We start from the raw sequence: 140705 nt of genomic DNA, 5'->3' as shown, positions 1-140705 counted from the left end.
AACAAAAAAAAATCCTGTGAGATTGTTCGGCAGTCTTTCCAAGCCCTATTTGCATTCATAATTTGGAAAAAAGGTGGTTAATTGCTTGACAAAATAGAGGCCAAGCTTTTTTTTTTTAATTTTGTGTGAAGACCTCAGCTCCGGTACACCAGTGTAACATCACAAATTTAAAGTATATTTCTCCATTTTGGATGTCTTGGCACAGGAAAAATTCTTGAAACTTGTTAGGCCGCGTCTCTGATTCCTTTAGAATTCAATGCAGTCCTTCACTGATGTACAATTAACTAGGACTTTGCTTGGCACTGTCAAAGCCCATAATGTAACTGTGAGCTGGTCCATAAATGCCTCGGGTCTTGCTGTCACACTTCATTCTTGCAGCTTTTCCAGTTTGCCAAGCCTTATTCTACGAGTAACCATTTCATTTTTGAAAAAGAGTGGAATTTTCTAATGCAAGCTTAGCTCCGTATTCTCCTTTAGAAGTGCCATTTATAATAATTGCTTGTCTTGGCCTTATCACAGGCGCACACAATGTACATGCAATGCTTGATCAGTTACATCGGATTCTGGATGAGTTCAAGCAAGTCTGACTCGCGTATCATTTAAATTGTTTTTCAGTCTACGACACATCATATGCTATGCCAATTCACATGACTTTGGCGAGTCTGACTCTGCGTATCCAAAAGTGGCCTGGTGGGGGGGGGCGGGGGGGGGGGGGGTGAACCACGTTTCCATGACCTTGAATGAGTCGGTTGATTTTCACGAGTGTCAGTGAGCCCAAGAATGTGTGCATAAGCCCGAATCGGAATGAGCATGCCTTACTCTGATATTCATGCGTCTGAGCACAAACAAGCTTGGCAAGGTTAGATTTGTGGCGAGTCCCAGTGAGCCAGGCTGGGCGCGATTCTGGTGTGTCTGAGTGAGCCCATAGCTAAAGGTATATTTTTGTGTGTGGAGTTTTTTCTATTCTGCTGACGTAATCCTGCAATTCACACTCTGCCTTAACTCTTTCCGTACCGTGTCCAATTGGGCATCGTTAGCCCTCTATAGATGGTTGAAATGCCACTTTCGAGACCTTCCATGGCCCTCACGGACACACTGCGCCATCGGATGTGAAAGAGGCGAAACTATATTTTTGTTTTCTAAGCAGTTCACCTTTTCCCCGCCAGGTGGTGATATTTAAACGTGCTCCGAAGTTTCGCAATCATCAAAGCAGAACGCAAAAATGTGCGGCTCCAGAAATGGCGCGCGTGCATTGGGAGATCGCAGATATCGCGATTTGCTGCCTCTGAGGCTGATCTTATCGATACATCGAATAGCAGCGAGTCAGAGGACGCTGACCTTTTGCCGGACTTTGAGTCTGAAAGTGACGACAATGCTAACCAGCCCGGAACATCGGCGGCCGCAGCCTGGCACGCCTAACTGCAGTGCTTGCAGTTAAATTTTTGTAGCGGAATACCTGTTCAATGAAAAATCTTGATTTTTTTTGGAGATAGTGGCTAATAGATGGCAATACATTTTGTATATCTCATAATTTTCATAACATTTTTTTTTCTTAGTAGAAACAAGCGTGTCTTTACAAACTTTGTTCAACTTCATCGCACAATCTTGATTTTAGCAATTTATATCTTTTTATGACATACATCTCGTTAATAAAATTTTATGCATGAAAGTGCATTCATTTTTTACTTCTGTTTATGTATTACATTAATATTGAGTGCAGTAGTTCCTTCAGAAAAAAACATCTGCCATAACATACAAAAAACACCTATTTCCCCATGTAGGAAGAGTTAAGGGTTAAGATGCCAGGTATAGATTCACTATGTATACTCACTTGTATATTCCCGGGTAGGTGCTTCGCTTCTTCTCCTTGCGCAGGGCATCTGCTTCCTCCGTCATCTGCCGATACAGCTCTTTGCCGGTCACCTCCTGCTTTCTTCCCAGTGGTATAAGCTGTCACAACATACAATGAGTGACACATTATTGAACATTTGTAACTCCGTATTTGTGTGCTGTCTGATTTGTAACAAAACGCGAAAAAGGTGAAGTTGCAGAGGCATATGCTTCGCATAGTAAGACTGCAGATCTTGAACCACTTGCCGCCACACAGTGCATTTGAGTACGACATAACTAGATAAAGGACAGTTTGATCTAGTGTTTCAGTGAATGGAGATATTATGGAAATACAGCTCCACTTGGCTTCTTGCAAACTGAAAGCGCCATCCATATATTCTCAACATTCATACTGTTCACTGTCAAACTTTTATTGCATACTGTTCAGTACGGTAACAAAGTGGGTACTGAATTGTTACCTATTGCAGTGTCTCTTATCACAAGCACAATATTGTAAAACCAGTATAGCATACATTAAAACCTATCACTGACCAAAAAATGCAATGCATGAAGCGACAGCGCTGCAACCATGTTCACAATGGTGAGAGACAGCATTAAAAAATCAACGCATGAAAACAAGCTTTAGCACACTGATATTTTTACAGGACATTCAGAAAACTTCAGTGCCAGGGGCACATGCTTCAAACAGTGGTGTATTAAAGTTTATTAAGGATAGCTACTGCTGCAATACTATGCTGAAGTAATACGTAATCATGTGCAAAAGAGTGTTTTCAAACCAGAAGCTCAAAAAACTAAATCGTAATGCCTCAATGGATTACAAATGATGTAAAGCTAACATTCAGGATGGCTCACCTTTAGCTTGTCAGGCTCGATGGCATCGTAGTAGACATTCCCAGTTATTTTCGTAAGGTCGTGAGTAGCTATCGTAGCCTCGGATCGCTTCACACAAATTGTATCGTGTAATTTGTTCTGGAAAGTTGGGCAAAATAAAGAAAAATAAAGATAAGCCTAAGGGCATCGAACTTGCACAATAACTTCTCTCAACATGTAATTGATCGAATGCATCTTCAATATTTCTCTCCTTTATGTAAAAAGGAAAATACGCAACATCTAGCTTGACGATCCATGCAAATCTTATGAACACGGGTATTTAATTTGATGCACTTCTCAATATCCCAACCAAAGCTGAACTAGCATTTGAAACCTTGGCTTCAATGTTAAAGAATTCAAAAGAATCGCCCAGAAGTGCCCAGTAATTATTTATGGGACCAAATCTGCACAATGACTGATGGACCAGGAAATTATGGGGGTCATGCAAAAAGGGCGCTGAAACACCCTTTTCTAGAAACTGGACAAGACACGGGAAAGAATGCGATGCCTCAAAGAAATGTGTTCCTGAAGAAATTTCTTAAAAGAACCAAATATCAACAAAGATTTAAGGGGGCCCTGAACCACTTTTTATCGTAGTTGAGAATGCATTTGAAGTTAAATAGGCTATTTCAGAAACAATTTGTCACAAAAAGTACTCCAATGCATTCAGCAGAAGCGAAGTTATTGGCAGTTAAACACAGCGTTCGCGGTGCTTCCATTCCTTCTTCAATGATTTGCACTGTGAAGGTTATGGCGGAGCTGAGTGTGCACACAACGCTCCGCCTACAGATGTCACCATGGCACACAGTTCAAATTTGATTTTGGATGTTAACGTAGACGCCACTACTTCTGATTTTGGCGCCTACGACACGTCAAATGTAAGCCAAACGCAGTTGTCCTCAGCGAGCTACAGTGCACTTAGCCAGTGGACTCGTCGCGGCGTCTGTGGTATCTACGCTACGTAGCAAACCGCAGCTGCATGCAACGCAACTGCAGGACTGCAGTGCGTATGCGCAATGTTTGCTTTGTGCATGACAGGGCTTGAGTGCTAACGTGGTGCGGACAAGCTTTGTCCTTCACCAGCTAGACTGATGGATATTATCGAACGAACTTCGAATTTTGAAGCTCTATCAATAAGTCTGCCATGGCGTCTAACCAGTAGTGGCCAAGGGTGAGCGCGTGCTGTCAAACGTGCGTGTGGTCTGACCTTAAGTTTTGCATGGTTCGAGGCTAGCTAAGAGTTGAAAGCTAGTCGAAATTAGCGGGACCTCACCGCTACGACACCGATAAGCAGGGTAGCCAAAGTTTATTACTTATGCGGGTGGCCGTGGCCGAGTGGGAGCAGACTACAGTCGGCTTCTCCGGAAGTACATTATTATTATCAAAGTTCGAAAGCAAACTTTTGCTTACTTCAGCCTGTTGATTCAACTTTGTAAATAAATATACACAGTAACAGTAGGAACATGCGCACTGATCCAAAACAGATCCAAATACCCTTCTTGATGTCAGCTATTGGCCAAAAGTAGCCGTGTTTTCCGGACGCTTTATGACGAAATGAAGCGTCCAGAAAAGAGTGAGGAACATGGCTTTTGTTGAAAAGACAGCGTTTGAGAGAAAGGTGACTTTGCACTCCGCTTACGAGTTACACGTGCTGCACACGACTGCAAAACTTGGCTGAGATGTTCACAGCAGCATATGCTATCCACAGACTACGTTTTTTTACCAAGCTCGAGGGGTGGTTTAGGACCCCTTTAAAGAATGCAATGTTTACTTACTCCCATTACCCCTCAAATTATTGGTTCTTCTCAGCTGGGTTGGCGCTGATAGCACTGTCCTGTACGTCACTCTGTTCCTTTTCTTTTGGCAATGCACTTACGGTAATGTTTGGAGGCTAACGATTGACTAAGGCACTCGAGGCAACAAAGGAACGACGACAGGGCAGACGGGATGCGTTAACAACTGTCGCTTGACTCTTTCCTAGAAAATTTGGAAGTGTGTACTCAATGGCTGGTATCTATGGGCCGCTGCACTTCCATGTAACATCACTGCTGACATAGCCTAAGTTGGAAGAAAAGCAGGGGCTTGGAGAGCCACAGGAAAGAGCAGGCAGTTAATTATGCAAGAATGTAGGTCCCCTGTTGTAAGCTGCGGAATAATATTTTGGCTCACGTGCCTACGGATCAGGAACGCTTTCTTACTATGTTCATGAAGTGTTTCGGTGCCCCTTTAATAGATATGAACTGATCAGAGAGGGAACGCAGGTAATTGATATTCTAGCTTAGGAAGAAGGGGAGTTGGGCACGTCATGTAACACATAGAGCAGATAACCAGTGAATTATTACAACAGAATGAGTGTAGAGGGCAAAGAAACATGGAACAGAGTGGCAGAACATTTGATAAGTGAGGAGATAATAGAGCACTCTTGTGGGTCGGTTTACATTTGGGTGGTCAAAATCAAGTGCTCAGAACACATTTGCCGGGTTCATTCAGAGCACCACACTCCATCTCGTAGTGGTCAAAGGCACTCCCACCTTCGAGCTGGGAGCGCGACTGAGATACGACAGAATATGCCCATTGCGTGACTCCTCTGATTAATCTGGGAGCAGCTAAAGATTTGCATCAGGCATGCTTATTCTGTATCCAATGTCGAGAGGCCTCCATATCAGTGCAGACCATGTCTTAGCGTGGTAGGGACCAGTCAATGTACCAATAAATGGGAGCATGCCAAAAAAAAATATATTACCTGCAGAGCAAGGAACTTGCGAAGCCGGTTGTCTCGGTCAAGATAGACGTTCCGGATGATGCAGCAGACAATGTAAGGCCTCACTTCCTGCACAGCGTCGGTGACTATCACTGTGGGGCTCTGGGAACTCAGTTGGAGCACTTCAAAGGCATTCTGCACCTGCAAACACCAGCAGACCAAACAGTAAGCAAAACAGAAGAAAGTTATTGTGGTCGAGCATAGGCAGTGCACAAAAATGAACGACAAAGGAAGCAATACAGATGCCATCTTGCACTATCACTGCACTGAATCATGCATTACTAACTCTCAACTCTCCTAAACTACTGTGGCATTGTGGTAGCACAAAACAGCAAAAAACTTTTAAAAAGAAAAGGCTAACATCTTTTTTCAATTTTACTTCAGCTTTTTGACTACAAGGATGGTGCAGTAAAGGTCCTCTGAAAAAGCATTTTTTGCAGCCACTTACTGCATCCCTAAATGAGGCCATTCGCTGCATGTTATTAGACTGGGTAAGATTAGGAGCGAGGATCAATAGCAAATATCTCAACAACCTTCGCAGACGACACTGTCCTGTTCAGCAAGGCTAGGCATGAATTGCAACAAATGATCGAGGACTTTAAACGAGAAAGTGTAAGAGTACGGCTCAAGATTAACATCCAGAAGACAAAGGTAATGTTAAATAGCCTGGCAAAAGAACAATTCATGATCGGCAGTTAGCCTCTAGAATTTCGGGGGGTATTCTGCAAGTGTCTACTTAGTGGACATGCCCATTTCGTCTGCTGCTGAAGTGCTGATTGGCTGGGGGAGCCTGTCCCCTCACTCGTACCCCAGTCCAGCCAGTGTGAACATCAGTAGATGAAATGGACATGTCCACTAGGTGGACACTTACAGAACACATCCCCAGGAGTATGTTTGTCTAGGTCAATTACTCACAGGGGCCCTGATCAGGAAAAGGAAATTTACAGAATAAAAATGGGTAGGAGCACATAGGCAGACATTACCAAATCAAGATCGGGAGGGTACCATTGTTGTTGAAAAGAAATTTGCACAATCATTCTACCGGTGCTAACATATGGGACAGAAACTTGGAAGTTCACAAAGAAGCTCAAGAGCAAGTTAAGGACAGCAAAAAGAACAATGGAATGAAGAATGTTAGACGTAACGTTAAGAGACAGGAAGAGAGCGGTGTGGATCAGAGAGCAAACGGGGATAACCAATATTCTAATTGACATTAAGAGAAAACCTGGAGCTGGGCTGGCGTAATGCGTAGGGCAGATAACGGGTGCACCATTAGAGTTACGGAATGGGTACCAAGGGAAGGGAAGCGCAGTCAAGGACAGCAGAAATAAGATGGGGTGATGAAATTAGGAGGTGCAACTTGAGAATCAGCTAGCTAGAAAGACGGGGTAATTGGAGATCACTGGGAGAGGCCTTCGTCCTGCAGTGGACATAAAAATAGGCTAATGATGATGATCTCTTAAAGCATGCCACGCACACAGGAAAAGTTGCTCACTGTTAACAATTATTAATGTTAGTATTTCAATACTAGTGAGCCAATACTACAAGCCAAGTGATTTGATCTTGGGACGAAATTGCAAACAGACTATGGCAAGGAACGAGGCAGCCGAGGCACATACAAAACGACTATATGCAAACTTTCTTAGATTTGAGTTCTTGACGCCTAATCGAGTTACAAACATGGTATGAGCGTACCTGTGGCAAAAAAAAAAAAAAAGAAATACGGCGCGAAATTAGGAGGTACACGTGTTGCAGGTTCTGGATAGCTTACCACACTCCGCCTGCAATCTTCTAGAATATCTTGTGTAACGCCAGGTATCAAATTTCAAGACAGCCAGTAAATGGTCAAAAGTACCCGTTGTCACCTATCCAGAAATATGCAGCTAGACTTTATCAACTAGCCCCGTAATTCAGAACTGAAATGTACAAGCGCAAAGCAGACGAACTTTCGAAGCAGCCTATGCTTGCACGAGAGCGGTACTGCTATCAAGACTGACATGACACCCAACACACCTCCTGGACGTCGACGGGCGCACTGGCTCCTTTCTTCTTTCCTTTCTTGGAGGCACCAGACTTGTCCAGCCCCGAGCTTTTCGACTCTCGCGGACCGTGGCTTTTGACGTATTCTAGGACTTGCTTGTAGTGACACTGTTCGACCAACTTCTTCAGGCGCTTGTCACTCAGCGGATTATCCTTCAGCAGGAGCTCCTTAAGCTTGCCTATGTCTCCAATTTCGCCGGGAACCTGTTTCACCGAGTTGCTAGCGAGATCGAACAATTTGAGCGACGGCAGGGTGTTGGACAGCTTGCCCGGCAGCGTTTCTATGCGGTTGCTGTTGGCTACGAGCTCGGACAGCTGTTCGAACCGGGTCTCCCCAGAGAGAAACGAGGGAAATTCCTCAAGCTGATTCCTGGAAAAGTTGAACACAATCAGGCGCGTCAGCTTGGCAAACTCGTCGGGGAACGTCTTGAGCCGGTTGTTGCTCACGTTGAAGCTTTGCAGTTCTCCGAGGTTGGACAGCTCGACAGGTAGTTCCTCGAGAACGTTGCTAGAGACGTCGAGGAACTTTAGCTTGCGGAGTTTGCCCAAATCAGGAGGCAACTTTGAAAGCTGGTTCGCATTCAGCGCAAGCCGGGTGAGGTTGACGAGACGAGCGATGCCATCGGGCATCGCCGTCAGACACGTATGGCTTACCTCTAAAAAATTGAGGTGAAAAAGAGTATACACGGAGACGTCGAAAGAGTCCTCTTCGATTTTTTTCGAGATTTCCGCACCGGTTAGTACAAGCTCGCATCGTTTTTCTATTCGAGCGTGGTCGACTTCTTGCCACGCGGGCGCCATTTTTTTCGGGTGATGTGCGGTGCCGGCCGGCGAAAAGTGAGCTTTTAATTACTTCAGTTTCGGATTCCGCGACTACTACGACGCCTGGTGGATGTCGGAGCGTCAGCGCTCAAAGCTCTACGTAGAGTGTACCATATTCTAGTACACTCTAGCTCTAAGCCAAGAGTACAGTGGCTAGAATAGAATTCTAGCCACTGTACCAAGAGTTTCTCACTATAATATAGTGTGAAACTCTATGCTCTAAGCGATGCGTAAGCAGGCATTGGATAAAAGACAAGAAGTGTAACCTAGCTACAGTGTACTAACTATAAAAAAAAAGAAAAAGGAAAAAAAAAAACTAGAAATTTAGAATACGGTCGAGTCGGACACGGTCTTGAGGCGGCGCTCATCGACGCATCACAGCCTCAGAGAGGAAGTACACTTATCAGTACAGTTGGTGGCTAGAATTAGGAGGTGTGAAAAGCGGCCGCGGAAACCGGTCCCCAAAGCGCGCCGGTGCCGCAAGGGGCGCTGTACGCGGGGGCGCGGGAGAGTTTTCAGTTATTTGTACATGAGGAATGTTGATACAAAATGGAGGAAGCTGACCAGAAAACTGTCAATCAAATATTTGGACTGCAGGAGGGGTGCAAACCAGGAAACAGCGGTTAAGAAAAAGGTTAAGGAAACAGAGAGGGGTCTGTGGAAAACAGGGATGCAGACGAAATCAGCACTGGGCACATACCGAACTTTCAAGCAAGAAATTGCCAAAGAAAATATCTACGATAATTCTAGGGGAAGCTCTTTGTTGTTTGAAGCCAGGACGGGAGTATTGCGGACTAAGATGTACCGAGTCAAGTACCAAGGTATAGACACGTTGTGCTGTGCGTGTGGAGAAGAAGAGGAAACGGCTGAACACCTCATACTTTTCTGTAAGGGGCTTAACCCTACAGTGCAAGGCAACGGGGCTGATTTTTTCAAAACATTGGGGTTTAGGGACAGTGAAGGCAAAATAGACTTTAAGCGGGTAGAAATAACCAAACAGAGGTTATCTGATTGGTGGATAAAATTAAGGCAGGGGTGAAACTTCACCCACCACAAAGTACAAATTATGTTAATAGCCATGGCTAGGTGGCGTATGCCACCGCCCGATTTAAAGGGTTCAGCCTCATCCATCCATCCATCCATCGGGAGGCACTGTACGCGGGTCTATGGAAAACAGGGATGCAGACGAAATTAGGACTAGGAACATATAGTACTTTCAAGCACAAAATTGGCAAAGAAAATATTTACGATAATTCTAGGGGAAGCTCTTTGTTGTTTTAAGCCAGGACGGGACTATTATTGTTGTTGAAGCCAGGACGGCAGTAGAGTGGAGCAGACGGCGTATTGCGTAGCGCTGCTCGCGCCCGAGGAATCTCGCTCGTGCTACTTTGTGCACACCAGTTCTGAGTATTAAGTGTTTTTTTTTTTTCTGAGCTTCTGCACTAACATATGGCACACTCTAATCGTGCAGCTTGTTCTTCTCGGATGCCCGTGAAAGCATGCGCGTCGAGAGGGGACGGAGTGAGACGTGGCGCGCACCAACGAGAAACTGGATTTGATGACGAGGTTCGACACGGCACAAAGCACCTGATTTAGAAGCGAAAGTGTATCAGAGAGCTACACATTCATTCAGATAGTGTTAGGCTCCTCCTTTCAGGCGCAGAAATGTCAGGACACGGATCTTTCTTTACATTCCGCAATGTAAACATTTAGCCAAGGGTTGAATGCAGCACCTTTTTTTTTCTTTGCGGAAACATGTTCCGCTGAAAAAAAAAAAAAAAAAAAAAAAAAAAAAAAAACATCAAAACTGCAAATGAAAGGATATATTAGCTTATGCATTATAGTTACAGCTATAGAGAAATTAACCAAACTTTATGTCAGGAAAAGCTTTATTCCAGACTCTCTATTCAGAACTTTTCCAGATAGCAACTTAGCATTAATTTTAATTCCAATGTACTTCAGTGTCATGCCGTTTTCCCCATTACAATTATGAATCGCTGCAACTAATTCAAACCATGTTTTTAATGTTTAGTCCCATTGTTAAATGGTTGCCTGCTCCTTTGCAGAAACATGTATTTAGACCCGTTACATGCCACTGGTCTTAAAATTGTGTGTACATTTTCTCTGCACACAGGAAAATTGAATTAAAAGAAATCCAGAGCCCTTCCACTATTGTGAAGATGGAAGCCTGCGAAGCTGTGACTATGGTGGGTCTGCTGTAGTAAATATTGCTATAGTGCATTTATATATTATCTTAATTGATTATCTTAATTGTTACGGGGAAAAAGACGTAAGCAATATATTTACAGGATATTTACAATAACTGTAGAGGCTGGCAAGATGGTAGTTGTTGGTGTCGCCTAGCTTGCGAAATTAAGAGCATCGTCTTCTTTGGAGTAATCGTACACGTCTTGTACAAGTTGGTAATCCATTACTCAAATATTACTTGAGTAATGGATGTAATGCAATGGAGTAATGGAATACAAGTATTACTTGTATCCGTTACTCAAGAATAGTTGAGTAATTTACACCTGTATTAAGGCACAACTGGGGGGAAACCGCCACGCACATGGAGCCGAAATGCTGATGATACTAGTTTTCTTTTTTTTTTATTTTACACGCGGACACGATTCTGGGGGAACTAGCCCTTAATAGCTTCGCTGTAAAACACATGCATGCAGGAACAAGTTTATTTGAACTTTGCAGACCCTTACAAGAGAAGTTTACTTTATTCTCTTGGAGGTGCCTGTCAGATCTCGGTATTGCGCGAGCCCACTTTTGAAACACGTCTTTGCACGCCGGTGCCGGGAACAATGATACTTTTCGGCGGACGACCGGTACCCAGAATTGCACTCAGGAACGAAGCACCAGCATTCAGTTTTCTTCGTTTTAGAGTGCATCTTTACTACAGCTCACAAATGCATGACCCACGTAAAATAAAAATCACGTAACCGATAAAAAAAAAAAAAGACGCAGCAGCAACCCCGTGATGCTGCCGCAGGGAATCTGCGACGGTGGTGGCGGCACGGCCCCGCGCCCCCTGCAGCAGCGTCCCTAGCGGCAGCGGCGCACCGAGGGACCCTGTCTGGCAAGGGAAACGCGACGCGCTTTTCACACCTCCCAATTCTAGCCACCCTATCCGAGGGCTAAAGAAGCCCGCGAATACACGAAAAACTGCTGCGAGAGTGGCCGCTCGAGGCACTTTGAGTATATCCGCGGGCTTGCCCTTTCAGGTTCGAAAAAAAAAAAAAAAAAAACTTTGATGTGAACCACATGCAAGCGAAAACGCTCGCGGGAAAGCCTGCGCATAGGACGATATTCGCAGCGGTGGAAAATGCGCGGCGGCAATGCAAGTGAAACGAACTCTCGCGAAAAGCTTCGCAACGCGCGCCGCTGTTCGCTCCATTCGAGTGGTTTGCTCCTGGCGTCGTCTGCTATAGCAACACCATCTAGATACCCGGGTCCTTTTGGCTACAGCCCATTTTACGGAAGCGCTTAGGTGCCGCCATCTTGGCCTGATAACGGTGCTGTTTTCTGTCTTTAGCAACGAAGTGTACGGTACTACAGTCGATTCGCAAGCACGAAAACAGTTGTATAAAGGCGTTCAGCGTTTCATGACCATGTTACGTGACTTTACTTCTCATTAAAAAAATTGTTTGTGTAACAGCCCAAGATGGCGGCGCCCATGAATCGAATATAAAATCGTCTGTAGTCACCAGTGTGTACACGCGCGTGTACGGCGTTGGTTATTGTTATGTTGTCGCGGCGCAGTCATAATTTTGTCTGCCCCTTTTCGACGATGAACTGCAGCATTTGGCCTTCAGCTATCGCGTCTGCGCTGTCATACTGTGCTTGTCCAGCGCGTGCTGCGTGTTCGGTCGCACGCTCCGTTGGCAACAGACATTCCAATTGAGATTCGTGGCCACAGACATTCCTTGCGCCGTCTGGTCGGGCCGCGGCTGCGCTCAGGCGCGTCATACGGAGCCGCCGCCGGTGTAGAATGCCTCCTACACCTCCTGCTGCCTTGCGCGCGTTCCTCCCCGCCTTCTACTCTTGCTCGCGCGCGAGATCGAGCCACATCATTCTCATATCACCTTTGCGAAGGTGATATCGCACTCGCACCCTCATCATATGGTGCGCAGCCGCGATATATCGCACTTGGAGTTTATACGGGACATCATGGCGACGGTGGAAATGAGCCTGGAGTGTGAAAATAACTGCAATTGCAATAAAATGAGATCGAGAATCACAACACTCGAAACGGATTCCGACACGTCAGTTATATAAGTACGCGCTCGTGAGTTGCAGTCACGCAGTTTGCGAGAGAGAACCGCAAACACGACGGCAGCGTGAAGTGTGCGGTGGTGGTTGCGTCGGCGGGCCCCGCGCCGATAGACGATTCGACTGCCAGGGGTACCGTAAAATCTTCAGCGCGGCACGTCCGCCGCTGTCGAACAAAGTAGACGCTTCTGGAACATTCCCAAACCAGCGGCTTACCATAGAGAAAGGACTTCAACAAGAGCGGACACCCCCATAGAGCCAAGCGTCCAAATTGACGGCAGCGCGCCAAGCGGTCGGCATCAATCACTTCCGTTTTCGGTTTTGGGCGCGCGCATTTTGAACGCGAGCTAGCACTCCGGCTGCGGTTTTTTTTAAATTTGTTGTTTTGCCCGACCGCGTATGGTCTTCGAGCGGAATCGGCTTATTATTTGGTAAAAATTATCGCGAACGATCTTTTCAAGTCCCATCGAATCTGTGCCACGTGCAATAATCACAAAGTAGACGCACGACTCCTTGTGAAATGATGGATGGATGGATGTAAAACTTTAATGAACGTCCTGAGGTACGCGACTCAGAAATGATGAAATATTTATTTTGCTCTTTATAAAAGCTCGTTCCGCGCTGTTTGTGCGTTCATCCAACGATGTGACCCCAAGTAAGCAGTGGTTCCCGTATGAAGCCCCACCGGACGGTATCAGCTGAAAAAAATTAAATTACAAGCATGTTACATTTACAAGCATGATACAGCATGTTACAAGCATGCGTCTATGGTATTTAAATATAGGAATACTGCGTGTAGAGGCGAAACGTGCGAAAGCGGTGAATGGGCGGCATTACAAACACAAGCAATTCGCATTTATATACATGGCGTAGAAAAAAACCGAGTCATCCCAAACAATACCAAAAAATATGAAAACATCCGATTTCCAAGCATTTCCCAATTTCCGGGCATTATTTCCTGCACTGTAGCAGCACAAATACACGGGCGACTTCGCGTTTCCAAAACTTGGCCTCGGGCGACGCGACGGTACGCTACATACACAGACGGACTCAACAGAGGCTCCCAGTCGAACCATGCTAGAAGTTCGCAGAATGCCTCCTACTCGCACTCAAGACAAATTCGTGGGTGCAAAGCCTGTTTGCAGTCCTTTAGAAGACGGAATTTTCGAATTACAAGTTTCTGATATGTTCCTCGGCGTTATCTTTCGCGCGTTAATTCTGCCGGCGCCAGCAACACACTCCCATGTAATCACTCTTGGCAATCGCCCATCGCGTTTTCGGCAGGCGTGAGTACCGAAAGAAGGTATATGTTGTTGCGGGGCCACAAAAAACTTCACAAACTTGTCCCTCTAAGATTAATTAAACGCCAAAGTAACTTTGTCACCATGTTCACGGCCGAGCTGCTTATCGCTAACTGCGCCACAGCGCGCCTTAAAAGCTAGTATCCCCAAAAGTAACGAAATTACTGTTCAGTAATGTCTGGCGTCAGACAAAGCGGCACACACTTCTAACAAGATGCTCTAGGCTACTCACCACGGCCGAGTTGGTTCTCGCTAACTGCGTCACAGCACCCTGTGCGGCCAGTGTGCCTCAACCGAACCGGAATAAGTTACAATAATCCCCTAGGAAGCGCCAGAAACATGTCCCAGCACGATTCATTAACTTAAATTAACTGCGCCAGGACGGCCGAGCTGTTTTTCGCTAACTGCGTCTTAAGCCTCGGTTCTGAGCCGTAAGCCTAATTGCGTCGTAGACTGTGAAACAATATTTATCACCTTGCCGTAGTCCAATAGTGCAGTGTTGTCTTGTCCCAGTGCAGAAGGAACACAAGAATACGCCGGGAGCCCAAGAAACCAGGAGACATTAAAAAAAAAAAAAAAGAGAGACAGAACGGGTCGCCGCGGGCGAGCGCTCCATGGAACGCTCGCGCAGCCGCCCTCGCTAGCCTCGTGGAAGTGTCTGGCGGATGACGCATGCATCTGGCGCGTCATAGGCCTGTCGCTAGGTAACGAAGAAAAATAAGTCGCAAAGTTTAAGTTAATTTATACGGAAAACGTTTTAGTTTTCGCGGCAAAGAATTAAAAAAAATAAATGTCTGTTAACTTAATTTCCCTTTTTTTTGTCGATGCTCGCGGCAGCTAACATTCGGCATCAACACTATAACGTGACGTATGGTGACGTGTTTCCTGCTGCCAGTTTTTGCCAAGTGTCCCCTCTTGTTGAATTTTTTTTCTATGGGCTTACGGAAGGCGTGATTTTTTTTGGCAACGATAATTTTCCTTAGATTCTTCGTATATTATCTTCCACCATTGCGATTGCGCCGAGTTCATCTCGGCGATAACGTGAACGGCGCACGAAGGAAAGACGCCGGGGCGCAGTAGCGCATGCGCGAACAGCTGATAATCGTCAGTGAAATATACATATAAGAAGCGGCCGCCGGGAGGCCCGCTCGTCATACTGAATGTGACGCTATACCTGCTATACGTCGCCCGTGTCAGCTGAACCAGTGATTGACGACTTAAGACGCCATAGTATACCACTTCACCGACTCCTTTCACCGCCGGGTTCTAAGCTGTGAGGCGTGCTCGAAGCTTTGCGTCGCGCCAATCAACCGGAGGACAACGAAGCAACTGTCGTCGCCACGTGCCTCCCAGCTAACCTACAAGTAGGGCCCCTATACGTATATATATCTTAGGGTGACGCGGCTATATTCATTTCTTGCTGTTCTGTCTACACGATGGCCATTTCCTAGTTTAGATGTTGCTGCGTAATTACCGTATTTGCACACATATAACGCGTTTTCTTTTTATTGCGATAGCAATTATATGGACACTCAAAAGCAGATTTCTGCCGTCGGCGTCGCCGTCGCCGTTGTCGCCGCCGTCGCCGTCGCCGTGAGGTTCCGTATGACGTCAATGGAGATGAAAGCGTCGCTGCGCGCCGAACGCTGTATGTGCGAGTGAAAGGGGCGAGGGGCGCGCGCTTTCACGGGGAGTGAACGCACGGCGGAGAACAAACGCGCGTTCTGCGCCGTACTCCCTTAAGGGCTGCAGAATTAAGCGTCTCTTTCCTCCTTTGCAATCACCATATATGTAGAGTAAACGCGCCTTCTTTCGACGCGCGAGAGGCCATGGGGGAAGGGGAGAGGGAGGGAAGGGAGGCGACGTTTAACTGCGGCACCAAGTGCCTATTTATATAAGATGCTCCGGCAACAGTCACCAACGCCGCACGCATTTTGAGCGAACGCGGGCAAAACGCCGACGGCGTCGACAGCAGTTCTGCGTGTTGCCGGTGCTGTGCGGTGTTGCCGGTGCGGTGCGGTGCGGAACGCGCGTCACCTTATATTTGGGTTCGTCACACGAATATAACGTTCGCTTTTTTACTTTCATTTCGCCTGCTCACCATCAAGCTATTAACTGCCCGAGTATCTTGCGCAGTCTTCTCCTGATAAAGAGCACTGTTGGTGTCGCATGAATGTGGTAACGGCGCAACTCGCAACTCTGAGCAAGGCGATAGACGCGGTTGTGCAGGTCTTCAATATGGCTCGGTGGATCGCCGCGCAATCCGTGAAAGGCCTTGTGTTCGATTGTGTCGCGGGCATTTCTGAGCCGCTGTTTGTACGATAACCTTAGTAGGTGTCGCAATGGACGACGCCGTTCTCGCCGACAGTGCCAGAGCCCTTCCTTTTGCTTTATTCTGCGGCGGTAGTTCATACTGTCCGAGACAACCTCCCCCCCCCCCCCCCCCTCGCGGTATTTACGTGAAAATACGGTACGTTTCACGTCTCTCTTGCCGTTGACATTCATTTTTTTTTCGTCTTCCTAACCGTAGGTGAATCCCGTGCAACCAAGTGACCGTGTCACTACTCCGGGGGACAACGCAACCATGTGACCGTGGCACTACTCCGAGGGACAACGGAGCAACCGTCGTCGCTACGTTTGATCTTCGGCAGTTATATTCACCAGGTGCGATTCTAGCTTGCGAGGGTGGCGCGGCTAATCAACTAGTTGGCAATGCTAATTGTTTTAAACTGATTGGCATGAAAAGGCCGCTGCCACATTGGGTCGTCGTCGTGACGGAAGCGGAGAGGACTGGGTGGGGCGATTGTCGTTTTAGGCTTAGCTAACACCAGGAAGGGTAGCTCGTGCTGCGCAGGCTCCAGCTGGCAGGTGTCCTCTCTCGTTTGCGACAGGGACGACGGCCCATTCCGAGTGCTATTGCTTCCCAGTCATAAATTCGCGTGTCGGCGCGCGCGAAATGTGGAAGTCAATTGCACGCGGAATTAATTAGTGTCAGGTTTCTTCCAGCGAAACAGAAGAAGAACGGACGTTGCCTACGGTCTGCAGCGCGGTGCGCTGCAGCGAAGACGGTGGTGGGTGGCCACATTTTTTTGTCTTCCGTATGTTCTTGTCACTATTGCTGTGTCACGCCGTGCTTTCGTCGCTCGACAAGCCAACCATCGTGTACTAGTCCCATCGCCCACTCCAGCGCGATGACGCTTGTCTTGGTGAGTACATGCTTTCTGGTTACTTTCGTCATTTCACAAGTGCCCCCCCCCCCTTTCTTTTTTCTAGATCTGCAACCTGTGCCTTGGCCCCTGGCACCCGGTTCCTGCACCCGGCCGTGTCTCGCAACGATGACGTTCAGCACCTGTCTGTCGTCCAGCAGCTGATCGTGTCTTCACTTCTGTTCCTGCCTCACTGCTATTGTGTCCTGGTGAATGAAGATGCCTGCAATCTCCGTGCTGCAGAACGTCCACTGCACGTAATTATATCGAGTTCTTCCAGCCCATGCTGTGACGGGTGTGCTGACATGTTATTCATAAGATGCCCGTTTGTCATTTCAGGCCGCATCCTTTAGTGCCAGACGCACGCGACAGATATTCCTGCACCCAGTCGTATCTAGCACAGATGACGTTCAGCACCTGTCTGTCGTCCAGCAGCTGATCGTGTCTTGACTTCTGTTCCTGCCTCACTGCTATTGTCCTCGTGAATGAAGATGCCTGCAATCCCCGCCCTGCAGAACGCCCAGTGCACGTAAACATATCCAATTGTTCCGACTCGTACTGCGACGGTGTGCTGACAGGTAATTAACAAGATGCCTGTTTGTTGTTTCAGTCTGCAACCCTCGTCTCGACATCTGCCATCCATCAAGGTATCTCCCACCAGCGTAATAGGCAATTACACCAAGTGCAGACCGTAGGGAGGCAGGCGTTTCTCTCCCGACTCATCGCATTGCTGCTCCCGAAAACGTCGTGCTGCAGGAAACGTTCTTCGCTGCCTCGACGAAGCCACACAACTATGAAGTCCCAAGAAACAGCACGACGTCACGTGACATGAATGCTCATCCCGGTTGAAGTTGTTCATTCCACCCTATAGAAGATGACGGCCACTCGATGAAGTCGCATGTTATTCAGTGGCTGTGACCGTATGATCTGGGTACCTAAAAGTCCCAGGTAACATGCTGTTCTATAGCTCATCGTAGTATTACTCGTGGTAGTGGTACATTGGGTTGATGTGGGGATTCTTGCTTCTTACGTTCATTAGAATTCCGTGCTTTTGTAATGGCACAACGATGCTGCTTTGCGTTTCATAATTTTGTGCGCGCGCGCATTGGTGTGTGTGTGTGTGTGTGTGTGTGTGTGTGTGTGTGTGTGTGTGTGTGTGCGTGTGTGCACATTGATGTCTGTGTGTGCGTGTGTGCACATTGATGTGTGTGTGTGTGTGTGTGCACATTGATGTGTGTGTGTGTGTGTGTGTGTGTGCACATTGATGTGTGTGTGTGTGTGTGTGTGTGTGTGCACATTGATGTGTGTGTGTGTGTGTGTGCACATTGATGTGTGTGTGTGTGTGTGTGTGCACATTGATGTGTGTGTGTGTGTGTGTGTGTGCACATTGATGTGTGTGTGTGTGTGTGTGTGTGTGATGTGTGTGTGTGTGCGCACACATTGATGTTTGTGTGTGTGTGTGTGCGCGCGCGCATTTCATCTCGTAGTTAACATCATTCCGGCTGGGCTGTATTTCCTATTCATCCACGAATTGTTTGACTGGTTTCTTGCAATTGGTGATTTCCTTCATTAAGGTCGTCGAATGCTCAGCAATGATGGTTGCGAATTGTTTCGGAAACTCTTGCAACATTTGCACAGTACAACTCACCCACTCGTATATTTAGTTGTGGCACTTTGGTATTGGTATTCCAAGGAATTTCTGTTTGTATCTTTTCCTTATTCATATATTCTTTGTCTTTCAAGTGACTCATCATGGACAATGCAAAACAGCATCAATGTACCATTACAAAAATCACACGGTGTGAATTAAGGGCATTAAATCTTATTATTATAAGCACATCCTTAATCTGGTGCCTCCATGGCACCAAGTTGTTGCATTTTTAACCTGTCTGCTGTCATTAATGATGCTGATAATAAAGCAGTGTACCACCCGAAAGGCAGGTTCTGGATCGCTCTTCAGACACTACCACACATGCCTGCTTTGTTAACCAGACTGTTTTGCCACAGTTCCTTTTGTCCTACATGAGTGTTCACCGCCCTGTGTAAATTTACCTGCCTGTGTTTATTTACTGGACATTTCTATGACGTGCATTTGCTCACTGATATTCCCTGGAAGTGAATAAAATAGCGAGGATGTTTTTTCATCGTACCTTTCTTGCAATGTTTTCCCCTATGTGAAAAAGATTGTCAGAACTACCTCTTACACAATAAATTGTTTGCCCAGTTGCTTCAAGTGTGCTGTTCTGAAAATTAAAATTGAGCCTGCGAAACTGGTGTTACACGCCAGATGCAATGAAATTTTGGACATAGATCCCGGGTAGATAGTGCAGCCTCTGCAAAATTCTTCATTTGAAATGCCTCTAGAAATTTTCAGCGTAACTGCTGCATGCCGAAATATGGAGACCATGATATCGATCCCATCATTGCAGCTTAAGCTGGTTTGGGTGGATTTTGTTGTCGCACTTCTAAGTATTTTCTGTCTGTTATCATATTAGCCGCTATTACGAGGAGGAAACTGCTAGTTATTGTAGGTTGCCAAGTGCTGCTGGTGATACTTGCATGAATTGCAACAGGCATAACAGCTAGCGGTACGCAAATTTCAATTTCGCCGCTATAGTATCAATGTCCTTCCACAGTGCTGACATGGAAGGAAATCGCAGTGCAAGATAAGATTATATGACCTCGGATGTTCGGTAGCCAGTGGTCTGAAGAACGAGCACAGTAAGTCGTGTAGACGCACAGTATACCCAGGGATTACTTTCTGTGGCAATGAAGGGAAAGTTACTGGGTGTGGAGCTATATACGGTGCAAATACTAAGCCGCCAGAGTCTGACAGCCATTTTTTACCACTATACTGAATCGGCAATGGTTTTGCATTAGCCCTGACGTGAAAGATAAAAAAACAAAACATCTTAAAATTTTCTTTTCCCCAGCTTAATACAGTGGAACCCGGATATACCTAATTCATAGAAATCTTCAAGGGAATTTTACAGCGGTTCCATAGACACAATAATTCGTTATATGTACGCTTGATATATCCGGGTTCTACTGTACAACAAGCACTTTGAATGTGACGTTTTCTTCAGGAGCACTCTTGCTTATGCATGTCTTGTCTCCGTAGCTACCCTTCATTGCAACAGAAAGTTGTCCGCAAGTATAAGCACCAGAGTCGATATTGTTGGACATGACACCAGCGACGATTGCGACTTCTTCCAATGGCTTTAATGTAGAAACATCCAGCCAATTTTCCATCATTCAGAATGTGCGAGGCATGCATGATGCAATCAGTGCATCTCTCAACTCCAAGAATCTGTAGACCATTGCAAGTTTCAACATCTTGAACCACATGCAATTGCAACTTCTCCGTCTTATTGAGGCACCAGTCTAGCCTTTCTTGCAGCTATGTTTATAACGACCAACAGTACGTTGTAATTAATGACTGAAGTTGGGCGAGCATAGCGGCAGAAAATGAACACTCAGTGGTAGGCAAAAGTCACCGAACAAATCGATTAAAAAGAAAATACGAAAGATGGATTATCGACAACGCACTTTATAAGTCATTGTTGCAGTATCTCAATGAAACAGGCCCGCATACTTATATATGGCTCCATTATGACGCTATGCCGCGTGGCAACCGAAACGCAAAAAAGAAAAATATATCGCCGCGCATGCGCCCCATGCAGAACGTAATCTAGCGAGCATGAAATGTGCGGCCCGGTATGAGCCACACGTGATTTCTTTCTTTCTTCCTTTCCTTCCTTCCTTCTTTTTATTCCTTCCTTCTCTCTTTCTTGTCCATGGCTCATACCCGCACACCCCTGGCTCAAACCCAGTGCGGGTATGCGCCACACGTGATTTTATTATCGTTAATAGTGGCGTAACTGACGACCATGTGACGTTATTGATGTCATGACCTGTCAGTCATGTTAGCCACACATTCGTGCAATTCCATGCCAATTTCGGTATATACCAAATGAATGAGACGCGAGTTTTCGATAGGTTTATTTCCCGCCGAGGATTTCTGTGGTCGGACCACGAGTGTTTCAGCCTAGGCATATACAGCTTCGCTGTAAATTAATAATATTAAGTCGATAAAAACCTTCCGAGAACCCGGAGCATTCTGCACATGGAGTTTATGACCAACTCTAGAGAAAAAACTCCTTATAGCACCCATGCATGGATATCGGTAACCGCAAGGGCGTCGCCATGTTGCTGCCCTGAGCAAGCGCGCCATGGCGGAAGGAGGTGCGATTCAGACGAGACGCGCAATCACCGCGATCCTGAGCTTCCCTCAGTACGGTGGCGCCATCTAGTTCAGATGACGGCAAACGCATCCTTTCACGCAACGTAAGCTTTTGTCGGTGTTTGACAAGCAAACACCGACAAAGGGGCAATGCTGCGGGCGACCAGGAAAAAAAAGCTGTTTACGACAGCTTGAGGAGACCTGGCCACCACAACACTGAGCAGCACACGGACGATTGGTGAAGAGTGCAATACAATACAACATGAAATGCAATGCAACAACCTTTCATCTTTCAGGCTCTAGATATTAGATATATGCTTAAAGATAGAGAAAAAAGGAACAGAGGACAACAATTTCAAATCTGACAAATAGTAACAGGGCCACAAAGCAGTACAATATTATTGAATAGTACTTAAAAAGGTTCAACGCGCACAAACAGACAATTGTATCACAGGCATGTCAGGAATTAACAGCCAGTGGGCTCCTATTTATAAATATGCTTCTCAGTTCGCTTAATGAAGTATTAGTCAAGTCAGTGTTTTTCTCATTGTACAAGGTGTTCAGTATTGTGGGCAATGAGAACTGCAGCCTTTGTTTACCATAATTTGTACGGCATTTTAAAACGTTCCAATCTTCCGGTTTCCGCGTATTATATGCGGCTACGTTTTTTAGTAGCTTGGCTAACTTAATTAATACGTCGTCTTTATTTGCTATTCCGAGTTTGTACTGTCGGCATAGTTTATAGCAGTACATTGAATGAACCGGAATAAGATTGTACTTCTGAAAAAGGCCCGCGTGTGCGCAAGGAAAGGAGCTTTGGATATTAGACGGATTATTCTTTTTTTTTTTTGCAAACGTGTAATTCTATTCAGGTTTTCGCTTTTTGTAGTTCCCCATAAGAGAACTCCATAGTTAATTTGGGGTAAGAAAAGGGCATTTTATAGCATTAGGTTGACGGATATAGGAAAATGAAAAGAGTGGCGACCCAATATGCCCGCGATTCTAGACTACTTACCGACAATATACTTAACACTGTCATCATCCCAAGCACGGTGGTAGAATAGGAGAGGTGGTCAAACGGCGCCGCTCCTCCAATGCGCCGCGCATGACGCGATGGCTTTCGAGTTGCCGGCGCTTTGCGTGAGGTGGCAGCAGGGGTAGTCTGGGCTCATTGCTCCGCTCCGCCGTACTTGAAAGTACGTAGCCGGCGGGTGTCGCGAGCATTCAAACTATATTTTTACGTCTCCGATTTTTGAGCAAGAGCTTCGCCTCATAGTGCCGTACGCCACGGAGGTCTTCGATACCGCTGAATAGTTACTGTCGCTTAAAACGGACTTCTCGCGCAGATTTACGCATGCAGCGTGACTTCAGACGTGTCGTTTATTCCTTGTTTATTTGATTGTTTTATTTCTTTATTTTGCCGGATGCAGATTGATTCTGAGAACTATACGGTGACTAATGCGTCATTGCCAAATGAATAACGCTTGAAACGAATATCTTTTCTATATGTGCACGATCGAGTACATTTGATTCTTCCTCATTACAATATTAATAAGCATTCCTTTATTAGCATATACGACTATGCAGAAACAGTATTTAATGTCTTACAAAAACTACTGTTGGCGTGTTAACCAATATATATATATATATATATATATATATATATATATATTGTTAAGGAAAAACGTTGGGTCGAGCAATCGTCAGTTTTCAAGCACGTGACTGAAAAATAAAATCACTGGGAGGACCGGCTGATATAAGAATCAAAGTTCATCGACGCAGTCACCGCGATACTTCTTGTAGAAGCTTCAGCGTGCGCGATCTGTCTGCAGTGTGCATTCGAAGTGAAGTCCACTACGCTGCGTCTACAACGGTCACTGCGGCTTCACTTACTGCGTGTTGCACGCCGTTTGCGTTCGTTGTTGCTCAGAGTGACCGGCCAAGGTCAGCCGCGAACACGAAGGCGCGGCGGCGCCGCTCTGTCTAGAAAGAATGGCGTCTACTGGCGTCGCTTGCAGTCTCCAGCATTTCGTAGGTGCGTGCACGTTTGCACTCGCCATCTAAAGCTATTGGCGCAGGCTCCTGAACGGCGCCTGAAGGGAGCTGAACAATAATTGAACAATTGGTGACTGCGTAACAGTGAAATTTAGTTACAGTCAGGCGATCAGAAATCAACTACGCCCATAAGCCCAATGCTACCCAAAACGACGTGAAAACCAGATATTTTTTTTACGCTGTGCACTCGCCGGTAAGAATTTTCACGCTTCCAGAAAAATACACGCGCACGTCCCTTGCTTGTGTCAGCCTTGTCGAGATTAACCGCGCCGTTTAGAAATTTTTAGGCTCCATAGAGCCTGATACCCTCATTTTTGTGGGCAAGGCTGGCAGACAGCCTCGACAAGCTATTAAAGACATAAACAGCGTTTTAAAGCCACAAAATTTGCTACAATAACCGACCTTTTACAGCACAGCGAAAGCTTGCGAAGCGCGTCTTTGAACCCATAAAACCTCTGTCGCCCCCTGGCGACCGCTGTAGTAACTCGAGAGGTTCGGCGACGCGCTTGAGGCGCTCGTTTGGCCACCTCTCTAGGGTTCCTCGATGCGTGCGCACCCCTCCGCCGTCGTGGAGGGTGGAGACAACCGCGTCGTCTGCTACGGCGTCCGCCATTACGATGCCCTCTCCGCAGGCAGCCTATAGCCAGGATAGGCAGCAACTGTACTTTGCGCAGCTGCACATAGAGTTCGTTGTGTAAAACGTGTGGCACTTTAACGATATGACGAGATATGACAAAGTTTTCGCATCGGCAGTGTGAAGGTCTCCGATTTACGTTCTGTAATACTTATTTTTAGAGCGGAATTTGCAGCCGGTCTCACTGGCAGCGGAAGGCTACCATCCAAGCCAGCTGCGTAAACACCTTAAAAACGCGTCTTGTTGGGCTATATATTGGTTAAACGTGCGAAACACACACACACACACACACACACACACACACACACACACACACACACACACACACACACACACACACACACACACACACACCACACACACACACACACACACACCACACACACACACACACACACACACACACACACACACACACACACACACACACACACACACACGCACGCACGCACGCACACGCGCGACGCGCGCGCACACACACACACACACACACGCACACGCACACGCACACGCACACGCACACGCACACGCACACGCACACACACACACACACACACACACACACACTGAGTCCCATCGCATTTCGTTGTGTCTGTGCTTTGTGCCTTCAACGAAATTGTAAAAAAAAAGAAAAACATTCGTGTTTTCGAATCAGTCATCACTCACCAGCTACCCCATTTACGGACTGCATGCTGCAACGCAGGGTATTCTCAATTTTTTTTATTTCGTTTACCGTCCTGTAAACGAAAAATTGTTTTCGTAAAAAAAATTTGGGTAAAATTGTTGAATACATGTCAGATGATGTGGTGCTGTACATATGGCTTTGGTGGCATTAAATCATGGCTCTCATGCAGACATTGACTATGAAACCTTGTTGAGCATGTTTTCCACAGCAATAAAGCGTAAACCGGTAAATGTTATAAAGCGGCCGGTCATCGATATCTTTAATATAAAGCGGCCACACGGCTTCTCAACGTAGAGGAAACAAAATGCATTCAATACATTTAGCGATTTTCATGTCGTAGAACGAAACGGCCAGGAGAGCACAAAGTTGTAGGCGGCTAGATAGATAGATAGATAGATAGATAGATAGATAGATAGATAGATAGCTACGCTCAAGGTCGCCGAAGTTCGCTAAGAAATGCTTCGCATTTAAAAGCGCACAACGTAGGCGCAGATCTTTACGCACTTGCAGTTCATGCACAACAAGCGTTTAAGAACAGCGCATTTTGTGCTATCCAGAAACGAACGAGTTAAACACGCACGTTTACATGCCAGATATCAAGACTACAATACGGACAAACGCTACGGGAAATAGCGTGCAAATGAACGACTATTATACACGATGCACTGGTGATTGCGATTAAGCCCGATCGGGATCTGATTTCTCGAGAATGATCGGCTTCCTTCTGCAGCTTGCGCAAGGCAGCTGATCAGGATCGAGAAATTCGATCCGGATAAGGCTCGATCGCGACCAAAAGTGCCCGTGTCACACAGCTTTAACTCCCCAAACACAGAAAGGGCATAACTTATGCTGCGCGAACAGGAACGGTCCGTGGGTTGCCACTTGTCGCTCCTGATCTTTACCAGCCACAGGAGTCGCCTCTTCCGATCTTTCGGAAATCTGAACATCTTCCAGCCATTTGGCGAACGGTTTGTGCACTGTGGCATGCAACACCCGGGCATTTTGCCCTAGAAGACGCCGCACACGTGTCTCACTCAACCAGCCGCGACAATGAGTGGGGAGCGCAATGGCGGCCGCCGGTCGAAAGGCGGCATTCACCCCTTCACAGAATGACTCCACCCTCCACAGCGGCGGAGGGGGGCGCACGCATCGAGGAACCCTACACCTCTCCTATTCTACCACCGTGATCCCAAGTCATGTGTTCGCCAAAGCAAACTCCCAGCGTACTTGCATATTGCACTAGATCTATCTCACTTTTGTTTAGCTTAATGGGAGGAAGCTTAACGGATTTGTCGCGCGGACGGAAGAGGATTGCTTTGGTTTTATTAACGTTAACTTTTAGGTAATTATGAGTTGCTCAGTCACTTATTTTAGTTAGTGCATTATTAGCTCTTAATACTAAGTCAGCACCTGATTTGGAGTTCAAAATTTAATAAGAGAAACTTCGTTAATTAGTAAGACATTCCTTTTGATTTCCCGCGCCGATAATGTCCACCTCTGAGAGTAATTAGCTCAATAAGTAGAAGTGTGCTACATGCCACGGGTAATTAAAAAATTCTGTTAACGATTAAAAAAAATTAGCGTTGCTTGCACTGGAGACGCAATGCTGAAGAAACAGCGAAGCTGATGGGTACCTAGCTAGTCCTGGCTTTTGGGCTAGGCTAAGCACTACGAAGTCATCCCCAGCATTTTCCGGACTTTATTGATTATTGATCGATTATCGATTAGCTATATTGATTGGCTATCGATTGGGTATCGCAAGGTATTGGCCACGTATTTGGGCTAGGCTAAGCACTATCAAGTCATCCTCAGCATTTCCCGAAATATATTGATTATTGATCGATTATCGATTAGCTATTGATTGGCTATCGCAGGGTATTGGCCACGTATTTGGGCTAGGCTAAGCACTACCAAGTCATCTCCAGCATTTTACGGAACTGGTTGATTATTGATCGATTATCAATTAGCTATCAATTGGCTATCGATGACTGACTAAGCTTAAGTAGTCCCAACCATGCTTAGCTAGACTTAGCCAGGCTCAGCTTGCCTCGTTCACAGAGGTGTGTGCCATTGCGCTTGGACCCTTTCTGCACTACCGCCAGGATCGGCCCACATTTTCTGTACGCGACGGACGGACTAACGGCCGGCTTAAACAGCTCCGTTGTTAAAAATTGCGCAGAACCCACCTCACGAAGTCTGTCGACGGTAGTGCGTTAGCATTGAATCATAATAGCGACACAACGTATTTCCACCGTCCAAACGAGTTATGCATGAAGCATGTATAGCAGAGGAACTCTTTCGCGCTTCCCTAAGAACACTCGACCAACGCCATCCAGTGGTACCACCGCGAAAGCCTGCGCGTGGCCTCCGAAATGCATGGCGCCCCAGTGCGTGCGAACGCAGAGAGACGCGTCACCCGGCAGCAGGGCTCCTCTCACTCGCTTCGATGATGATGATCATGATGATGATTATTTTTTGGCATCCCCCTTGAAACGGGGTGGTGACAAATAGTCACCTAGCCTGCTTGATTTAATCAGGTATGCTACACATGTTTTTTATCTAGCATATTTGTATACATTTCATTAATATTTCTTTTCCCCTCAATATCTACCTTGTACCGCTATACCTATGACTGTAAGAGATCAAATCAGGTCTTATCGATATCTTCCCTCATTTTTTTTTGCACCAATGCTCTAAACGTCTCCTGCTTATCTCGACTGCTGACCGGTTGGTGCTTCCGTCCACTTTAAACCCAAGCTCTTCTGGAAGGTGTACGTTACCTACGGTTTTGACTGGGTGAATCCCTTCGCATTCCATTAGGATGTGCTGTGTGTTTTCCGGATCTTTGATGCAGCATGCACATGCCTCATCTAGTTTCGAATATTTGCTCCGGTATGTTTTGGTCCTTAGGCAACCGGCTCGAGCCTCAAATAGCAAGGCACTGCCCTTTGTGTTATCGTACAGATTTTCCCTTCTAATTTCTTCGAATTCTCGTAAATTTCCATGGTCCTTCTTGTTTTCATTCTTCGCATCCAATTCACTGTCTCTATTTCTCTCACTTTCTTTCTGATGACTCCTGGTTGTCTATTTACAGTTTCGATTATCCTGTACTTGGTTGCCAACAACTGCAGCCGCCAGACAACGCCATCTAGAAAGGAAAATATGGACTATAACCCAAAGGGCAGTGCCATGTTATTTGAGGCCCGAGCTGGTTGCCCAAGAACAAAAACAATATCGGAGCAAACATTCACAACAGGATGAGGCACGTGTGTGCTGCAGCAACAATCCGGTGATAACTCGGCACACACTAATGGAATGCGAAGGTATTCACTCAGCGAGACCCGTAGGAAAAGTTCAGCTTCCATAAGCGCTGGGTGGAAGCAGTAACCGGTCAGCAGTCGAGATAGGCAGGCGATGTTTAGAGTATTGGAAAAAAAGAAGAAATTATCATAATCATGAGTAAAATTGTCGCAGTTTCACACGAAAGGCGAAGCATCAATTGCGATAGCAAATTAGTAGAGAGCTGTACGGAGTAAGGATAGTAGTTTTCTCAGCTGTATAAACTTGGACATGCAGCAGCACCAACAACGCGCAGAACTGCTGTCGACGCCGTCGGCGTTTTGCCCGCGTTCGCACCGAACGCGCGCGGCGTTGGTGACTGTTGCCGGTGCCTCTGGCGGTGGCTCGGAGGTTTTCGACGAGATCAGAATGGGACACTCCTCGAGCAGCGTCGGAAATCTTACCCACCTTCTCGCCTCGCAACGTTTTTATATAAATACGCATTTGGTGCCGCAGCTAAACGTCGCCTTCCCTCCCTCCCTCCCGTCCCCCCATGGCCTTTCGCGCGACGGAAGAAGCACGTTTGCTCTATATATATATGGTGATTGTAAAGGAGGAAAGAGATGCTTAATTCTGCAGCCCTTCAGGGAGCACAGCGCAGAACGCGCGTTTGCTCTCCGACGTGCGTTCGCTCCCCGTGAAAGCGCGCGTCCCTCGCGCCCTTTCACTCGCACATACAGCGTCCGGAGCGCGGCGACGATTTCATCGCCGTTGACGTCATACGGAACCTCACGGCGACGACGACGGCGACGGCAGAAATCCGCTTTGGAGTGTCCATATAATTGCTATCGCAATAAAACTGCCAGCCCTTTCACTCGGGTAGAGATTGAAGACCAGTGAAGCTGTACTATGGTCGGAATTATGTATTTGCAATTATGACTATTAGGATGGGATGATGTAATTGGTTATTTGAAATAATAAAGAATAAGAGATATATATGATCCGGTGGTTCTAATTTATTTTGTGACCACAGGGACCATGGCCTTATGGTTGCTATGGTACACCGCCATAGGGTGTACGGCAACGGTTGGCACATTCTTCATAAACACTTCACCAATGCTGCGCGCGTTCGGTGCGAACGTGGGCAAAACGCCGCCGCCGTCGACAACAGGTGTGCGCGTTGTTTGTGTGACCGCACGCAACCGCTGTTGTTCTGCTTGTTGTTGTGCTTGAAAAGCTCCGCGCAGTGTTCATTTCTCTGAGAACTGTGACGAACGGGACCGGCGCATTCATACTCCGGTAAGTTTCGCGGGAAAGACCCGACCCGCCACGACATGTATACAGCCTACCGGATTTTTTTTTAGTAATATGGCGCAAGCGTCGACCGCACGGCACGTTAGCGCCTTATAAGGACGAGAACAGGTGATTACAACGATAGTACGCGCATGCGCGCAAGACACACTTGAGCATCTTGTGCAACACTGTTCACTTCAGCAGGACGCACGCGCTCAGCATGTCAGCGTTATCTGCGCGGTCTTGTTTACAAAAAACCGGTGTTAAGCTGAACACGAGCACGACTAAGATGATGTAATCTGCGATGCGCTTAAAGTTTTTCTTTTGTGTTATTGGTTTGAGCATAAGCCATGTTTTTAAGGCAAAGCAAAAATGAGAAAAAAAAAAAAAACGAAATATAGAATTTATCAGCCCATGCGATGTATTATCTGCGAACGATGGGATTTCTAGGCTAACAAATACACGGCGTATGAACTCCTGAAGTGAACATCATAGCAGTCGACACTCGTACTGTATAGTGATGTGTGCGCTTGCGCGTACTATTGCCGATATTGCTGCTCTTCGACGCTCGTGCGATAGCATTAAACATCCGGGAGGCTTTACTTTTTTTCTATAATTAATCTGTCCTATTACTCACCTGCAGCGTTCTATGTCTCACCAGAAGCATTATTACAAATGCTAATTTACTTTTACGCTCGCTAATGTCCACAAATCAAAGGTATTACTGAATCTGCCGCAACCTCAGCATTAACACCCGTTCAAACTGGTTGCATAATAAACAGCAAAAAAAAAAAAAAAAAAAGAATGAAACAACACATGTGTTCTATAAGCACAATAGGAAGGAAGTCTGTTTAGAGGTAAATTGCCACAGCGTGAGGCCTCTTTGAGTGCAAAGCGTGATAGATTCAGCACAATCACAGATCTTACGTCTCGTATAGCCACTATTGGTCGCCTACATCGAGGTCTTCAATAATGAAGTATGATCTATAAGAGGCCATTTTGAAGCAACTTTCTTACCTTGAAATCGCTAAAATGAATTTAAAATGTCACCAAATAATCCAGTATGTCGCTTAAAGTTAACGTCGCTGGTCATAAAAAAACAAAATGTCGCTAGAAAACAAGAAGTCGCTAAATAACAGCATTGGTGACAAGCGCTTGCTTATTAATTATGTATAACAATATTACCGTTGCTACGGTAACGTTCTTCGTTGTACGCGTGTACACATTCACACATGTGCGTTAACGCGTGTGCAACCCAGAACGTTACCTCGAAAACGGTTAGCGTCGTAATATCGACAGAAAAATGCAGACAGGAAGTGGGCTTCTCCTTACAAAGAAGGTTATAGTGGTGAAGCATGCTTTGACGAAGTCCTTTACACGAGTCACGGGAGTACGTAGAGATTGCTTTTGTGTGCCTTTTGCACCTAATATGCAAGCTATCGTTCAAAGTTCTCTAACTTGGATGGGGCCAAGGCTTTTTAAACCCTGAGGCTGGAGTTTGTCAGACTACACAGCCAGAACAACAAGGTAACTAAGCATCTGATTCCTGGTCACAGAGCGTGCTGTATACGTGTTCCTGAAGCTGATTAATATCCTAGAAATACTGCTTTGGCGTTTGTTTTGCATCAAGGGATGATTTAGACATTGACAGAAAAAAAGAAAAGAAAACCATTCTCATAATTGCAAAGTTAGCTTTCCTGCGAATCGCTTCGTCGACTAATGATGGTGTCCTTATTTTAACAAACAGCGCGTACAAGCACAGTTTGTTTGTATTAAGGCACGGGAAAATATAGACGTGGCTCACGTGATGAAACCACGTGCAAGAGACAAGACCCAGCACGCGCAGCTAGAGCAGTTCATTTTTATTTGAATGATGACCGGGGCTGTCATTAGTTGTGAAAATGTGCGTTGCAGAGAAGCAAAAGTAGTAAAAGCAGGCTTGTATGGCTAAAGACCGATTGGTGAGGTTTGATGCATTAAAAGTTTCGCGCGGGATATGCGAGAAGTGGTGGAGGGCTACGGTTGATTTTGACCACACGGGGTTCTTTAACGTGTGCCTAAATTTCGCTGCACTCTTGTTTTTCTTTTCTTTTTCTTTGTTTCCTAGCTATTTCGGTCATATCGGAATGTAACCATTGCGGCCAGGATGCCACGTCGTATCCTCAACAGAAAAAAAAGGAAGATACAAAACAAAATTGGTTAAGATGGTTAATCAGCGAAGCTGAAACGTGCGGCCCCGGTGTTTATTACTGGCTTAATCACGGGGGTTCATTATGGTATTTCTCAATTATGAGGTTACACACAGGTTCGGCTGCGACGGAGAGAACGACGTCACTGACGGTATGCCCGCAAGTCCGGCGTTGTCGCTTGCGTTCTATGTCTAGAGTTTGCTCGGCGGCGTGGTTAACAGCATTCGCCCGCCATTGCCGCTTGCGATTCTTCGAAATTAAATTGCTTCAAAATTAAATCCGTCCGTTACGTAAGACAATGAATGGCTCATACCCCCTTAAGCAATGGCTCATACCCGCGTAAACGCGGCCTCCTCATTACGACGACAGAACAGAAGTGAAATTCGACGCTGGAATGATGAGTGGGAGCGCAGGCAGCCGAGGAAGAAGATGAAGAAACGCAGCCTGCTCCTCGGCGGAACACACCACGCGAGGCTTTCCCATCCAGTCACCGAAACTGATCTGAGGCGAGGGAAGCCCGACGGAGCGCGCGCCAACGGTCTTTCCTTCCCTTTCCCTGCCCGCGACACACCAAACGACCCTGATTGGTCGCACGCGTCACGTGATCGGGCGCCAGCGCAGCTTTCCCCGCACCTGCTCTTTCTTACTTTCTTCCTTTCTTTCTGTTTTTCCTTCCTTCTTTCTTCCCTTCCTCCTGCCTTTCTTTATTTCTTGCCCCGGGCTCATATACCCGCATATCCAATGCGCGTATGAGCCATAGTAGTTTTAGCGTTATATCGCCGGCGCAGGCTAGCGTATAGAAGCTTCGCTTGAAAACAAAACAACGTACGTCATCTGAGCATAGTAATCAGTGTTGCGGAGTGGGACCTTCCGTTCCATTCACAATCCCTTCCGGAGAGTGGACATCGCCGTAATTCCACTCCTCTTAAGTAATCGGAATGGTGAGAGTTGGACGACTTTCCCTCCATTCCTCCAATTTCAGTAAATAAAACGTTTTCTCTATAATTGTGTACTACTTGTGCTTGCGTGCCATGTGACAAAAGAAATAAAAGAAAACGTGTTTTTGTAGTCTTAATGGTGGAACAAATAATGTTACGTACTATGTTACCGGCAAGGACAAACACACTTTGTGGCCTCTTATCTCTTCAGGGACGTTGTTGCGTGTGATGTATCAAACTGTTAATAATTTGAGTAAAGAAAAAGTACAAAGTAATTTTTCACCATGTCCCCCGCAGTGGGTGAGCGCAATTATTTGAGGAAAGAAGCAAGAAAGAAATACTGAGATGGGCGTCTTCAAGGGGAATGCCGCTGTTGCAGTAAATGAGTTCTGAGTCAGTGGAATCGCTTCAGTCTGCTTCCTTTTCTCGTTTCACTTTTACTCGCATATTAAGGCGGTGGTCCCACTGCGGCGGCACGAGCCCCCCGTTTTCAGTACTTTTGGAGTAACCGTGGCGGCTCTTTTACTTAGGATATAAAGTTGTGGTATATACCATAAAAAGCTTAATTCTTGTAGATTCCATCTATATATAATACAAGGAAATTGATTAATGTGACGGAAGCTGCAGTGCTGGTTTATCCTACGTTTGCCTCATCTTCTAGATTACAAAAAATTCAGTTTTAGGTAAACCACACGCTTTATTTAAGGACATATAATGATGTTTTTAATGATAGCTAAGCATACTATAATCTATCACTTTAGCTTGATATGTGTCTGCATCTAGCGTCCCTTTCAAATCATTTTGTCTGCCACACTTTATTCATTAAGTCCGCGCAAGAAAGCCACGGACCTAGTATTATTACCGCGTAACCAGGGAGTAGCATACATGTTGGCTTGCACCTCTAATATTTGCTAATCTTCACCCCAGTATCGGGAGAAAGGTAAGCAAGAGGCACATTTCCTATAACACCAAGAACTGGTGGCAACATGACCGGCGGGACAGTGGTGTGCTTAAGACAAAGTCATTAACGTTTTCACCAATCCAAAACAAGCCACTTTCTGTACGCGACGTGCCCGTCACTATAGGGACATTGTTTCCGGAACTTCCCAAAGCCATGAAGCTGTTCACCGGCTTCTCGCTCGTAGGAAAGGGTTTCGTTTGTTGGCCTCGGGGCTTGGGATTAGCACATCAAGCTGAAGCAAAGGCAGTGAAGCGCCGACGGTGCTTTCGTCGTACTAACAATGGCACATTCACTGAAGAACCGCTCGCTCCAATGCGGCAGAAAAGGGCCATGCATAACTAAACGTCATCCTTCTGTGGTTGCAGTTGGCCTTGCAGAAGGAAAGAAAGAACAGAAAAGAAAAGGAAAGAAAAAGTCGTGTTCTGTTCCCACGGCAACAGCAGCAGATGTTTACTCGTCGGATTAGACGGGAGGACAAACAAACAATGAATAGAGCGCAGCTGCGTAGGAAGATGTCTTCAGGATTCTCTGTTCTTCCCGCTGGAGACTGCGAACAGGAGGCAAGCCAGTGGATCGTAGTCACTAGAAAGATAAGAACGAAGACAAGGAATAGGAACCTCATTTGCCACCGCCTACACGACGAAAATGAACAAAGGCGTTCCTTTCCAGGAAGAATCAGGAACAGCACTTCGCGTTGCAGGCGGACTAGGTTCTTTATGCCTATTTATTATTTATACAGTGCCGAAAAACGTCTAATTTACTTTGCTTGTCCGGAAGGGGCGTTTAACAACTCGACACTGCGCGCGTTATTTCGGAGCATAGGTTTGTACTGTGTGCGTAAAATAAATGAATGCTCCGTCGAGCCAAGTGCGATGTTATTCTCATCTGTAATTAAAAACACTGGAAAAATGGCGTTCGTGTGCGTGCTGTGCGCGCGCGCGCACCACACACACACACACACAGAGAGAGAGAGAGAGAGAGAGAGAGAGAGAGAGAGAGAAACAAGAAATAACACACAAAACGGAAGTGGTAGCAGCTAGAAACAAAAAGACAAGCGCTCACGTTTGCACCTGATTTATGGCCGTCATTTGAAAGGTGGCAAACAAACCTGACAAAACTGAGGGACTGCTTGGGAACAAAATCGATTATATATATATATATATATATATATATATATATATATACACGTTTGGGTCTGCGCTGCTGGTCACCCTTTATGTCCTCTGATATAGAACATGGTCCTGCACTATGTTTAACCAGTCGCAAAGAAACTGCGGAACCGAACAAAATTACAGTGCCGTGCTCCGCCAAAGGGCACGCATGCTGTGCGGAGCAGCGGCGCGCAGTTCATAAACGACCAGCGGCTCGGCCATAATTGAACTTGGGCTTCTTTGCAATTCTACATTAGATACGACGAAGCCGCCTTTGCAGCCTTGAAGACACGGGAATGGTCTCGCTGCAATTTCAAAAGGCACATTTGAGAGAGAAGGAAACAAGAGGGAGGATGTATTGCTGTATTCGCTAAATTATTCTTTTTTAATAACAGATATGCTACCGCTGGCAATGTCTGAGGCGGAGTAGGCGAGGAAACGGCGTACGTTGATAAATTCGACGTTTGCGACGCAACTGCGAAAGTTTCCAAGTAGCTATAGCTGTCTCTCACAGGGCAGTCCTGTGACGCATCGCGTAGCCCGTGACTGTTCCTCATAAATAATATTTAAGCTTTCCTTCCCGCTTTGTACTCGGAGTAACTGTCAGAGCCAGTGTTGATCGAGACGTGCTAGTCGTTGCCTAAGGGTTATGCGAAATTAGGGGATGCGACGTTAAGAGATATGAAGTTGGAATTACGGATAAAAGAGCGAACGCCTACAGATTAGCTGAGATTGGGATGAAAAAGGTGAGCTGCGCAAGTCATATGTTACCCATACATGAGAGAAATGCTTTGGAGAACGGCATGCGATCATGCAGAATTATTAGATTTAGACATTTCTTCCTTAGGATGCGTTTGGTTGATGCAGGGCAGATGTGACTGGTGATCTTTGAAAGAGGCCTCCGTCCTGCAGTGGCTGCAGCTGCTGCAGCCGATTATGATGCAAAAACGCCCGTGTACCGTACATCGGGTGCACGTTAAAGAACCCCGGGTGGTCGAAAATAATCCGGAGTCCCCCGCTACGGCATGCCTCATAATCATATCGCAGTTTTGGCACGTAAAACGCCAAAACTTAATTTGAATCGAACTCCGACGCGTTATACGTGTGGCGAGTAAAGCGAGAACGAACAAGTAACCGGATTATCAACACACTCTAACTCTCTATCTTGATTTCCTGTTGCCAATTCCGCTTCGACGGATCGATACTATGCTTTGACGTTTTTTTTCTGCTATAAGAGGACAGGCTTTAGCTTTCATCTATATAGCTGGCTGGCGACGTCGCACAAGTTCAGTCGACTGAACATCTTTCTTGCGAACCTCTCCCAAAAACCCATGCGTACTCGAGAAAGCGTGTTCACCGCTTGTAGCATAGCGAGACAGATGTTGCAACTTCGAAGGGAAACTCTGCCGAGGACGGTGAAAAATAAAGCCGAAGGGAACGTTCGAACTGCTTCCCATATCCCTTCTAAAAACAGCGTGGGCCTTCGCCCCCTTGTTGATCGAACGGAAAATAGGGCAGGACAGCGGAATGCGCAAATACGCTAGCTCGAATTGGATAGAGCTCAGTTCTCGGAGTCTCCCTATCCTTCAGCTCCCTATTACAGGGAGATTTAGCACAGGTGAAGGCGTACCGGGAGAAGTAGTGCACGTTGTAACATCGGGAGGCGTATCATGGACTGGAGCCCTGGTAGCGACGCTTCGTGGCACCGTTATCAAGCGTAACGCGTTATTAACGTTGCGTTTCGCGGCCCCTTTGCGTGCGAGAAAGGAATGACAGGAAAAACACGCTTGATTCAATTTGCCCGCGGCCGACAACGTCTCTCCCCCCCCCCCCCCCCCTTTTTTTTTTTTTTACGCCAGCAGCCGAGTAAAGCAGCCGGGGGGTCGTCACTGCAACAAACTGCAACAGACATCTAGCGCCACGCTTTTGGTTCAGCCCCGCGTCGTGAGATGTCGTCGCCGGCGCTGCCGCCAGCGGCTGCCGGCGTTCCGCCGCTGTGCTAAAACTCTCTAATATAAGACAAGGTAAACACACAGCGAAATCAATAAGATCCCCGTTCCTCTTGCGCTTGTCGCGCTGCCAGCGTTGCGTATAGAGGAGGGGGAGAACAAGGAGGGAGGAGAGAGATCGGAGAGAGAGAGAGAGGGAGGGAGGCCAGTGGCGGCGCGCGCTCTCGGGAGTCCGCGCTCTACCGAACTCCCAGCGCCGCCTCGCCTAGCGTCGTCGTCGTCGTCGTCGTATAGCTAGCTGCGCGTGTGTGCGTGCGTTGCTGCTGGCAGGCTGGTTGGCGCGGACGGGCGGCCGCTCGCAACAGTTGCCGGCGCGCGCCGGTCGAAGAACTTCCGTCGGTGTTGTGCGTTCCCGATCGCAGGTCTGCGGCGGCGATGGCTGCTGCTGCTGCTTGTGTTGCTTCCACCGGCACCGCCGCTGCCTGCAGCAGCGTCGGCTCCCGGGCGCGATCGCGCCCTGCGGCGCGCTGATATGGTTTCCCCGAACGTTTCCGAGCGACACTGCGGACGCCGAGCGAGGCTTTGGACGCAAGCGTAAGTGAAATCGGCTAACATATGCTGAGCTGCCGCGGCGCTCATATCGGGTCGCCGAACGCGCGTGCGTGTGCCGCACGGCTGCGTGCTTCGAAAGGGGATGCGATCGTCAAATGCGGGCACCTGCATGTTGAAAGGACGCGCTGCTATATACAGGCTTTGCAGTGTCAGCGGTGGTCGCGGTATACTTTTGATTGGCGCAAGCCTGCTGTGTGACTGGGACTCTCTAGAAGGCAGGAATTAATGCACAGGCCGTGAAATTCTCGTGTGCCGTCGTCGGTTGCTCGATGAGCTTGCTTGTTATAGGTACCGCGATTTCTTACGCACGGCGCTGTTGACGTGCTTCGGCTGGTGCATGCACGGTTTGTAATGCGCGCCATGCGAGTACAAACTGTCGCGATGCCGGGCGTTACCGTGGGCGACGGACGCGCTATAGAACTTTTGTGAATCGGTCTCTTTTGAAGCGTATAGCTATAGTGATGTAGCACATATCTTGTCGCGTATACGAATGACTGCTGGCGTACAACTTTATAACCGTTATAAAGCTCTTTGTTTTTTATTCGGTGTTTTGCACGCTCTGAAAAGGAAGCGTGGATGAGAATTTAGACCGTGTCGGCATATGTCGAGCTTCCGTCGCTGATAACGCGCACAAGGCGCGCTGTGACAGATTCATACGTCCTTGACCCGCCGGTGATATTGTCTCCCAGTGTCTTGAAATGTTTGCGTCAACAGCTGGACCATATGTCGCAAATCGGTGCGCATTTGCTGACTGTTTCTCGTCGAGATTTTCTTTGCACGGGCTGTCTTTCTTTGCGAGCGCTGCCCGTATATCGTATATATCATCACGCGACAGATGTTTCAGACGTGACCGCTTTCGCAGCATAGGATGACGCGATGCCCCTTTGACGTAATCAGATTGCTTTAAGTATAGGGCTGCGCTGCTTTCTAAACATGTGTACACAAGTGGCACTGCTATACCACATATAGCACAGAAAGGTTAATATTTCATATCAAAGGAGTAGCGATGAATACTGCGGACGATGGAATCCGCAGAAGCAAAAAAAAAAAAAAGTAACGCTCACGATAAGCTTTGCGCATGTCGTCTGCCTTGCTTCTCTTTCTCATTTTTGTCTTTGCGTGCTGTCGTTTGCCGGTGTACCAGACGAAAATACAATACAGACTAAATAAACTAGTTTGGGCTTCATTCGTTAATGGCGTCTGCAGGATGCTTTTTTCTTTTTTTTCTGCGAGGCACTTCGACCTGCGTTTCCAGTATATGACACAACGCCTTTATGAAGCATCTCTGACGTTCGCGGTCTTTCAATTATTTTTTTTACTTCCTACGCCGGCGCTTCGCGTGCGTCAGATGCTTTTACCCACATGCTCGACCCACATTGTTCGGTGCCAGCAACTAGTGCACGAAATAGAAGCGATATCATTGCCATTGACATCATCGCCTGCTACGCACGCACTCATTGAAGAAAAAAAAAAAAACACCCGTGTATTTAGCGCAAGGACATTGACGGCACACTCATCGTTTATATGTACCATCGTCACTTCTCCATTAGCGAATATATGGCGTGCCTCTCGCTACGTTATAAACTTTCGCCCATCTCCACATGACCGATGCCACAGCGCGCGCGCGATAAATGTCGCAAAGACGCTCCGCGTTCTCCGCTTTGGATGGGCCATTCTTAGAATTTCAGATCAGGTGCACGTGATACACATGAAGGTGCAGTTGACATCGGCACTCCAGCAGCCTCCCCGATGTGCGCCGTATTTCTCCGCGCTCAACCAGAACTCCATATAAGCTTGGAAAGACCTAACCTATAACCTAAAGTTCGAAAATTAATTCCGCGCAACTGAGCGAGCCAACCGGGAATGTCGGAGTCTGCTCTAAGTCGCATCCGCGCGTCGATTGCAAACTTTCAAAGCCACCGCTAGCTATTTGAGTTGACGCAAGTAACGTATAGTTCTTGTCCGAATGCGTATACACCATTTAGGGTATACCGGAGATTTAGAGAGAGAGAGCGAGAGAGAGAGAGAGAGAGTAAGGAAATGCAGGGAGCGGTTTGCTACCCTATACAATGGAAGAAGGGGAAACGGGCAGAAAGGGAAATAGAAAATAATAATAATAATAAAAAAAAAACAGGAATCCGCGCGCGCGCACACCACAGCGTTCACCGCGCAAAGTCACACTTTTTAAAGGCTGAGCAGAAGAGAACGAAAGCGCTGATAATACCATCTTGTGGTGTTGAACTGGACCAGAGCGTACGAAACTATTAGTGCGATGCCAAGCTACGACTCCATTGCCGATGTACGTACGTCGCCTGCAATAGCACAACTGTCAATGTATTGTGGCTTTAGAAGCGAACCTTTAACTCTCCCTAACATTGTTTACCGTGGCTTCTACAGCTGTCCCGCCGAACAGCTCATGCACATAAAATAATCACGAGCCCGATGGTGTGATCGAACCCATTTCTTCCAGATGCGCAACAGGAAGGAGGAATGGACGGAAAGACAGGGAGGTTAGCCAGTTCTCAGACCGGCTGGCTACCCTGTGCAGGGGAAAGGGGAATAAAAGATAATAGAAAAGAGATGTTACAAAAAAAAAGGAAAGAACACACACACAAAAAAAGGAGAATACGGCACTGCTTATAGTCTGTCTCAAATACCAAGAAGCGTAACAACGCTTTCAAAGCCTTCTGTGCTGAGGATGGTCTCGGCCAGTGTCCCAGGACCCTTTCCTCCCACAAAGGGCGTTTGTCCAGTCTAACACTCTTGAAAGTTCCTTCCTGGGCGCACTGAAGCGGGGATACTCACAGAGAGGGTGGGCGATTGTTTCCTCGCAGCTACAGTTATCGCATGTAGGGCTGTTGGCCATTCCGATCCGAAATGAGTAGGCATTTGTGAAGGCCACGCCAAGCCACAAGCGGCACAGAAGCGTCTCCTCAGCTCTAGAGATTCCCGACGGAAGACGGAGCTGTAGATTCGGATTCAAGTTGTGTTGACGAGCGTTGGTAAATTCCATCGAGTTCCACTCTGCAAGTGTAAGTTCAAGTGAGAGCAAACGCAAGCCTTACAGCTGCGTCTGTTCTGGATAGCGGTATAGCTACACAGTGGAGACCATCATGAGCAGATCGGGCGGCCTCGTCTGCATGGTCGTTTCCGTAGATGCCGCAATGGTCCGTTTTCCACTGATACGCTATGCCGTGTTTTTTCCCTATTGCACGATGATGAAGAAGCCTTATGTCAGCGACTAATTGTTCATTCGGTCCATGACGAAATGGCGACATAATGCACTGGAGAGCGGCCTTGGAGTCGGAGAAGGTGAACCATGCCTGAGAGGGTTCTTCAATTAAGGACTCTATACCAGCACGAAGGACAGCGAGTTCTGCAGCCATCGATGACGTGAAATGCGATGTATTAAATTCTATGGTGACGGACATCGCGGGAACAACCACTGCTCCTGCTGAGCTTGCAGAAGAAACAGAACCATCCGTGTAAATGTGAAGGCGTCCGCTATGTTTCTCATGCGGGGAACAGTAGTGTGGCAACAGACCGATGCTTTCACCATTAGGCCATAACTGCAAGCGTACGTCTCTCACGCCAGCGCCAATAAGCGCTTTGAGACGATTGGCGCATGCGCCACGTCTCATATCACTTGTGTGCGCGCGAGAGCACGAGCACGCCAATGTCAATGAGACGCACGTGTTCTCTCGCGAGAGCTTCGTGGCGGCGCTGTGTCGCCTTTCTCCGCTGACTTGGTCGGGTAGTTGCACGGCACGTTCATCGTCAAAGTCCGCAAGCGCGCCCCTTGTCGAGATGCGCCTCCTCCGTTTTGCCGGTTTATACGAAAGCTTCGCTTACAGCGACTCCCACAGTGCGCGAGGTCTGCGCCTGATATTTGCGAGGTGTGAGATATTCTACCACACGTTCCTCGTTCGAAAAGGAGGACACTCGGTGATTATGAAGGGTGGGAAACGTGAGTGGCTGGCTCTTGGTCCTTTCGTTAGTCTCGTTAAGTAATGTTGACAACGACGTAGCAAGATATCCGACAGGTGTTTACATAATAGCCGTAAAACATGGCAAATCAGTACTGCGGAAATCCGCGAGATGGAGGTAGGAGATTTATGAAAGGAAACGTTGGTCGTCCAGCCGGGAGAAGCACGAAAGCTACATGTTTGCTTTTCAGCAGTCGAAAGCTTTAGCACCTGTCGTCAGATGAGCAATATTACAGAATGTAATTTCAAGGTAAGCACACCATGACGAGAGCAAGGCACGATTGATGGATCCACTACATGCTGTGTGTGGAAATCTAGAGTGTCGGAGCGCTTGCCCCACAGCAACGCCGTCCTACCGTATTAGGTGAATTGTGCTGAGTGTATATCTTACTACAATGTTTACTAGGGAAAAATGACGTGCTCTGTTTGTAATTTTTTTATGTACCAGCTCGTTCTTGCAAGCCTCGCGATCTTCACCAGTGAGATTTCTTCCACGTGCTGAGCCGGCTACGGTCGCATTGCGGGCTCGACGGCTCACGAAATGGAAGCCACGTTGTAAAGAAAATGCTGACAGAAGATGATGAAGAAGAGTTGCTGCAAGCGCGAGGTCCTGGTTTCGATTCCTGGCCACGGCTGCTGCGTTTCGATGGTGTCGCAACGCAAACTCGATCGGGCTCCGATCGTTGGTTGCACGTTGAAGAAACCCAGGTGGTCAAAATTAGCTCAGAGCCTTTCTCTACAGGCGCCTCTTATAGGACCCTGCGTCGCTTTGAGTCGTTTAAACACCGCTATTTACGTCAGAATGTAAACTGTTGCGTGCTTTACGACATTCGGCGTGACGTCGAGTGCTTCTTTAGCGCAGTGAACAAAGAAGTCTCGTAAAACCTTAACTTACGATAACCCCCTTGCAGCCTCTAAAAATGATGAATTATGTCAAAAGCTGCAGAAAAAAAGACACAAGAAATCGAAAAAGGGTGGTAGGGAATAGGTCAGAAACTTAAACAAGGGGATACTCTTTTTTTTGTCCGTGCGTTACAAGTCGTGGCAAGGCTCAGAAAGTTACAACTCGACCTAGAGCAGGAATGATTTCACTTGTGATATACGCATATAGTTCCTATTTTCCCTGGTTCGTGAAACTTCTTGTGTAAAGCTTGTTGTGTGTGTCATATGTGCCTCAGAAATATGCGCTCAGCTAGCACTTTTCTTGGGGTAGCAAGGTTGCTGTTAACAGCTGGTTCGCGTCATTCTATCTGAAGAGACTCTCGCAAGTGTGATCACATGGAAAAACTGAAAAAAAAAGAGCAGGCGGGATAGGTATGCAGAGATGGATAGGTGTGCACCGAAATCTTGGAGGGAACGGCCGGCATTTTCGGACTGCATTCTATAGATGGCGCAACACAATTGCACGTCGCAGCAAGCACAGAGGTTTCACCAAGTCGTGCCTAGGCCTACGCCTTGCTGACGCGAAGTTCGTCAACGAACACCCAAAGCGGCTATTGGTAGGCGAGAGTACGTACCGCCTTTGTGAAACGTATACGGGCTACTCCGGTGCCCTCCCCATATATGTGTTCCGGCTTTGTTGCGCGGTTTCCGTGTCACTTCTGACACTCCAGACCTCTGGGCCGCTATTTTGTAGCGATGCCTTTAAAGTAATAATGCCTTTTCGCGCTTATCGCGCTTTGTCAGTGGTCAGAGCGACGGTCCGCTCACGATATCAACGTTGATAACGCGAGCGGAACGTCGCTCTGACCACTGACAAAGCGCGATAAGCGCGAAAAGGCATTATTACTTTAAAGGCATCGCTACAAAATACCGACCCTGGATGGTGAACACTAGGGAATTATTTCGTTCGGAGTGCATGCCCCCAGGAAACCACAGAGTCAAAGGGGTCGAGCGCGTTGAGTTTTTGGTTCGCAACACGCGATAAAACGCGGTATGTCGTAGCGAGAGTACATTGCACGGGTCTTTGAGGAACGCGAGTGAGAGCCATGCAACTGGGAGCGTTCTGAGCGCTCCCGCGACCAACTTCCCAGAGAACCGTACAGACGAACGGAGCGAGTGTGTTCAATTTTCGGCTAAGCAATACGCGCTAAAACGCTAAAAACTAAGTTATGGGGTTTTACGTGCCAAAACCACCATCAGATTATGAGGCACGCCGTAGTGGGGGACTCCGGGTTAATTAGGACCACCTGGGGTTCTTTAACGTGCACTTAAATCTAAGTACACGGGTGTTTTCTGCATTTCGCACTCCATCGAAATGCGGCCTCGCGGCATATCGTATCGAGAGTACATTGCATGCCTCTTTGAAGAATGCCAGTGAGATGCTACACAGCTGAGCGGCCTGTGCGCTCCCGTGACCTTAAAGCTAACCAACAGGTGGCCCCGACGAGAATTGATTGCAGACCCTCCTCGGCGACCATCACCCTTCTCTTGGAGGAAGGAGAGGAGAATCCAGAAAAGGGGGGGCGAGTGTAGAGCAGAAACGACGAGAGAGCAGCTGTACGCTTCAACGGCTCGCGGCGCAGCTGTCGTGAATGACACGTGACAGACGGCAACCTTCTTTCGTTTTTTTTTTCTTATATTACGTTTTCGATGCGCGGTCGACGCTCGACGGCCACATCTGGCCACGCCGCAGCGTCGTATATACCCAGCAGTTCGCTCGCCTGTTGATATCACTGACCGACGCCGCCTACGCTAGGGAGGTCTGTAAACGTTTACCTCGCGGGCGTTCCATTTTGGGATTTGCGGGGGTGGCACTCTCGGCTTTTGAAGTATATATGTAGCGCGGCGAGCCTGTGGCAGGCAGCGCGAGCTACGTAATCTCACATTGTCCCGCTGTGTGGGGCATCTCATGCGATAGGCAGCATGAGATGCAAGCATCTGCAAGATTCTGCAAGCATCTCATGCTTGCAGAATCGCAGCCCACTTTTAAGCGAAGTTGCTTCCTTCTAGCGGTTGCATTAGGAATTTCAGTTACCCGTGATTACACCACACGCTTTAAAACGTCGCATATGACAATGTCGTTTACTCGCTTAAGGAACTTCTTTCTTTTTTTTTTTTAATCGAAGGCCTTACTTCACTCAAAACCGTCTGAAACTTCGCATGCGCATCAGCCATAATGTCCTCCCGCCCCTATTTTCACAAAATTTGAGCTCGGTGGCTCTTCCAGTTCTTCCTGAGCTAGACAAATTCAACGCCTGTTTTCTAAAACTCTCTAAAGCGTTCGCATTAGTAATTTACCTATAAAGGTTGTAATTAAGCTATCCGCTTTGCCTACTCATCACCCACCAAGTTGACTTGCTTAATAAATTTACAGAGGACATCGCGGGCGCTTGTTGTAGCGCATGAAAATAAAGAGAACGAGAGTGAGTGAGTGAGTGAAACAACTTTAATTGGTCCACAATAAAGTATTTATGTGCAGAATTCATAATTAACTAGAAACGTTGAAGTTTCGACTTAGACTACACTTCACATGCCCCTCATTTTTAACAAATGTAAACTCACTGTGGCGTTGAGTTCTATCGGAACACTGGTGAACATAACGGATAACGGATGCATGTATATATAACGTTCCCAGCTATTTCTCAATTAATGTTTGAACGCTGTAGTTTATCCAGATGCATTAACCTTGCATGTTTACCAGACGCAACACACACACACACACACACACACACACACACACACACACACACACACACACACACACACACACACACACACACACACACGCACACGCACACGCACACACGCACACGCACACACACATACATACATACATACATACATACATACATACATATATATATATATATATATATATATATATATATATATATATATATATATATAGGATGTTTCAGCGAACACCCAAAAATTTTGAGGTTGCCCGTGGCTTCTTCTTCTTTCTCGGGTTTTACGTGCCAAAACCAGTTCTGATTATGAAGCACGCCGTAGTGGAGGGCTCCGGATTAATTTTGACCACCTGGGGTTCTTTAACGCTGCCTGTGGCAGATCACCCAATTCTAGTTCATGTGCTGGTCACTCGAAGAGGCGGACACTACTTGCACAAGAAATGGAAATGCATAGTCGACTAATTAACAAACATTGACTAATTAAGCTTTTCACTACTTACATTATGGCCCATATTGCAATTTACAAATTCTAGTCGTGGAGTTCGCAAGGCGGATCTACTAGGAACGAATTCTCGGGATGACACCAGTTTCGAGATATTAATTCTCGAACTTTAATAATTCTCGAATGCATTGGCGTTCCAGTTACCTTTGCGCTTCAGTGCATAAAACGAGGGTTGGTAAGAAATTTGTCGCCCCCCCCCCTCCTCCCCCCGTTTCGAAGGGGATGTCAATAAGGGTTTTAGATTTTGCGTACGGAAAGATTGGGGGAGACGCAAACCACGGGTCCTTACAGAAGAACGCAATGAGGTCCACAAAGAACCCCAGTGGAGTACGAAAGAACGCAAACAGGGCTTGGCGCTTTACGCACGCAAAAGTCCCTTTGGGTATACCCAAAGCCGTTTGAGTAGGCAAAATCTAAGCAAAAAGTCCCCTAATAAGTCACCAACATCGCCAGTCATCAACAGCAGCAGGAGCATGGAGGAAGGAAAATAAAAGACAATGAGGAAGCGTCACGTGGAAAAAGAGGAAAGGTTCGTGGTACATAGGTCCTCAGCACGTCATACACACATGACACAATACGGGAGAGAGTCGAGTGGAGAGGGGGTAGCGAGAGTCAGTTGTGGCGAGGACGTCAATAAGAGTTACGGCGAACTAAACAATGCCTTGAAAAGTCCGGCAACAACGGAGGGCTTACTTCCCAGGAGTCAATGTGCCGATATGACCCGGAAGAAAGGAGGGTCTGGCTTGCCGAGGCTAGCTAACTCCCTCCTTGAATATATATATATATATATATATATATATATATATATATATATATATATATATATATATATGTTTCAAAATATTTCTTTCATCCTCTATGATATACAGCATTTCAGCTCTTGGAACAAAGCAGCATGGCAACACGTGTTTTCCACCGACTTTACTAGTAGCAGGGATGTCCCATTTCTTTGTCCTCGAATGCGCGTACTCTCAAACGTTATACCGCATTTTTCTTTTTTTATTGGCTTCGCCTGTCCTGTTTTACGGTCCTTTGGTCAATTTAAAACGCGAAACGGGAAAAGAACAACCAGGGAAGTACAGGAGAGAGCGCCTTCATTGCCAGTGGTGAAATATCTGCGTCTAGCCCGTGTGGTTCCAGGTTAGGTTGCTCGTTTAGGTTTTAAGCGAGACGTGCGGGTTCTTACGGGGCCTTTAGCACGGAGTTCTATACCTACGCGCAGTAAAAACTACTAAGAGCAGAACAGGCTTCCTGGGAAATTCATCCAGACAAAAGCTCTTTCTTTAGTCAGACAACGACGGAGAATAGAGAAGCCTTCCTCAAACGACGTCGTAAAAACGCTTTAACTGCCAGCGCGGGCGAGTAGATCTTTCATACACAACGCTCACGAATTCTGTCTTTCTTTCTTTCTTTCCTTTCTTTCTTTCTTGCTTCTTGTGGTTTCGTTTTTGTTCCCTTTCCTTGCACAATCACTGTCGTTTGCACAAATGATTCGACTCTGTAGTCTGTAGTAAAGGAAAGAAAACGACTCGAATGTCGTCTGCATAAACGTCTAGATTGTCGTTCGCGAGAATGACTCCGCTGTCGTCTGCATAAAGTGGACGCGTTGGAGGCTTACAGAGGCGTGGGCAGAAGGCAGGAATTGGGGATGCAGTGGGCGCCTCCTAACGGAAGGGAAAGATTTTCATACGAAGATTGCTGGAAGAGACAGTCCTTGCGCTTGTTTCTGTGGAAGCTGCTTATGTGATGGTTCATCCATCTTCAAAGAAACATTGGGTGCGTAAATGTAGGCTTAACGCGTATTTTTGTCTTCTGTCAGTGTTACTGAGCTCAATTTGTCAACATAAGTTCGCCATGTGTCCTCGATGACTTGATTGCCTGTGTGCTGCTACTCGGAATAGTAGTAGTGCTCGTTAAATATATATTGAAGCAGCGTCATGGGACGACAACAAAAAAACATGCACAACATGTATATAGGATAACGAGTCCCGTTGCGTGTGTGTTTGCTCTCGTCCCATCACGCTACTTCAACGTACAGCGCTCAACAAGTGGAACGCGAACAATACCGAAACTACTCCAAATATGTGGTCTTTCGTTTAATTCAGGTTCACCTGCGTGGCTTGGTTCAGACTTCAAAACGTACTGCACTAGAATTGTGACTACTGCACGCTTAGAAACCGGCAACATGGCGCTTACACGTATCACTTCCACGTAATACGTGTCAAAGGTCTTCGTTGCTGCTTGCATTTCAATTTTTGAGCACCGTATATCTTCAAGATAACCAGCTCACCCAAGTCAGGTTGTTGCTGGAGTACTCGGTATATCAGTATAGCGTCGTGTAGGGCGTGCTAATGCGGAGCTGTGGGACTGGAGCTGTAGCAATGCAGGAATCAAGACGTCGCGTTATCGGCGTCGACTAACGACTGCCGTTCAAGATGGCGCCCCCCCCCCCCCTCTCGCCTCCCCCGCCCCCCCTGAGGAAGCAGGTTCGCCCCGCGCTTGCCTGGAGCTGGACCCGCTGATGTATATACGGCGGCCGAAAAATCGATGCGGAGTCACCCCAAAAATAGATTTCTATCGTCCTCGCGAAACACCGGCCCTCCATTCAGTGCCCGGGTGGAGGGGAGGTGGTGAAAGGGGGCGGGGCTTTTCCCTTGTGCAAACAGCCGCTTTCAATTAGGAACGACGCGGCGAGATGATGGTGTATGGCGCGTCTGCGCCAGAGAGCTCGGGGGTGAGTGCGCGCAGCACTCGAACTTCGAGGCGCTTGCCGATCGACGACGCACCACACAGTCTCTCTCGACGACGGACCGAGTGGACAGCCTTTTCGAGTCCTTGTATAGTGGAGGACAACTAAAGTGAAGGCCTCTAACGCAGACTAAGGGATGCAATTAGCGATGCGTTATACATGTTTCCATGCAGGGCTTCACGCATTCATCGAGTCGCACAGAGTTTGAGTTAGAACTAGAGTGGTTTCACTGCGCGACATCCGTCGTGGCAGTCTAATGGCTACATGGCGTTCAGCTGCTGACATCCAGGTCGCGGATTCGATACCGGCCGCATTTCGCTGGGGGGAAATGAAAAAAAAAAAAAAAACGATCACGTACTTAGATTTAGGTACACATTAAAGCACCTCAGGTAGTCATGCATACCAATCCGGATCCTCCAATTACGGAGTGACTCATGATCATTGGTGTAAATTGCAGAACTTATTTTAGTTTTTCACGCGGTGCGCCGGTAATGACTCGTCAAATTATTACCGCAAGCGGTCGATCAGTAATTTTCTCGATTTACGCCGACTCCACTTATGTTTGTGTTAGACGTGTCCCTCTGGCGCAAGGTTCGCGCAAGTCTGTCATACACCGTCTTCCTCGTGAAGTAACTGTTTCCGTCGCTTGCGCCCGGGAGTTGCATTCGCGAACGGTGACTTGTCCTTGATTCCATGGAATGGCAGCAGCGTTGACCACAACGCCTGTGCTTGCGAAGAAACAATAGCCTACCATGTATACCCTTCAACTGAAGTTGAACGACTTGCCCTCCGAACTATTCTTAGATAGCTAGAGGGAATATGTTTTACCATGAGGAAAATCTTGGGACCATGGCTTTGCATATCGCAGCAGTAGTAATCCATAAGAGCGCTGCTGCGTCTTCCGATGTCAATCGTATACTGAGGGACCGTCTGCGATGCCGTGGTGAACATTCCAGTTCGGGTGCGCCTCTAGGCCACCTGAACTCTGTCCTCTCTCAACCTAGTACTTTAATCCCCACTTTCCTTCTCCCCCAGCGTAGGGTAGTTAACGGGGCTCAGTCCTGGTCAACCTTCCTGCCATTCTGATCGATGTCTCTGACTGCGCAGTGAGCTGCGTTCTCTCTCTCTCTCTCTCAGACAGACAGACACAAAATACAAACACATACATACACACACATACATACATACATACTTACATACATACATACATACATACATACATACATACATACATACATACATACATGCAGACACAAGCACACAAACACACGTACATACATATAAACAAACAAGCTTAGACGCAGACGAATACAAACACACAAACATACACTTACAAACACATAGAAACAGACAGGTACAGACACATACAGACTGACATACGGACGGACTGACGGACGGACGGAAATGGGCACGCATACGACAGAGCAGCACACACAGACAGCTTTACACAGAGACAGGCGCCTAGACAGGTAGGCAGAAAGGCACACACAGGTAGTACACACAACGCACAAATACATGCGCGCACACGAACGCGTTTACACATGCGCACATATATGCACACACAACGCATGCACAAAAGGAAAGAAGAAAGCTGAATTACGCGTGGGACGCGTAAATCTGATTTTGTTCCATCGCGCGCGCGCTACGTCCGTTCTGTTTTCTCTCATAACTTGCGAGCGTTGCCGGAAAGACCGCAGCAGCTGTCACTGACATCGTCCTTGAAGGCGCGCGCGATTTCTTCTTTTCGCAACCTTTCCAGTGGCTGCTGCTGCTGGTCGCCCGTTCAATTTTGTGTGTAGATTAGTGATTTCGGACGCACTGCGAACGGTTTTCAGGGTACGTCCGAGAATTTCAATATGATTCTGCTAATCGCAAACACTGGCCTCATAACGAATTAAAGTAAAAGGCGTAACGGCCACTGCATGCGACGAAGGGCGTCTCGCTGCTGGGGCGAGTCGTTCGGAATGTCGAAATCGTGTCCGATCGGAGCGCGCTACGTTATATTGAATATAAAGTTCATTTCCTGTGACAACAAGCACCTACGCAATTCACTGCGTAATCTGATAACGCGCGAAAGGTCAAAGGGCGTCCCGAAACACGGGCAAACGCAGACGCATAGAAACAGCCTCAACGACAAATCGTTTTATATTAGATTCCTGACGCGCAAAAAATTCGTGACAGTCAAATATTGAATCACTCAAAGTCAGGAACTAGAATATAATTCTTAGCGAATGTATTGGTGCACCATAATTTGTTTAACTTGCTTTTTTTTGTGTTTGTGTGAGTGATACACGTTTGCGAGTGAGCTTTTGCTTTAACACAGCATTTGCATAGTTGAGAAGAGGTCCTTCTTCGAGTGGTTGCTACGAAAAAGGCGCGTATAGTCTTTCGAATGTATGTACATATTGTTAGTGGTGTCACTGCTTGTTTTTGACATATAGCTTGACGTTTACTCTGAACGAGCTCAGCGGGTTGAGAGGACCGGGGCTCCGGTTGCGCTAGTGTAGAATATAATGTTAAATTACTTCCTCGCTCGATATGGTGTTGGTCTATATGTGCGCATCTGCGATCGCTGGCTCATGCTCCCTCATTCATTCATTCATTCATTCATTCATTCATTCATTCATTCATTCATTCATTCATTCATTCATTCATTCATTCATTCATTCATAAAACGATCCTGACACGCTCCATTGCACGGTCACTTGCTGCACTAATTCTTTTCCCCCTTCCTCTTATTAGGGAAAAAATCAATCAATCAATCATTCAATCAATCAATCAATCAATCAATCAATCAATCAATCAATCAATCAATTCAGGAACGATCCCGACTAACTCACTCTATCGTTTTCTCATTCAATTATTACATTCATAGGACCTGCACTCACCCTCTCGGTCGCTGGCTCATTCACTTCGTTAACAAATTAGAAACATTCGAACATGTTCAATTGCATGAAATGCCTGATGTTAGCAACATCCACCTTACACCACCGATTTGGAGCGCCTCGTACATGCGTACGTGCGTGTTCGTGTATGTGTGCAGATGTGTTCTGTGTCCATGCGTGCGCACGTGTGTGCGACAATATGCGAGGTATAATTACTATAGTTTTGATTTACCAACAGTGCATTCAAGCATCTAAAATGCGTTGGCAGCCTTTGCTACTGTGACAATATGCGCGATAGGTTCCGTTCCTGCTATTTCCCCTTCTGTGATGCTATAAGAATTCGTGAACCGCGGCATATGTTATCGCAATTGAAAAAATCCTTTGCTCACATATTAAACCATGGCTTGCTCTCTTTACGGTTTTCATAAACTTCTCATGTTCTGGATCGCAGGAATTGTAGTGAGACAAAGCCGTGATCCCCGCTTTGCTTGCAGTGCGCTCGACCATTCCCTTATTCCGCCGGCGGCGTTGTTTGCGCGAAGGCCATTATTATGGTCTAATAACGACGTTACTTCTTTTATTTCGCTCTCGCTGGTACTTTCATTATATCGCTCTTAGCTATCTAGATAAAGCAGGGCCTGTCGTTTATGACATGCGTGTAAGAACACTGAACGTTTCGTGTTTCAATGCGATTAGCATTCTTCGCCACGAGGCATGAAGGAAGCCAATCTCCTCAGCCTGATCAACGCTTTTGTACTATGCCACTTAACGTACACGATTTCTATGCACAACTGGCTCAGAGCGGAGCGAGACAAGCTCAACGCTCTCATCCGAAAAGTAGTCAGAAGGGCTCTCGGGCTACCCATCAGGACCTATACCGGGGATCTCCTCAAGGTCGGGGTACACAACACCGCCGTGGAGATTGCCGAAGCCCAAGAAAGCGCGCAACTCGCTCGCCTAGCTGACCACCACAGCGGCAGGTAAACGCATCCTCGAAGAGCTGGGTTACCCCCTGCGGGATTCTCGAGGGTCAGTACCCCGATCCCTAGGTGCATTCGAGACAAGTTCGAAGTGGTCCCCGTGCCCCGAAACATCCATCCCGTCCACAACGAGGGCAGACGCAAGGCGAGAGCAGTAGCGATCCTCAAACAGATCAAGCAACAAGACATCAGAGCAAGCTTCTTTGATGCCGCGGAGTACAGCGATGGGAAGACCTTTGCCGTCGTCGTGGTCGACTCCAGTGGCAAGATTTCCAATAGCGCTTCGATTCGCACTTCAGACCCCGAAGTCGCCGAGTAAGCCGCCCTCGCCCTACTGGACGGTCGTGGGTCCGAGATCTATAGCGATTCCAAAACGGCAGTTAGGGATTTTCAGGAGGGTCGCATCGCCGAGCAAGCTGCTCGTCTTCTTAGCGTCTCCAGTCCGGATGCTCTCACGCATCATTCGATTCACTGGTTTTCCGCTCACTTAGGGTCGGTCGGGGTCTGCTCACGAGGCTGCGCGCGACCTCAGCGACCGCGCTTCCTCTGTAAGAAGCGCCGACACCCCTCCCCCCTACGGCCACAGGGATGATCCCGCTACTCACAACGAGGTTACGAAATTCTTCTACATGTCAAGAAGGGTCTTTTCACCCCCTCACCCCAAGTTGAGTAGAGCGCAAGCCGTTTCTTATATACTTTTACAGACCGGCACATATCCGTGTCTGGCCGTTCTACACGAAGTTACGCCGACGTATTTCGTGACGACGCCGGCCCGTCCTGCGGGCAGACCTCTACTCTAGCACACATGCTCTGGGAGTGCGGGTAGAGATATCCCAAGTTCAGCAAGGAGGAGTGGGACTCGCTTCTGCGTGGCCCCGCCCTAGACAAGCAAATCCTGGCTGTCCGGCGTGCCCGCGACCGGGCCGGTAGGCTAGACCTGCCGGTCCCGATGTGGGACTAGTCAGGTGCGCGACGAGTTCGCGTCCTCGCCGGACCTCCAATAAATTTCACTCACTCACTCACTCACTCACTCACTCACTCACTCACTCACTCACTCACTCACTCACTCACTCACTCACTCACTCACTCACTCACTCACTCACTCACTCACTCACTCACTCACTCACTCACTCACTCACTCACTCACTCACTCACTCACTCACTCGCATTCTTCGCCTATTTCATCTATCTATCTATCTATCTATCTATCTATCTATCTATCTATCTATCTATCTATCTATCTATCTATCTATCTATCTATCTATCTATCTATCTATCTATCTATCTATCTATCTATCTATCTATCTATCTATCTATCTATCTATCTATCTATCTATCTATCTATCTATCTATCTATCTATCTATCTATCTATCTATCTATCTATCTATCTATCTATCTATCTATCTATCTATCCTCTTCTTCTGCTTCTTCGTGGCTGAAGTTATCTACCAGCTTGGGCCACTAGGAATGTGCTCGTGGCCGTTGCATCATCGTCATTCCAGCTTTGTCATCCGACTCCCGTCATGCCACCGTCGTCGTACATGCTTCGTCATGCAGCCTTCATCAGCCATTGTCGTCAAACACTCGTCGTCATCCGGGACATTGTACTCATAGTGTTTTCACGCCATCTTCGTCATTGCGTCGTCTTCGTGCAGTCGTCGTGATGCCACCGCGGTTGTTACATTATCGTCTTCCTAACTTCGACATCCGATTCTCGTGATGCCGTCGTCACGTCATCGTCATCACACGGTCGTCGTTCACGCCATTGTTATATCATGTCATCACTTCATAAAGTTATATTACATTGCTGTCATGCCGTTTTCGCCATACCGCCTCTGTCGTTCCATCGACGTAATTCCTTCTTCGTCCTTCTATCTTATCATACTGTCGTCATGCAATCGTTATTACGCCGGCATGACGCATTGTCATGTCGTCAATGTCAGACAGTCATGCCTCTATTCTCATGCCGTCGTGCTCATGCGATCGTCCTCATTCCAGCTTTGTCACTCGACTCTCGTCACGCCCTCGTCGTCATCCCAGTCTCCCATATGTCGTCGTCGCCACGATGCCGTCGTTATGCCATCGTCATAATTTAGGAATTGTCATCTCATTGTCTTAGTGCATTCCTCGTCGTACCACCTTTATCGTCTCGTCGACGTCGTTCCTTCTTCGTCGTTATCTCGTCGTCACTGCGTCGCCGTCATACCGTGGCCGTCATGCTCATCGGCGACCTTGGCGAGCGAGTGCCACAACAAAGTGAGGCTACATATACAGGAGCATGTCGCATATAGCCGAAGCGACGGAAGTCTCAGAATGACCATTACAGATAAACGCGACTTTAGAAATACGCTGGCCCTTGCGCCACTAAACAACACACGTTCATTTAGAAATACGGTGCGTCGCTACATAGCTTGAATGCTAATCGCATTACCGTCGACAGTCATCGTGAGATGAGTTCTTCCGTACTTTTATATCTCATTGTCCTATCATTACTTCCTAATCATTCATCGTTATTATCTTACGTCATCTTACGTTAGCAGCTTACAGTCATCAACATTATTCACTTTGTGTATGGCGTTTAAATTCTTCAAGGTGTCAATGGAGCACATGCTATAGGCAATACAATAAGTCGGAGGAAGCGATGTGGCGGGACGGGACTCGCTCACTCACGTCTTCAGTCGTTTTGCGGCAGTTGCCGTTCAACCTCGCGTTTTACACGACGGTGAAGTCGCTGTCGCAATAGATGGCCCTGCGCGTTGGAGCAGCAGGAGGATTCGGACACCTCCAAGATGACGTGGCTGGTTCCACTTGGAGGGATCCCACTGCGAAGAGACGAGTTGAGGCAAATCTTCAACGTCTACCACGAGGAAGTGAGTGACTCCTGAGGGTATTAAGGAAGTGTGGTTTGAATATCAAGAAGATTAGCTGCAGAATAGAGTCGCGGCACTACCGGCTTCCTGTCCACCTTTTTCCCATTGGAGCTTCGTGCAAGCACCGCGCGACCATATCTCGAGGAAAAAAAAAATGGTTGTAAAAGTGAAAGACAGGGGCGCGCCACGTGGTAGTTCCCTAAACAACTTATTGTGTCGTCATGGATTGTGTAAATGCCTCGACGAAGATAGTTATAGTTGCTTGACGAAAACGACAACAACAGCAAAGAAAAACTCAGCATGGTAAATTTTGTGTTGGGTCTTCCTGCTTAAAAACGAACTCGAATCCGCCAGAGTTCAGCTATATATGTGACTTCGCAGAATGACGCCATTGGCGTCGAGGCTAGGACGGAAAATTTGCAAGGACAAGCTCTGCTATAACTCTCTCCACACAAAAAAGTCTTTTCTTTTTCAGTGAAGAAACGCAGGTTAAAGTCCGACAGAGCAATTCGCCAGTCCAGCTTCTTAAATTTATGTATAATGTGCTCTAAATATCGTCACTCATTCGACTTGGCTGGCTCGTGACGACGACAGCTCTATATGCAAGCGTAAAATAATTCTGATGGAGGAGGACATCAGCTTTCGGCAAGCTTGGTTTTTACAATGGAGGCGTCCTTTTTTTTTTTGCGGCGCGAATATCCCGCGTGCATCTTATAACGCATACGAGACGCCCCGCGCTTTATGGCGCACCGAACGCGGAAGCGCGCTAAGTGCATGGTTGGATTGGCGCGATAAACCCGCGATTTACAACTTTCGCCGAAGCTTCGATTCCACGAGTGACACACTGCCTGAGACACTGCCAGTCCTATCCTCCTGAGACCCGAATACAGATATAAGGCATAATCGCGCTTCAAGATGTTTTTCTTATTGTCTATTGTTATTTTATGAACGTGAAAAACAATCTTTAAAATTTAAATACCATGGTTAGATGCCAAAAACTGCGCTTCATATATGTAAACAAATATCTCCTCATCTTTACTATGGTAGAGAGAGAGAGAGGAGAGAACTTTATTTACGGCATGAAGAGGTCGTTAAATTATAGCTTACCGGTGGTCCGAAGGGTGGTGGCCAATTGCTTGCCACGACCGTCCCGGCCCAGTTAGTTACTTCTGCTATGGTAAAAACTGCATTTCATTGCCTAAACACAGAGATGAAGATGGAACTACGTGTAGCTAAGATAAAAACTGCATTTCATTGCCTAAAAACAGAGATGAAGATGGAACTACATGTAGTACATTGCCATGTTGTTGCCGCGTCTGGTATTTTCCCGCAATCTCAGTGATTTCGAAACACACTTCAAGGTTGCTTTCCACCGTCTGGGACGGCACTGAGGTCTAGATCAATTTAGTGTCAGATTTCTCGAAAGCGGATGACAGGAATATGAGTAAATCACTTATTTACAGTTACAAATGCACCGTACTTGATACCCAGAGTGAATATTTGGCGTAATCACTTCCGAGTGAATTTAGAAAAAAAAGTTGAAGGCAATGTGCAATATATTGTACAAGAGGTCTTACGAGGTGATAGCGTGGCACCTGTTTTATAGTTTCGTCGATCGTATAGAGTTTCATTACAAAAAATAACTAGAATGAGATCTAGCACTGCGATCGTTCACCTAGGATCTACACTGGAATAATGGGCAACACTCGCCTGAGCAAGTGTATACGGACCAGGGATACCGCTATAAAGCCGATTCCCTTCTCCGCCTATAATTGTAACTTGAAACTGAGAACTCAACTCTAAATTTAGCATTGCGAATTTTCCAGTGCACTCGTCAATTTCATTTTGCGCGTCTGAATTACAGGAATAAATTCAGTTTATATTTATATTTCGGTGAGCTTGTGGGTCCGTGTACTTTCACGCTCGTGGCTTCAGCCGTTCTCTGAGCGTTATGTTTTTTTTTTTTTTTTTTTTTTTTTACAGTGAAGCTGTTAAGGGCTCACTCTTCGATGGTCGCGTCCGGCAATACTAATAATAATAAAAAAACTCTCATTGGCCGTATGCTGTATGTGCGAGTGACGCGCGCTTTCACGGGGAGTGAACGTGCGGCGGAGAGCAAACGCGACTTATGTGCGAGTGAAAGCGCGCGAGGGCGAGGGCGTAAAGCCATGGTCCCTGGGGTCACTAAATAAATGAAAACCGCCGGATCATATATATTTATCATTCTTTAATAGTTCAAATAATCAATTACACCATCACATCTTAGTAGTCACAATTGAAAATACCTAATTCCCACCATAGTACAGCTTCTCTGGTCTTCCATCTCCACCCCAGTGGAAGGGCTGACAGTTCTTTTTTACATATTATATGTCGTAAGCTCGAAAAATAAATAAATAATAAACTTCCTTTTTTGTGCGTTTTAAACGCACGATGGCAATAAGGTTTCTCGCATGGGCATAGTCATGCGAATAGCTATGCTATTTGTAAGGCAATATATATTTTTTAAATGATCGATTTGCACAGTCACAAAACCGTTGGAAGCCAGAGGGACGAAGATTAGGCATGTCGATGCACTACGTGTAGTATATAGTATATAGTATATAGTATATAGTATATAGTATATAGTATATAGTATATAGTATATAGTATATAGTATATAGTATATAGAATATAGTATAGTATAGCTCCCGTATAGACCTTGCCAGAGTTCCCTCCTGTAATTTTTGCACGCGACTCTACCCTATCGCTTTAGTGTGCCCTCAAAGACAAAAGGAAAGCAAAAATAAATGAGAGTGAATGCCCGTACTACGGGAGGGAATCCCGAGCTTAAAGCCAATAATAACAAATGAACAGTGGCCACCCCAGTGGAGAGGACCCCAAATTGAATTTTGAGGAAAAAGGACAAAAAGAAAAGAAGGAAAGAAAGAAAAAGAAACAGCAAAAAAAAAAAAAAACTAAGTAAGAGAGACCGAATGAAAGGATGCCAACTGTACTTTGAATTGTATGCGCAATATGAATGAGAAACAGGTGCCGGAAATATCTATACTACAGTCCTGTTTTATAAAAATAGCTGCACACTCGAAAAGCAGCTGCGTCTATAGCGCCCTGAGTACTTATATATAGGCTGGACAGAAGGGAAAAGGTTAAATATGAGGCGCGCTCACAACATAGGCGGTGATCCGCGAAAATGCGCAAAACTCTGGCTCACTTCGTTGCTACCGAAAGCTTTAGGCCAAGACCCGTCGGTTCAGGCGTGGAAGCAGACGATGAGCTATTTTTGCAGTCCAATCGTTTCACGACGAAGGCGATGCATTGAATGGAAGGGGCAGAGAAGGAAACAAAAGGAGAACCACAACCTGGAAATGTTTGTCCCGAAAAAAGAACAAGGACATAGATGAAGAAAATAGGTGAAAAAGGACACTATGGCGTCGACCCTTTGGCGGAAGTGGTGTGGAAATGAGTGTCTCGTGATTCTGAGAGAAGGCACTCAGCGGCCGAATGCTGACAGAGTGATCCGCCGTTTGCCCTTGGAGCGATATGGGACACATAATAACACGAGCCCGGGATTATGCGCCGAGACTCGGCAGACCATGCATGCGAATGCCTCTTAACGGAGTGGAGGCAGCGGCAGTATACGAATGGAAAGGGACGTGGGATCCTTCGAGAGGCTTAGCTCTGGTCTCGTTGTTTTTTTGTCAGTCACCGCGAGAAACTGCATCCGGGGGTGGGACAAATGAGGAAACAAACGAAACAAGTCTATTCGTTTGGACGAGAGAACGCTGCCGCGTGGATGGATCTCCTCGAGTAGATGCTGAGAGCGTCCAGACAAACCACACAAGGTTATATGCCGACGTGTACGCGCCTGCGCAGTTTTGTGGGGCAAGCCGCTGCTTCACATGCTCCGTCCATACAGGGAACGTCTGAATTCGCATTACGCTCCGCGCTGAGTGCGATCGAGCCGTCTCGCTTTTACTTCCCCTTTTTCCTTACTACATTTCGCTATATAATTTATCTCTTCTCTACCTTTAAGGCACTCTCAAGTCCACAGTGCACACTCCTCCGTTAATGCTGAATTCGGTTCTTCACGTGCCGCCTAAGAAGCTCGACGTACACAATGACAATGCGCATTGATTGTTTGGTTGTGTGCGTGTTTGTATATTTCCAAAGCATTCTCACCACTCGTGTGGTCTAACTTAGAGCGAACTCGTCGACCATCTGCAGGACGTTGAGTGGCGCGCTCTCGCTTGTGAGGCATGTAGTGCGCGTCTTGGTTCTTGTTTCGAGCTCGGAGAACAAGAGCAAGCAAGGGCTCGATTTTTTTTGTTCATTACAACCTTATGAAGCAAACAGATAATGAAACCGAAAATTCATACGGAAATTAGCTGTTAATGTTTTTATTGAAATGTGGAAAAAATAAGGAGAAGGGAAACGGACGAAAAGATGAGTTGCCGCAGGCATAGGAGCTGGGCTCGCATCTTCCGCACTTAAAGTGGGCGGTGGTCTATCATTAGGCCACCACGTGGGCCGTCCTCTCTCCGTCAATTTTCTCGCGCATATTTTGCACACACGATTAGCCCTCGGAGTAGCAAATCAGTTCTTCGGAAGCCCGCAAGGTGGAGGACCATTCACGGAGGGGAAAATAGGCATCCACCTTACTGCAGCACGAAGCTAGAAAGGAAACCCAAAATTAAATTTAATTATGGGGTTTTACGTGCCAAAACCACGATCTGATTATGAGGCACGCCGTAGTGGGGGACTCCGGAAATTTGGACCACCTGGGGTTCTTTAACGTGCACCTAAATCTAAGTACACGCGGGTGTTTTCGCATTTCGCCCCCATAGAAATGCGGCCGCCGTGGCCAAAGCAAACCCAAACGGGCTCCTCAGAAAGAAAGCTTCGCAGTTGAAGCAAAATGTACCTTAGTGCGGGGGTCGAACCCGAGACCGCCGGCTTCGTGAGACGGTCGCTCTACCGTAAGCTACCCAGGAAGCTAGCAGATCGCAAAGTAACTTGATGCTTACACTGTAAAATAATTTACACCTTTAAAAGCGAATAATGGTGTAAATGTGTGTGACTAACACCCTTACACTCAAAAAGGGTGTAAGCATGGGAGTTATAGACTCATTTAAGGGTGTATATTATTTTACAGTGCACTCTAAGAACAGTTGCACCCTTTGGGGTGCATTTTTGCCACACAACAATAATCGTCATCTGTCTTGCTTGCGTTTCCTATCTTGAAAACTCTGCACTTGCTACTTTCCTGTCGAGAACGCTGTGTCACGCTGATAACACTCTTGTCGTTCGTGACCGAGAAGTGCCGGGCGCACAGCGTTAAAGAAAGGAAAGCCACGCAAGTCAGATGACGATTATTGTTTTGTGGCAAAAATACGCCCCAACGGGTGCAACTGTTCTTAGAGTGTGTAGGGCCGCAAAATATGACATATTAGTTCTGCGGAAATCCGTAAGGGGGAAGCACATTCATGAAAGAGAAACTTGTAGCTCGGGTTTCTTTGTAGCTGTGCTCTACAGCATACACTTTTAAAAACGTTTGCACCATTTGGGGCTTGTCTTGTCCGACAAAAATAATCGTCATCTATCTCGCCCACATTTCCTTTCTTTAACTCTGCGAGCCCGGTACTTCCAGATTACGAACGGCATACGCGCTCTATCAGCGTGACATAGCATTCTCGACAGGCAAGGAGCGAACGCAAGGGTTTTCAAGAAAGTAAACGCAAGCAAGGCGGATGACGGTTATCGTTGTGGGACAAGATAAGCCCCAAAGGTTGCAAAATTTTATAAGAGTGTAAGGTGGATGCCAATTTTAACCATCGCCACCCACGACCGCCGTCATATGCCCGTCACTTCGCGAGCTTTCGCAATTGCCGCTATACTTAGCGACGTCATCAATTAGCGACCTTTCGCTAAAATCGAAGTGGTTGGGTCACAGCCTGGCTACGTTGTACAACAGAATGTTACCAACCCTGTCACCAAGGCACGTTCACTATCTTCGCCTCGCTGGCGCAAGTCCGTCAACGACCTATATATAGTGTTCATATGACGTCACAGACGCAGCTCTCACCGTGCTAGTACCAAAGCATGGCAGCCACGATGACGTCAGGACACCGTATTATCACGCGCACATTGTTTCGCTTTTTGACATCGACTGTCGTTTTTCACCGGTTTTATCGCTCTTATCGCTTTGTCTTTTGATACAAGACGCGCCTGTCGTGCTCTCATGCTGTCCCGTTTCTTGCGTATACGCCGCTTCTCGACGTGCTATAGTACCAGAAAATGGCGGCCACCGTGACGTCTGTGAAAACTGTCTATATAGCTGAAGCGGCGATTGATGAACAAAAGCAAATACGTCAGTGGCACAGTGCGTCACGAGAGAGCCGAACTTGCGATCGCAAGTTCTTTCTGTAGCAGTTTTTATGCCATGAGGCTTTGTTCTTGTTAGCTTTTTTTTTTGTTTTCTCACGGCACCGAGCCACAGAATTTCGAGGCGTGAGAGCGGTTGCAAGCGTACACACCCTCCCGCGCAAGCGATCGAAACGGCAAGCTCTCGGAGGAGCTTTGATCCCATTCCGTGACAGTCGGCACGGTCGTTCGTTGCGTTTCTCGAAATGTCAACGCCGTCGGATCGGTTGTCGCCTTACGTGAGCAGTACGGCGCGCTGCTTAAAATTCACCGGAGGACGGAGCTCGGGGTAAGGCTCGAAGGATATATGCATGGGACCCAAATAGATGCGACGAAAACCCAACCATTCCGAAAAGGATGGCAACGCAAAACTGCTCGCGGAAGTTTTCCAGAACCCGGCTGAACCTGCAAACAAAAAGCATCTTTTCTTTTTCCTCTTCGCAGCACGTGACCATGGAACCGAGGCGCATAATATGCGCCTCTGTGTGCGATCTACGCAGAGCCTCCTGCTAGCCTTGCTGCAAGCTTGCGCGCTTAGATCGCCAGAAAGATCTCTTATTTTTGTTGGTCACTATTTCGTTTTTTTCTTTCGCAGACTTTTGCGTTCTGGTTTTGTATGTGTGCCTGTACTTCGTTTCTAATGAATGTCGCCTGTACATGGCCGGAAGTCAGCCGAGAGCCGGGTGACGTGTACACGTCATCTCTTCCTGTCACTGTCGGAAGTGTCGTGCATAACCCTGGCACAAGCCTTATGTTACACTGTGTTTCTTTCTTGCTATCTTTCGGTTTCTTGGAGGACGTCTTGAAAGTTGCACGAAACGACGCACGTATACGGCGCGCGGTGATGTTCCAGGCAAGCGTTGCGACGCCCGTGTATAATATTTGCACAACCCTTTCTAGGAGCTTTGCGGCAACGGCTGCATACACGAGCGGTGTGACGCTTGTAATAAGGAGCGGCCGGTCGGATGATATATCAGCTACACATTGGGTTCAGCAACCGCCGAGCTTGTGTGCTTTGGAAGCGTGCTGCTGCCTAGCTTGTTAGTTGCGTTATTTTATTTTTTGAATTGTCTAAAGGTGTGTGTCGGCGTTCTCGGCAATATTCGCTAACTGCTACGCCGGACGGATTCCTTAAGTGTTACACACACACACACGCACACGCACACGCACACGCACACACACACGCACACACACACGCACACGCACACACACACACACACACACACACACACACACGCGCGCACGCACACGCACGCACGCACGCACGCACGCATGCACGCACGCATGCACGCACGCACGCACGCACGCACGCACGCACGCACGCACGCACGCACGCACACACACACACACACACACACACACACACACACACGCACACACGCGCACACACGCACACACACACACACACCACACACACACCACACACACACACACACACACACACACACACACGCACACACGCACACACGCACACACGCACGCACGCACAGATAGATAGATAGATAGATAGAGAGAGAGAGAGAGAGAGAGAGAGAGAGAGAGAAAGAGAGAGGATTACAAAGACATGGTATTTATTTTTGTGCCGTCCCTGACCGTGTGCTATCATTTATAAGTTCAAACTCTCCCGATTCACCATCCTTAATTGTATATTTCCACGGTTTTGTCGGGATCTGTTGGAAGGTTGGCTGCTGCTCGTTAGAACCTATCGGAATGATAGAGATCACTGCTGATGGAACCTGCTAGTACTGTTGGGAAGGTGGCTGCTGCCACTGTTAGAACGTTTGGAAAGATGGCTGCTGCTATTGTTGGAACCTGTTGGAGAGACGGATGCTGCGATTGTTGGCATGTGTTGAAAAGATGACGTAGGCTATAGGTGTTCGAAGCTGATCGAACCTATATCAGAACCTGTTGCAGCGTGCCCGATACTGTTAGCGTCGATTATTCGTACGGCGAATCGCACGTTTTCTTTTACGACCGATCTATATTTAACGCGTCATATTCGGAACACGTCCGCGGCAGGTGTTTCCTGGCGTTTACGCCTCGCGCGGAGGCTTCCGCCCCCGCGCGCCGAAAAAGACTGACGCGGTCCCCGCTTTTATTCTCGTCGATATTAAGATAACGCGGGGGGCCCCCGCGTCGCATCGCCGCATATATGGCGGCCCCTGATGAGTTCGCTTAATCGCGAATTAATTAGCCGCCGTTTCACTGTTTGTGCGCAGTTGCGCGCGTTCCTTCTTTAAAAAACCTCGCCCGGTCCCCGCGGCGGTAATTGGCTGGCGGGCATGCAGATTCTTCGTGTTTATTATGCGCTCTCCGGGGAAGGGGTGCCGGGTTATTACGGCGCGCGCGGCGATCCTGGTATTGTGTTGTGAACGCCCACAAGTACAATCACCACCACGTCGGGCGTTTAAGCTCGGTTCGTTAGAAGCGCGCGCGTGTCATTAGCTTTCTTTCCTTTTTTTTTCTTTCTTAAATCCTCTTGTGGCGGTCCTTAACCCTTTACTTTCCAAGTTGCTTTCGAAAAGCTCAGCACGCCCCCTCTTCTTTCTTTCTTTGACTATTGGGCCACGAAACACGTATGCACCATTTATCTTTTATATGCCACGAAACAGTAAAGGTGGTCAAAGCTTGTTCTCGAAAAGGGACGTTCCGGCAAGACATACTTCATTAATATAGATATTATTTTCAGGACACGCCTGTGTCCTGCCTGTGGGGGACGCGCGTGGTAGATGTTGATGCAACGGATCGTGTTCAGTTTATGGAGGCAATGTTTGTTCTCGGGATTACTGGTAATATTAAATACGCAAGCATAGTATATATAAGCACCAGACGTACACATACATGTATGACCGATTTCCAAGCGACCGCGACAAAAAGGCGAAGGCGCTCGCCGAAGGAGTAGTGACAGAATCTTCGACCTAACCTTTTATTCGATTTATGGCAAACATACCGCGTAACCGATGCTTCATATTATCTCCTGCCAGTGCGCTACATGTTCAATTTTTAACTTGTTTACGACTACTTTTAGCGTTCCGCCATTATCCACAAGAACAGATCTTTTTTTCTGAATTCGTTATTCCTCAGGAGTTCTAAAAAAGTGGCAGGTGCGGTAGCCCGCCAAACGGCCGTCCTGCCCCCTCCTCGTATGTTCAGACTATTTACATATGTGAAGGTGTACTGCCAGACACGCAAGATGATATAAATTATGGTACGCAAGGTGGCACACAAGATGGTACACAAGAGGGTATACAGAAGATAGTACGCAGGGCTGGACACACTTTCTCAGGGGGGAACTTATGAACGGATCAAACAGACACAATCTTTGGCTCAGGGACAATAAGTTCTATAAGCCACTACTGCGCTTCCTACACGAGGGTGATTTGCACTTTGTCCATGGACTTTGTCCCCATAGCAGGTCGCTTTGAAGATGAGGCCCGCGGGGGCGCGCACTTCGCCCACATCGCACATCGCTTTCGAGATACGGCGCCCGCGCGGCCGCGCTGCCAGCAGCAGCCGACGATCCAGAGGGAGCGCCCTCCCTCTCCGTCGCCTTGCCCCCGTGCCTGGCGCGCTTCCGGTCTACCTTTCTCCCTCGCGTGCGCTACATCGAGCCGCGATTGCCGGCTCACCCTCGTACGCTTTCACTCGCGCACACAGCGCACGGCGCACGGCGCACGGCGATGATTTTATCGCCTTTGGACTTTATAGGGAACCTCACGGCGACGGCAGAAATGCACTTAGAGTGTCCATATAATTGCTATCGCAATAAAACGTCACCTGTCCTGTCAATTCAACGTGAAAGTGATCGCGATAAGGTGATAGCAGATGCATCCCGCGAGAATTTGCGCATCACTGCTGTATCGAATCATGGCTAACTGTAAAATTCTTCCAGCGCACATTGCGCAAATTACTACAGGAATAAATATAAGTGGCTTAAACTTCTGCACATTAAAGCTCGATCGGTCCTCAAGAAGGGATGACGTAACGATATTCATAGACTCTTGTAACACAGTTTTTTTTAATATAGTTATGTTTACCAAAACCTAGCATATTGACGACTCTGAGTAACTTCTGATGCCAGGGTATAACCATTCATTTTGAAATCGGCAGGACAGCAGAGGTGGTGGCGTGTCCTTGCAAACCAATATCTCGGGTTTTCAGCTAGTGCATAACCACAATATTGTCACAGACAATTACAAAATCCTATGCATTGGAAAAGGCTCTCAAATGTTTGGTGTCATTTGTAGACCGCTATGTGGAAGCATTCCGTGATTTCCTTGTTTTTTTCCCCAATAAATTGCTCTCTCTTGCGAACGATAATGGCAACGTCCTAACAATAGGCGGCCACTTAAACGTTGATGTTTTGAAAGACTCGGGACCTGCTGTTGACTTGCTACTTACATTGCAGTGTAGTGGATTACGCAATAAAATTGTTGCCCCAACCCGTGTTACCACTACAACGACACCTTTTTTTGACCGAAAAACCGAGAAGGCGAGAAGGGTGACACAACCAAGTTTGTGTCATCCCAACGTTGGTTGCTCAAAATGTATTTATCGTGTTATAATCTGATATAAGGGAGCATATGCCTGTTGTGTTAATAGCTCCAAAAACAGGCAATGATTAAAAACGAATTGAAAGAAAAACATGCTGCGATATATCAGTGCGCACACTCGAGGCCTTTAGACAAACACTGATAGTTATTGATTGGAGTTAGGTAACGGCTCTCACAGATGTGAACGCTGCCTAAGATGAGTTCCTTACAAATATTTAAACAACGTTATTGCGTGTCCTTCCCCGAGAAAAACCTACCATGGCTGTAAGAAAGCTCGCAAACAGTGGGTAACTCGAGGTTGTGTAAAACTTATCAACGTGAAAAGCAGGATGTTTGAGGCCTTCCTTAAGACTCGCGACAATAAAACGTTGCGAGAATTAAAATCATCTAGAAAGAAATTAAACAAAGCCATTTTTAAATCAAAGAAGAATATTTCAGACGAATTTTTGACAGTGATTGCCTTAGGAAAAGCGACATCGTCAGGAAAAAAAAATCGTATTGAATAGATAGGCTGTGTCATACGCTGTCGACTGCAGGGTATTTGATAACGTTTTACTAAGCGGGGATAAACTTGTGAACTGTTTTAATGACTTTTTTGTACCGATAGGAAGCGCTGCTACTTCCTCGGTTATTTCCGTAGATATCTCAAGATTACCACAGTCTTTGTTTTTTCAGCCTACTTCTATTTCTGAGGTGACAAATCTTTTAACGGGCCTTAAAAACAGTCATGGTTGTGACGCAGACGGATTAGTTATTAAGCCTGTTAAGTATGTACTCGATTTGATAGCCCCTGCAATTACACACATATTTAACAGAGCTATTTCAAGTGGTGCTTTTCCAAGTAATATGCCAGTAGCTAGAGTAACAGTAATACATTAAGGAGGTGACAAGAGCAGCTTTCCAAACCACCGCCCCTTCTCAATGCAAAAACAACCGTGTAAGTAACTTAAGGTGCACGTTAAAGAACTCCTGTTCATCACTTTCATTTCCCAGTTCAGGATAAAGAGACCGAAATGACCAGTGAGTGACGTAGAAGTTTTCACAACGCATTGAAGAAGTGCTTTCTGTCCTGCGCAGCTGATGGCTCAATCGCCTTTTTCAATAGCATCAAATGTCAGTGGAAACTCCGTTTACCCACACCGACGCAACAACATAAACGCAGAGGGTTTCTCATCGGAGATCGGATTAAAGAGAGGATGGAGAACGTGCGCGTCATCGGGGACAGTCGTCGCTGGCGATCGAATGAACCGAGGAATTGAATCACCCGCAATTGGAAAGGTCTAGCCTGCTGCAGCCTGCTGTTCCTACAGCGCAGATGAAAAGAGGCGAAAACGCCGCGAAGGAAGAGGTTTACGACACCGTGTAGGAGTAGGTTTACGAACTTTTGTTCGCCATAAGGTGTAGCAAGTTCTGTAATGTTCGTTTGGTCATGCCTGCAACGAAAAGGGAGTTCACAGTGCAGACGGACACAAACGATGTTACTAAATGAGTTGAGTGTCATGCTGCTCTTTGTTTGTTTGTTTCCTTCTTTCATTCATTCTTATTTTTCTGTACATCTTCGTGGAAAGCTTCCTTGTTTTGTTTGAAATCTGTTTCTTGCAGTTATGGCTCACACATTTTTTTTGTAGCTTAACGAAACTCTGCTGTGTAGGGAGCCGTAGACACGTATGGTGCTATTCTAGAGGGATTGAATGTCACCGATTTTACCAACGTTTTCTTTTGGCCTTGTGTTTCGTGCGCCAGTCCGAGACTCATCTTGTGTAACACTGTCCGTGCTTTTTTGGTTGCGCCATATCTTTTAAGCTTGGTTCGATTTTTCTTGAACAACACAGGGGATCTTGTAATCGGATGTATAGGTGGGTTAGTTGGTATTGCATTACAGTAACGAAACTTAAAAGTGCAGCAAAAGACGAAGCACAAAGAGAGGGACACACAGCATAAACGCTTTATCTTGCACTTTTGTCTGCATTGATCTTAACTTTTCCCGGCGGTTGTTTTCACTCGAAAGGTGAAATACAATGTGTAGTTTACATTATTGTACCCTTCTCCGTGCGCGCGACGAACCGAGATAGTTAATAATTATTAACTATATATCTCGGTGAACCAGGGTGAGCCAACCGGGCTTAGCCTGGTTCACCTCCCTGCCTTTACCTTGTGACAATTTTCTATCTCTTTCTAGGAATAGCTCGCTGCGTGTCATGTTCGCTACGGCGCAATGTTTTGAGCCCTTGCAGGAAAGCCCGAAGCGATTAGGGCAGCGCAGTATGGCGGCGTGACGCATAACAATCAACAGAGCACGTCTTTGAACTCTGTTTGGCAAACATCCGGAGTATTGCTGTAATTGGCACATCACACTCAACCCAGTCAGGCTGTTACGACTGCTCGCGTGACGCCAACTAGTGTTGTTATTGTTGGAAACGTTGAGAAACGTCGAAGTGTCATCCACCGTTCCGCGAAAGAAAGAAAGAAAGAAACAAAGAAAGAAAGAAGGAAAGAAAGAAAGAAAGAAAGAAAGAAAGAAAGAAAGAAAGAAAGAAAGAAAGAAAGAAAGAAAGACGAAAAAAAAAGTGAAGTAGAGTGAAGCAAAGTGACGTCAGTGGCAATATGTCCGGGCAGTTCGCTGCCGTGCGGCGATAGCTAAAATTGAACCTCCTCGAATTAAAATATGAGAGAACGCGCTCGACCGCAGCGGTCGCAGTCAGTCCAAATCGACCGCGTCTGTCTTTTTTTATCTTTTTTTTTGATACGTCAGTTTTTCGTGAAGCGTATGATAAGAACTAAAATAGTCTGTAAATAGAATATTTTCAGCTACATGATGTTCCATCTAACGTGCCTGTGTGATGGAGTCAAAGTTTCGGGCCGCTTGTCACACATATCAAAGAAGCGAATGGCGAGCTCTTCCACATTGTCTCTCTCTCTCTCTCTCTCTCTATTTTGTATTTCTGTTCCTTGTGACATGTAGGTACGCGCCGGCCCTGATCGAGCGCGCAGTGCGTTTACACAAACAAAACAAATTACGGTATAGTCGGCTTGTCGGACTGAATTTTGCGGGAACGCATAAGTCAGTCCAACACTTAGGGAACAGTCCACCTACTTGGGGAATGTTCGATGCTAATGACATCCTTTTCGCCAAGGAATGGCACATTTGTCCACATTGTGAGGTACACTTACGGTGTTCGCTGCAGGAGGCGGCTACCCAGCTGTGAAAGAAATGCATTTTTTGTAGGGGGTGGTCCCGAGCGCTCAACATGAGTGTCGTTCTGAAGACGTACATAGTACATAGCGTAGGCCACACTCACGATAATAATTCGCTGTCAGCGAATTATTATTGTGAGTTCGGCCTACACCAAACGCCAGTATCTCTTGTACCGCATGCGTTTGATTCCAGACAACCATTTTCATAAGTGCGGTGTTTGATGGTTGTTGGGTCAGAAGCAAAGAAAACAGCGGTGCGCGTGTGCACTTTTTTTTTTCTTTTTGCAGATCACCGAGAACAGCCGAGCAGACTCAGCGATGAGCGAGTTCGCCGAGAAGGACAAGTGGGTCTGTCCCAACGACCGGGAGCTGGCATTGCGGGCAAAGTGAGTGCTTTCCCGCACCATCCTCAATAGGGATTCTTACCTTTTCCCATAGAAGGAAAAAAGTGGCACTGCGGTGCTGTCGCATGCATGGGAATGCTTGGATGTCAGAAATTCCGGATATGCATGTTTCTCAAAAGAGTCACGGACATCTTGAAGGCGCGTCTGGCGAACAGCGTCCCGTCTGTCACAATTCTTATTTACTTACTAAAACAGCGTGAAATACAGCTGCTGTTTCGCCATTATTATTTAAGAACAGCGGATTTTTATTAAAGCGTAAGCACTCGCGCTCGGGTGTGCATTTATATCGAGCACCAACAGTACTAGCAGGTCGCTCGATTTGAGCAAAGACGAGACAGTCTGCGGCTCACTGTGCGACGATTTCAGTCGTTTATTTTCGTTTTCTACGGTTGCTTAATTGAATGTGCTATTGTTGTTGTAGCGGGCGCTTCACACAAGGACAAAATATTTATTTATATAGCGCCCATTATCTCCTACCTAGCTCTCTTCGTCTTCCTTCTCCTTCTTATGAACCACAGATCACCTATAAGTCTACTAACATGCAGAGCGTCTTCAATGAGGCGCTATCTTGCCCGTTACACTATGCATAAACAATTATGCACAGTGGACTTAGGGAGGTTAAGAGGAAGACCTTAGCTATAGAATCTGCTGTTATGCGTTCAATTGCAATGGATATAGTTCTTTTTTCTGGGCGGGGGGCAGGGAGGGGGGAGAAAAGACCTTGTTAGGCATTGTCGGCTTTTACCAGCATCAATACTGGAACAGCGTCGCGAATACGTCAGAAGCCGTATCGCGTTTCTCCTGCCGATCGCAAAGTGATCGCCGAACAAGTTGCAAACATGCTACAGAAAGGCATCATCCAGGAGTCCAATAGTCCCTGGGCGGCTCCAGTCATATTGGTCAAGAAGAAAGACGATTCGTGGCGATACTGCGTCGACTACAGACGCCTAAACGCAGTAACGAAGAAGGATGTGTATCCTCTGCCACGTATTGATGACGCCATTGACTGTTTGCATTATGCGTCGTACTTCTCCTCTGTTGATCTGCGCTCAGGTTACTGGCAAATACCGATGCATCCGCCAGACAAGGAGAAGACTGCCTTCGTAACGCCGGATGGGCTCTTCGAGTTTAACGTAATGCCTTTCGGTTTGTGGAATGCTCCGGCGACATTCGAATGATTCATGGACAGCATCCTGCGGGGACTTCGATGGGAAATATGTATGTATTACCTGGATGACGTTGTCATTTACGGCAAGACATTTCACGAGCACAACCAACGACTCGAAGTTGTGCTTGACTGCATACGGCGAGCTGGACTGATTCTAAACTTCGAAAAAAGTGCCACTTTAGCGAGCGTGAAACTCTTGCTTTGCGTTTCCTCGTCGACAAAGAAGGCATCCGCACAGACCCCCAGAATTTGCAGCCGATCGTGACTTAAACCAGCCGAAGACGGCGAAAGTCCTCCGCAGCTTCCTGGGACTATTTTCGTGCTTTCGCCGTTTTATTAAGGATTTTGCATGCCTAGCTTATTCGCTCACGTCGCTCCTTCACAAGGACACACCGTTTACATGGACTACTGAGTGTGAGTTTGCATTCTGTCAGCTAAAGATTCTACTCGCCTCAGCTCCAATTGTTCGCCACTTTGATCCAGAGGTGCCAACTGAGCTTCACACTGATGCTTGTGGTCTGGGTGTTTGAGCAGTACTCGTACAGATACATGGTGGACGCGAAGTCATCGCCTACAGAAGCCGTACGCTTACCAAGGCTGAGTGGAATTACACCGTAACCGAACTGGAATGCCTCGCGGTAGTCTTCGCCACCCACAAGTTTCAACCTACTTGTACGGCCGCCACTTTATGATATTGACAGACCGCCATTCTCTTTGCTGGTTGGTGGACTACGCGATTCATCTAGCCGATTAGCGCGGTGGTGATTACGGCTTCTAGAATACGACTTTTATATTAGAGCACTGCACGGGCCTGATTTTTCGGCCCTTCTGAAATAGTATAGTTCGATGAAAAGTGTGAATGAGAAAATTGTAGAGCAACATGAAAAACTAGTGATACAGCTTTCTGTTGCTCAATACGGGCTACATAAAAGTGTTTTTCCGTGCGTGAAAGAAGCTCGCGAATGCACGCAAAGTGCCTCGAGCGGACAGTCGCGCGGCAATTTTGAGTGTATTAGCGGGATTTTTTGACGCTCAGAAATACCCGCCGTGGTTGCTTAGTGGCTATGGTGTTGGGCTGCTAAGCACTACGCCGCGGGATCGAATCCCGGCCACGGCGGCCGCATTTCGATGGAGGCGAAAGCACCCGTGTACTTAGATTTAGGTGCACGTTAAAGAACCCCAGGTGGTCGAAAATTTACGGAGTCTCCCACAACGGCTTGCCTCATTATCAGATCGTGGTTTTGGCACGTAAAACCCCATGATTTAATTTTTTTTTGACGCTCAGAAACAGCTTTCTGTTGCTCGAAACGTGCTGCAGAAAAGTGCTTTTGCAAGCATGAAAGAAGGCCGCGAAGACACGCAAAATTGCCTCGCGATTGGCCGCTCGAGCCACTTTGCTTTTATTTCGCGGGCTTCTTTCACGCACCGCTAATGGGCTCATACTGACTTTTAAGCAATGGCTCATAACCCCGTAAACGCGGCCTCCCCATTACGACGACAGGAGAGAAGTGAAATTCTAAACTGGAATGATGAGTGGCAGCGCTAGTCAGCTGTGGAAGACGATGACGAACGCGGGAGCAGTGGCACGAGCGCGTGCCGAGCACGAGCACGAGCCGCTTGCTTACCGTGACTACGACGACGACAGGAGACGCCGACAGCCCGAGCGCATACGGTGCTTCGTACCTAAGAAATGGAGCTGGGCAGGCCATGTAATGCGTAGGACGGGTAACAGGCGGACCATTAGAGTTACAGAATGGATACCTAGAGAAGGGAAGCGCAGTCGAGGACGGCAGAAAACTAGAGTGGGGTGATGAAGTTAGAAAATTTGCAGGCGCAAGTTGGAATCAGCTAGCGCAAGACAGGGGTAATTGGAGATCGCACGGAGAGCAGTGACATAAATACAGACTGGTGATGATGATATAAAGACAATAGAGAGTTTTAGAATAGGGTACCCAAGCCACACAATAGCGTCGGGAGTCGCGAGCTCCATTGTGGGTCCTCTGCGTTCTTTTGTACGGTCCGCGGTTGGCGTCCGCCAACGCCTTGGGCACCCTAACCTAAAACTATGTAATGTTCAGTCGTCTCCGAAGAGCTCCGCTTCTGCGTCCGCAGCGGGTGCCTGGCATCTACATTGGATGTGCTCTTGGACAAAAGGCAGTCCGCGAAAGTGTACTTAAGGGTTGTGAACTTAAGAAGCGACCTACCTGAGTATACGGTGAACGATGGCTAATGGACGAAGTACTTCATAAGTCGCTGTTGCAGTGCCTGCATGAAACGAGGCTCCGTGCTTACATGTAATTTCATTCCGACAATATGCCGCGTGGCATCCCCGGGCGAATAAAAAATAAAAAGAGTAGCGCGCAGTGTTGGTGCGTGACAATTTGTGCGAGGATTTCGAGCGCCGCGCACGCTCTGAGGGTGTTGGCGTCTCTACATGTATTCAGCAGGACACATGGCAGATAATACATTTTAGAAAGTAATATAAAAAACACTGGGCAATACTGTTGCGGGATGGAGACGACGTTGCGTGTGCATCGCAAGGAAGAAGTTGTTATTGAGAATTCCTCCCGTTCTAAACTGTTCAATGAATCTTCTTTTAATTTATTTTAAAATATAATCGGCCATTCATCTGGTCTCACTTCTTAATTATGCGCTACTTCATTATTCGCAGTTTTACCTTCACAAGCTTATTTTTCTGAATTCATTACCCGTGCGAACAACCACCCGATTTGTGGTCCACCCCCATTATGGGTACGTGCCATGTTTTGAAGGCACATCATCATCATCATCATCATCATCATCATCATCATCATCATCATCATCATCATCATCATCATCATCATCATCATCATCATCATCATCATCATCGAATATAAAAGTCGACGACGGCCGCGTTCCGTGAACATACCGTCAACATACAGATTAGGGTTCCATAATAGAGAGGTCGGGGCCGCCATGCCATCAGTCTCGGTCATTTACATTTGGTCTCGTGAAACCCGGGATTGCGACTGCGGCTTGGACTGAAACCGAGACTCATTCTCATCATCATTATCATCATGATGGCGGTGTCTGCTGTGAGAGCTTGTCGCTGTAGCAGCAAATGAGTTCGATGATGAAGGAATAGCCGAAGCGGGCTGATTTTGTTTGTTCTCGAGCCTCCATTTTAATTTGTGCTCTTGCTCGAGTCGTAAAACACTCTGTCGCCTCTAAATGACCATATCGCAAATAACTGCGGCTCCGCCGCCCGTCGCCAAGTGATCATTGGTGTAACGCGAAGCCACGCTTGTTTTGTTTAATACTTTTTTTTTTACTCGCAAATGTACGGCTGGACACGAAGTTAGAAAAAAAGCAAATTGTTCGCTGACTCCTTACTTCCAAAATTGCGTGTCCATTACGACGAAGGCATCGTTTCCAACTCCTTGCAGCTTTCTAGGATAAAGAAAAATATAAAAGGTGAGAGGAGAACAGGCAGGACACGGTCAGAAGAATCAGCATCAGCAATGACGTGGTGTTCATTAATGAAAATTTACGAATACGCCGACACGTACTTACGTCTGGTCTGCACTTCTTGCTTTTCTTCGCGTTCGCGTCGTTGAACTTCGACGCATCGGGTTACTCTTGTAATGTTTTCTCCACGAATGCGAACGGGTTTGATGTTACTAACCGCAAACAAGGTGGGGTGTAAATTATTGAGACAGGTGGCCATTAAAGAAGTTCCATTTAACTCCACGCGTGGGAATTGTTTATATTCATTAGCGATGCTATTACGTTGATGGAGTCGCTCCGAATCACAAAGATATTCTTTAAACTGAGAACTTTAGTACTTTTGGGAGTATCGATTTGAATACATGGGAACGGAAGAAGATTGTTTTACTCGCCACCCATTAACCGGTCCCTGGCACTATTTATTTTTTTCAAATGTATGACACGAAGGGAATATCTACTGGCTGTCTGGAGCACATTTTTATATATTATAATTCTTAGTATCTTAAATGCAGGAAATGGGGAGGTAGGCCTCTTTTTCGTCGGCTATTCTAAAATGCAAAATGCGCTACTCAGAATAAAGAAGACAAAAGTTTAACTCTGCAAGATTGGGTTAGGATTAATTATTTCGGTAATGTTATCATTTGGGGCCTCCACACTAGGTTATAGTCACAGCGATGTTTGTTCCACACTGTTCGATTTTATTTTTAAACAAAACGTTCACCCAGCTATAATTTTTGTGGCTTTATTCTACTTATCCATCACCGTTCACTTATATCCATCACCATTCAGTTTTATAAGCTAAGGAATGATAAAGCATATTTGCTGCCTTTATAGCTCTATATCATATAGATAGAACAGTGTACAAGATTGCGGCAACTATTACTGGTGCGAAGTTGCTGATCGAATCGGAAACTTGATGCTTTATTTTTTTTTAGGAATTCGTCAACTTTCGTCCCCGAAGTGTTTTTGATATTTAAGGCAGTCGGACCGAGAAAAAAAAATCTCACAGTAAAATTGAAATTCTTGATGCGTTTTGCAGTTGTATGTTTGTTTTTTACTGATCCCGAAGACGATGATATCTATTACGACACAAATTTCAACTGACAGAATGAGTTAGCTTCTCAAGAGAAATAATGATACAGGAAGAGAAATATTCTGGGACGGCATTGTAAAGAGGACACGACGGTGAAAATCTCTGGTCATCCGAGCGCTTCGCTTAGTGGCTCTCTAGGGGGTCGTTATATAACGCACTGCGCTTCGAAAGTCGATCATTACTTTGCAATACTGGCGGGCTTTGGAACGTGCAGAAGCTTCGCAAATGAGCCTTTATGGCAGATGGGCATGTTGACGAAAGCTTCGTTACACTATATCCGCGCCATCGCGTGCGCTCTGCAAGCAAAAAAGAAGCAAAGACTGGCCGCATCTGACCTTTGTTTAACCTTGGACCTGTCTGTATACTTGCTATGGCGGTCCTACGCTACCGGCACGGTTTTATGACTAGTCAGTGTACAGATGAGCCACGTGAAGGCCTAGAAATAGGATTACTCGGGCGGCTAGCAGAGTGCGGGCTAATACACGAAGCAACGGCCACGGCTTTGTTGCTGTATGTACCGTGAATATACTGCGAATCGCTCTCTGCGGTCCACTAAACTGCAACGCCATAAACGAGTTTATAATGGTAACTTGCTCTAAAGGATGATGTAGAAGTCACAGTCACGAGCATGACTCAACAAAATTGACCATGACTCAAAAAAAAAAAACAACAAAACAATTAACACTCAAAAACCAATGGAATGGGTTGGGAGTGGTATTAAGGGAAGAAAAATTCTAAAGGTTGATGGTCAAAGTCATATATATATATATATATATATATATATATATATATATATATATATATATAGTCATGAGCATGACTGACGCTTTCGCCTTAAGGTCTCTTGGGCCTAGACAAACGGACACTTGAGGACTCATGACATGAATTTCATGACATGTGTGTCATGTAGGTCATGAAACAGCCGCCTACGTCTTGGTGCTCTCATGGTCGTTTCGTTAACTTTATAGGCTCCCCACATACGGCTTCGCATAACATCGATTCCCACGGGGTGTGGGATCTGCCGGCTTTTAAATGCGAAGCATTTCTTGGCGAACATTTACTACTTTGACAGTATCTATCTATCTATCTATCTATCTATCTATCTATCTATCTATCTATCTATCTATCTATCTATCTATCTATCTATCTATCTATCTATCTCTATCTTATCTATCTATCTATCTATTATCTATCTCTATCTATCTATCTCTATCTATCTATCTATCTATCTACGCCTTTGTGCTCTAGTGGTCGTTTCGTTAACTTGGTATGTACCAAACTTGGCATAGCATGACAAGAGTATATGACGACCATAAATGATAGGTCATCACGTAAATGTCATGACATGCGTGTCATGTAGGTCATGACAATGACGCCTCAAAAAAGATTAACACGCAAAAACTACCTGAAATGGGTTCGGACGTGGGTACTAAGTGAAGGAAACAGTAAATGATGGTAATAAAAGTCATAGTCATGACTCATCAAAAATGACAGTGACTCAGCGAAAAGAGATGAACACTCGTAAACCACTGAAATAGGTTATGACGTGGCTACTAAGTGAATGAAACACTAAAGGATGATGGTAGAAGTCATAGATATGAGCATGACTCAGTAAAAATGACAATGACTCAGCGAAAAAGATCAAGACTAAAGAACCACTGGAACGGGTTCGGACGTTGGCACTAAGTGAAGGAAACACTTAACGATTATGGTAGAAGCCATAGTCATGAGCATGACTCTGCAAAAATAACACTGACTCAGCGAAAAAAGATTAACGCTCAAAGGCTGCTTAAATGGGTTCTGACGTGGTTGCGAAGTGATGGAAACACTAAATAATGATTGTAGAAGTCATGGTTATGAGCATGACTCAGAAAAGATGAGAATGACTCATCGAAAAAAGATTAACACTCAAAAACCAATGCAATGGTTTCATATGTGGTATTAAGTGAAGGAAAAGGCTAAAGGTGGATGGTCGAAGTCATATTCATGAGCATGACCAAGGCTTTCACCTTAAGGTCCTTTAGGTATAGCTAAAGAGACGCCTGAGGACTCATGGCATGAATGTCATGTGTCATGTAGGACATGAAACAGCCGCGTACGTCTTGGTGCTCTCATGGTTGTTTCGTAAACTTGGTAGGCTGCCCGCACACTGCTTCGCATAACATCGAATCCCACAGGGCGTGTGATCTGCCGGCTTTCTTTCTTTCTTTCTTTCTTTCTTTCTTTCTTTCTTTCTTTCTTTCTTTCTTTCTTTCTTTCTTTCTTTCTTTCTTTCTTTCTTTCTTTCTTTCTTTCTTTCTTTCTTTCTTTCTTTCTTTCTTTCTTTCTTTCTTTCTTTCTTTCTTTCTTTCTAATCAAAAAGTGGGATTTTCGAATGCAGCTCAACCTAATATTTTTAGGTAATGTTTATCTAATGGGATCTACAACACTTCTTGCAGACTGTGATGTTTAGCTATCGCTTCTATACGTCGGTATGGGCCAAATAATAGACAAGATAGGAAAAATTTCCAATCGCTAAATTATCCTTAGGTGATTTGAATGCGGAAGCATGATGACTTCTCTTATTAATTGGTTATGTTTATGATACGTGAAGTCACTACATTGTCACGTGTCCTTCACAGCTCCACCTTAATCCACCTTGCTCTAATTTGTACCAACCTTAATCCAGCTTAATCCACCTTGTTCTAATTTGCACTAACATTAATTCACCTTGCTATAATTCGTAGCAACCTTAATCCACTTTAATCCACCGTAATCCACGTCGCTCTAATTTGTACCAGTCTTAATCCACATTGCTGTAATTTGTACGATCCTTAATCAACCTTAATCCACTTTAAAGGGGCCCTGAACCACCCCTCGGGCTTGGTGAATTAACACAGTCCACGGGTGCTGTGAACATCGCAGACAAGTTTTGCTGTCGTACGCAGTGTGTGGAGCTCGGAAGCGGACCGCGAAGTCACCTTTCTCTCAAACGCCTGTTTTCAACAGAAGCCATGTTTCTCACTCTTTTCTGGACGCTTTATTTAGTAGTAAAGCGGATCCCCATACGCGACTGCTATTGGTAGCTGCGGTCGACTACGTAGCGTGGATACCGCGATCGCCGCGGGGTGCCGCCGCGAGTCCCCTGACTAAGTGCACTGCGGCTCGCTGAGGACAACCGCGTTTGGCTCACGTTAAGCGCGTCCTAGGCACTAAACTCGGAAGTCGTGGCGTTTACGTTAACATCCAAAATGAAATTTGAACTGCGCGCCATGGTGACACTTAAAATGCGGAGCGTTGTGGCCACGCGCTACTTCGCCGTAGCCTTCGCAGTGCAAGTCATTGAAGAAGGAGCGGGAGCACAGGGGAGGCCGTGTTTGATTGCCAGTAACTCCGCTTCTACTGAAAGCATTGAAGTACTTTTTGCGGCAAAGTATTTCTTCAATAGCCTACTGTTCACTTCAAATGCCTTTCTCGACTTCGATAAAAAGTAGTTCAGGGCTCCATTAATTCACCTTACGTAACTTGTTCTAACTTAAATTCGGACTACTGGCGTCATACAAAACGCTGATGACGCCACTGATGATGATGATCTTTGTTACCACTCCTTGCTGACAATGCCGAAATTTCTGCCTCATGGGGCATGTAATACTTTCGCATTAATGAAGAAGTATGCGTGTAATTAGTATTACTAGGGAGCAAGGACATGCATGTATAGACGCCCAAAGTATTACGTTTTCGTTACATGCGGTTTTAGCAAGCGACCCCCTATGCTGACCATACTGATACACGTTTCGCGTCAAAACATTTAGTTTCAGGCATATTTGCCTTGCTTGTAGAGTTGTTATTTTAAATGATATGAAGGAATCTTAAAAATTGCTTTTTGTAAATTTTTACATTAATGTTGTTTATAATGCAAATTAGATATGAAGGCGAAATTTGGAGACTAGGTAGAGCAAGCCGGGGGTCTTTTCAAGATATCTCAGGTTAGCAGTCAGTATATATTTGGTTACATTGGCAATCAGGAGCAGCCTTACTGCTATGGTCACGTTTCCGCTGCAATACCGAATTCCGTGGATACACAATGTATGAAAAAACGTTACAGTCACTGAAGTATCCTTACGTGATTTCAATGCGAAAACATAATGACTTCTCTAATTAATTGGTTTCGTCCATGATACGTGACATCATACATTGTCACTGTCCTTCACAAGTCTATCTTAATGAACCTTGCTCTAATCTTTACCAACCTTAATCCACTTTAATGTACCTTGATTTAACTTGTACCAACGTTAATCATCCTTAATCCTATTTTATGCACCTCAATACACCTTGTTCTAATTTGTACCAACTTTAATCTACCTTAATCAACTTTCATTCACCTTAATTCACTTTACTTGACCTTCATTCACTTTACTCCACTTTTTAAGTCACGTTACTCTAACTTGTTCTAACTTTAATTCTGTATTACTACTACGTCATACAAGACGCAGATGACGTCACTGATGATGAAGATATTTGTTACCACTTTTTTGCGGACAACGCTGGCTTTTCTGCCTCGTGGGACATACTATAATGCTTTCGCATAAACGACAAATCGTTGTCGGAGGGCTCGATGGAGGCTATTGGTTTGGTGATGGGAATTTCACTGCTCACAGCGGCATTTCAGAGAAGGTTTCTCTTTTTTAAGTGCAGGAGCTGGGGAGCAGCAGTTTCTCTTTTTCATTTCTCTTTTCCTTCTTTCTTTCCTTGTTTTTATTTTTTTTAGTCCATGAGTGGTTTTTAACCAGCTGGTTACAACTTGGGATCGCAGTAGGTAATCGGAAGCCAATAGATTGACAACCAACCCGGTCGTTCTACGGTTTGTGACTCTGAGGACGGGGAGAGGTAATGGGTGCTTCGTTTCGAGAGAAGCAGCTTCAAAATTTGCGTACAATACATACAGCGGGACAATGCATACCAGGTGTAACAGCAAGATATGGCAGACTCTAGTGGGTAAATTGTGGATCAACTTTTACTGTGTTAAAAAAGAAAGAAAAAGTGAAAAAAAAAAACTAAGAAGGAACAAAGAAGAAATGCGCCACACGCACGACATTCGCTACGGTTCCTTGTTCTGCAAAAAAAAAAAAGCATGAACTTTTCAATTTAGTCAAACATATCTGCTGAATTCGCAGAATGTGCCAACACAGCGGCGTTCGAAACACTAAAGGGAAGCAAAAGATTATTCAATGGTTCTCGCAGCTGTGGTGGTGTTGAAATATATAGGTCGCAAGTTCTTTCTTCTCTTTCGCCATGCCTTTGATTCTGATTGAACAACCGCTTTTCTTCAGCTCGTGAGCCGAGAATTTAAACCAAAGACAATGCCTTGAGAGTGTTTGCGAAAAAGAAAGAAAACTGCATTTGGTGAATGTGTTTCGTGGAACAAAGACTGGTCAGAGAGGCGCACTGTCTTTGTTCCCCGAATTCCAATCGAAGACCTTTGTCGTCAAGGCTCGTGCATTATCGAACCAAAAGTTATCACGAACAACGCTTATAAATATATCACCGCTGCTGCCACTTCGGGAACAATCGGCCGCCTGGCTTCTTAACAATCGTCTCTAATTTACATTCTTTACCAGTTGGTCAGATGAAGACGGAGAAAGAGCGATTTTTTTTTCTAAAACCTGTTCTTGTTCGTTCGAATCGTCGCCGTCGTATAGATCGGCTGGGTCCAGACTATATCGTACTTCCTGGAATATACGCGATGTGGGCCGCCAGCAATTACTGATGGCACTGTCGGATAAATCTTTCCAGCTGGAGCGGTCCGCCTTTACGAAAACGAATTTGCATAGGCTCGTCTATAGATGTATTGTAAACCGCTCTAGGGCCGTCCTTGAGACTTGTCGTTTTGGCTACCTAAAGTGGGCTCATTTAGCAAAAGTATACAGACAAGGCCTTCCGCGATAGATACCTTTGTCTTCTCTACCTGTGAATTTAACTTGAAAATGAGGGCTGTATGGCGTCTGAACTTGTCATTGCAGACTTTACAGTGCGCTTCAGTTTGGGCGCTTTCCTATTTCTCTCTCTCTCTCTCTCTCTCTCAGTTTGTGTGCCTGAATTTCGAATTAGTTCAGGATTTTTTCGGGGAGCCCGTTGACCTTATACTTTTGCCCAGGGTATACATGTGGGTATACATACTGACAAAAAAAAAAATCGTCGCGAAGTCTGCTTCTCTTGATCTAACATGGCGATGCCATTGAATTGCCGAAGTGGTCTTTTCAGAAAGTCTGCAAACGTTAGTCGACAAAAAGTGTAAGTATCTCAACATTGTCTACTAGACATCACAGAGAAACGTCGATAGATTTTCTGTAACTATGGAAGTGATTCTTAAAGTGAAGCTTTATATGTCTAGGCGAAATCGTATATGGCTAGGCGAAATCACCTGTGTACAGAAAACTATCATCATCAGCATTGGCTCGAGCGTCGTCGTCTTCTTCCGCAGCTGGCTCGTTGGCGCCCCTCGGGTTGCGCTCGTGCTCGTGCTCGGCACGCGCTCGTGCCACTGCTCCCGCGTTCGTCGTCGTCGTCTTCTTCCACAGCTGCTCCGTTGCCGCTCATCATTCCAGCGTATAATTTGAGTTCTCTTCTGTCGTCGTAATGGCGAGGCCGTGTTTACTGGGGTATGAGCCATTGCTTAAGGGGGTATGATCCATTCATTGTCTTAGCCGTAACGGACTGATTCAATTTTGAAGCAATTTAATTTCGAAAAATCGCAAGCGGCATTGGCGGGCGAATGCTGCTAACCACGCCGCCGAGCAAACTCGAGACATCGAACGCAAGCGACAGCGGCGGACTGCGGGTATACCGTTGGTGACGTCGTTCTCTCCGTCGCAGCCGAACGTGTGTGTAACCTCATAATTGAGAAATACTTTAATGAACCCTCGGGATTAACCCAGTGATAAACACCGGGGCCGCACGTTTCAGCTTCGCTGGTTAACCATCTTCATGGAGTGGAAGGGCTTACGAATGTTTTTGTTAAGGCAGCGGTCATTTTCCCGATTCACCTTTCCACCATGTATCAGAGAGCAAATATTAGGTGGTCGCTCTAGATGAAATCTTGAAGGAGCATGTGGGTGTTTAAAGAGGCACCAGAGGGACAAGCAAAGGTGGTGTTGGCGCCGTGGAAATGGGAGAGACGGTATGATTTTCTTTATGCGAGCGAGCGGACGAACGAGCGAAGGCACTAGGTGTCAGAGGAACGTGTTTGACTGACAGGGGGCAGCCGCGATTTCTGCGTAGAATCGTCAGGGAGGGACGTACGTGTCTCGATGGCCGTGAAGCGAGTGTTTAGTGCGAGCCATGCGCTTCCCTCGGCCGACCGGCGAAGTTATCGCTTTGTATAGCATATTCGATCGATAGGCGTATCTGTCCCAAAGCAACCCGTGCTCTACGAGTAACGGCGTCGATCGGAACGGGCTCGGGTTTAAATTCGGGTCTACGTGACAACGGAAAGGAAAATTCACCATGCACTTGAAAGCGTCTTGAAGCTCTGATGGATATCCGCGTTGAGAACGCTTCCGACGATCGAAGAATGGGAGTTTTCCTTTTGCTTTCTACATACGGCGCGGGGCGCTATTGGGGGAAGAGAGAGCCTTTGGCCTATCCCTACAGGAGGAGGGGTATTACAGTTTACGAAATACCGGAATATTGGGGAGGCGCACGTGAGCAGCAACGCTGGTGGCGCCGTCTTGTGACGTTGAGCTAAACCAGAGTGCGCAGAGCTATCATTGTAACTAATGAGTCTACGTTCAACTTGACTGCTGGCGTAAAGGTATCAGCAGCCGCGGCGTCATTCTTGTATAGTGATTCATTTCTTTCTGCGAGAACAGTAATGGAGAACAAATACTTTCCCTAGCGCACTGCATTTATACAAAGTGCCACGAGGTGTCGCTGTCATCGTTTCTTCTCCCATCCCGTGTCCGGTGTTCTGGCAACCCGGAACACCGTTACGCACACGGACAGATTTGCTTGACGCGTAGCATAACGAGGGAACTGTGTGTGACGTGCTTTTCGTTTCAATCAGTCTTAGATTTAGTGTAATCGCTAATGGCTATGTGTTGAAGTCCTTCTTGGCCGTGAATCATCGTTTTCGACTCTCTTCTCCCGCATTCTTTCAATCGTCTCCTTCCTGAAATGTGGGCATGCGCAGTGCCCTTTCTGATGTACCTGTTCTTTGCTCACCCACAATTCTCTTTGTCTTTTTTTTTAGTATTCGCACGAAAGGAAAATTCCTTTGAGGTGCGCTGAAATCCCGGTTTGTCGAGGGTTCCCGCATTCTTCCCTGATCGGAATGCGGGCTCTTCGGCGGGGAAACGGAGTGTGCACATTTGTACCGCGAGGTTTACCGAAACACAGTGAACGATCGACGAAGATAAAGGAAGTACAGAAAATAACCTCTTTTCTTTCTCGTAGTTCTTTGGTATTCGGTAATTTCAACAGCCCGGTCTTCCCTATTCCCATCGAATCACGCCGTTTTACCTCGTATACCGAACAAGCGACACTCGCAGTGCAAACACCCGTAGTTGTTATAACGGTACCGACAAGACCCGTATAGATAGCAGCTTTATAGGGGGAGAGACTCAGCTCCAATATGCCACAGACACTGAGGCGCATACATACATCTTGTTGGGTCATTACAAGTTTTACACTTTCCTGGCAGTGTGAGTACAAATTCAAAGTATTTAAAGGAGAATGAAAGGCGTAACGTTATGAGGCGGAAACACGGCAGCATAATTTAGTGGGCAAACGGGCGTAGCCGATATTGCAGTTTTTTTCTTTAATTTTAATTGCCCGGTTCTAATAATCGGACGATACGCCGTATCATTGTTAAAACAATGCGCGTAGTTTTTCTTCGTGAACAAGCTGCGTAAGTGGCCCGTTGAACTTATCGTCCGTAATTAAGCTTTTACAGCCTTTGGGCTGGTCTGTCTGCCTCCCCGCACCGTAGGCTTTGTCCCTAGACATCGCCACAGCACAGATGTCAAAGTATCCGCTGTAGACACGGGGCTGGAGCCCCTTGACCACTCCACAGGATTTCAAGGTGCTGAACCCCAGAGAGAGGTTGCGGAAGGGGAAAGGGCCGCCCCAGCCACGAAGTCTCCGTAGAGAGATTTCCTTGACCCCAGAAAGGTTGTGGGGAAGAGAGTAGACACGTAGGGGGATTAGTAGTGGTGTTCGGCAGGTTATGTAATACGTAGAGCAGATAACCGCTGGTGTATTAGGATAACAGAACGGGTGCCAAGAGAAGGGAAGCGCATTCGATGACGGCAGAGGATAAGGAAGTGTGTTTAGATAAAGAAACTTGCACGCATAGGGCGAAACCGGCTGACGCGAGGCAGGGGTCCTTGGAGATCGTTGTGGGAAGCCTTTGCTTTAAATGAAAATAAATAGTAGACTGATTATGATAATGATGATGATGCCCTTTTATGTGGCATTGAATTAGGGGGGCTTAGGCCAGGCTACACACACACTTACAAAAAAAAAAGATACAGCGTAAAAATCACATATAAGCGAACATCGAAAACTACTGAAATAAATTAAATTATAAAATTGAAGCATATTAAAGCAACACCGGCACAACATAACAAATAAGCTCGCATTTATCAGTGATAGGCAACCAGAAGGTTAGGAAAGAAAGTAGAAGCACAATACTGCAGACGATAGTAAACGTGTCTAGTTAATTGAGTGGCCGCAAAAACCAGAGAGGTCTCAGCAGTACATTTTCACTTTCGCTTTTGATTTCGAATGCTGAAAATTTTAAATTGCAATCAATTTCGTTCGACGCGGGATTCGACAACGGCAGCCGACCTTCCAGTGCTGCCCTTTCTCCCGTCTCACCTAATTACTCATTTGAGTGTGGGTCTTTCGTAGTAGTTTGTTGCTTCCTCTGTCTGAGGTTGCAAACGGGCTGGAGTCGGAGGAGTATAGCTGTCTCACTGACTCTCTTCGCTATCTCTGTCTCAGGCTGCAGACTGGCTGGTCGGTGAAGACGGGCGCCCTGAGCAGCTTCTCGCGCCAGGAGCAGCTCAACGACAGCGAGCAGGAGCTCATCGTCGACGTCATCAAGAGGGCCGACATGCTCGAGCAGCTCGAACAGCGACGGGTCGGGTGAGCAGGCTCCTTTCCTTTTCCTTTGTTTCTCGTCTACGGTATCCGTTATCGGTCATCGCTGTTACCGTATAGTCCCATTTATCCTCGCTGTGGCAGCAGTGCATCTATGATCCCAGAAAACTTCCGGTCATGCATTTTTGACAGTCAAGTTAGTCCAGAAAAAAAAAAAACGCTTAACCTTGCACTCGGCCGCGCCACGCTTGAAACAGCGAAGCTGGGCGATCGTAGCCCATCATTTTCCGGAAGTGCGCGCGAACTTTTAATCTTATTACTCATGATGATGATAATTTCCTTTCGCGCGTCTCGGACTTATGGCCGTCACTGCGCGTTGCATAGCGCAGCTTACAACACCGACACCGCGTTCTAATGCCGACACCGCGTTCCAGGAGACCCGCTCCGCGAATGCGTCTCTCTCTCTCTCTCTCGCTCTCATAGCGCGCAAAACCTTTTCAACTCGCAGAGCTCGAGCGTACGAACGCGCCAGCTGTGGACGAAGAACGCAAGCATATGGTTCGCATAACTGCACGTTCTGCAAGCGTGGACCGGCAATAATAAAAACAAAGTGGCTGTAATAGCCTAGTGGTTACGACGCTCGCTTTGGGACCGGGCGTACGCGGGTTCGAATCGCGCCTCGGCAAGAAAGTTTATTTTCTTTCTTGGTAGTTTCTTGATACGCACCACAAATTACGGCTGGATTAAACAGCATCGCTGTTAAAGGAAGTGTTTTGTCTCATGATATACTAAAGGCAGATGTTCTTGATGCGTTGAAATGTAAAGTGCCCCATGCGTCGAGCTCATGTATATATCTTTCTAGACGTACTTAGCAGTAAAACTCACTTATCAAACATTCTTACTGGTGCCAACAGGAGAATTCAATTCAATTCAATGGCCAGGAATCTTTGGGGAACTTTGTTTGTAAACACAGGAAGGGTCTATAGCCTCCCACTGCTTCAAGGCGAACTGCAACGAAAGTTCACTTTGGCTGAATTTGTTCCTAAATGGAACTGTGTATATACCATTGAAAAAATATTGGCAAAGCCGCAGAGTGGGTAATTGTATATATAGTCTTCTAGTTAGCTAGTCTAGTTCTAGTTATAGTCTTCTAGTCCAGCACTTAAGCGGACGAAGCGTACGCCTGGTGGTGTCGCTAGACGTAAATATTAGCACTCCACGTCCGAGATTTGTTTAGCCACGCATTTTCAGCGCGCCGGGGGTGCCAGCCGCTCGACCTGGCTCGCGTGGCCACGCCTGGAGAACCACTGAGACCAATCTGAGCACGTGGCAGTTCCGAGCCCCTCTACGGCGAGAGGCCTAGTCGCGGCACCCCACGACATCCACGGCATCTACGATATGCAGCAGCAGCGTGGCCTCCGCGATTCTGAAAGACCTTGCCGAGGAGTCGCGCAGAAGGCCACACATCAGCAGGCCTTTAACTGCCAGTCCCGTAACTCCATTTTCATAATCTCCCGAGTACGCCCAAGTGGAGGAAGCTTATACTCAGTAGCCTGTAAGAATGAACGTACCTCCATTAGAGCGCCTCGAGAAATGTCCAAGTTGAAGTTTAGTTTAAAATAATGAAGGGGGGTGTAGAGGAGCCACCATGAAAAATTTGCCGCTTGAAATACGAGTACAAGCGTGACGAAAGGCTCGCAAAATACCCGTTTTTGATACCCAAACTGAAACAAACTGAAACAAACAAACAAACAAACAAACAAACAAACAAACAAACAAACAAACAAACAAACAAACAAACAAACAAACAAACAACAAGGTGCCACCATTAGCACTCGCCGGAAGTGACGCATGACTAAGAACAGACGGCTCCTCTCCGTGACCTTCGAGTTAAGGCGGCCTCCGCGGCAGCTTGTGGCGCGCTGAAAAAGATCTCGGTGGCGGCGGCATGCTGGGACTTACGTCATAGCGACAACCACCGGGTGCACACGTCTTCGGCTTAGGTGCTCTTTAAATGCTTCTAACAAGAAAGCTATTCAATTACAAGCCCTGCGGCTTGGCCAAGAGTACTTTAGTTGTATTAAGATGTCCCAGCTAACGTTAGCCAAGCTGGCCAACGAAAAAAAAAATATTTAACACGTGGTGCAAGGTACGATTTTAAGACCTACGGTGTCCGGTTAACAAGTGAAACTTGTCAAAGCAACCGTCACTGACAATTTGACAAGTTTCACTTCCCAAATTGTCAGTTTCACTTGTCAAGTGAAACTTGTCGGATTTGTGGTCCTTTGCTTTTCCTCACGACATGTCCTCCGAGACATCGTTATCTCCGCGACTACCTTCACCTCACGTGACCTCAGTGGGACGGGGCGGGGGGGGGGGGGGTCGCTGCTACATTCATGCGCTTATAACATGCTTCTTTTCTCGTGCGCGTCGCAGGCGCCTGGTTGACCGGCTGGAGAACATGAAGCGCAACGCCCTGGGCAACGGCACGAGTCAGTGCGTGCTCTGCGCCAACGAGTTCGGGCTGCTCAGCGGCTCTCCGCTCATGTGCTACGACTGCAGAAGGTGGGCAGCTGCAGAGTGCATCGCGGCGTGTCGAAAGGGGCACGATGCTCCGTGGGCGCGCTGTTCGATGTTCTATACCTACACTGTATAAACTGCCGCTGTCTCTTTACCACTTGATGGTACATAAGAGTAGGGATGTTTCGAATAATTTCCGAATCGAATATGAAGACAAATACTCTGGGACAATCTACTTCCGAATATCGAATCGAATATTGAATGCTTTATTGTTTCTAAGCGAAGAGAAATATGAATTTTGAGCGGAGTCTGTCTTGTAAAAAACAAAAAGTAATCAAGAAAAATACTCAGGAAATATCCCTGACGTGTCGTCACGCCCATGTAGTGAACTTTTCTGTGCCAGTTTCTGTCGGCACAAAAAGTTGAAGCGCCAAAATTTCGGGCACCTTAGAAAACTTTGACACGCTGTGTATAGTGCCTGTAATGGCACCGCGCCGCCACCACTGCGCTATTGGTAAAATTACATTGCTTCTAAGATGTGAGCCCTAATAATGTTTTGCAAGTTTGAATTGTCTGAATTACAAGATTTAGATAAAAGGCAGACGCCGTGAATATCTTTCATGACTGTCTTTCGGGGGCGCGCTGCAAAGGTAAAAAAAGACATTGAAAAATAATTCAAACCAGATAATCTGGTCAGAGCAACTTTGGCGTTTGAATACAATAGGAGCTACCTAGCATTCCGATGCTCATTCGGCTCCAGAAGGAATGCGTCGATGTCTGTAGGGTCTACGTGAGTTTCATCGTTGTCAAGTGCCTTTTTCTTTAATACCTTGGCATTAGGAGCGTTAAAGCGAAAAAAAAAAGAAATGCGGCGCTAATGCACCTCCACTAACGTGAAACTTGGGGAAGTGCGAAGCAGTGATGCGCAAGCGTTGTGGCTCGATGCGCGCCTGTAGCTGGGCGTCCATGGCATAAAGGAAATTCCGGTGCGCGCCAACTGCTTATAAAGCCATGTTACTTCACTATTGTCACACGGCACGCGCTGATCGGGTGCTGGAGTAGCGCTGGAGAGAGGAGGAATCCAGCGCTTGTGGGGTGGTGGCGCCCTCTCTTGCGCTGCGCTGGTACCAGACTGGCGTTTGGGAAACGATTTTCACGAGTTTGTGCTGATTAATGCGCTTAATGCTTGATTATGCCTATCTTTTGCATTATTCTGAATCGTGTGTACTATTTTGAACCGATTTTGATCAATTATGCACTTGTTTTGACCCTGTTTTTGCGCGTGATCACGATGGCTGAGATCACATTACACGCTGACAGCCCGGGCCCTTAAAGTGCTTCGCACTTAATAAAGTATGTATGTGAAGTTTGGCAAGCCGGTCACGTGGTAGAGGTAGAGAGCGGATGGGAAAGCTTAGAACATGTATGTATGTATGTATGTATGTATGTATGTATGTATGTATGTATGTATGTATGTATGTATGTATGTATGTATGTATGTATGTATGTATGTATGTATGTATGTATGTATGTATGTATGTATGTATGTATGTATGTATGTATGTATGTATGTATGTATGTATGTATGTATGTATGTATGTATGTATGTATGTATGTATGTATGTATGTGTGTGTGGTGTATGTATGTATGTGTGTATGTATGTATGTGTGTATGTAGTGCAACTGACGGTGCTCCGCTGCGGACCACCGCCAGTTCTACTACTACGATCTGCGACGGGGACTGAGTGCGCCCGAGTGCTGGTAGGTTAGTACGCGCTGTGTTCTCGCCACTTAGTTCGCATTGAAGCGAGAGGCAGCACGAAGGTCAATTCGCTCGCTGCTGCTGCTGCCGCACTTTCTCCCTCCAGCGTTTCTGACAGCGAGTTTCCGCGGTCTTCGAGTGAGATGGGTTCACGCGTGGGTGACACCATGCTTGTTAATTTAGTTACTAAGCGAATGTTTACAAGTTTATATGACCGATAACACTACCATCTTTACTTCGTATATCGTTTAATAATTTGCTATCGCAATTGATGCTCTGCCTTTCTGGCGAAACTGCGACATTATTTTTTTCTCTCTCTGAATTTCAGCTATAATATCGGATAACCCCGCTTGCTGTGTAATCCGCACATTTTCGTTCTACATCTCTCGTTGCGCTGTCCTTAACTTCTTCTTAAGCTTCTTTGTTAACCTCGAAGTTTCTTACCCCTATGTTAGAACCGCCACAAGGCAATGATTGTACACTTTTCAAAGAGAGTGGTAAACTCCCGGTCATCGTTTGGTAATGTCTGCCGCATACGCTCCAACCCATCTTTATTCTTCTGTGTAATTCCTTCTCTCTATATTTCCTTCTGTCTCATATATGTCCTCCACACATGCGGTTTTCTAACACTGTGCTTGTCCGCGACCCTTTCTGAGCTGTACGCCGCGCATTGCGCCTTGTCTACATAGTACAGCGCTGAGCCGCGCAGCGCTGTGCTTTGCTGAGACCTTTTTCTAGAAGATGTTGAAGGGGGGGGGGGGGGGGGGGGAGGGAGCTCATTACAATTGAATCGGTTTTTCGAATACCGCGCTCTCTCTAGTATATGCTGGGCTGCCGAAAGCGAGACAAGTGAAAATAATAAAACACACAGACGGAGATGAACCAAGAAAGACTGTTAAGGTAGTTGCCCGCCTTTCGAGTGATGCTCCATGCATAAGGTATACCTGGTCGGGCGAACAGGGCAAGCAGCTGCGCGTTTTCGCACGCCGAGGGGCCTTCGCTGGCCGTTTTGCTGCGCCCAATTCATCGGAGACGCCGACGGCGAGACCACAGGTGTGCGTGTGGGCGGGAAAAACGCCTCCATCCTCTTTCGATCACGACCCTGGGGATTCTCTCTCTCTCTCTGCTTTTCGAGACGAGTCTACAAAGGGGTTTCGCTTAATAAATGGCGACGGTTGCCTCGAAGGGACGACCACGGGTGAACAAGGCGTGGGATCGCACAGCGGATATTTTCCGCCCGTTGCGCCGGTCTTGGGCCGAAGGCGAGCTCTTGCGGTTTGGTTGAGTCCTCGCGTGTACTTAAGCTGCTGGGGTGAGTGCGTATGACAGGTGAAAAAAAAAAAAAAAGATGAACAGCTCAAGCGTCGACGATATTCGCTTATGCGTGGAACGAACTAAGCTGTTTTTTTTTTTTTTAGATCAGCGGCCGCGTGGTCTCCGGTCTCTGAGCATACACATTTCAGCAGTTGTCATTTGTTTTTTCTTGTGTCTGTTTTATCCTCCTGCTGACTGTGTGTGTGTTGCGAAATAAAATGGCTTGGAATCGGCAGGGTAATGTATGAGAGATGTTTAACAAGATGGAAAGGATATACATATACATGTTTTCTACGCACAGGAGTAGTGGCAGTGTCTATAATTCTTGCTGCGCAGCCTTCAAAATGTTTGGCGCGTGACCCCGCTAGAGTGACCTAGCCCCGCGCGTTGTAGTTTTCTGAGGTCATGGTTACATGAATATGCGGCGCAAGCACTGTTTCGTCGTCACTGTGACAGAGGGCGCCGCCATTCCCTTCTCCGCGACAATTACTTCTTTCGGTGTCTCATCGCTGCATACAGCACGTACTTGTGGCCAGACATGGGTACCCTCACGAGGGCCTTCCTCACCCTCATCTGCCGTCACCCTCACGTGGTGAGGTGAGGATCACCTTTCGGGAAGATTGGTGAGGGTGAGGTGAGAGGCGAGGGAGGGTGCAGTGACGATATGAGGTTAAATGAGGAAAAAGCGATTCATAAGTACAGAAATCTCACTCGGATCGTAATCGTGGTGGGTTTAAAATCTATAAAAGTTTGAAGTGCGCTGGCAGGAAGTCTCTCTAGCGCAGACGTACGTCGAAGCCCACTTTAAAAAGACTAAGGTAATAAATTGCTGAACCTAAACAAAAACACAAAACCTATAGCAAACCCAAACACACAGAAAAACATAGCTAAATTCGCGGCGGGGACGGCAATATCATACTGGACACATCACACGAGTGCATAAAAGAAAATGATTAAGCACGGGAACACGCGGCTGTGCGGCGCAACTGCGATTTCCCCTCCTCTTCACGAACGCGCGTCTCCACGTTCACCCGCGTCTTTCGTTCACCGGTAGGGACACCGGTACGGGATTGTCATTTTTCTCTTCGCGACGCTGTAAATCTGAATTCGCTTGTCCTTTCATGCACGAGTTCTTCTTTGACTCTCTGGATTTTGCTGCGTTCATTTTTCGCAGGCTGTGTGCAGCAAGTGCAGCGTGGACACTTACGGTGCCCAGAAGGAACAAATATGGCTATGCAAAATTTGCTCAGAGACCCGAGAGGTGAGTGGTGATCGGCTTTCGTTTTGTATCACGGCGCTACGCGGTGCATATTTGGGGTTTTGCTTTTTGACCGTTTGGAAGATAGAGAAGTGACCAAGAGTTCGAGTGAACACCGTCTGGTCAGGTAAAAGAATCGTTAATACGATACGTCACTGACACAGGTAAAAAAAAAAAAGACAAACACAGAGACGAGGAGTTAACATGGGACGAGGTCGAAGGCCATTATTACGAAAAGACCGGGACATAACGGCAAGACTACGTCTGGAATTGCTGGTTATCAGAACCACGGAAAGCACGCCAGTGAGGACGCTAAACAGGACGCTAGACAATCTGGCCAACCAGTATATTCTCGAATCCTGTACAGAGTTCTCAAGCATTTATAAACGAACGCTGTAGTTACCAGCTTACTGTGATCAAGGGATCTCGTAACGTCAACTTTTGTTGTTTATTGACATCGTTGTAATAATTAGAGACAGGCGAGACAGTCGGTTGAAGGTAGTAAAGGCGGCCAGGTTGACAGCCATTTCTGGAAGTCAAGGGTCTCCAAAGGTGATGGCGAAAACGATAGAGCGCCCGCCGCGGGGGCTGAACACCAGTGATAGTCTGTTGCTGAGAACGACGTTGAACACGAGGTTGAGCCCCGGTTACAAAAAAAAAAAAAAAAGTAACACTCGTACAGCCACATTTAAGGAGAGAAGTGGAGATGTTTCGCGAACAGAAAGGTGCACAGCTCGGCCAGAGGAGCCTGGCCCGCTACTCCCGACTGGGGAAATGAGTAAGGGAAATAAGTGGAATCCGTTGATAAAGACGCGCTCTAAAGGAAGGCACATAGGTCACGCGCTGCTCTGCCGCGTGCTCTGGCCTCTGACCCGTGTGGCAAATTGAATCGCAAGCGGTATCGTACCGTGGGCCTTCTGCTTTTAAAGCGAAGCTTCATTTTCCTATTACCTGGCGTTTGGCTTGTTGTCGTCGTCGTCTATCTAGCCGAGTAGGTTCGGCGCGGGGTTAACACAAGCTGTCGCTCAATAAAAAATAAACTAATAAATAAGTGTGTGTCAGACGGTGGGATTGTAAACTGTCTCCGGCGCAATAGCCCGATGCTGTGTCTGTTGGGTCATATACGCTTTTTTTTTCTTTATTGATTAGGCCACCAACGTATGCATTGTACGAAAGTATAACAACCCTACCACTCTTACCTGCGTGCAATCTAGCGCTTTGAAACGATTGGCGGGTGGGTCGTGTCAGGCAGCAACAATTTACTTATAAAAGTAAGCTCGCGTCAGTTTGCTCCGTCCTTTTATCCATGGTACAAAACAGTAAAGACTTCGCTTTTGTTGGCGTTTATTTTCTGTGCTTTCTTCACAATCTTTGCGCGCGCGTTTGCTAAAACCGATGAGATCCGACGTTGTGCAGACTTGTCGTGACATCAGTACAGCACGCAACATGTTTCCAACGGCAATTCGAGGAGCCGGAGCAGACACGTGTTTGTCGGAAACACGGCTGCTTGAATCTGTTGGAAAGTTAATTGTGCGCGGTTGTTGGTGGGGCGGAATCGCATCGTTCGTCCAGCGCTTCGTTCTATAACAGATGCGCGCCCTCCTCCTTCTCCTCTTTCTATTAACACGTGTGCAGATGTGGAAAAAGTCCGGCGCATGGTTCTACCGGGGCCTGCCCAACTACATCGCGCCGGAGAAGACTGAAACGAGCTGTCGGTACGGGCCCGTGAGGAGCAACCACAACGGCACCGAGGCCACCTCGGCGGCGCTCGCGGGTCGAGGCTGGCACAGGGGTGAGAGCACTTCTCTTAATCCGGTTTCCGCTAGGAATTGCGCAACAGAATCCTGAACGGGTAACTGGGTGATGCTGTGGCAATTCGCAGACGCGTCCGATGCTCACGTGGGAAATACGTATTCCCCGAAACGTCCGTGTTGTGTTTCCAAGTGCGTGTTGTGCTTTCAAGCTATAGTATACATGTTTATGTGTAAGTTTAGGATGCTGCATGCATGCGTTTGAAAGTAAAACGTTCTGTGAGATTCTCCCTGTCTGATTATGCGGTAAATCCCGCGAGTACTAGAACCGTATTTCCGGCGCTGGTGCTTGTAATGACACTGTACTTGCGTGCCTGTCTTGCTTTCTTTTTTCTCTTTTGCTAAGGAGCGTATGTGGGATTTTGGAATAGCCTGTTCTTATAACCAAAGATAATTTGTTATAAGAGAATAACCCAAAGAGAATTGAGGGCGCGATTGTTATTGAAGTTTCGTACTAGGGCAGGCTATAAAGTGTACGAGGCTAGCGTATACGCTATAATCTTCCAGGGTGTATGTCATAGATTCGGGTGCTATAAATGTTCCTGTCTTGTTACGCATGTGTAGACTTGATGGCTGTCAGCAGCCTAGCTCATGCTCACTGCCTTCGATATTGTGGGCTCTGTTTATCGATAAACATTCGCGATAACCACGCGCGTTTTGGGTGATGAAATACACGCACTACACGAAATCTGAAACTGGCCGACCAGCCGCGCGCGCTTTCATGTCAAAATCGTAAGTTACTGACGTGTGCTAACTCTTACTAACGATCTCGGTCGTTGGAACTAAATTTGTAAGGCACATGTACACGTATATGTCGCACAGCTGTCATACGGTCAGTGTATTCGTAGAGCGCAGTTGTTACCGCACGTGTTATTTACAGCTTTACATCGACACAGTGTCACCGCTTTGGTTGGTATTTTGTTAATCGTTACCATCTCTGGTCGTCATGTGTCTTATCGTTTTCTCCTCCACTGCCAGTTTCCTTACGCTGCACTTCCCCACACTGACACTTATGTTTCAGAAGAACTTCAGTTTGGCCTAGTTGGTGTTTACTGCATGTCACGTTGGCCGCTAATCAAGGACGAAGACAGAGAAAGAAAAACACAAACGACGACACGAGACACTTATGCGTTCGTTTCTTCACAATTCGCTGTATCAAGGTCCGATCTGTCAAGCAACCTTTCAATGCGTCCGCCCTTAATTATTATATTACTTTATCAGCAAGCCTTTCTTCAAGTTTTCTCCGCTCTGCATGAGAAAATTAGCATCCCTCCCTCCCGCAAACGCGGTTCCATAAAGGAGGAAAGAAATTACGAAAGATGAAACGTGACTTTCGATTAAAAAAGAAATATCTAACACGCTTTTCTGCAACCATGCACTCGAGGCACCGGCACCCGCTCTGCTAAACAGCTTCAACGAACCCTGCTCTGAAGGTTGGGAAAGTAGTCTAGCGAGGCTTAATTGTCCCTAATAAAACTTGTTGCCAGGGTTAGTCGGTTCATGTTATACCTTAGACCATATGGTCGCTTAACGCAAATAATGAAGGAGGGACGGGCTCACGCAAGCTCGCCGAGCTCTGCCCGCGCATACTGTCTGATGGGAGCAAAAAACGTGGCTGCGATAATGAGCACGTCAGTGCCGTATACGAAGTGCGCCACAGAGTCGTTTATGAGATTCCTATTTCTGGTGGCTTGACTTATGTCGGCCAAACGGGAAGGCGCGTTAACAAGCGTGCGAGGAATACGAACTATCTTTAAAAGGTAAAGAAGGAGCACATTTGCCGTCCCACTGCAGTTCGCATGATTGCGAGCCACGTCTGGATAAGGTGCGGATTCTGGGTAAAAGCAAGGACACCACGGCACGTGAATTGTTAAAGGCCTTTCATATTGAAGCACGTGGGCCATCATGTATCAGTGATACGTCAGTTTCTCTCTTGCAAGCGAAGAAAAAAAAAAGATTTTTTTGATAAATGGTTGTGATTTGCACGATGCGCGTATGACGTTTTTTTCTTTTTTTTCTGTATGCTGAGCATGTCTGTGCATATATATTAAGCGAAAAAAGAAATGAATAAACAGTCGAAAGTTTGGCGCTCCCGTTGAATCCGTCCCTCCTTCATTATTTGCGCTAAGCGACCATATGGTCCAAGGTATTAATTGTCCCTGCCTTGGCCAGTTGCATTGCCGAGCGTCGAGCTTTCAGCCTCCTTCGAGAGCTTAAAGCGAAGCCCAGCTTGAGCTTTCGCATTTCTTTTTGCCTCCTCCGTTATACTTGCGGGCAGATGCTATAGTATAGCTATATCGTCACGGATATACATATACTCTGCTCTGCAACCTCGATCCGGCGTCCCTGCGGCCGACGTTCCCTTCCGCGCGCGACGCTGCGCTAACCTTGCCAACGAGCCGCGCTCTTCAAACAGGACTCGCTAATGGCCCACTCTCGTTTGCCTGTGACGCCTAGTTAGGCCCGAGCTCGCCTCGGTGACACCAACGGAAAGAACCAGGGCCATGCTTTGAAGATTCTCTGCTAGGCGCAGGAGAGCGGAGCGCTAGCCATCCAACGCCCGATTCACGTTGCGATGGATGATAAAGCGACCGAGGTTGGGTAACTCCGTCTCGGTACGAAAGACCTGATCTCTCTCTCTCTCTCTCTCTCATATATATATATATATATATATATATATATATATATATATATATATATATATATATATATAGACAGAATAATGTTTCGTTCTCTCTTTCCCTTTTCTTTTGTCGTGTTAATGTATCACGGTTTCCGGACTTGGCCTTGCAACTAAGAGGTCTCGTGCGCTACTATTGCGATATTAATTTCGTGCGCTTTCTTTTTGCATCGATATATATGGCGAAGTTACGCTTTGTGTAAGCAGACGCGTTTACTAACGCAGCCATGCCGCTCTTTTAGACTTGCGAGTTTTGTTGACTGTGGCGCGTGCTGTACACAACTGCGTTTCATGGTGAATAAACAGGTCTATAGTAAGTACGACGCAGCTTGATAAAAGACAGTAAATATAGTGCCCGAGTGAAGGCAGGGCGCTTGTATAGTGCTGCATAGAAGAACGAAAAAAAAAAGAAAACACTGCACGTGTTTCAGAATATTATGCAGATTGTCACGCTGTAATGACGGTGAATAAAGTCGAACATTCCAGCGTAATCGCTCGTGCTCACGTGCCTTCCAAAATATACAACATTATTCTCGTCGCGCATGCAATCTGATTACAAAAGGGTCGGCTACATTTATTGTCTATCTGTTGTCTTACTGATAGAATCGGCGAGAACGATCGAGAATGTTCTGACACATGCGGGTGGCGTCACGCGCTGAGCGATAACTTAACATTTGTTTGCCGGTGAAATGTGGTCCCCGCGGAAAAAGGTAAACAAGCACGTTTTTCAAATTATGTACAAACAACAGCAACATGAAGTTCGGGGTTTTGGGATAGCCGGCTTCTAAAGAGGCCTATACCTTTCATCTTTCTGTATGCAATAAAAACCAAACTACGCAAAAAGTATTGCTGCGTTAGTCGTGGTAATATGTGTATGACATGGCACCTTCCTTTTCCACGTCTTGAACACTTACTTGGATTGTCAGCAGAGTGGCACGGTAACGTCAGTCGCAGCCTAACCCGGCGTCCGTCAATCTTCATAATCTGCGAAACTTTTAAACCGACTAGGTTTTTGACTGCCTATACGCGTCGCGGTAACTCTGTGGCTGTGGCATTGAACTGCTGAGGTCGATGTCTTATGTTCGATGTCCGGTCTCGGCTGCTGCATTCAGATGGGGGCGGAATGCAGAAACTCTCATGTGCCGTGCATTCAGTGCACGTCAAAGAACCCCAGGTAGTCAAAATGAATCCGGAGCCCCACACTATAGGGCGTGCCTCGTAATCACATCGTGGTTTGGGTACGTAAAGCCGCGAAACTTAAAGTTCCGTTTAATTCTTTGACTGCCCGTAGTTTTGGCGACGTTATTAACTGCGGTCACAATTACTAGCATCTCATCACGCAGTGTGACGTCGGCTGCCACCTTGAGGTAGCAAATGCGATGTCGGGACATCATTCCCGATACGCGGGGTAGTTTTTGTGGCTGCCTTCCTGGCGAACTTTACTGCGATTGCTGTGTGCATCACTGCCCGTCCGCTTTCACCTCGTTCACTGCAGGTGCTCAGAACGAGAAAGACCTTAGCGACAGCTCCGAAGACGAGTCGAAGGCAGTGCGTGTCAACAGGAGGGTCATCTCCAGGAAGGCTCTCTACGACTCCAGTGAGTGAAGTACAGATCGCCGTGTATATATATAAACGGCGATCTTTATATTAGAAACTTTAGTCACTTATGTAGAAACTTTAGAGACTCTGTAAGATACTTTAGCCCCTTCAGGCACAAAAATATGATGGGCTGTGGATGCATGTGTTTCAATGTTACCGCGTATGTTTAGTCAGAGGTGCTATAGACTACCCTGAAAAAAAAAGAAAAAAAAAAAAACAGTCGAGGTGGTGAGACTTGTACGTTAGAGAACGAAAATAATCGATTTCAATTATAATTACTTATTTCAAAAATGTGATTGATTACATATACCCATTGCTGCTTCACAAATGAAATTGAGGAATTACTAAAAACAGTAATAGATTACGTTAACGTTACCGTCCTCCCTATTTTTTTTTATTAATGTGACACGAATACAGTATACAAAAGGAGCGGGCCTGGGTCTTTCAATGCATCCTCTGCAGCCCTTCGCACGTTGTTTATCTTCCCTAAGAATTGCTTCTCAAAAATTTTCTTCGGTAATAGCCCCTCGTTTTTTTTTTTTTTTTTTTTTTTTTTTGCGAAGACATCTGAAAGTGACACTAAAAGCTCACTCATTGTGTGTGCTGGAATGAAGGTCTGTGCTCGCAAGATTACTCAATGCCGCTATACTCGGGTCTGGGTCCTCTGTGAAGATTCGAATAGCGCTTCACTGTTGCTGTTGTTAGGGGAAGGGGCTTCCGATAGGGCCAGTGGAAAACTGAAAAATTGTCGTTAGGTGATGTCCTGGTCTCAACGCTCGAAGTGGCCATCGCTATCGAGTGATAGAAGCGCGGTTACAGTTTGTCACTATGGACCTCCTCCCGGTGCCGTTCACGGACGCCAGCAAACGTTCATGTACCCTGAAAAAGTGGCCAAATCTGTAATGTAATTTAATATAAAGTTGTGTAATATTCAGCCCCTAAAATTATTAAGCTGTTACAATCACACAAGAATGCGTGTATATACGAGTCCCGTATATATCCAACAGGTAGGAACATATACGTTTAACGGCCAAAACACTTCTGTCTATATCGAGGAAGTCTTAGATTGCCCTAAGCGAAGAAGAAATGAGCAGCAGCTCCTACCGCCTATGAAGGTCTCAAAGGTATAAGAGAAAAGTTCTGAGGTTGGACTTCGAAGAGAGGTGTGCAAAACTGCAAGCCTTCCATGTAGAGGTGATCGAGGCGCCGCTGTAGGACGCTCATTGTGGTAAGGAAGTAACCGGTGTACATGTTTTATCCCTTTGGATACTGTAGCTCAGGCCAACTTTGAGTGCTCAAAACTAGCGTCCCGTGTTATAGCTGGTTTCGTCAAAAATGTAACTGGTTAACATGTAATTGGTTACTCAAAAAAGTAATCGCATAACAGTGACGTTCCTGGGTAAACATTGTAATCGGCGAATTACAATATTACGGATAAAGGTAATTTATTACAAGTAATTGATTACATGCAATTCGCTATGTACAAGTCTGAAGGTCGTAGGATGATCGTTTGGGTGCTTTCTAGTGAGTTCTCATAATTATGGAGCTATTGAATCTCGATTTAGCTTACAGTCAATCATGTCGCGTTCTTTTTTTTTTTTCATGAGAGGAATTAAATCACCCCCTGAAAGCACGTAATACGGAAGTTATTGTCTGCAGGCATTACGAAGGAGCAAAAATGTCGCAGTTTCACCCGAAAGGCGAAGCATCAATTGCGATAGCAAATTAGTAGAGAGCTGTGCGGAGTGAGGGTAGTAGTTTTATCAGCTGTATAAACTTGGACATGTAGCAGAACCAGCAACGCGCAGAATTGTTGTCGACGCCGTCGGTGTTTTGCCAGCGTTCGCACCGAACGGCGTTGGTGACTGTTGTCGGTGCCTCTGGCGGCGGCTCGGAGGTTTTCAAAGAGATCAAAACGGGACACTCGTCGAGCAGCGTCGGAAGTCTTTACCACCCTCTCGAATATAAATACGCATTTGGTGCCGCAGCTAAACGTCGCCTCTCATCCCTCCCTCCCGTCCCCCCACGGCCTTTCGCGTGACAGAAGAAGTCGCGTTTGCTCTCCGCCGTGCGTTCGCTCCCCGTGTGTTCGCTCCCTCGCGCGCTTTCACTCGCACATACAGCATACGGCGCGCGGCGACGATTTCATCGCCGTTGGACTTTATACGGAACCTCACGGCGACGGCGACAACGACGCCGACGGCAGAAATCCTCTTGGAGTGTCCATATAATTGCTATCGCAATAAGAAAGTATACATTCTCCGCTGCTGACGGAAAAGTGGTACGTCGAACCCGTTAGACGTATTTTCAGTAAATTGGTTGTCTTTGGCAGTACTCAGCACATTTATGTGAAATCTAGCCACCTAGCAACAGACGTCATGTGAATACTCCCTATACCGACAGTTCCTCCGTGTGCGTCGCCAATTGGATGGAATTAAGGTTGTCGAAGAGATTGTCGGAAGAAAATTGGGCGTGTCATTCGATATCAGAGACACGCCTATGGTGTACTCAGTTCTCATTGGCTCACAGGAGCCGCAGCTTAATCTGCACTGCACGGAATTGGCAAAGTGCCGAGTACAGGTCGTGAAACTCGTCCATGTTGGAGGAACACCTGTTTCTTGTTTTCTTTTTGTTTACTTCTGTTACGTCTGTAGAAAGTACGTTCGTTCGTCTCTCCGAGTACTTGCTCTCCATGATGGCTTAGACGGAATGTAAGACGTACATCGACGCATCCCACAACGTTTCCGCCTGCGAAGATCATCTCAAGTTGAGCTCTAGCAGCTTTCGCTGCTGTCACCGTCGAGCGTCTCAAGCACTTCAGCAAGGCGAAGACGCTTTGCTGCCGCTGTCCCCCGCGCATCCGACGAGAAGCAAGGCGGACTAGAAATGCCAGGATCTGTCGCTAAATCGCTGCGAATCTCGCTCGTATCACCGACGTCAAAATCAGCGGTGTCAAAACACAAACCACGCTAGGCTGCCGCCATTGCCGCCGCGCGCGCTGGCTGAAGCAAAATAAAAAGAAATGAGGAGGATATGACGGTTTAAGCCACGTGACTTCCTCCGTACTCCGCTTTTCAAGCGAGAGCAGTCCGGACTGCTCCTAGCTGCTCTCGGCGCAGCGAAACTGCTCTTGTTCTACCACTGGATGACGGCGCTCCCACTCCTGTTCGACCACTGAAACACGTCGCCTGTGGAACGAGCACTTTCAGCGTGCTTTTGAGTGCTCCTGTTCTCCCAATGGAATTCGCCATTAGATGGAATGTAAAACTGTGATTGGCGTACAGCGACTGGGACAACCTACGTCTCCAAAAAAGTCTGCGTCAACCGGCTTCTTTTCTTTTCTTATTTGAACGGTGCCCCGCCCGATTGGAGAGACCAACTTCCAATCCCGTTTTTGCAGAGTGCGCTCGCGCTTGCTAAGCCTCGTGTTGTAGGTACGCCGCGTCGTGTCGTCTCTCCGCTTCGCACTCGCCCGCTTCGACTTAACCGTTTGATCTCGGCGGCTATACCCGCGTTCGTGCGACATTCAAATCAGCGACGCGCTCTCTCCCTCGGGACTACGGCGCGTCCCCAGCCCCTGTCATCCGATAATGAACTCGTCAGGAGGTGGCGACGCGTTACTGCAGCATCGACGCCGTTAGGTGGCGAGGTGCGCGTGCTTAAATACCCGCTATAGCGATAGACGACGCGCACAACCCCGAAGTTGGTTTCCTTTACCCCTCTGTCTCTTGTTCACTCCCCCTGCTCGCCCCTCTCGCTAATTCTCCACCGCCACGGCAAAGAAGTTCGCGACCCAATCCGAGATACTCTACTCTCCGTCTCGCCAAATGCGTGCAGCGCGGCAAAAGCTATGCGGACGTGCGTAAGCCAATCAGGATTGAGAACTTCCTGGAGGTGGGCTCGTCCGCTGGTCCGTGGCTAATCCTCCCGAGCGTGGTGTATCGATCGCACGGAAGGATCAACGACGGATTACCGCCGCACAATGAGACATTGGAGGAGACCATTGTTGTTGTTGTTGACTCAGCGTACACACGGACAAACACGGAAACAGAAAGCTGTTTGTCCGTGTGGATGCTGTAATTAGTGTGACCTACGGTGATTTCTTGTTCCTGTTACTCGCTTTTTACCTATTTGTCAATTGTATATTTGTTTTGAAATAATGATGATGATGGTAATAATAATAATAATAATAATAATAATAATAATAATAATAATAATAATAATAATAATAATAATAATAATAATAATAATAATACGAAGAAGAAGAAGAAGAATAACGAATGTTTATTAAAGCAACCCAGGCACAGCCGTTAGGCGTTCCTTCTGGAGCGCTGTTATGCTGCCTTTGTACAGTGCACGGAAAATAGCTACGACAAATATGACATATATATTTTAAAAAGAACAAGCGATACAAGAATCAAATCTAGAAAACGGTAGTGCAATCACAGCGCGGCACACATGTTTGAGGTTGTAGGCACTCAACTTTTCAGACGCATATTAGAATGAAAATTACACGTGTATACAATGTTGCTATCTGTAAATATATGTTCACAGGCCTTCGTCATCTCAATCAATGCCGAGCAAATTCAATAATAATAAAAAAGGGACAGTTGACGATACTTGCGGAACTATAGAAACGATTGAGCACAAGTTATGTCTCTGTCCCCAGTATTACGTCGAGCGTGAAGCTCTTCGTACACAACTGAAACGGCTAAACTTTAGACCAGTTTCGGAAATGAAGATCCTTGGACCATGGTCGTAGGCGTCGGTGGCACGGAAAGATAACGTGTCTATAAGGGCATTGCATCTGCAAACAACAATGCTCAGACAACTGTAACCTACCAATATATCTCCTTAACAGTGGATTAAACCTTCATCTAATCACCGTTCCACGCTGATTGACGCGATCGGTGTAGCTTTTCGACTCCACTGCACGCAATTGTTGGAAGCGAGAGTATATGGAGAATTAGGCCCGGCTTTAGGTGACCTCACGACCTTTTTCGGCCGCGGAGGAAGTCGGCACGGGATTTCAAGCTGGAGGGGGGTCTGGCGGCGTCAGAAGACACGCCAACTCCCGGCCGTAAGAGGATTAAGTTTGCTGGCGCGTGTATACGGCCGAGACCGCCGCCTGGCGTACTAAGTGGACCTCGCCGAGAACTTTCAAAGAAGGGTCCCGGGCGACATGAAAGTCGGACAGAGCGGGTGGAGTGGCTCGCGAAATGCGGGTTACACGCGGGAAATGCTGCGGCACAGACGGAACGGAACGTCGTTAATTAATCATTTTTTTTACTAAAGCATCCGGTGTACACAGATTAAGCCTGGGAAGCGAATCGTCATGTGCGCAGGCACGCCATGAAAATTGATGAATGCGTGTGATCTGTACTGTCGTAGAAGCGTTGATGCGCATTGGTGAGATAAGCAGCCTAAATGAATGTGCTGGTGGTATAACCTGGTTATAATTAATGCTGCTGTGGCTGTCCCGAATGTAATCCTAACCATACGAAACCATCAGACAACGAAGCCATGGAAAACATAGAGGGGAGGTAGGCTTTCCATGCGTTCGTCAAATGTGTTTCCCATACCTTGACACCCGTCCTGTTACTCTAATTCGACCACCGGTTATTACAACATTACATGAGTATGGATTCTGACCGACTGCAGTCTGACTCTTGTCGTTTCCAGTTCGCTCGGAGTGCTAGGTTCGACATGGCTTTGGTTTGTTCGAATATGTGCACGTAGTGCTCTTTACCGGTTACCGGACACGTACACGTGACGAGCATAGACGGATGGATGGATGCTATGAGCGTCCCCTTTGAAACGGGGTGGTGGGTTGCGCCACCAGACGAGCAGGGCTGATTACGCCATCTCACGACGTTCAGTTCAACAAAACCATGCAAAGCGATTATTGAAATTATGTGCTATGTACTACTCGGTTGCTGTGTCTAAACATTCGGCGACAGCATAGTCCAAAATGCACGGTGCCTTTTAATTTATATTTCCTTCGACAATCACACTTAAAAATGATTCTTACGCTTTTCGGTAGAAGATCCCGTCACAAGGTGTCGCTACCTGCGCTGCTGTTGTCGTGTAAATATCCGGTGTTCCGGTGATCCGTAAACTGCTAAACGTATGCGGATAGGCTAAAATTTTCTTTTAGCGAATTTTACAGATTGTCCGTATACGTATTATCCCTAACAGAATACCGAGTTATTCGGGACGTGAATGGCAGTCACCGCACTGGTAATGACATCTTACAACGCTTTGTTCAGCAACAACACGTTTGAAACGTTTTTGTGTTGCAGAGAATGTTCTCGTCATAGGAAAAAAAAAAAAGAGAACTGAATTGCTGACGATTACGTCGCTACGACGTTTTACATCGGCAGCTATAGGTAGCAAATGATAGGTCACTGAAATAATAGCTACTTGTTCTGTTTGGTTTGCGCCACGAGATGACGCCACCAACGCGGCTGCTCACGCCTACGTCACCGGTAACACCGTATTGTGAGAAGTGTTCCTCTTTCTCCACTCACCTGCGAATGCCGACGCAGCGGACAGCGACTCGTCGGCGAGTCCACGGATGGGCAGCGGGTTCCCGATCTCGCCGGACCAGAGCTCGGAGCGCCTCAAGCCGGACGGCCCTGCTGACTCGGCTGGGACAGACCATGCGTCCGACCGTGAGTCAGCAGCTTTTATCACCCAGAGCAGATGACAGATGAACGCTAGCGACTTCGGCGATGACAAAATATTTCATCGAGAGGAGGAGGAATTTTGTTTGTAGGCAGACAGAAAAGTCGGGCCCTGAGTTAATGCGCGTTATCTTGTTACTTTGCATTGGGGAATGGCCAAGAGAGAGAGAGAGAGAGAGAGAGAGAGAAAAGCTAAAGGTTAACCAGAGGTTATCTCCGGTTGGCTGCCCTGTACCGGGAGAGAGTTACAGGGATGCGACAGGAGAGAGAGAAAATAAATAAAAATAAAAAAAAAAAGAAAAGAAAATCACACACACGCACACACACACACACACACACACACACACACACACACACACACACACACACACACACACACCACACACACACACACACACACCACACACACACACACACACACACACACACGCACGCACGCACGCACACGCACACGCACACGCACACGCACACACACACACACACACACACACACACACACACAAGGCGTTCTCGTGTTGCATAGTGTCAACGTTCCATCCTAGGTCACACAGTGCAGAGTCACAATTTGTCACTGAGTCCGGTGTCTCTTAAGTAACGCAGCAGTGCCTTGAGGCCAGAGAGAACGAAATAGGGATGGAGGGTGATGATGGCAAGAATAGGGGCGCGATATGAATGCGTGAGATGTGTGCGTGTGTGGGGCATTTGACTATGGAGGAAGGAAAAAGTTAGGAGGGGGCATCGCGTAACGCGATTGAAGCCAAGCGTGTCGGCTCAACACGTGATAGGCACGTCAAACGTGTTGTAAATTTACTGTTCGTTTACCGCGATGAATTACCACTCCCACGCGGTAAAGCGCGGGAGCGCTGCGGCAGGGCCCCCGAACAAGTGCGCATTTATTAAAAAACCACAGGGCACCAAACGTCTTTGCAAATCACGATTCTTGCTTCGTGATCTCGAACTAAGAGGTCACGTGTTGGGCCGACACTGTGCAAAGGGCTGGCTTCACGGAGCGTTCGCTTGCCAAGACTGGCTGCGTGACGTAATGATCTCTCCTAACTTTTTCCTCCCTCCATGCATTTAACGCACTCGATCCTCATTCAGTGCAAAAAGTATCTGCGCTATCGTGGAGCCTTTGGCATGTGGTAATTTGTGCGCGGTGTTTGTGCCCCTCAGATTCTTTGAGATTGGAGTCGTTGGTGCATGTATTTGGAGGTCGCGGTAGGCAGTGATGGGTCTCTTCGATTTGTCGGCCCTGACTGCCCACAACGCTGCGCACGTGAACGCTAATCAGCCAAAAGCAGCGTCTCGGGCAGTGCTGAGCAGTCCGGAACGACGAATCGAAGATACCAGCTGTATCGCGTGAGGAAAACGCTGCGTAAACCGCAGTGAAGATGTTCTCTAGAAAATGGCGGTATGTCCGCTGTGGAGCGTCTGCTGCTGTCCCGGTAAATGTGTTCAGAACCGGAGGAATTGGTGAAGGCTGTTCATTTTGAAAATTCTTCTTTCGCCCTCGTTCACTTTTTGCTAACTGCATGTGCGCGCAGTGTCACCGAGTCGCAACTCGCCGACGCCCAGCGTGCGCTCTCATCACTCGGACATGGCCCCATGGAAGCAACGGCAACTGCAGAGGGAGAAGGAGGCCGCTGCGGCCGCCGCGGCCGAAGACGAGGACAGCGAAGACGCGGCCAGTGCGCACCGATTCTCGCCTTATCTCGTCGAGGTGAGAAAGACAATGAGAACTGCACGCCGCACTCGCTCGCTCGCTCGCTCGCTCGCACTCACTCACTCACTCACTCACTCACTCACTCACTCACTCACTCACTCACTCACTCACTCACTCACTCACTCACTCACTCACTCACTCACTCACTCACTCACTCACTCACTCACTCACTCACTCACTCACTCACTCACTCACTCACTCACTCACTCACTCACTCACTCACTCACTCACTCACTCACTCACTCACTCACTCACTCACTCACTCACTCACTCACTCACTCACTCACTCACTCACTCACTCACTCACTCACTCACTCACTCACTCACTCACTCACTCACTCACTCACTCACTCACTCACTCACTCACTCACTCACTCACTCACTCACTCACTCACTCACTCACTCACTCACTCACTCACTCACTCACTCACTCACTCACTCACTCACTCACTCACTCACTCACTCACTCACTCACTCACTCACTCACTCACTCACTCACTCACTCACTCACTCACTCACTCACTCACCCTCACTCACTCACTCACTCACTCACTCACTCACTCACTCACTCACTCACTCACTCACTCACTCACTCACTCACTCACTCACTCACTCACTCACTCACTCACTCACTCCTCACTCACTCACTCACTCACTCACTCACTCACTCACTCACTCACTCACTCACTCACTCACTCACTCACTCACTCACTCACTCACTCACTCACTCACTCACTCACTCACTCACTCACTCACTCACTCACTCACTCACTCACTCACTCACTCACTCACTCACTCACTCACTCACTCACTCACTCACTCACTCACTCACTCACTCACTCACTCACTCACTCACTCACTCACTCACTCACTCACTCACTCACTCACTCACTCACTCACTCACTCACCTCACTCTTTCTTTGTTATGTTAAGATGTTTATGGTTAATATGCTTTTTCACACGTCCGCACGTTTTAACTTATTGCAATTTCTTACATTGTGACCCTCTTTCTTCCCCTTCTCTTACGTAGAGTAGCAGGCCAGATGTCCCATTTTCTGGCCGACCTCTTTACATTTTTCAATCATTAAACTACTACTTCTTACCCTATCTTTGTTAGTATAGGGGGTCCCCCTGTCAGTTCTTTCTTCTAGACCATGGGACCTTCTGCCGCAATGTTTCGATCATGTGTGGGTAACCTCACCATACTTTTTGGAATTAAGCTTGACACCGTGACAGTATAGGTCCCCACCATGACGCTGGAGGCGCGCGCCTGCTTTTTTTTTTTCTGTCGCCACGACGCAGGACCGCTCGGCCGACAGCCTGGGCAGCATCGGCGGCACGGGCCGCTACGTGAGCGCCCACCCGCCGCGATCATCACGCCGCGAGCTGCTCGACGTGGAAGGCGACGACGCGAGCAGCAACGGCGGTCGCGCCGACTCAAGTAAGCCCAAGAGCAAGAGTTTCATCCGCAGGCTCAGGCTCACCACCAGGTAGTAGCGACCGAACGTGTGTGCACATACACGAAGTGACTTTCTCGGCTCTCCCACCACACGCTATGACAGCAGCGACTGTAAGGCACTGTTGTGAATCAAGTGCAATGTTGAGTGTGTTTGCAAAGGTGGGTTCATGTTGAACAACGGGTTCTGTCGGCGCGACGCAAGAGGCCTTGACTGTGGAGTAACTCGTGGCGCGCGGGCAGTCATAACTATATAATTAGTGCACTGGTCAACCTTCTTTCCCATGTGGATTTTTGAAGATAACGTCTTCTTATCTAACTTCAGAAGGGTTTGGCGTATTTGGGATTTGGGTATCTTGTAACTACTTCCAGAAAACGGCCCTTTTGCGCCTCCAGAGCGTAGTGTCGAGTCGCAAGCGTTATCAAAATGGAGGTCTCAACAAGAGAAGAAACAAGAATTAGTCGCATAATAGGTAAAATTAACGTTACGTGCGTAATACGCGCCAATATGGTCGGAAATTAACCATATTCCACTATAACCCTGTAAAGGGTGCACCGCCGTAGATATATGCATGTTGGGGCAAAGCTGCCGCACGGCCCGCCTTTGAGATCAAAATGGAGCGAGTTCGCTTGGAATAAGCAGGGCTCGAGCGAGGAAGTGGTGTCTGGAAGCCCGCTTCGGCGGTGGCCAGAGGAAGCGAGAATTAGTCGCAGTGTAGGTAAAATCAGCGGTACGGGCGTAATTAGCGCCAATATAGTCGTAAAATAACCACATTGCACCATAGACTGCGCTATTTCCGGCATCAGGCTGCCTGTCCCCTTGGTAAAAAAAAAAAAAAAAAGTCAACCAAGTGTTGACGCTAAAGAAGACAAGGTCGACGCTTGATTACGTGGCATGTTTATTTTGCTCTTTGGAAACGATCATCCCTTGGTATTACTCATGTGGATGAAAGGGAAAGGATGTTGGTTGTAAGGATTAGTGAGCTAAGTCCCTCATACGTACATACAGAAGAACGCTTTCGAAAAATGTTTCTTGAGAGACAAGGTCGACGTGATTGCGCGTAAAATATGATTCGAATAAGATACAAAATGAGTGAATAATGAACATGAAAAATAGATAGAATAGAAGATATAGTCAACATTTAATCATCGAATCATTTGAACCACCATGTACGTCGACCTTGTCTTCTTTGGCGTCGGCACTTGGTTGAACCTTTCTTTGGCTGTATCGGTTGAAGCAGAAAGATGACACACCGCGCTTGGTTTTTACAGCTATAGCTCTGTCACGATTCGTTAAACAGGCGCAGGGAGGCGCAGGGTTTAGGAAACACAGTGGCCGTGGGAACATTCTTCTCAACCAGGATGCTGGTCATGTGTTTGAGATGGGCACAAATGCGAAGAATGCATCGTTGACTGCGAAGAGATTCAGTTATTATCGCGTCACCCCGTTTCAGTAATCTTTCGCCCCCGTTAGTGTATAGGGAGTTCTGAATGTACGCAAACAATGTGCCATGCAAATTGCCCATCCCGGACGGGTAAAAAAATGTAGAGACATATGCATGTGACGGAGCAGAATGAACAACGCGCGTACAGACAGGGCTTCACAGCGGTGTCGACTGGCCTCCGTAGGTGTTGGCAAGTATAGGTTTTTGAAAGAGAGAGAGAAAAAAAGATGTCTCTCTCTATCTTTGCTTCTTGTTGCCAAACTTAGTACGTTATCGCTTATGGTAAAGAGAAGAAGCAGAATCGCGCCGGTGGTATTTGCCTTGGCTGCAGTTAGGGCTGCCCGCGCATACGGGAAGTAAAAAAAGCGCTTGGAGCTCGATTCTGAGAGCGTAACTTCAGCTCACAGTCTTTGTTATTATCGAAAAAGAAAACCACAAAGAAACACAACTGCAAGAAGTGACACTTACTGTAGACTTGAAGAATTATGCCTCAGTTGACCTCCTTGCTCATTGCCAGCAGCGACTGCGTTTCTGTAGGTTAGCCTAGTACCTTCACGTAGCCAAACAGGCGGATACTTTGCAGGCTACGTCATTTCTTCGAAGCACCAGTGTCACGTGGCTTCCAGTGTTGTACATGACATAGAGTGTCTGCGATGACTTCGACAATTAAAAAGAAATCAAGAGCAGAAACAGCGCTGGCCTTAGGAACCCCCCGATGCAAACTTTAAACATCGATACTTCTTTGCTTTTTGTGCGGCGACTTGTGAACTCGTGGCTGACACTTTCGAAAACTTTTCATGGCCGTCAGGATATATTCGCACACTATATCATAGTTCACTGGGCAGGCTTTACCGACGTGTTCTACTCGTTTCATGTCAGGATGTTCGGACGCACTCCTGGAAAGAGGCATATGCAGGGGCCTTGTGCTTGTGTCACATATGACGAACGTGTTTGTCGCCGTGACGTATGCAAAATTTGTCGTCGTTGTTTGACGTGTAAAATCACTGCGGTTGTAGTAGTGACCTCATAACATGACGCACTGAATTGTACTCGCATACTTTTGTTCGCTTGTTAGGAAGTGATCGTAATCTAGTTGTGAGCGTGCTGTAGTATCGCAAAGTAGTGAACACTATGTTTTCTGAAGAGAGCAACTTCACTTTTCAACACCAAGGCACAGGACCTGCGGAAATGCCTATGAAGAAAGGTGTCACTCTAAAGGATGGTTTATTATGACTCGCATGACTGCTTCTTGTCGCGTTGTCTATTTCTGTGATTGTATGGGCATGTGAGAAGCATATTGCACAGTCATCGTACCGGCGTCACGTGATTTTTTTCTGAAGTTTTCTCGACGAAATACCGAGCAGTTTTGATGTCCACTTTGTACGCATGCTGAACTTGGTGATATTGCTTTTTAGGTAGAGTGAAGGAGCGTGTTGAGGACATTTGAAAGTTACGCTTCAGGTGTTTATGTCAGTGTATTAATCGTGAAAGAAATTTAGCCTCCCGAAGCTCCAGGACGCTTAGAGAAGTGCTGGTAAATTGGTAGTTAATGGAACTAGAAGTCTCGGTTCTTGCACGTAAGAAAAAACAACATCACACTTCGTAAGTATACGAAGCTTTGGAAACGATTGATATATTTTAATTTGATACTACATTTGGTCTCGAAATGCCGCACCTCGCGTCATCGAGGTTATTGTAACACCATGATAAAGAAGAAAATTTGCTGACCTCATGTAGACATAAGGCTAGTCATGATGGCGTTGCAGATAACTATAATTAAAGGTGTTGCCCGCGTTTCTTCTGGCTGCGCTTGCAGCAACGGTGTATCATGATCTCAGTTTCTCACGACGTCACGAAGCTGACTCGCAGACAGAAATGTTGTAGTGATTTATATCGATCGGACGCACGCCAGTGTTTCGTCTAGGGCTTAAAGGGTTCGAGTCTTGATCTAACGCAAAAAAAAAAATGACACGCCGAAAATTAAGTACTCTCTGAGTCTTGAAATTGAGCGTTAAAGACGTGCAACGGTACGATGGACTCTGGCGCAAAATGCTTCGCCGTGCGTATCGTTTGCTATGGACTCGTGGAAAGCTGTTTTTATGGCCCTGCAGGCATGACGTGTTGCCGAGCTTCTTGTATTTTGCTTTCGTTCGATGCCTGTTGCACGTTTACGATGCATAAAAGAGCTCTGCTGTGCCTCGTTATTTTGCCGGGTTATGCGGGCTGCTTGTTGCTTTGATGAGATTGCTGCCTACTTGAAGCTTTGCATGGTCTTACTCACTTGTTCAGTGACGATCCGAGAGTTGTGCATTTGTATTGTCTTTTTTTTTCTTCTGTTGACTCCGCGTCGATCGTTACAAGCAACGAAGAGAAATTTTGTGATGACTCTAGAAACATTTTTGTTACAAAGCAAACTGAAAGTTGCCCCTAACTTAAATTGTCATTGAGGTTTCTTTTAATGTAATGTTGTATTCAGTAGCGTGTACTGTGAGGTTTTTACTTTGTTTTCTAGCGACTACAATGTCATGCTTGAGTCAAATTTTGAGTGCTGTGCAAGCCTGGGGAACAACAAAGCGGCGTACAAATATATACGCTGATACCGTATGCTTTTTGTACTCCTTCATCAGGCGACAAAGAAAGCTTGAGAAGAAGTCCCCGAAATAAAAGAAAAAGACTGGTACGGCATGCGAGTTGACAATATAAGACCAAGCTGAAAATGCTGCTCTAGCGTTAACAGCAGCAGTTTCACGATGTTTGAGTCAGTCTAGTCTTCTGTTCCGCGTCTTCACGATCGCGATGCCGATAAGAGTTAAGCTCAGTTTAAGTGATATTTGATACAAGCCTTGTTCGCCTATTTAGTGTCGACTTACGAATTAAATTACCAGTAAGCAATATAGGGAAGCAAATTTAGTTTTACAGCAACGATTATTCCCCAGACGCATGTATTCTAGCCTGACGTGTGAATGTGTGCTGAATAGATTTTCCATCGGATATACAGTCTCGTGGAACGCTTTTTGCGTTTCGCGCAGATTCTGAGCCACTGTGGCGTCTGATATATATTGGAGTGTGCTTCTGTAAATTGCGCATGGAGGTACATTCGTAGCCATGCCATACGCTGTAAGTGATAGTACCACGAATGCTTGAGCTTTTTGGCTATGACAATGTTAAAGGACGAGAACAAATCAGAGTTTCAACAATGGCTCTTTCTGGCGCTCTGGGCATCGGACAATGGTAGGAGTTGTAAAGCAGTTTGCGAAATAGATGTTAACAGACAGCGAGAAACGATACGCCATAAAGCAGCGATTAAAGCTATCACAGATTTGAGATATGCTGTAGTTATTTGACTGGGGCTGGGCGTTGGAATTGTTTCCAGCATTTATTTTCAGCACAGAAAGATAAGAGACGTTATTAGTCCCATACAGTGCCCTTAGGTGGTTCCTCAGTGCTCGTTAAATTTCGTGACAATGACCGCAAATTGTTTTAATCATAGAAAGACGAACGTAGGCGTAATTAACCACACATGTCCTGTGCCCGCAACACACACTATATATCATTCAGCCGAAAGACCACTCATCTATGTAATGCACAACTAGACTAGATTCATCACTTGTCTAAATATCTTTGTCGCCGAATTTTTGAACGGCCATCGCTAGCCTCACATACGCTGAATATGTAGGTTATCTACGCCAGGGAGACAGTATGACGCGGTTCATCATATTGCCGTGTTGTTTGCCTTCCTTTTAACCCTCAATTGTTCAGCCTGAATGTAATTCACTGTGTGAACTTGAACTTTATTTATCAGGGTATGGGGCATGCTCAGGGTATGCTGTGCTTGTTACGGGGGAATTCCAGGCAGAGCGGATTGAATGATCGATGATACGATCCTGTCGTTCTTGTCTGCGGGGCGACAGGACTGAAGGGTTGCGTGACGAAAGCTAGTCCTTCTACGCACAACTACCGTAAATACCGGAGTATAGGTCGGTCCGGTGTTTAGGTCGACCGCCCAAACATTAATTCTAAAAAAATGAGAAAAACCGGCATATATTCTGCTTTTTACGGCTGCCGTTGTTCACGTTAATTAGAACTGTGCCACTTGTACACAGATTTGTCTCTGCACCTCATGGCAGATGTAGTTGTAGTTTGCCTAAAGCTAAAGAAGTAGTTAATGTGTAGCACGTTAACTAACTCCTGAGCATCATTCATGTTTAGGTAGCGCTCTTTCAATGCACCTGGCTGTTCGTTCGCACCTAAGATATTACTTTCATTTCGGACTCTCTAGTTCGAACTGTTGTTGCGACGTTTTCGAGAAGTTAAAGCCGTCGTAAAGAAAAGCAGCCTAATCTGTATACGATCACTGCAACGTCGTCTACAAGAGTATTTGGGCGCTTCATATTTTAGTGCTATGATATCATTTCTTTATTTTCGTTTCCGAACACTCTACGTTCTTATAGGAGCGTATAACTAAGCTATCGTTTTTGATGACGTTTTCAAAATGTAGAGCATCGCAGGTCAGGCACATTTCGCAAGATTTAATACTGCCGCACAACTTGTATTCCTCAACATCAGATTACGACGAGGATTGCGCCAAATTATCAGGTCTCACACTTTACAAAATTCTAGATTTTGAGGACAACTGGTCTATACGCTATCGTGCGCTCACTTCTGTTGCCGGCTCACGTGCTGGCAAGCACTCGCCACCGCAAATTAGTTGCTCATCTCACAACACCGCGCTTAATCTATTGCTAGAATCTATCAAATAAGGCATCTCCACTGACATATTTGGAAGTAACAGGTGCGATTGCTGACTGCGTATACTTTAAACAGGGTAAAGGCGTTTCCCGAACGTATTCAAGAAAGAAGTGCCAACAATAACACGATAATAATTGTCACTACAACACTGCGCACATAACTGCCTTTGATCAAGTATGATTGTATCAACTAGATTATATTTGTATAAAAAAATCTAACGTTTGATATGCAAGCATTACAATTACTGGTATGGGTACATGATGACAGCATGTGACATTGTTTCTTTCCCTTGAACGTCGCACATCTTTTTTCTGGGATGTCATGGAGCCAACACTGCTCACTTGTGCAGCTTATGACATTCAACAATGAGGCGGGAACTGATTGAATTTTTGTCACATCAGACTGCTTCGAAGCTGGTATTCAGACGAACACGCAAGCATCCACTCGTCAGTGTTCAGTACTTGCAATCCTTCTGTTGTACAAGTTGCCAAATTTTTGCATAACTTATCCGTGCACGGCATATTGTCACCATTACCTTCCCTTTTCCTCTATGCAATTGGTCGATTACTCCTGCGACGCCCCGGCAACGGCTACGGCCGCCGACATTACAAGGCGACGATATTGTCAAGCTCTCACGCAGTTGACAAATCATCCCCCGCGTGCCAAACGTTATGCTTGCCAGGTTTACATGTAACGAGAACACGTCTTCGGCATCCTCTGTTTGCCATTACATCTTTTCAACAATCGTGCAAGGAAACCTAGCCTTTCTTCTTTGGTTCTTGAACTGAAACTGATCTGGCTATGGCGATCAGAAAAGCGGTTTTTATTTAACGCATTACGCTACGTTTTAATCATCAAGAAGGGCTGACAGCCCTGCTTGAAGACGGCGATATTTTTTCAGTTTTCTTCTTTTTGTCAGCACATCATCACAAAAACGCGCCTTTCGCGGCTGTATGAAACAACACTTCCTCAGAGATTTCTCATGCACGCTACGACTTTCCCAAGACGAGCAGGTCTCGAGGGTCTTTTCATTGCTACTAGCGACAGCAATTTTCCAATTTTTTTTTTGCTGCTAGCTAGAGCGGGTTAGCTAAGAATCGTATTCAGACAGGCTAGGTGACAATTTGTCACCGCCTCGTTTCGAAGGGGATGCCAATAAATCATCATCATCATCATCGTCAGGGCTGGCTTTTTCGCGACCTCTTGGGGCGCTTGAACTGTTTTAAGCGCACTCACATCAAATGCGCGCATATATGCTCGCCTAAACAATACCGAGATACGTACGGAAGCCAGAATTGTCGAGCAACGCATGCTAGTCTATATATTAGGTATTTTTCTCAACAGAGTCACAATATGTAGCCTTACATACATACATATATATATTGCTCTGTAGTCTCTCATTTTACACTGCGCACAGGTTGCACAGCGTATCGTGAACTTATAGTAAGCAACACGTTATAGCAAGCACTATACTCACGCACGTGTCTTCCTAGCAGCACATTTTACTCACAAGCGCACACTGTTAGTTGATCCAGTTAACAATGACGACAGAAGGATGCCCCAGAATACTACCAGAACAGCTGGGTATCTTGTCGTGGCAACAAAGTTTTGCTTTCTTAATGGCTAGTCGTTGAAGTTAAGCTGCAAACACATGGTACGGTTATGGCATGTCATCCCACGTACGACTGGCACCAGTAGCGTAACACTACCGCTACTACTACTACTAGTTGTTTACTAATACTACTACAACTAGCGTACTTGTCTACTTGTGCCAGCAACTGCGTGCGAAAAGTTGCCGCTAGGTTCCAGCAGGTAACATCAGTCCAAGACGCTGTCTTTCCTACGCACCGCGGATCACACCAGGGTTCTATTGTACAGTGCGCCTCTTGATACTTTCCAAAAGCACGGTGAAAAATCACGTCGCGGGATTTACACATTGTTGGGACAACGACATAATTGGCCTCGTCGTCACGACAAAACATCCGACATTGAACATGGGTTGCTGTAATCAAAAGTAAGCTTGTTCCTCTGTTTGGACAATTCGTGTCGTTAGGTTTAGTGTTGACAACCGAAGTTCTGTCGTGACCACAGAAAACTACGTCGCCACCACTGGACGTCAGATTCACTGACACGAATGTTTGCCCAATTTTGTGACATTCCTAAACGTGCACTCCAGTTGCGGACACCGTAAAACTTGGTCCTCACGGCGAGATATCAAACTCACGACTTGATTTCACGACCACGGGATGTCATGGTGTACTACAGGAACTTTCGTTTCTGTAAGAGCTTCCATCATGAGTTCCTTCATGAGGACGGCAATATTTACGCAAAATCATAATGAGAGTGCCTTTTGTTAGGGCCGAAAATTTCTTCTCACCTCTTTCGATGCTGAAATGTTGAGGAAAACTAGATGCGTAAACATTTGATTGTTTTGATATCTACACGTAAATAAGCAAATGAGAGAGAGTTCCGAACGATACCTTGTCACGCTGGAGATCTGTCTGTCGACATTATCGAGGCTTAGGAGATAACCGCGCGGGCGGTATGACCGTTAGTTCGTCTGATGCGACTATTATGTCAGCAATCTTTCTCCATCAGTGCATGCGACAGCCCACCACACTGCGGACCATTCTGGACAACACGTGAGCGGCGATGCTTTACGAGATGAACATGACACACTTGGGAGCGCACCAAACACCACATCATCGCTGCAAGAATTGTAACGTGCATCGCACCTTAAGCATGTCTTAAAATAATTATTTCGAACAGTATTGAGTAATTATATCAAAGGATGAACATAATCGAGTCATGGCACCGAGCGGCTGACCATTAATTACATCTGTCTTCAGCGTTGAACGCTTCCCAAATGTGACATTCCTATAGCTGTTCTCTGCAGCAACTTTCACGTGATTGGCATAGTTGCGGTTGTGAGTCAGAGAGCACTGGTCTCACGCCCGCTTAAGATACCTTGTGCAAAAAGTTTTTTTTTTTTTTTTAGGGGGGGGGGGGGGGTCCATATCTTATGCGCGATGCTCCTACTACTACAGTGCTGTATGGCGTGTGCGAAGAATCTAAGAAAGAATAGACGCAGTCGAGCCAGTTGAGCAAAGCCCGACGCCGTACTTTGTGGGCACTTTATTTCCCTGGATTAGATTAGACGCTTTGTCGCGGTAATTCAGCGCTCTCATCTCAGCATGACACTGGGCAATGAACCACCTTGTGCCTCAAGACTGAAAAATTTGACTTGCGCGTATGGCGCCACTTGAACTGATGTTGAGCCGCTCCCTTGTGAGCAGGGCTGCAGCGCACTTCTTTGTGATGTTGAAAATACTACGTCTAAGCAGACTTCCATATCAGAATCTGTATCTCACATGGTATATCTTAAGATATCGTGACCTTCCCATGTGTCTTTAATACGCGTTTGAGAAAGTGCAATTCTTGTTGTTCTGTCAATTGTTGGAACCACGCAAATGCCTTTAAATGACGCGTTTATCTATTTGATGTCATAAGGTAATCACGCTATACTATTGCCTGTGCTCCCGCGTTCGCGTTTGCTTTGCGGAGAGAGATCTCAAAACTTGTACAATGATGATAGCGATGATGATTACCTTAACAAGCCCATATTTGGGGCTAGACCTAGAACCAGGTGACATTATGATAACATATAAGTGAACATGAATTGTACAAAATGATGAGATGCTCTCGCTTCCCGCCTGCTTCATCCCCCGCGGATCACAGCTGTTGTTCACTGACAATGTGTTCCCGATGTATGTTGTTGTGGCTGTTTGTTTACTTTTTTTGAGATTGCTGCTACTTTGCAACTTTTTTTGTTTTTTCTGTGTGTTCCTGTGATGTACCCATTTTGCTGTTCCCCCGTTCAATGCATTAAATTATGCTGCTGAAATGCGACTGAGTTTGTGCTTCTTTTCTTTTGCTTCCTTGGTTGCCTCTCTTTTGTTGAACGGGGCTGGTGCGAATTGTCTGCGGCGTGCTTACAGGCTCGACATGCACTGCTGTTACAACCCGCGCAAGTGAGTGGCATGTCGCCTGTACGAGTGAGCGCAATGTGAGTTGCATGCGGATTTAAAAGTTGCGTAATGGCTGATCGATCAATCGGCCTATCACTCAGTCACAATTCATTAGGTATAGTCACTACACGAGAGCTACTTAGTAGTATGTGTATGAAATTTACGCTTATCCGCATTTACGCATAGTACGGGGCGAGCTGACGCAAGATAGGCGTAATTGTAAACCATTGGGAGCGGCCTTCGTTCTGCAGTAGACTGGTGGTGACGATGACTTGTAGGAAACGAGATGGCACGAGAGTACGAAGGCAGCCTTCTGTGGCCTTTTAAGTTCGAATAGCGACTTCATGTGCGTAAAGCCCTCAATCGCGCTGTAGTGACAGGTCCTTATCCTTGAGAGCGAAGCGACAACGCCCGGGCAACGGATCGAAGTACACACGTTGTCAAAAAGAAAGGAAACCACCGTACAGGTTACCGCAGCTGACTATGGAACGTGTGATAGGCCTCGTTTTGTGTTCACATCAATTGGAAGCTCTGGAGAAGGACTAACTGTAACCCTCAACCTCTGGACAACATTTTTGTGCTATGAGGTGGATACCATAACTATGACGCAGCCAGGGCTCAGCAACGACACTCGGGCACTTAGTGGCTTCGTTTCTTTCGACGAAGGCTGTAAGTTTCAGTGGAACATCTCTCTACGACAAGAATGTTGTTTACCACGAGAGTTGGTCAGTCGCACCAGTATCAGTTGCACCAGTTCCCAAACTCTGCTTCAAAATTTCGAGTGCTCGGAAACGCTCGGAAAAGTTAATGGCAGTTTAAAGCAAGTGCAGTTAAACTCAGCCCCAGTCGCCAACTGTCGGCACTGCTCGTGGAGAGATTGCGGATTGATGACAGACGGCTGAAAATAAGGCCAAGGTGACAGAATGCCGACAGCAAGCATGCAGGATACCGAAACAGGCTGAGGGTCGTCGCGCCTGCTCGTTCTGCCAGTTCTGCAAGTGGCTGCCATCTACAATGGCTGCAGATTCTGGGCCCGTATTCACAAAGGTTATCGTTCGTAAGTTAATTTTGCTTGCCGTTCGACGGTTGCTTTCCTAATAATACGTCCGGCATGATGAGTGGCTGGCATCTTCTCTAAGAAACAGATTTAGCTGAAGATGTTTCTCGTGAATACAGGTCATGGTGTGTAGCGATCGTGCGCGCAAGATTGCAATAGTGGCAGCACCGCCTGGCCACAGTGGAGGAATAATACATTGTAGGAGGCTTTACGTGTTCGGGATGCTTTCTCGCCATCGTTAATCTCCTAGCGAAAGCTTCCACATTCTGCGAACGCAGTACAGGCGTGCATGACTTCAGGGAATGGTGGTGAAGACCCATGAATTATGCGTTCTAATGCTCCCGCGTAGATCGGGCGACGCCTCACTGGTCATTTCGAAGCAAGTCATCAAACGGGTGCGCGTCTGTTGCTGTTCAAAGTGTCGTCTCATTTCCGTCGTTGCGCAAGCGGTTGGCGTTAGCAGCACTTGCTCGAGGCTGAAACAGCCGTGACGCCATCTGGCGAGTGCGCGGTGCCCATCCATGTCTGCAAATGATGCGGCAATCAGCAGACGCCCAAGCTAATGTAGAGAGTTATAGCTCAGCGGGTTTACGGGACAGCGGGCCCAACGGGCGAGCGGAGATGCCACTGCGCATGTGCGGTACGCTGGCGCGGCCAGCGTGTTTACGGAGCGGGCCCTTCTCTTCGCTGGTTCTCTCTCCATAGCGGAGCGCGCGCAGCGGACCAGCGTTTTTGCGAAACAAACATGGCGACCACCCGCACGAACAGCCCCATGTCGTCGGCGTCGTATTCAAACGCGGCGCTGGCTCGCCTGCAGGGGAAAAAGCCTCGGATATGTTTCACCACTGAAGAGGACCTCTGTATACTTCGAGAGGTTTCAGCAACGAGGCCGTTTTCCGACGATTTGAAGTGGATTACCGCGATCGAGAACCCGAAGCGAGCGCTGGGCCGCGAGATGACGCTAACTCCAACCTTGTTCGACAGGTGGCGCAGCAAAGCGCTCAGTTCTCAGTTAACATTCGCAAATGGGGCCATTATATGCTAAAATCGGATATATTGGCGGTTTGGAGTTACCAAGATCTGTAGGCCGGTTGGCTTTGGGGCACATGTAATACGACAAATGAGCAGTGCCATGGAGACAATGGTTGGGCCTCTATTTGAGGCTCGAGCCGGTTGCCTAAGGACGAAAACATATCGGAACAAATATTCGGAACTGGATGAGACATGTGTATGCTGCAGTAAAGATCCAGAGACCACTCAGCACATCCTAATGGAATGCGACGGGATCCACCCAGCGAGAACCGTAGGTAACGTGCAACTCCCAGAAGCGCTTGGGTTTAAAGTGGAAGGAAACATAAACAGATCAGCCGTAGAGATCAGCAAGAGACGATTAGAGTACTGGTGGAAAAAAAGCAAGGAAAAGATGGATACGACCTGATCTCTTAAAATCATAGGCAGGGGTACAAGCTAAATTTTTGAAAAAGGTATACAAGAAGTTGAAGAAGAAGTTGAAGTTTATTTCAGGCAATTGCTAGATAAAGAACATGTGTAGTATACCTGATTAAATCAAGCAGGCTAGGCGACTATTTGTCGCCACCCCGTTTCAAAGGGGATGCCAATAAATCATCATCATCATCATCATCAATTCTAAATTCCCTATGTAAGAAAAGTACCGCCATCTACTCTTTCCTCCGTCGTCTCTTCTCCTAAAGCGCGTGCTTTTTTCTTTATTTTTTTCTTGCGAAAGCAAGTCGACGGTGGCGGCCCTATAAAGTCCACGTTAAAACTTTCAGGCCGGGCGCGCGCCGCCGCCGCCGCCGGCAAGTGCGGCTGCGCAGAGGACTTTCAACATGGCTCTGAGGCGAAAAAAAAAATATAAAGAAGTCAAAGCACGCGCTATCATCGTCCAATCGGAGATACAGGAGAGAGCGAAGCGGCGTTGCTCAAAGGATGGCGGTACTTTTCTTATATAGGGACTTTACTCAGTTCTGATTTATCCTACAAGCGTAATGGACAAATGGTGCAACATAAGGTCCCTGGACTGATGTACGCAGACGACATTGTGCTACTAGCGGACAATAAAAAAAGATTTACCGATACTTGCGAATATATGTGGCAATGCAGCGACAAATCTAGGCCTTAAGTTTAGCACAGAGAAATCAGGAATTGTGATCTTTAATGAAGAGACGAGTAACTTCGTGGTGTCAATTCAACAGCAAGAATGAAGAGTGACCCAGAGTGAAGCAATATAAGCACCTCGGCGTACACATAAACGAAGGAAAGAATTACTCAAGCAACCACCAAGATAATCTGAAAATAAAGGGGAAGCGGAATGCAGCATTAATGAAACACAGAGCACTGTGGGGCCACAATAAGTATGAGGTGGTGCGTGGAATCTGGAACGGAGTAATGGTGCCAGCGCTAACATTCGCAAATGCCATTCTATGCTTAAAATCGTATATCTTGTCGGGTTTGGAAGTTAACCAAAGATCAGTAGGTCGGTGGCTTTGGGAGCCCACGGTAATACGACAAATGAGACAGTGCAGGGTGACATGGGTTGGGCCCTCTTTTTAAGTCAGAGAAGCACAGAGCAAAATTAGTTTTGAAGAAACGCGCAGGAACATGGATGAAAATAAATGGGCGGCTAAAGTGCACAAGTATCTCTACATGAAAAGCGTGGACACAGAATGGAGGAAGAGGTCAAGGAAGTTGGCAACCAAGTACAGGATAATCGAAACTGTAAATAGACAACCAGGAGTCATCAGAAAGAAAGTGAGAGAAATAGAGACCGTGAATTGGATGCAAAGAATGGAAACAAAGAGTACAATGGAGATTTACAAAAATGAGAAGAAAGAAATTAGAAGGGAAAATCTGTACGATAACACAAAGGGCAGTGCCTTGCTATTTGAGGCTCGATCCGGTTGCCTAAAGACCAAAACATACCGGAGCAAATATTCGGAACTAGATGAGGCATGTGGATGCTGCAGTAAAGATCCAGAGACCACTCAGCACATCCTAATGGAATGCGACGGGATCCACCCAGCGAGAACCGTAGGTAACGTGCAACTCCCAGAAGCGCTTGGGTTTAAAGTAGAAGGAAACATCAACAGATCAGCCGTAGAGATGAGCAAGAGACGATTAGAGTACTGGTGGAAAAAAAGCAGGGAGAAGATGGATACGACCTGATCTCTTAAAATCATAGGTAGCGGTACAAGGTAAATTCTTGAAAAAAGGAAAAGAAAAATAATAATGAGAGGTATACAAAAATTCTAGATAAAGAACATGCATAGTATGGCTGATTAAATCAAACAGGCTAGGTGACTATTTGTCGCCGCCCCGTTTCAAAGGGGATGCCAATAAATCATCATCATAATCATCTTCTAAAATCTCTATATAGTAAAAGTACCGCCATCTACTCTTTTATTCGCCGTCTCCTCTCCTAAAGCGCTTGTTTTTTTTTTCTTTACTTTTTCCTTACGAAAGCAAGTCGACGGTGGCGCCCCTAGAAAGTCCCCGTTGAAGCTTTGAGGCCGGGCGCGCGCCGCGACCTCCGCCGGCGACTGCGGCTGCGCAGAGTGACTTTCAACATGGCTCTGAGGCGAAAAAAAAAATATAAAGAAGTGACAGCGCGCACTATCATCGTCCAATCGGAGATACAGGAGAGAGAGAGAGAGAGAAGCGGCGTTGATCAAAGGATGTCGGTACTTTTCCTATTAGGGACTTCACTCAGTTCAACCGAGTAATACCCCTGACACACGGGCAAAAGTAAAGTCCTTTGCAGGAAACCACTTTTCTTACTCCGAAGGACCCTTTGCAGAAAGGAGCTGCGGTGATGACACACGGCAGCGCACTAATTTCTTTAGGTGGTTCCTCAAATGAACGCCGCAAGAAAAGAAAGAAAAACAGGCTGCTTGTTAAATCAGCAAGAAAAAATTCCCTCAAGGGCTGCAGAAGATAGCGCCAACCTTTCCCTTTCCCTCAAGAACCACTTATCAGAAAAAAAAGCTGCTCATGTACAAGAAGCTGCTCATATAGATTACATTTAGTGATTGCACAACCTAAAAAACTGGTCGCAGTTTCACCTGAAAGGCGAAGCATCAATTGCGATAGCAAATTTGTAGAGAGCTATACGGAGTAATGATATTAGCTTTATCAGCTGTATAAACTTGGACATGCAGCAGCGTCGGCAACACGCAGAACTGTTGTCGACGCCATCGGCGTTTTGCCCGCGTTCGCTCAAAATGCGTGCGGCGTTGGTGACTGTTGCCGGAGCCTGTGATATAAATAGGCACTTGGTGCCGCAGCTAAACGTCGCCTCCCTTCCCTCCCCCTCCCCCACGGCTTCTCGCGCGTCGGAAGAAGGTGCGTTTACTCTACATGTATGGTGATTGTAAAGGAGAAAAGAGACGCCTACTTCTGCAGCCCTTAAGCGAGCACGGCACAGAACGCGCGTTTGTTCTCCGCCGTGCGTTCACTCCCCGTGAAAGACGCGCCCCTCGCGCCCTTTCACTCGCACATACAGCGTTCGGCGCGCGGCGACGATTTCTTCTCCAAATGACGTCATACGGAACCTCACGGCGACGGCGACGGCGACGGCTACGGCGACGGCGACGCCGACGGCAGAAATCTGCTTTTGAGTGTCCATATAATTGCTATCGCAATAAAACATTTTTTCCCCATTTTTGATGGCTTATAATTCGCTTATTCGCAATTCAGCATACGTGCAATTGAGCCGTGCTCCCTCAAGGGCTGCAGAAGATAGCGCCAACCTTTCCCTTTCCCTCAAGAACCACTTATCATCAATTCAGCATAGCGGCGCTAGCGACGTGGTGCGAGCGTTTGAGAGCATAGCTACAGTAAATCTTTACTCTTTGACAAATCACATTACCGCTAAAGATTAATACGTTTTCAAAGGTAAAAAGATACTTACGGGGCACCGAAGTTATGTAACACGTTTTCGTCTATTGATGAGTTGTGCAAGCCGTATGCGAGTACACCTTTCCGCTCGAAAAGTAGATGCCCGATCTTCCTTCGCGCAAAGGAACTTTGCCGGGAGGGAGATACTCCTTTGTCGTGTGTCACTGCGCTTGAACACCTTTCCGGTAGATGTCCCCTTACCTAAAGGAATTTAGAGTGCCCGTGTGTCAGGGGTATAAGGTATCGCTGAGCTAAAGCTCTTCCTTTCGTGCGGCGCTTCACTGCCCTCTCCACTCGCCCGCTCGTTCCGCTGGGCCGTAAACCCGTTGAGCGATAACTCTCTAATCACTGCGGCGGTATTCCGAAATGTGGTGTCTATACAGACCAGAATTTACTGCGCTTCTAGGGGGCAACCATCTTTTACCGGGGAATGCCGGTAAAACTGGCAGAAAGAACGAAAGAACTGCGATAACGCTCACCCTGTTCTTATCGCTTGCGGCTAGGGTTGGCTCGCCGTAACCTTGCCATCAGCTGCACCGTCATCTAACTAGCAGCCCTGCGTGGGCAGCTGCGACGGCTGGCCACTGTTGTCGAGATTAAGTGCGTTTGGTCTAAACGGGTGGGTGGCGTGAGAGCAACATACAGGTACTCTGGTCTATGTGGAGAGTTTAGCAACTGGGTGTACGATTGAGCAACTCTCATTATCACAGCTACTAGGGAAGGACTGCAAGGGTGATTTCGGCGAATAAGAGGCAATCGCAAGGCTCGACGCAACACATGTCCCTATTCTCTCTCATCCAGTATCGGCGGGGACCCTGGAGTTCTCGCTGCTCTTGCTCAATGGCGGCAAGGCGCTCAAGTGTATCATCCATCGCGCAAAGGTGACCGATTTTCACAGCTTGTTCCATTTGCGCCGGCAAATATGCAGTCTTATCACAGCAACCTTTACGGATCAGAAACCCTTTATGCGATTCTCATAATACTGTCTATATTCAATAAAACCATATGCACCGTATACGCTGTATCCATAATCACGTATCATCACATGAGATCCTCTATAGAGAGAGAGAGAGAGAGAGAAAGAGAGAGAAGGGAGGAAGGATAGGCAGGGAAGTTAACCAGACTTAGTCCAGTTTGCTACCCTACACGTGGGGAGGGGGATGGGGACGTGAAGGAAAAATAGAGAGAAGTGCCATGAGTCTGAATTGATGGCACTTTCACATGCACTAAAATGTTGTATTCTCATATGCCTCGAGATGATCGCATGGGAAATATGGGTGTTTATTAGTAGGCTTGTATACGGTAAATCTATGATCCTAGGCCAAGTTCCGACCAGCTCGAGCAAGCATAACCCCTGTGTAGACGCGAAATCTTATGCTCGATTGGTAACTCTTAAATTGATTACCGGTGTTTTGGTGATGTGGTTCCCAGTCTACGTCGAGTGAAGTGAAGTGTCGTGTTCGGCTTATAATTTCCAGGCGCACGAAAATGTGAAAGTGCGCAATTTCAAAAAAGGTTGCCGCGATAAAAGTGTATGCATGCATGTTGCACGTTCTGTGTGTTTAAGCGAATATGTATACGTATAGCCTTTGTCAAAAGTATGCGGACTACTTCACGCCTTCTCCATACACGTCGTTCGGCTGTGAGGTGTGGTTCCTGTGGCGCCTCCTGACACACCAGACCTCTGGATGGCAAGGAAGAGTTCCTTTTATGCCCTAAGGCCATTGGGAGTTACAACGTACCACAAAAACTCCCTTAACCAGATTGCAGTAAACCTGGCAGTCGCAGGCAACGTAGTTCATGTACTTTTGACGAAGCGTGTACATGTGACATATATCAGGGCACTGAGCACGCTGATGCGGATAACTTTCGGTCGTCTGTAGTCCTGCAGTTTTCCCACAAGAGGGCGCGACAACCATAAGGTTGTGAGAGATTGGTGTCCGAGAGTATTAAGTCGAACCTCGATATAACGAAGTTGTACTTGCAGCGAAAAACTTCGTTATATCGTGAATTTCTTTAATTCGAGGTTTCGTTAATTCAAAAGAACTAAGATCGGGAAATAAAAATAGTTACATCGCGAATTTCGTTAAATCTAGGTTCGTTATATGAAGTTTTGACTGATTGGCCTGAATGGTCTGATTGGCCGGATCAGCCTTGACGTGAATTCAGGTATGCTGGGGAAATGAAGGCAGATGTGACCACGACGGACAAACGCATGCCTCGCCGAATTCGGAGGCTCAATTCGCAAAAGCTTTTTGTTTCCAAGGTGGCTGGTCACCTTCGCTAATAATACGTCCAGCACCACACTTGGATTACGCTTGCTCTTACGAACAGTGCTGCGTCAGAAAGTTTTGTGACTATGCCCCCTGATTCACGCTGTACGTCTATTCTGTTCTTTACTCAGGTGAGTACTCGCTTCGGAATTCTTTTGCTCACCAGAAGCCCTCATAATGTCGATGAGTTTGCGAAAGTGTTACACACTGAAAGGCAACCTGTAGCTTGGGCGGCCCCGTAAGGGGTGCCCAGGCCCCTTCAGGACCTTTAATAAAGTTAACTCTCTCTCTCTTGGGCGGCCCCAAATAAGGACTTTTCTTGCCGAGAAATCCACTTTGCGGTTTTCTATAGTGTTATGCCAGATGTACAATACAGTGCAGACCAACTATGAAACGCCTGCAAATAGTATTTGAGCACACTGACTACAAGTGATACGTGAACTCCGATTTTGTGGCCTTTATTTGAAAGGTGACTACCCGATATGCAATACTGGCCACCTTTACACTGCAGTTAAAGAGGCTAAAACTAAGCACAGCTCGGCAAGGAAGCTGTCCAGTCGTTTCATAAGCGTTCACATTGTTCGCGTCTGTCGTATGTTTGCACTTACAAAAGGCTTCAGAGAAATCGTCCCCCCCCCCCCCCCCAAAAAAAAAAAAAAAAAAAAAAAAAAGGGCAGCTTGCACTAGTGGTGCAAGGCAAACTCTCCCTTTAGGCAAACTCTTTAGTGGTGTCAGTACTTCCCGTTTGTCCTATTGGAACAAAATTTTAAAGGCTATGAAAAAAAGTGCAGTTTTACCCGACAGAAGAAGTATCAATTGCGATAGCAAATTAGTAGAGAGCTATTCGGAGTAGGGATAGTAGTTTTATCGGATATTTGTGTAGACGAAAGCCGTTAACAAATCTACTTTCGTGGTCTACTACGGTGCAAAGACCACCGAATGGCTTGTTTGCAGAAAGCATATAAAGATCTTGGTCGACAGAAGGTGCATCAAGCCATAGCGCACAGCCTGTCGCAGACAATCTATAAAGTTAAGTTAGCAGCCCGTCCATAAACTTTCTATAAAGTGCTTATGTATTTTTTCTTTCTAGGGATTGGCGGTCAGAATAATTATGAAGAAACTCCACTGGAGTTGTCTAAGTATGCGTAAGCATTGTGCGTCATGCTGATCTCCACGCATACGACTCGACGTATGGTATTTACCGCAATTGACGAAGCAGTCGACGGTTCATTAAATGCATGCTTTATTGGCCTTGTAATCTGTTTTGGCTCTTTATCCGACCAGTATGAACCCTTATCATCCCTTATCGGTCGTTATCAGCCTTATCGAACTTGACCCGACCATTATCAATTCTTATTGCTCGTTATCAACCTTATCTGAATCGATCTGACCCTTATCAGCCCTTATCTGTCCTTACCAACCTTATCGGACATGATCCGACCCTTATTAACCCTTATCAATCCTTATCAACGCTATCGAACTTGATCCGACGCTTATCAATCTTTATCGGTGCTTATCAACCTTATCAGAATTTCCCCGACCATTATAAGCCCTTATCGCTCTTTAGCACGTTAACCATCCACGTCGAACCATTATCAACAGCTATCAGACCCATATAACCCTGCATCACTCCTTATCGTCCTTATCAACTCATTGACTGCTTATCTGTCTGTGTCACGTGTCAGCACAGTCAATGCGGTACAACACATTCATATGGTTCGGATATATTCACCTTCTGAAAGCATGGGTGTTCAGTGGGCTGGGCTTCTGAATGTGGGATCGTAGTTTCGAAACTCACCCCCCCCCCCCCCCCCCTGCCATCGCTTTTCTCCGAATTTTTACAGTGAACCTGTATATCGCAAAGCTCTGGCAGATCGCATCCGCGGACAAAACGACGCGTAGAACAATAAATAGAAAAAAGTGGGCCGATCCTGGTGATAGTGTAGGAGGGGTCCAAGCTCAATGGCACATAACCCTGTGGGCTCGGGGATCTGTAACGCGCTCTTGAACTACCCTTGTCACACGTGACGTGGGACCCAAAGAGACAAAAATAATGCGCCGGAGTGGTGAACGCTGTTGCCGAAACGCTAGTCTATGACGATGCGTGTCGAAACGTCAGTCTACCAACCAATAGTCTACAAACCAATAGCTGTGTCTCATTCTCTCTTGACATAGCCATTTCCCCATAGCGACGTCATCAGATGCCCCTTGGACTCGGTATGGGTAAGACCCGTGTCGCTCGTTCCGAAGAGGAAGAGCGCGCCTTCAAGGAGCGCCGGCGTGCTCAACATGGCGAATAGATGCGAAAGCGATGAGAAGCCGAACGCGCAGTGGCCCAGCGTGCTACGGCCGATGATGCAAGGTGGTGTGAATCTAGTCGCCTAAACTCACTTTCATTCGCACGTACAGCAAACGGCGCGCGCCGAAGCAACGAAGTTATGTGTTGTGTCTTTTCAACCATTCAACATAATCATCAAATTAAAACATTTTAAATATAATTTCATCTACACATAGTGGAAGGGCTCATAATTTTTTCTTTGGAAGTTGTTTTCGTTTTTCTTTATCGAATGTATCGTGTTACGCGTTACAGACCGACGGAGAGACCGACGGGCAGATTTTCAGGGTTGGTCGCCTAAGAATGCTTACGCATTAAAAAAAAGGGCCTGCCCGTTGTAGACGGAGCGAAATTCGACGCGCTTGAAGTCTCGGAACGCTGCCCATTGTTGTGGCTCGGTGGCTGTGGCGTTCCGGTGCTGAACACAAGGTCGCGAGTTCGAGGCCCGGGCGCAGCGGCCTCATTTTGACAGGGGCGAGTGAGATGCGAAAACTATCGTGTACCAGAGGATAACGTTAGGCAACCTCGGGTAGTCAGAGTGATAGGTGGTCTGCAAGTACACGCCCCCGGCGACGGTTCCCACCGATGGAGTAACAGAAGCCGATCTCGAAGGCTATGCTTTTGCTGACTGGACGCCCCGAAAGCAATCTTAGAGCCGGCAACACGTCATGGGCACCATATCGTGGAAACTACCTGTTTCTGGAGTCTTTCACTATGCGGAGCCTGTCGCAGCCTCTGTGTTGGTTTGGGATGCTACAAACTGAGCCAGACAAGTCTCGAAATAGCAACTCTTAATATCATTAGAGTCATGCAAGACGCTAAGACTCTGTTTGACAATGTTTTGGTCTCATATTAAACCCTGGTAGCCTACATCAGAGCTGTACAGGAGCCGTAAGGTAGCAGATTAGCTAGGTGTTCAATAAACATGCTTACTCCCGCATTCTCTCTCAGATGGCGATAGATGCTTGACACTAAGTTGGCTGCGCGAAATGTTGTGACGCTGTGTGCAACGAGGATTACACCATCTTCTGCTCGAATGCACGCGGCCGGCGCGAGCAGTGAAGTGGATTACAAGTAATCGGCTCACCTCAGCATGCGACCGACGCTCCCTTGCCGAAGCGCGTTAAGTTCCTCGACTGTGTTTCAAGTCGCGCATGCGTTGTCGCTTCCGTTCAATGCTGAGAGCACAGCGGCCAAGGAGCTTGCCCAGCCATCTCATAAGGGTTCCTGTTGTTCACGCATGTCGTACGCTTGTACGCCTAAAAGGTTAGAGTAAAACCGTTTTTCCATAAGAACCGACGGGATGGAATGAAAACGTACTTATACGTCGTATAAGGCCTCGTTTAATAACTGAATATCGACACGAAGCAACAGCTATAACTTATTGTGCCTTATTAGATTTTGATATGCGCGTTTCACGTGGGCTGGCATAATGTATGCTTGTTTTCCTGGTACGGTCGATGGACGGGGGAACCATATTGTTTGAGCTAAAAATTTCGCTGTGGAGACGGGATTATGCGGTGTCATGCTCTTAAAAGCCGGTTGTCGCGTTTTCGCTGCATACTGATTCCATGAGCTCCTAAACAGGAACAAGACGCTTATGCCTGTGAAAGCTGCGTTACAAAGGCGCTTATCTATCAGACAAAGTGTTTTACCATCTGTCGTTCTGAAAGCTAAACTCTAAGTACAAATCTTTCTCCAATGCAACATTCGGTAAAATCCACGCGCCTTAATTCCCCAAGGCGTAGATATTTTAGGTTCACCTTTTTAGGAAAACGTCTGTTTTAGAAGTTGCCAGACGTTCGAGACAAAACGCTTTCCAGGCCCGAAGACGTACTGTGTAATGATTGATTGATTCGTTGTTCCTCAGTGAAATGGCGCAACCCACTCTGGGTGGTGGTGGTGAAAAGCATTTATTGGGCTATATATACAGAGAGGTGCTCGGGGAGAGGCCACTGTGGGTCGCACCTCTTGCAATACTGGGCGGAGTATCTCATTCCGGGACCCCGTTGGTCTTGACCGCTGCGCAGGTCCGCCGAACTAGGGCTTGTTGTCCTGGCAGCCGAGCAGGGCCGCCTCCCAGTCCTCTCGGGTAGGGGAAGGGGTAATGGGGGGGGGGGGGGGAGATAAGGATTTTGCCTGCATGCCCAAACCATGTGGAAGGTGTCGGCCACCTTCCCACAGAATGAGCAGCGGCCGTCAAAAGAAGGATCACAGTGTTTGAGAACCTCCGGGCACAGTAGGGTGTTTGCAAAGAGCCTAAAGAGAATTCGTTCGCCAGCTTTACCCAGTCCCTTCATAGGAACCGGGTAACGCCAGTGTTCGGCACGATAGTGCTCAGTAATCTCTTTAAAATAAAGGACAGGGCTGTGATCTGGGTCAAGGTCCTTCCAAGTGATGCCTGGTACCCGGCAAGTGAGTGCGCGGGCTGCCTCATAGGCGGCGGCTTCGTTACCTGGCATGCCTTGGTGGCCGGGGGGACTCATATGATGGAGCGATGAAATGGAAGGCAGTCGCGAATACTGCGGCGAAGAATTTTGTCAGCGAGAGGAGTGATCCATCCGAATTGAAAGTTACGACAGGCTCCGCGGGAGTCTGTGAGGATGAATTTAGAGTCGAGATGGAAGACTGCGAGTGCGATCGCCACCTCCTCCGCATGCGTTGAGCTGGGTGCTTTGAACAAGAATCCGCCCACTTTATCGTGTATGATTGCAGCTGTCTACCAACCCCCCCACCCTTCCCCCCTGGAGTGGTTGGGGCCTGCAATATCGACGTAGAAGACGTGTTTGTGAAAGCCATAGTGGTGGTGCAGGGCATCCGCCTGCGCCTGGAGCCGGCCATTATGGTCCGCCTTCTTCATCTTAGTTGGAAGGGGTCGAACGTAGAGGGCGTGTCTCCACAGTTCGGACACTCGAACCCTTTTCATCGTATGGTGGTCATGTTTAATATGTAACCGGTCCAAGAGGCGGCGACCGCACATGGTCTGGGCGACGCGCGTGTATTGGTTAGTGAGATGCGCCTCGCGAAGTTCCCGATAGGTGTTCACCACCCCCAACGCCAGAAGACGCGCGTTGGAAGGGGAGATCGGGAGGTCGAAGGCTCTCTTGAGCATTTTCCGGAGTACAACCTCCAAGCAATCTTCGTCTCTGGGAGATTGGTCTTCAATCAGGCGGTGCAAGGGCTAAAAATAATGATTTGAAGGAAAATATATTGAAACCAATTTAGTAACTAGCCCGAGGTCGCGGGTTCAAATCTAGACCACGGCAGCCGCATTTATATGGGGACGAAATGAAAAACACCCGTGTTCCGTTCATTGGATTCATTTTAAAGAACTCCAGATGGTCTAAATTATTCATGAGTCCTTCACTACACTGTAAAATAAATTACACCCTTAAAAATAAATAAGGGTGTAAATCAGTGTATAACTCAGTTGTACGGAACGGCGTTTCTGGAACTTGTTCCTCTTGGGAGGAACGGAGGAACGCGGCCGTTCCTTTAAAGGGAGGTGGAACTGTAACGCTAACTCGTTAGGTTATCGAAGGCACTGCAGAGAGAACGGCGTTCCTTCTGTAAACGTTCCACGCCATCGAACAGACGCACGCACGTACGATCATGCAGAGTGGATGGGCGACCGCGTGAGGCGCAAAGAACTACTGCTTGCCAGTCACGGGACTATGGTGCATTTTAGGGGCGAAGCTCCTTATAGCGGCACCCGTTCCGTCCCCGTCGTCGTAGTAGTAGTGTGTAACCAGTCTGAGAAAAATGAGAAAAAACATTCCGAGGTTGTGTCCGTAGCGCGGAATCGAGCCAGGGACCCCTCGCTTCCGAGCGCGCGGCGTTAGCCCACTACGCCACGAAGCGGACATGGACACACGCACCACGATGACAATAAATACCCAACATTAACGAAAGGCCGCGTTTCTAGCGCGTTTCTAACGCGTTTGTGCTAGCGCGTTACGGCCCGTGTAAGAAGCTGGTGTAAGACGCTGTGGCCTCTCCGCCTTACCTTCAACGCGTTTCGAGCGCGCTGCCCAAAGCGGTGGCAAGTCAAGTTCAAGTCGAGGAGCGTTTATGAATACGGGGGTATACTCTCTCAGCAGTCATGTGATGGCGTCGGCAAACGCGGTGCACGTTCCGGCATGTGTAAATGGCTGCGTAAGACGCTGTGGCCGCTCCCCCTTATTAGAGAGTACTGCACGTTTTTAACGCGTTTGTGCTAGCGTCCCCTTAAGCGGGAGATCCGATGATTCCCTCCGGAGCTTCGCCCACTCATCATCATTCACCCCGTGGATATGCTGTGATTTTTTTTTCGTGAGTTCTCCGCTATATTTTTTATGAGTAGGCTTCAAGATTGTCACGTGACGCTCCCTCATTACTGCAATGTTAAATTAGCATTCATTAAACGCCTATGTATTGTTCCTTTCGATGCGGTTTCTCGTGCAAGAAATTGTACTTAGATTGGTGCATGTGAGTAACTTTCTATTCGCGCATTTGAAGCGCAGTATCCGGACTGCGCATTTGAAGACCGAAGTGGAAAGTACCATATGTGTTGCACTTGTAATAGACGAGTCATGTCTGGAGTATGTCCGGTGCTCCCTGAAAAAAATCGTCTAGGCGCGTTTCCTTTGATTCTTTTTATCTCCAGATAATCTGCTGCCAGCGATGTTAAAATTCGTATAATATACGTAGTTCGATGTGACTTTTAAGCTGCTCACTTTATTTCGCATCAGGATTATCCGACAGTATATTTTAATTCGAGCGTACGAATTAAAGAATGCCAACATTATACTAATCCATAAGAAGGGCGACGTTAGAGAATTGGAAAATTGTAGGCCCATTAGCTTGCTTTCAGTACTGTATAGAATATTCACTAAGATAATTTCCAATGGAATCAGGGCAACACTTGTCTTCAATCAACCAAGAGAACAGACTGGCTTCAGGAGGGGATATTCCACACTGGCTCACATCCATGACATCAATCCGGTAATCGAGAAATCTGCAGAGTACAATAAACCGCTGTATATGGCCTTCACAGATTATGAAAATGCATTTGATTAAGTAGAAATACCAGCAGTCATAGAGGCATTGCGTAATCAAGGAGTACAGGAGGCATACATGAATATATTGGGAAATATCTACAAAGATTCCACAGCTACTCTGGTTATGAACAAGAAAAGTAATAAGTTACCTATCAGGAAAGAGGTCAGGCAAAGAGACACAATATCTCCAATGTTATTCACTGCATGCTTAGAACAAGTATTCAAGCTCTTACACTGAGAAGGCTTAGGAGTGACGATCAATGGCGAATATTTCAGCAACCTTCGGTTTGCAGATTACATTGTCCTATTCAGCAACAATGTAGATGAATTACAACAAATGATTGAGGACCTTCACCGAGAAAGTGTAAGAGTGGGATTGAATATTAATATGCAGAAGACAATGTTAATGTTCAATAACCTGACAAGGGAACAAACATTCAGGATCGACAGTCAGCCTCTAGAGTCTGTGAAGGAGTACTTTAATCTAGGTCAATTACTCACAGGGGACCCCGACCATGAGAAAGAAATTTACAGAAGAATAAAATTGTGTTGTAGTGCATACGGCAGGCATTGCCAAATCCTGACTGGGAGCTTACCACTGTCGTTGAAAAGAAAAGTGTACAATCATTGCATTCTACCGGTGCTAACATATGGGGCAGAAACTTGGAGGTTAACAAAGAAGCTCGAGAACAAGTTAAGGACCGCACAAAGAGCGATGGAACGAAAAATGTTAGGAGTAACGTTAAGAGACAGGAAAATAGTGGTGTGGATCAGAGGGCAAACGGGGATAGCCGATATTCTGATTGACATTAAGAGAAAGAAATGGAACTGGGCAGGCCATGTAGGCGGCTGTTTCATGACCTATATGACACGCATGTCATGACATTCCTGTCACGACCTATCATTTTTGTCCGAACACATTTCAGTAGGAATCGACTGCCTCTCTTCTCTCTCTTTCTTTGTTTGTCTGACCTTCGTGGTGATTTTCTATATTTCTCTCTTTCTTTCTCTCAGTCTTTATTTCGCTCTCTCTCTCTCTGTCTTTCTGTCTCCCTCTCTTTTTCTCTTTCTTTTTTGTCCTTGGTATGTGCCATTGAGCTTGGACCCTTTCTTCACTATCGCCAGGATCGGCCCACTTTTCAGCGTGACACCGCCGGCGCCACCACCACCACCGCCGACACTAGTCAGCCTATAGAGCGTCGCTTCAAATTACATACTACGCACGGAAAAGGGATGCTTGTTTCGAAACATTGAGTATCCACAGAATTCGGTATTGAAGCGAAAACTTCACATCCAAGGTTTTATGATTGTACGTTGCTAATAGACCCAAATATGTACTGGCTGCTAGCTTACGATATCTTGATTAAGCCCCGGGACTAGCTACGGCTAGTCTGCAAATTTCGTCTTCATATCTAATTCGCATTATAAACGACATTAATGTATACATTAATAGAAAATAACTTTTTAAGATTCCTTCATATCCTTTAAAATAATTCCACAAGCGGAAGGCGGGGGATGGAAATTCAAGACGATAAGCAAAACGAGAACACGGTGAACAAGATGAAAGCCGGAGCCAACGTTCGACAAGTGGACTTGTCTTTTTCGAGGCGACATATGCTCTCCTCTCCATATGCGACATATGGGCTGGTATAACGCAAAACTATTCCAATCTGTTTCAAAACTGTGGTCAAAACAACTCCAGTTCTGCCCATATGGGCGGCCGTCACGCCCATACTTGACCTATCACGTAGGGCTAATGACTTGGAATAAAAACAGATTGGAATAGTTCACTGAGGGAAGCGGATGTCGGCTGCTGAGAAATTTAAAACTGAAATCGAAGATTGTCATGACGAGAGAGAGGTCAGTGCTAAAAAAAAAAAAAGCCAGTTGCTAGTAATCTGTACCTGCACATTATGTCTCGCCGCAGTGAAGAAGGTAGGAACCCGATGCGGCGTAAATGTTGTCTTTTCGGCAAGAAGTAAGGTGGGCCGCATCTGTGCAGTATAGTGGAAAGAAAATTGAAGGCGCTAGGCAAGAGTGTCATGAATGCATTGTTAAGCACCGTGAGAGGTTGGTTGTACGTGTGACGATTGTGGTGTATCACGTATACTACGGAGGTATAGTACATCGGTCAGCGCGGGCGGTGTTTAAATAACCGCTTAATAGGGGCGTCAGAGCTTCTTTTGAAAGGACAGCCATCGTCTACTTTATACCTACACTGCAAAGAATGCAAGTGCAAGGTGCTACTGTCTGATACGAAGGTGTTGCCGAAGCACAAAGATAAGACTTTCTTTATTCACAATTCCGCTGGCATGTGCGTTGCGAGGGCGTCTGCTATGCTGGATAAGTTAGAGAGTGCTAACTTAGCCGTTGATCTTTTAGATTTTTACACGTATTTGTGCTATGATACGCTATATATACGTATATATTCGTGTTTCTGACAATAAACCCCAGTTGCTACTCTGCGCTAGTGTCTTTGCGTCTGTCTCGTCCCTTGTTTATCGCGCTGTTCTTCGTCAGTTATGGAATAGCAACTCGCCCAGCGTTCAGTGATTGTGGGTTAGTGTTACTGTCAGTGCAAGACAATGGCGGTTTGACCCTGTGTCCGTACTTTGACACTTTTTTACTCACGGACCTGATTTCGCAGGAACTCTACGGCACAGACTACAGCGGCTTCTCAGATCCCTTCGTCAGGGTACAACTCCTGCCCAGCTTCAAAAAGGTGAAAATGACATCCTGGCCGTTGGTTCTGCGATGAAGCTGAAATACATATGTGCGGAAAATATCGTATAGCGTTGTACTTTTTTTTGTTGCTTTCCAGGGGGATACAAAGCAGACAAAGACTCTGCACAAGACCGTGAATCCGGAGTTCAACGAGACGCTCGTGTTCCACGCAGACAGCACCATCGACGAACGAAAGCTCAAGTATACATTTATTTATTTTATTTACACGTGGCCTAAATCGCCGCGAGGCAATGCGTGAAGGGGGGGGGGGGGGGTGGAAGGAGGGGAGACGTTGCATGGATCATAACATAGCACAAATAACAATAGATTGTTGAACAATATACAAAAATAAAAAAAATACAAATTCGTCAAATATATACAATAAGTACAAACATTATACAAAAATGCGTTCTAAACAATACACATCGGGAAATACAGTTTTCTCGATATCGACATTGTCACAGGGAAAAGAAGAGCCAGTTTCACTTCTGTATTGTTCCTTGCAAAAAAAAAAAAAAAGAGAGAGAGAGAGAGTAAAACAAAGAACTACTGACAGTGGGTGTTTTCCACGGGTATTATATAACATTTTCCGTGAATTATCTCGACGAAGCGAGAAGTATGCCACGCCAATGAGCGCCTAAGTGCTGTAGGAACATGTTTCGCCATTCCGTGGGAGGTGTACTTTGCTACGCTCTTCACAGCGTCTTTTAGTCACCTTAGACGTGCTGATAGCCTAATGCATCATTGCAGTTTAAGCAGCACCAGGGCTTATCGAAGGAATGCCGTAGTGGAGCGTAGCCGCGTGATCGCTATCTCTTTCGTGTTTGTATACGGGGTGTTTTTTAACAGCGAAGCTGTTTAAGCCAGCCGTAATTTGTGGTTCGTATCAAGTAACTATGAATAAATAAAAGAAAATAAACTTTCTTGCCGAGGCGGGATTCGAGCACGCGAGCCCCCAGTTCCAAGGCGAGCGTCGTAACCACTATATACAGCCACGCTTGCAGAACATGCATTTATGCGAACCGTATGATTGCCTTCGAGCGTTGTCGTCTTCGTCCACAGCTGGCGCGTTCGCACGCTCGTGCTCTGCGAGGTGAAGAGGTTTTGCGCGCTATGAGAGAGAGAGAGAGAGAGAGAGAGAGAGAGAGACGCATTTACGGAGCGGGTCTGCTGGAACGCGTTGTCGACATTGCAACGTGGTGTCGGTGTTGCAAGCTGCGCTATGCAACGCGCAGTGACGGCCGTAAGTCCGAGACGCGCGAAAAGAAATTATCATCATCATGAGTAATAAAATGAAAAGTTCGCGCGCACTTCCGAAAAATGGTGGACTACGATCGCCCAGCTTCGCTGTTTCAAGCCGCCGAGTGCAAGGTTTAGCGTTTTTTTTTTCTCGTACAGAATGTTTTAAAAGCATCTGTGGCAGATAGCGCAGTTGTAGTCCTTGAGCTGGATTACTCGAAGCGGCGGACATTACTGGCACGAGAAATTGAAATGCGTAATCGACTAATTAAAATAATAAACAATAATTAACTTTATAGTTAAGTACTTTACGGCGCCAATGGAGATCTACGAATTGTAGCGAGTGAGTTTGCATGAAGTATCCAATTGGAACGAATTCTAATGATTTGCGCGGGTTTCGATATATGTGCTGCGAAAATTTTTATTCTTGGCCAGCGCACAAACAAACAAAACGCGAGAAAGAAGACAGGACAAGCGCTGGTCTAACAACTGAAAGTTCCTATTTGAAGAAAAAGATTATATACCCAGTAATCATGAAAGTCATGTGGATTACATGTAATGAGTCATCATACACTCACCGATCTAGTGTACCTTTTTACACAAATAAACACTTTCACTTGCTACGCCAGCGCTTGTCCAGGCGTCGTTCTCCTGTTTTGTTTATGTGTGCGCTGCCCAGGAATGGGTAGGTTCCAACTCGTTCGCTTTTAAATCCTTCGGTGAAACTTGCGGTAAAAAATAGACTATTCCACTTTTTAAAGAAACCGTCGCGTTATGCATCGATGCACTAAAGTAACTGAAACGTCCATGTATTTCTTCGCACACATTGTGAAGGAATATCTCGAAACGTGTCATCCCGAAACTTTTTGTCATCCTAAAATTGTTGAGAGCATCGCACGCGTAATGCGAAAACGTGGGATCGTATACCAGCTGAAACCAGCTGTATTTTTCATCCACTTTCATTTCCGTTTTTTTTTATGCGAAAGCGTCAAATGGCCCATTGAGCGAAAAAGCCAGCGGTGTCTGTAGTAGCGAAACGTCGCCTAAATTCCCATTGGCTGCGAGGCAACAGCAAGCGCGAGCCACGTCACGAGCTTGCCTCGTGACGCTGACTCGCGCTTGCCGGTTGGCGCCTCGATAGAGCAGAGCGAGCGAAACGGAACACCTGTTGCCACGATAGTGCACCAGGTGGTACGTTTCACCCGCTCACAGAAAATAGAGAGAAAAATTGATATAGATTAGAAAATGGAAGAAAATAGAGAGGAATAGTGCCTGATTCACGCAACCGTCATTCGCCCCGTCCCGTCACCGTCACCGGCGTTCGTCAGGAGAGAGCGTTTCCTCGCCAGTTTCTCCTCAAAAACGGGACGCTGGTGACGTTGGCCGGTGCTCCTAACGTCGCCGCAGCGTCAAGAGAAACTGACGAGTAAACACTCTCCTGACGGACTCTGTTGCCATGACGACGATGATACAGGGCGGATAACGGTTGTGTAAGTCAGGCCTTCGAGTCGGCCAGAGATCGGAGTCGACGCACCAATTACGGCTTTCTCGAGGTGCATAGTCACAGTAAGTGTAAAAGGAAGCATCGGGGTCCGTCGCAGGCTGACCGTGCTGGACGACTACCGGTTCGGGAGCTGCGCCCTAGGCTCGACCACGGTGCCACTCTCGCTGCTCACGCCCAACCAGATGTGCTGGCTCAACGCAGCCCTGGACAGTAGCCGACAGGTGAGTTCCGGAGGACGCCTCCAATGGCGGTTCCGATTCTGCCGACTGAACGCTCGAGCATCTGCCGAGGTGCATTGACTTGGAAATATGTCCCCATTTCGTTGATACAGACAGACAGACAAAGAACTTTAATGGAGGTCCTGAGAAGCTCTGTTGCCCCCTCTCAGGGAGGCGACGAAGCCGCGGGCCGCACCCACGTCGGGACGGGGAGACCAAGCTCCAGCGCCGCATCGTGGGCTCTCTGGACAGCCCAAAATTGGCGTGAATGGTCGGAGCTCCGAAGAGCAGAGCTCCACTCCTCTGCAGTGCATCGATGCGGGCCCCTCTGTAACGAGGGGCATCCCCAGAGCATGTGTTCCAAAGTACTACATTGTCCGCAGCTAGGGCAGTCAGGACTAAAGCAGTCTGGATTGATGTAGTGAAATAAATTCAGGTTGGGATATGATCCCGTCTGAAGCATGCGTAGTGTGACAGCTTGAGGTCTGGTTAGTGTCCCGTGTGGGGGAGGGTATAGTCTTCTACCAAGGTAGTAGTGTTTGGTAACCTCGTTGAAGGTGGAGAGAGTGTCACGGAACTCGACGAGCCCAGAATCGACGGAGCCTCGACTTGCAGTGGCGTCAGCGCGGAGGGTTAGTTCGCGCGCTTGGACGTGTGCGATGTCATTGAGGTTGCGGAGGGAGTCGAGTTGGGGTTCGAGATGGGCCGGGAACCACGTGATTGTATGTGGCTGGATGACTTTGCCTTCGAGAATTCGATGAGCTTCCTTGGCGATGGCACCAGAGGCAAATGCCCGAACCGCCGCCCTCGAGTCAGTAAATATTTCAGCTCTCTCATCGTCGAGAAGTGCAAGAGCGACCGCAGCCTGCTCTGCCCTAGCCGGGGTGCTGTCTCTGATGGAGGCCGCACAAGTGACGTGTCCGTCGTGATTGACCACCGTTGCGACGAAGTCCGATGTGTGCTCGTACTGGGCCGCGTCAACGAAAGTGACCGTGTGAGGCGAGGCTTTTATGCTCCGGAGCAATGCCACAGCCCTAGCTTTGCGCCTGCTCGCATTGTGTTGTGGATGCACGTTTTTGGGAAAAGGAGCAACCGTAATGTTGTCCCGTAGGTAATCTGGCATTTCACATGTGCGTTCCATCGCTACAGTGGAGCCGATTCCTAAGACCGCGAGAATCTCCCTCCCAGCAGGGGTGCTAGAGAGTCGTGATACTTGAGCCGTTTCCTGAGCTTCGATGATTTCATC

At 46.9% G+C, this 140705-nt stretch overlaps 3 protein-coding genes and 2 long non-coding RNA genes across 5 annotated transcripts in view; 4 read left to right on the top strand and 1 right to left on the bottom strand.

The window, feature by feature from the left end:
- LOC119445160 (leucine-rich repeat-containing protein 47) overlaps positions 1–8346 on the bottom strand; it is a 27870-nt gene extending 19524 nt beyond the window's left edge. The window contains exons 1-4 of the mRNA XM_049664903.1: positions 7496–8346; positions 5465–5623; positions 2704–2820; positions 1832–1950 (exon numbers count right to left, since the gene is read on the bottom strand). Coding sequence (XP_049520860.1) covers positions 1832–1950; positions 2704–2820; positions 5465–5623; positions 7496–8323 — 1223 coding nt within the window. The 5' untranslated portion in view covers positions 8324–8346. The remainder of the gene's footprint in view (positions 1–1831; positions 1951–2703; positions 2821–5464; positions 5624–7495) is intronic.
- Positions 8347–16803: 8457 nt separating this feature from the next.
- LOC125944579 (uncharacterized) lies at positions 16804–18101 on the top strand. The gene is made up of 3 exons (XR_007466288.1): positions 16804–17389; positions 17472–17661; positions 17743–18101. It is a non-coding gene; the product is annotated as an uncharacterized LOC125944579 (long non-coding RNA).
- A 36298-nt stretch (positions 18102–54399) lies between these two features.
- Positions 54400–112056, top strand: LOC119445159 (rab effector Noc2-like). The gene is made up of 10 exons (XM_049664196.1): positions 54400–55029; positions 69180–69277; positions 85024–85167; positions 87559–87686; positions 91891–91979; positions 93612–93768; positions 97963–98064; positions 104615–104740; positions 106297–106472; positions 107778–112056. The coding sequence occupies exons 1-10, from the start codon at positions 55027–55029 to the stop codon at positions 107967–107969; spliced, it is 1215 nt and encodes a 404-aa protein (XP_049520153.1). The 5' UTR covers positions 54400–55026; the 3' UTR covers positions 107970–112056.
- A 102-nt stretch (positions 112057–112158) lies between these two features.
- On the top strand, positions 112159–118034 carry LOC125944134 (uncharacterized). Its single transcript, XR_007466152.1, has 2 exons — positions 112159–113353; positions 113480–118034. It is a non-coding gene; the product is annotated as an uncharacterized LOC125944134 (long non-coding RNA).
- A 20384-nt stretch (positions 118035–138418) lies between these two features.
- Positions 138419–140705, top strand: part of LOC125944426 (double C2-like domain-containing protein beta) — an 11572-nt gene continuing 9285 nt past the window's right edge. The window contains exons 1-2 of the mRNA XM_049664902.1: positions 138419–138422; positions 139254–139531. Coding sequence (XP_049520859.1) covers positions 138419–138422; positions 139254–139531 — 282 coding nt within the window. The remainder of the gene's footprint in view (positions 138423–139253; positions 139532–140705) is intronic.

Source organism: Dermacentor silvarum, chromosome 3 (assembly GCF_013339745.2).
Source record: "Dermacentor silvarum isolate Dsil-2018 chromosome 3, BIME_Dsil_1.4, whole genome shotgun sequence".
Classification (NCBI taxonomy): Eukaryota; Metazoa; Arthropoda; class Arachnida; order Ixodida; family Ixodidae; genus Dermacentor; species Dermacentor silvarum.
The sequence above is the reverse complement of the archived record's forward strand: the minus strand, read 5'-3'. Positions and strand labels throughout refer to the sequence as shown.

Bases quoted from the DNA above. Each gene is read 5' to 3' on its own strand.
- LOC119445159 (XM_049664196.1), top strand. The intron at 91,980-93,611 runs GTGAGTGGTGAT...ACACGTGTGCAG, and splicing joins TTTGCTCAGAGACCCGAGAG to ATGTGGAAAAAGTCCGGCGC. The intron at 104,741-106,296 runs GTGAGTCAGCAG...ATGTGCGCGCAG, and splicing joins GACAGACCATGCGTCCGACC to TGTCACCGAGTCGCAACTCG.